The sequence below is a fragment of the Panthera onca genome, chromosome B2, assembly GCF_046562875.1.
Source record: "Panthera onca isolate mPanOnc1 chromosome B2, mPanOnc1 haplotype 2, whole genome shotgun sequence".
In the NCBI taxonomy this organism is placed as follows: domain Eukaryota; kingdom Metazoa; phylum Chordata; class Mammalia; order Carnivora; family Felidae; genus Panthera; species Panthera onca.
The window spans coordinates 2,890,709-3,021,879 of NC_138343.1; the positions used below are offsets into that span (position 1 = coordinate 2,890,709).

The following is a 131,171-nucleotide window of genomic DNA, read 5'->3' on the forward strand; positions in this document are numbered from 1 at the left end:
TTTTTCCATATGAATTTAGTATCAGCTTGTTTCAGGCTGACACTCCCAATGGGCTTTCTTTCCTGTATCGTATAGGTGACAAGACAACAAACGCTTACTGCTTACTACACGCCAGGAACTGTTCTCAGTGCGAGTCTTACCTCATTTGAAATCCAAATAGCCCTTTGGGAATGTCATCGCCCACATTTCACAAGTGAAGAAACTACAGAGAGGCGGAGCCCAAGGTGGGGACGGGATCCCATTCCTTCAAGAGGTCCCTGCTCTGGGACACTTGGCCCTGGTCTCCGTGGAACGCATACGGCCTCAGAGCTAACTTTATCTCTGACCTACGTGTACCAGATTGGAGGGAAAGGGACCCCCGCGGGGCAGCAAACGTGTGAGAATGTGTGTATTCCTTGTCCCAGATGGGGACGATCTGAGCGCTGGGTAGGCTACGGCCGCATGTGCGACCACGGCCCAGGGCAGGGCGGGGGGAAGCGTGTGGGAACCAGCCATCCAGGACGTCGGCAATGACCAGTGCTGACTGCTTGTTACCGGACGTGGGCCATTGGGATGATAGGAGAGGATTAACTAGAAGGAGCTTAGGAACGTCTTTACCACGTGAGGAGGGGTGTGTAAATCTTTCTCCCGGGAATTGCTTATCCCGTGATTCTGGTGACCAGCACGAAGCATCTGCTCAAGATCTCTCGGGTATGTCAGCTGATCTTTCCTCCACTCCTACAGAAGGCGACAGCCGAATGACAGGGGGTTTAGGATGTTGTGAGGGTGACTTCGGCCTATCCAGAATTGGCTTGAACAGTTTCACGGAAATAAGGGACGAACTGAACGTGCCGACCCCGGCCGGGACAGGACGTGGGCGGGTGAGGACTGTCGCTGTGTGACTGTTGTAGGAGGAGCTGCAGGAAGGTTTGCACCGGCATGTCTGTCGGCGTTGGTCACCGATGAGCGTGACACTGATGAGGCTCAGGGAAACCCCAGGAGGGCTCTGTTAGGTCTGATTCGCAGCAAGAGTCTGTGTGCATGACCAGCAGGGTCTAAGAAGCCCCACGTGAGACTCCCTTTTGTACTCCCTGTTCTAGAGTGTTCCGTGCGCATATCAGGACTTTTGATCTGAGACAGAAAGCACATCCATACGGTTTCTACAGCGAAAAGAGAGTTGGTGTTCATGCCTGGCTTCTCCAAACTTCTAACTGTGAAGCGACCTTTCCTTCAAGGCTGTTGTTATTTTATATCCTTTTCTTAAAATAACCTTAGGTTCCCAAGCACTGTTATGTTGGGTCCTGTGAGTCTTCTATCACAATGGAACCCTGTGCAGCCCTGCTGCTACAGGTTTTGAAGTCAAAGAGAGGGGCGCCTGAGGGGCTCAGTCTGTGAAGCCTCCGACTTCAGCTCAGGTCATGATCTCGCAGTTCACGAGTTTGAGTCCCACATCGGGCTCTGTGCTGACGGCCCAGGGCCTGGAGCCTGCTTCCGATTCCGTGTCTCCCTCTGTCTGTCCCTCCCCCACTCAAGCCCTGTCTCTCTCTGTCCCAAAAATAATAAAAAAACGTTGAAAAAAAAAATAAAAAATAAATAAAAAATAAACATTAAAAAAAAATTTTTAATAAAATAAATATAAACATTATTAAAGTCTTATAGTATAATCTTAATACCACTACTTATATTGGTAGAGATGGAATATATTAGGTAGATATAATGATAACATTATTATCTCTGTTAACTTACAAACAAACGGCATACAATGATTTTTTTCTGTCAACAAATATTGAAATACATAGATGAGCAATCAAACCTGATCAGTATTAGCTTTGTATTTGAGCCAAGTTCTTGGCACCGTGAGACAAGTTGCCTCCTGACAGTTGCTTCTTATCTCTAGATCGAGTTATTAGTTTGTACTATCTCAGCCAAAGATTTTCTCGTGGAAGTGAGGGAGAAGTATCTGGAGACTTTGATGCTGTCCAGAATTTCCTACCCGAGATAATGAGTCCCTCTGAGAAACGGAGGAGATGAGGGCCTCATAGGGTACCTAACTCCACGGGGGACGTGACATTGTGAGCCAAGGAGGAAATTTTAGATGCAACGTTTAAATTTTTTTTGGCCTCGTCACTTTTACCCCTTTTCCTCACACTTGGCTCTTCACTACCCTTCACCATGACAAATACATTTAAATTTGTATCTGTTGGAAATGTTATAGTTAAGGAAAGCCCTTTTCTGTGAAATAAAAGAATACAATCCAAGGTTCTATAAATGGCTACCGGAGATGCTTCCCAGCGTATTACCATTGGACGTAATATGTTGTGATGGGACGCCACCGAATGAAGCCTGTAAGTCTACGTCAGTCGCTTCCATCAAAGGCAATTACCTTTACACAAACCTCTTTTATTGGAACTTAATCTATTAGCCCTGCAGCTTTTGTGGAAGTAAGCAGATTATTTATAAAACTGTTATCACAGGCGTTCATAAAATTTCACGTCAAGTGTGCACCATTTCTTTGAACCGTATTTCCCAAGCCTGCTTTTCTTGATTTTTACCTCATTGCGATTTGTCCAGCCACCAAGTTTTAAACTATGACAGTTTTCCTGAGCCATCTCTTTCCCTGAATGCTCATATCCATTCAGTTTTTAAGACTACCCATCACATCTCTCTTTCACACCTACCTACCTCTTCTTTTCCCTTTTCGCTTCTCTGGCCCTCGCCAGTAGATCATTAGCTCTTACTTGGTTTGTTCACTAGTTAGTGACTCTCTAGAGTCTCGCTGCTTAAAATTATCTTTCGCTTTGCTACAAAAGGAGCCCTTCTGAAATATAGGGACTTAAAGGCCTGAAGGGACCCTGATCGCCCACGGAAATACACGTTTATTCCTCAGAGTTAATGTTGGTTCTGGACCAGCCTCCGTTTCCAGCTCTCCCCACAAGAGCTTCTGTTGAGTTTACACTTGAAATGCATCAAGTTAGTCACCATTTCCCTTAAGCAAAGACAAACTGAGTCATCCCTGGAAAATAACTTGGAATGAAGGGGAAGGAGGATAGCCTTTCAAGACAAAATGGCTCCGGCTCCAGCTCGGAAACAATCCTCCCAGGCTTGAAAACTAGAAATCTCATTCACCATCACGAAGGAGAAAAATTACTCTCGAGGGTTTCCATGAAAGTTACAGGAGGTAAGAAATACTATCTAGCCTTGTCCCTGACACAAAGTCGATCTTGGATAATGGTGATTTCTCACTATATCTCTCCTTGCCTTTGATGTTCTCTCAGATGGGAGAGTTCATTCTGTTAAATGTAATACCGAAATCATCAAGGCTAGTCGAAATATGCTTCCTAGAAAATACTCTCATGGCTCTTTGGTTTTCTGGCTATTCTCTTACAGCCAGAAGCTATAAGTTCCGGAAGCTCTTTATTCACGATTCTATTATGCTTGTACTGCACTTACTATATTCTACATTGGATTTTAGTTATTTTAAAGAAAACCTAAAGAGGCAGATGATTAGGGAGTAAATTCTTGGTTAAGAGGATACAACAGAGTGAGGAGAAGGGAAAACTTAGAGGAATTTGGCAAAATGAAAGACATGAGACGCTTGTTGAGGTTGTACGTAAGGGGACAAGGTAGCAGGGGAAGAAGATGGTAAAGTGGGAGAAAAAAAACCCTTCACCCGACCTACTTAAAGGACATCATGGGAAACCCCTTTGGTGGGAAATCACATCATCTAATGCCTTTATTGTGCATTTACACAAAGTCGAGTATGCAATAAAAATTATTAGACATGAAAAGAGGCAAGACCATATAATCAGTAATCAAGATTAAAAAAAAAAAAAAAAAGGCCATAGAAAGAGATCTCTAGATAACCCAGATCATGAAGTCAGTAGATGAGTATTTTAACACAACTGTGATTAGTTTGTTGAATATGGACCAACACACACACACACACACACACACACTCACACACTCCTGTGAGTTTCACTAGAGACTTGAAATGCAAAAAATAGAATGTACATTCTAGAAATGAAAAGTAAAATAACTGAAAAATTCAGCCTGAGTTTAACATCGTAACGTAGAAGCAGTGACTAGAAACAGAAGACACCCAACAACAACTGTAACACCAAGAAAAAAGTGAAAACAAATTATGAACATAACCACATACGGGTCATACACAAATGGTTTCAAATACAAATTATTAATTAGGCATGAAAAGAAGTGAAAAAGAATGAGGCAGAAGCAAAATACGAAAAGATGATTGTTTATATTTCCAATAACAAACATTAACATATTCAAAAATTTCAGAAACTCTAAGAAAGATAAACCAAAAAATAAAACTGCATAAAGTTTTTTTTTAATTTTTTTTTAACGTTTATTTATTTTTGAGACAGAGAGAGACAGAGCATGAATGGGGGAGGGGCAGAGAGAGAGGGAGACACAGAATCTGAAAAAAACTGCATAAAGTTTTATTTTCTTAGACATGCAACCGAAAGCATGATTCATAAAAGAAAAAAAATCAATAAATTGGACTTCATCAAAATTGGAAACATCTGCTTTGTGAAAGTCCCTGTTATTTGCAAGCCATATATCCGACAAAAGATTCACAACTAGAATATATAAACAACAGTTAAAACCCAACTATAGAGGGGAACCTGGGTGGCTCAGCTGGTTAAGTGTCGGACTTTGGCTCAGGTCATGATCTCGCGGTTTGTGAGTTCGAGCCTCGGGCTCTGGGCTGACAGCTCAGAGTCTGGAGGCTGCTTCGGATTTGGTGTCTCCCTCTGTCTCTCTCTGCCCCTCCCCAACCCCTCCCCTGCTTCTCTCTCTCTCTCTGCCCCTCCCTCCCTTGCTCTCGCCTTGTCTCTCTCACTCTCAAAAAAAAAAAAAAAAAAAAATTCAACTATAGAAACAAATTTTTTTTTTTTAATTTTTTTTTTCAACGTTTTTTATTTATTTTTGGGACAGAGAGAGACAGAGCATGAACGGGGGAGGGGCAGAGAGAGAGGGAGACACAGAATCGGAAACAGGCTCCAGGCTCCGAGCCATCAGCCCAGAGCCGGACGCGGGGCTCGAACTCACGGACCGCGAGATCGTGACCTGGCTGAAGTCGGACGCTTAACCGACTGCGCCACCCAGGCGCCCCTAGAAACAATTTGAAAATGAGTAAATGAGTAGAAAATATACCTGACATCTCATGAAAATATCTTCGACATCACTAAATGTTGGGGAAATGCCATGAAATCCTGTCAGATGGTAAGACAAGCAAGGGTCCTATAGTTGTGACCTGGAGCTTGGGAGCTGCCTGGGGAAACCGATGAAGGTACATTGTGCTCCCCCCCTTGGTGTTATTGGCTCATGGCAATAACTGTTATTGGCAGTAGGTACACGCCAGGAACCAGAAGCTGGATTCGTGCTCACAGTAAAAAGGCCACAACTTCAAGACCAATTGAAATTAAAATGGTCACTTGATGAAGTGTACAATAATCCATTTCATTCACTGGGTTCATCTGTCTATGCACAGGCCAAACCAAAAATATTAAGTAGGATCGAAGACAATCTTCCAAGTCTTTTTTTTTTAAGTTTATTTATTTATTTTGAAAGAGACAATATGAATGGGGGGAGGAAGAGGGAGAGAGAGAGAGGGAGAGAGAGAGAGAGAGAGAGAGAGAGAGAATCCCAAGCAGACTCCACACTGTCAGCACAGAGCCCGATGTGGGGCTTGAACATATGAACCACGAGATCGTCACTTGAGCCGAAACCGAGTCGGACGCTTAACCAACTGAGCCCTTCAGGTGTTTCGTGGAAGTATTATTCTCTGCAGTCCTCCCAGGAAGTGGTACAGATTTGGGGTAACTATTATTTTCAGGAATCAACCATTTTCAGAACTTCCGCTTTGCCCTCCAGTCATAATGCCAATTGCTCTGCGGGTCAAAGAATCAACGTGGAGTTTGCTCAGTTGTTGAGTACGGGTGTGGTCCATACACCCAGAATCAGGGAAAATGACTACAAATTGGATTTGTGGGTCCTCTGGACCTCCATAAGGTAAGCCTGAATGAAAACAGTAAATGTCCTTTAACTGCTGCAAATCTCAACACTGAATGGTTGACTAAGTAGTCAGAGTCTCCAGGGGGGGAAAGATCAGCTGAGAGCTAAGGTCCAATAATCCCAGAAAGGAATTCCTTTCCCAAGTACACAATTACTCAGATAAATGGCTGGAGGCACCACTGGAGAAATACAGGCAAAATGCTAACAGTAAGGGTCTGTGGTCTTACAGGACACTTTTTCAGGGTGCTGGCACCCTCACCCGTGTTCTTCTCCATGCCAACTGTTAATTCCGTGATAAACGTAACGTCCTCTGGGCCATCTCACGTTCAGGACGTGAGTGATCCAGCTGCACAAGAGAAATCCATTTATATTCTAATGAACTTCTGGCAAGTCAACTGCACTCACTGCATCCCATCATTTAGCCCAAACCGTAAAAGAGCCAAACACGAAAACATTAGCAGCTGTTCAAACTCAGACATTAATTCCAAATCTGTTGGTAATTCCAGGTTGATAAAACCATCTCAATGTAACACATTCTCCCTCCCCTGGTGTCACCCCCAGAAACCATTCCCACACATACTCACCGAGTTTCTGGTGACAAGGACTAAAGCCAATGCCTGCAGTTCTTGTGGTGTGAAAGCAGTTCCCTCCAAGGTTTCACCTATAATTGCGTCCCCAGGGCACACGGGGATCGGATGCTCCGCTTAGGAGTAGGGACTGACGAGAATTGTCCTCTTGCGAAGGAACTGCTTTGGTCAAGATCCGCTCAGCGACCGCTTCACTAGAGAAAAGGAGAGGCTCGCTCTGTCTTGGAAATCCCCGCGGACGTTAAGGGTTTAGATACACAGGATCGTCTAAAACCACCAAAGGTCCCCGTTCCAACCCCTGGGGTCCCATACTTTCCAAATAACGTCCAACGTTTCATCATTTACTCTGGTCGCTTCTGACAGCGAGTGCACAGGGGTTTCCGCTTCAACTCCGACAGGACGAGGACCGACTATCAATTCAGGGGCCCCCACAACCCCCTCCTCAGGTTTGATCATTTGCTAGAATGGCTCACAGAACTCAGAAAAGCAGCTAAGCTACTATTACTGGCTTAGCGTAAAAGACACAGCCCAGGAACAGCCAAGTGGAAGAAATCCAGAGGGCGAGGTCCCTGGGTGTGCCTCCTGCCTGCTGGTCCGTGTGCTCCCCAACCCAGAAGCTCTCCAAACCTCGGTCATTTAGGCGTGGTTGACTAGATCACGAGCCGCTGGTGGCCAGCTCAATCGCTCCAGGCAGTCAGGACGTGCAGCTGAGACTTCCGACCCCCTAATCCTGTGGCCGCTTCCTCCGGCACCCAGCACCCTTCTGGAAGCTCCTGGGCCCCACCCAGAGTCCCCTCGTTAGCATAATAAACCCGGGGGTGATGGAAAGGAGTTTATTATGAATAACAAAAGACTCTTCATTCCCATCACTCAGGAAATTCCTAGGGTTTTAGGAGTTTTTATGCCAGGAACCAGGGACTAAGATTAAATATCCATTTCTTATAGTACAATATATCACAGGGCTATGAATCTGATTTAGAATTTGATTCAGAAACCCACAGGATCATTCTCTGCAACTTATTTTTTTATATTTAGCCCGACAATGACAAGAAATAAAAGACTGGCTGAGGACAATCTTTTATTAAAAAAAAAAAAAAAAAAATCCTGGTCCTCTGATCCTGATTTGAGCTGATAATTTGAAGGCTCGAGTTTGTAGTATTATTTCTTCAAGCTCTCCCACACACTTCAAGCAGCTTTCCCCAACTCCAGGCTTCGTGCCCTTGGGCCGGCCCTGGAGATCTATAGCGACAAGCCTTGAATGCAAAGCTTCATTCCAGATACCACAGGAGGTAATTTAATGATGGGAGAGCTGGGGCAAGCTGAGGGCAAAGTACAGGTTACAGCACCGCCCCCCCCCCCCCCCACCCAGGTGGGACATGTGTGATATTCCTCAGACACTCCTGGCCGCCCAATAATGAAAGAGGTTTAAGTGCTGGCCACGGTGATGTGGGAAACTAAGGCAAATGAAAAATTAACTTCCCTTACTGACTACAGCCATGGACAAGTCCTTGAAACCGGCAGAGAAAACTCCCTCTAGGAGCTCAGCTGCCTCGATGATGGCACTTTGTTGGGGACAAAAGAGAGCCTTAGCTTAACATTATCCCAACCCCCAGGATCCTGTAAGTCTACTTTAACATATAAAAATTCCTTTGGAAGCTTCCTTGATCTCAACTGCCCCAAGTATATCCTGGCAATCATACTCTAAGCTTATGGCCCCTGATACATATCTGAAGGGTCTCACGACTGAGGTTTTACTAAACGGTGATAAATGGTGTTTCTGTAGCCACAGCTAGCCCCTCAAGGTCCCGGAAAAACCTTGCTTCCAAAATTCTTTAGAGACTTACTCAATCCCTGACCCCCTCCCAACCTGAGGATATATAATGAACTACCCCATGCAGCTCTTCCTGCCCGCGGGTCCTGTCTCCGTGTTTTAATAAAATCATCTTTTTGCACCAAAGATGTCTTCAAGAATTCTTTCTTGTCCGTCAGCTCTGGACCACCCCGCCATCACCCCAAAACTTCATTACTGGTACCAGTTCCCATATCTAGAAGGCTTCCCAATTGCTAACAAAATAATTCCTCTTGGTTCGCTTAAATAAAGGAGTTCTCGGGAAGTACCGGGAATTTCACGAGCTCATGAGCGTGCTTTATGTTGAGCTTCCAGAAACAACTCCCAGAACCATGATGCAGAACTGACCCGGCAAGGGATCTGTCTGTGCTCCCTCACCCTGCCTCGCCTGAGTCAGAAAGATTCTGGGGCCAGGGAACTGGTGCCAAAGCAACTAGAAAATTCTAGAATCATTTCCCTCTACTGTAATTGGAAAACCGCTCTGACTTCCAGTCCCGAGTCTGTACTATGGAGGAGCCGATCCAGGCTTGGGGAAGCCTGGAGCTTACACAATCCTGGAGGTTCACTTTAGTAAAATAAATACAGAATAATAAATAAAAAGTAGATATGATAATCAATATGTACTTAGCATTAGAAAAGAAATCACACAAATTACCTATTTCTGAAAGGAGACAAACACCCTTATCACCACTGAAGGTGGTCAGGATAAGCCATTCTAAAATGTGTCAGTTTGGCCCAAGGATTATTTTTAGCTCAAGACAAATGAGATTCAGCAGATGCACAGAGTCCTCTGCCCTCCCCTCTTCTGCCTAAAATCAGGACATAAATTTCCCTTGGTGAAGGTATCCCTCTTCCCTACCAGGAAGAGGGAGGGCTCTTATCACCGGGGACAGACTGAGCCTTGAGATGAGTCTACATAAACCAATCTTTTTATTAAAACAGCCCTTAGTTTCCATCAGTTTCCTCTATTTACTTCCTAATCACATCTCCACAGTTTATTATCCCTTGAAGCCCAAACTCCCTTTCCTTTGTTAAAATAATATATAAGCCCCTGGGTCTAGCTGCTTCCTAGAGTTTCACCTCTTTTCTGTGAACTCCTATGCACTAAAATATTAATAAAAATTGTATGCCTTTTCTCCCATTAATCTGTCTTTTGTTATTTTAATTTATATGCCCTCAATTAAAGAACATAAGAGGGTAGGGGAAAATATTTTCCTCCGTGACATCACAAAATCTAAAAAATAATATATCATTTTAAAATTAACTGCCTGATACACGTCTATGCTCTCTGTTTTATGGATGGAAACTCCTTAGTTAATTTTCCATTTTTTTTAACGTAAAAGTAATTTCAGGTTGCAAGTTTCTATAGACAGAATAGAAAGATAATTGAATCTCTGCTTTAGTGTGGCGTGGCTGATCAAATTTTACTTGTTATAAGTTAACAGAAATAGTTTAGAAGTTTCCTGTTGCCTTCACAACTCATTATCAAGAAGGCTTGTAAATCCTTACTGTTGTTTCACATTTGGGGAAAACCTGTGGTCATTTCCGTTTTTACATGTTGTGTAAGATTTGGGGAGGGGGGAGGGATTGCAAGTTTTCTTGTGAAACAGTTAATGACATGATAGCACTTCATTAATCATTTTCTCATTGATGCTTCATGCAAATATTATAGTGACATTTTACTACTTTTCTGTTACCTTCATTGACGTTAATATTTTCTTCAGATATTAAGAATGCAAATCACTTTCAAAGATGCTCTTTGATTCACGCCTCTTTGTTAATTGGAATATTAAAAACAAATCCAAGATCCTGTTCATATTTCTATTCAGATTTTATCTGAAGAAAGTACAATTTCAATGATTCACGCACTCTGCTTTTTTTCCCTCAGATGTCATTAATTAATTTGCCTGACAGATTTTCTGTAATTGTTTTCTAATCAACAAATTCAATGATGACAATGGAAGATACTCTGTGTTGATGCACATCAGAGATCTATGACTTCTCACTTGTTTTTCTTGACCAGTGCGAAACACCTTTCCAAAGTAGAGTTGAGTTCTATTAGCTTTTGTTGAGATTCTTTTATGTCTCTGAAAATACGACCTTTCATCAACTGGGGTCCTGCCAGTGATCACGAGCTCGTATTCCGAGGCTTGAGCAGCTTGATCACGGCTCCTCTCTGCACACGTCGCGGGTTCTGGCATCGTCGGGCATCTTCACATCCTGCCCTGCGCCACGCGGACATCACGACACGGGTGAGGCAGGCAGCAGGGCCAGAAGCCGTCTCTACACGAGGCCATTCCTATATACGGGAACGGCTATGTCCCTAAAACAACTCTCTCTCAGCCGGGTGACAGGAATTCCCTCAGTTGCATCATTACCAACTGACATGAGACTTATGGCAGAGTATGTCAGGCCAGTGGAGGCCCCGAGAGGACAGGCCTCACTCAGGCGCACGGCCCAGAGTTCTTGGTTTTGTGCGAGAAAGAATTCAAGAGCAAGCCACGTAGAGAAAGGGACAAAGATTTATTAAGTATAGAAGTAAGCAGCGATCTTTCCTCTCAGATGGGGAAGAGTACCCCCCCCCCCTTTGCCTCCAACAAAGGATTTTATAAGATTTCTTCAATTAGCTAAAGTATAGGGAGGGGCTTACTCTTTAACTCCGGTTTATCACTTCAATGGGGCGGTTAGTTTTTCTATTGTCTCACAGTTGTGGAATGACCCACAAGAGCAGTTGTAAGAATGTCCAGGCTTTGTGGCTTTTACTGCCTGAGGGAGTGGGGTCTTGAGCTTTTCCCTGAGTCAGACCTGGGGACTCTTTATATGACCTGTTGACTTTTATGTTAAGGATCGGCATAAAACCAAAATGGCTTTACTTTGGTCAGCTTGTCTCCCTAGGAGAGTGGGAAAGAGAGTGTGGCCTTAACTAATTATGGATAAATTATTTTTTGGAAATTTTACAAAAACATATGTTCATGTGTACACATTGCTGGGATCCCTCCCAGGGTCTTTAAAAAAAAATTTTTTTTTTACTGTTTATTCATTTTTGAGAGAGAGAGAGTGAACAGGGGAGGAGCAGAGAGAGAGGGAGACAGAATCAGAAGCAGGCTCCAGGCTCTGAGCTGTCAGCACAGAGCCCGACACGGGGCTTGAACTCACAAGCCTTGAGATCATGACCTGAGCTGAAGTCAGACGCTCAACTGACTGAGCCACCCAGGTGTCCCCCTCCCAGGGTCTTTGAAGGTGCCCGTGTGTCAGTGATGGATATGATTGCGAATGATCAGTTTCATGGTAAATCCACCTCTGACGTTCCCCTGAAGCCACCCACACCAGCAAAAAATGTGCTGTTTATGACAAATTTAGCTCAAATCTGATTCAAGGTTTCTGATTCCAGGCAAGACAGAAGAGTTTTCAGGAGTCAAGAGCTAGAAAAGCCACAAGAAATACAACAAATCATTTGTGTAAAATATCAGAGAGCTACCGAAGGAACAAACACAAAAAATACGTGTTCGGTGTAATAGTCCATGGAATAAAGGGGCACCTGGGTGGCTCAGTCAGTTAAGTGTTTGACTTTGGCTCAGGTCATGATCTCACGGTTCCTGAGTTCCAGCCCCGCATCGGGTTCCGTGCTGACCGCTCAGAGCTTGGAGCCTGCTTCGGATTCTGTGTCTCCCTCTCTCTCTGCCCCTCCCCACCCATGCTCTGTCTCTCAAAAATAAATAAATGTTTAAAACATTAAAAAAAAAAAAAAGAATACAGTGTATAATATATATAACATAGAAAATCCGTATTAATGGATTCTTTATGTTATCAATAAGGCTTCCAGCGGGAGGAAACCTTATCCATATACTATTTCACATTTTATAGGCTATTAGTAAAATTTCAGGGGAGTCAAAAGTTATGGGTGAATTTTTGACTGCACATGCCGGCACCCCTAACCTCCAGCATTGTTCCCAGATTAACTGTACAATAATACATCTTCCATTAAAAAAAGAATTCAGATGGTCAGAGAATCACAAACCAAACACAGTTGTTCCAGAAGTTCTTTCCAAGCAGAAGAAGAGAGCTATGCTAATAAGTAGATTTCTAGAAAATGAGTCCTTGTGGTAAGAAGGGAGACTCGTGACTCTGGGTAACAGAGGAAAAATAAAACAAACATAGACGAGGGTAGGACATCCCTATGAATCAGCCAGTTTCCTAACACATTCTGTTTGAACCTCTCCAAGCCCGGTTCACTATCTACCTATCTGTGGAGATAATGGCTCGCTCTCATAGGGCAATAGAGATAATCACAGGATTATTGAGGAAATAATCCTTTCAAAGGACAGCAGGGCATCTGTCTGGATAATAAATTCAGCAGACTCTTCCCCACTTCAGGACGAGAGATGTGGGCATTCCTTGGTAATTTCTATGTTTCAGGACTTGTGAAACAATTTGTTTACCTACACTTGATCCATTCTGCAGAATAAATATTTATTTTTATTTATATTTTCTTTAGTCCTCGCTTACTTTCTTTTAAACTGTAATTTCGTTCATTTAAATTACAACCTGTTGAAGATAAATAAGTTACAGCCTGTTAAAAAACATTGTAAAAAAAAAAAAAAAAATGCATGCTGTAGTACAATTTTGCCCTGACCATCCCCATCCTTACTTCTGTTCTGTCCAGAAGCAATCACTGCTATTAATTTCAAAAAATGTTTCAATGTACACAAAATCTTCTTTTCTTTTCTTTTCCAGTTTTTCTTCATACCTTTCCTCCTTTTCTCTCTGTGGCTATTGTCCTCTATCTCCAGGTTATTCATGTTAATTACCTAAGAAGTAGCCTTTGCTATTATTCCAGAGAAAAACAAACATTTTCTCATCAACTCTCATACCAACAATACATTAAAAAATCATGTTCAGGGTGTTTTAAATCATTATTTTACAAAATTATGACCATGTTATGTGCATTTTTCTGCATTTTGTTTGCTCATTCACCAATTTCTCAGGAGAACGTCTCTAAACCATTTGTTAGAGCCATCATTGCTTATTCTAGATGGATGAATATTTCCCATTCTGTGACTATATTAATTATTTAGTGAGTTTACTATTGTAAAATACTCTGTATTTTTCTCCATCTCCGACCATTAAAATATTTCTACATCAAGCATTATTTTCCATTTGTCCTTATATACAATTAGATTTCTCTCTCTCTCTTTTTTTTTTTTTTTGGAGTTTATTTATTTATTTTGAAAGAGAGAGAACACAAGGGAGGGGCAGGGAGAGGGGGAGAGAGAATCCCAAGAAGGCTCCATGCTGTCAGCGAGGAGCCCCGATGCAGCACTTAAATTCACAAACCGTGAGATCATGACCTGAGCCCAAATCAAGAGGCAGCCACTTAACTGACTGAGCCACCCAGGTGCCCCGTTAGATTTCTATGAGAGAGATTGCAAGGATGGACAGCGCAAGGTTGAGAATTTGTAGTATTTAGAGGTCATTGCCATATTTTCCCCCAGAAAGACTGTAACTCTTTGCATTTCCTCCAGTAATCTGTGAGTAACCTTTTTCCTTCTTTCCCATCAGCAGTAGCCTTCAATTCTCCGTTTGCTTGCAGTCTGATGAGTATGAAGAGTTTTATCATCGCTGTTTTAATATATACTTATCTATTTGAGAATTTGGTCATATTTTCTTATATTGGTCATTTGGATTTGCTTAGTCTCTATATTGTTAATTCCTATAATTTGTCCTTTTCCTATTGAGCTATGGGGTGGATCCTCAAATTTGTTAGAAGCTTGTGTTTTTTTCCTACTTAATAGATCCGGATATTTTTTTCAGAATTATAAATATATGTTTGTCAAATCTATTCATCTGGAAAGGAAATTGACATGAGCCTGCATATTATCTTCCGGCTCTTCTCAAAAGTAAAATATATATTCTGTAAATATATATTCTGGCTAGATTAAATACTGCAATTTAAAAAAATTAAATCTTACAAGAACATCTATGCGATCTTGAGTCAAAGAAGAGCTTAGTAATTAAGCCTAGAAAATTTCAAATCCATGAAAGATAAGGGATATATTGACTCTATGTTCATTGACTCTGTGTTAATTTTTAAAACTACTTTATGTAAAATGTATTACAAAAGAAGTTAATAAAGCAGTGTTCTTAAGACAAATAGAGGTCCATTTAGAGAATGTACATGTGGAATAAAGAATTCCTTCCTGCATGCCTTTAGAGAACTCATGAAGAGTTAACAAAAGAAAAGAAATCTTAGTTCCACAGCACAACATCAAACTTTGATAACAAACTTTAGTCCCCATTGTCATTACTTCCGTCTTAGAAAAAGTTGAGGATTTTGTCCCTAGAGGAAGTTTGCCGAGCAAATCAAGAGCACAGAGATCTCCTCTCTCTCTCTTCCCATTGGGTATGCGGTTAAATACTATAAACTGTGGGGGAAGAGTTTGCAATTCGGTGTTTGAGATTTCTACCAGAGACCAAAACAAGCACCAATATTGAGAGAGGAAGTACGGCCATACTTCTATCTGTTTCTTGCAAAACCGGTTAGAAAACAACGCTCTGAAAATACCAGTTGATGGCCTAATTCCAAACGGTGTGATGCCAGAACACCACATTCTGGTCATCTGTGATTGTGAGTCCTCCTCTTCCAGCTCATTCTGAACGGAAACCTCATGACCTACATAGAGCGTAACTAAAAGAGGTTGAATGAATTTCATCGAATCAGCTACCCAGCTCAGTACCACACCTGTGAACTTGAATTCTACTTGGATTCACGCCGCCTTGGTCACAAAAGTAGATTGCTCTGTCTCCAATGCTTAAAATGGAGGTAAGTAGAATACAGATCAAAAAATTCCTAAGCTCACGGAGTATTACTTCGTAATATCCTCACACGCTTACTATGTTGTAATACTATCATATCCTTACACACTGAGCATCATATTACTTATACTTGGTAAAATGTGAGTGTTCTAAGCACCCATTTCATGGACTGTTTACATTTCACATCTCAGCTGAGACCAAACGATGTGCTAGGAAGAATATAATTCATTCTGCTTCAGCTTCTATGAACGTTTATATAGGATGTTATTTTGAATACATTTGTAATCTCTGTGGGAAATAAGAACTTTAGAGCACGTCAATCCTGGCTCTAATCTTCAGTTTGCTACTTGCTAGCTCTAAGACCTTGGGCAAGGAACTTCTCTGAGCATCTAAGTGCATTTTCTGCCTGCAAAAGTAATCATTCCTAAACAGGAGAAAAATTTAGCAAACTTCTTTGTCAATTATGTTAAGCCAAACTATAATGCATTAGCTGCGTGAAAATTAATCCCGGTGTTCATCCTCACACTCCAGCAAGAAGATGGAATCTGTGTGATATTTGGAAGCCTATCTCTTAGGCATATGAGATGATTTGAGAAACCTTAAAAGTAAACAGCTTTTATGCCCGAAGGAAATACCGACCCCACCATGTTACAAAGGATAAAACTAACGTCTGAAGCAATTAACTCACTTCCCCAACTGTAGGACGACTTACTGGCAGATTGGGGAGGAAAACTCTTGTTACCTCTCTTGTCTTGATCCTCTGCCCATTCTGTAGCTCGTAGAGATGCTTCCAAGACTCTGTCAAACCTTATCTTTTTGAATGTTTGAGCTCAGATACGGGAGGAGAGAATTCCACAGTGAGATGACCAATATGAGGTCAATCAATGTACAGGTTTACAAAGAGATGATCGTGCGTATTCATCTGGGCAAGTGTTCCGGACTCCGGGTTAAGGCATTCTAAGAGGATCACAGATAAAGTTTGCCAACATCCCCTCAGCAGCTTCTAAAATTCTCCTCCCATTAACTTCTGCTTCAGCTCTTTTCTGATCCCCTTGGTAGCTCGCATAATCAAAATACTTTACTTTGCTGCCCTGTTGAGTGCTTGTTACTCACAGGGAGAATAACATGAGCTTGAGATGCTGTTCATGCAGCTTCCCTCCAGACCAGGGGAATCTGCCCAGTGGACTTTAAGGTACCAGCCACAACCACAAGCTCCTGGCCTGTGCGTCAAGAATCCGGAGCAAATCTGATATAATTGCAGAGACGCAGATAAGAACTTCCTAGGTTTTTGTCTGTCTGTTCTACTTGTTGGCAAATAGTGCAATCCTAACACTGAGAACATGAAGTGGAATTGGAATCACGGGAAGCCTCTGGGAGGAATAGTCAGCCGAGGTCAGATGGAGGTGACATTTGAGAGAAGGGGGTGTTTCTGGGGGAAATTTGGGTACAGCAGCACCAAGGAGATTGCTGCATGTGCGGGGAAAGTCTGTGAGATTGAGGTTGGGGATGTGGTGGGCAGAAAACTAATGGATGGATTTCGAGACGATAAAAGTATATTACAAGTCAAATACACAGTAGCCTTGACACATAGCTACCGGGTTTCCTAAGGTGTGATCTACATTAGAGCAAAGGAGGGCAAAAGACATTTTTTTAAGAATGAAGACATTCTAAAATTTTAGCAGGGATGCCATAAGACTTCATATTAACTTAAAAAAAAACAAGCAATAAAAACACGGCATTAAGTGAAAATCCTGTGAGTTAAATTCACGTTCAGCTTTACGACGTGGACGGGCTAGAACAGCTTATAACATGCACGCTCAAAGCCACGGGCAGAATTGCACTTTTGTTCTGCATCCTTCCATTTTTTGAAAGCTGGACAAGTTCATGCACAGCGCGACTTTTGTTTTCATTTAATTACCCAAGCGCTTCAGAAAGTATATACTTGCTACAAGTTGTGATATTTCGAGCCAGTTTTCTTGTTTGTTGTTGACACATGCCCCGTACTGATTTCCTGTGGCTGAACGTCCCCTACTGCAAAAGTTTGATTCGGTTCATGAGGTTCAGCTTGGAATTGTCGTATCTTTGCTCTTTATGGCTTCTATTGATGGGGAAAACGCTAATACCCCAGAGCTCGCTCACCGGCTCTCTCCTGTCACACACACACATACACACACACCGGCCCCTCACATCACAGTCCAAGTGTCCAAAAATAAATTTGCTGATCCAACATGAAATATATTATAGTTATATATTTTTAAATAATTCCTCCCTAAAGGAATCTACCTTTTGCTACCGTAAGGATTGACTTGAGTCTTTCTCACTAAATATCTAAACCAAGGTAATAAGACTCATTAATGGAATGTTGACATGGGACTATAGCCAAAAAAACACTGGGCATTTACAAATGACTCGCGTATTTAAATACTTTGCAGTTGAAGGATAACTAGCCAGCCAACTCTGTGTCCAGCTCTCAGCTTTCACGTTGTGCCTGTATCAGCTAATTTCATCAGAAGCACTCCTGAGACCCTGCAGTGCACTTTTATACAATTCGATTCTATGTAGTTGGAAATATGTGAAAAGCAAAGGTAAACTGAAGTTCTTTTATTTTACTCAAAAGGCCCTCACTTTACGAAATAACCCAAGAGAACAATCCCGGAAATAACATTCTTCTTTGTCTCTTTACAACGTCATTCACAAATGTTTTTCAAGAAAAATCTTTTAAACATTTTTTAACTTTTTTTTTTTTTTTTTTTTTTTTTTTTTATTAAGAGAGAGTGAGAGGGTGTGGAAGAGGGGCAGAGACAGGGAGACACAAAATCCCTTTCAGCCTCCAGGCTCTGAGCTGTCAGCACAGAGCCTGACTTGGCTGGAAACTCACAAAATGTGAGACCACGACCTGAACCCAAGCCCTGAGGCTTATCCCAAGGAGACACCCAGACGCCCCTAAAGTAGAATCTTTTAGTTAAACTGGAGTTCACCATTGTTTCCCATACCTTTAGAAACAAAGTAGAATGTTTCCATGTAACCAGTAACAAACGGAACACAAGAGAACCGGCAAAGTTGACGCCTGGGAGTCAAAAGGTTTCAGGCAAGAAACCCGAAAATCACATGCATGTTTACCGCCGTTTCCTAATTCTAAAATACCATTAATTGCAAGACAATGGGCTTTGATTATGACAGCCAAAAACAAAAGATGCAGCACCACCATCCAAAACAGTCCTTGGAGGGGTTCTTGGGGCGCTCAGTGGGTGAAGCATCTAACTCTTGATCTCAGCCCGGGTCTTGATTTCACGGTCAGGAGTTCAAGCACCCCTCCCTCCCTCCACCTTGGGCTCCTTCACTGGGTGCGCTTACAGAAACAACAAAGAAACAAACACATAGTTTTTTGAAAATTCTAAATACATCTGAAAGTGCGTTCCACATTGAAGAAGAGGAAGAAGGAGGCACCAGCCGCAGCACTTCATGAGGGAATAGATCTGTGCTCTGGGCAGCTCTGGCGGCGGGGGGGGGAGCAAGCTCTGAAGAGCTCCCCCTCCCCCGTGCTGCTTTCTAAACTTTCCACACTAGTCACTCAGCTCATGTCTGTTTTGTGTTCTTGATGCTTTAGTATCCTTTAAAACTATTTATCTAGAACCCATACAGGGAAGAAGGATGGTAAGACTTAAAAGGAAAATCACATTGGCTACTGAAGCTGTTTCACATGAGGCAGACAACTGCATACATCTTCCTTCCCCAGACATACTGATGGAACTTCCGCAGCTTGGGTTGGGGTTGAACAGAGCCCGCCTGGAAGAAAGTCCACTGATTCACTGTGCTTCTCAGTGTCTCACGTGGATGAAATCCGAAAGGGCTACTAAAAACAAACATGAAATAATAGAATAGAAATAGAAATCTGAAAATCCAAAGCAATAATAACAACTGACATGTAATTTATCCTGACACCCGCTGTCGGCCGCATCTGGCTGCCGCGACATGATACACCTGTCTTTTTTGAGGAGGAACCAGCTGTGCCCTCAGGGGGATCAAAGTCTTCAACAAAAGGAAGGTCAATCTGAGAGCAAAAGACAGAGAGTAAATTTTATTTATTGACTGATTGATTTATTTATTTGTTTTATTCATTCATTCATTCATTCATTTATTTTTTAGAGAGAGAGAAAGCGTGAGTTGGGGGAAAGGGGCCAAGGGAGAGAGAGAGAGAAACTTAAGCAGGATTCATGCTCATCACAGAAGCCGATGTGGGGCCTGATTCCACAACCCTGGGACCATGACCTGAGCCGAAATCGAGAGCCAGGCATTCAACCAACTGAACCACCCAGGTGTCCCTATGTCTATCTACTATTTCTTTTTTAAATCGATGGGATCCTGCTCCACAAATGTTCAATAATCAACTTTTTGTCACTTAAAGATATATTTGAACATCATTTCACATCTATATCTGTGCCAATGCATCTCGATTTAGCAGATGAGAGCAAGAGAGGGGATATTTTGGGGTGGGTTAATCGTCTATAAAATACATAAAGCAAAGTTAAAATACACATTGCTAACATTTTGATGAACAAGAAAAACAATGAAAACTTTACATTCTGGTATTGCTAAAGTAGCGAAATAATTTCGCGTGTTCTGTTGAGATTTTTGGCAGGTAGAACGGGCTTGGTCACACCTATAGGTCACGCAGGGCTCTATGGAGCTTCTGCCCAGAGCACCTCGGGCTTCCTGTGTCACCGTCACCCTCTCCTGAACGTGGTGGCTGGGTTTGGGTGGACCAGACATGCGCCAAGCAGCTGACACTAAAAGTGACACGTTACTTCGTAGCCTATGGTTACAATGACCCCTGTGTCTCAGGCTGATGTTTTGGGAGTTAAGGAGGAAATGGGAAGGTGACTTTTCAATGGACAGAGCCATTTCTCATTGGCAACCCAAGGAAGTTTGGGCAAATCATACGGAATTCCTCTCTGAGCACCTCGGAGACCTTGAGTCGCGAAAGCTCCCTTCATCCGCACTGCTGTTTCTGGGGCCGGTGTTGAGACAGTCGCGTGCAGCTATGTCTCACATCGAGACAACCTAGACAAGCATTCTTATCTTCACTGGAGACACGAAGAGACTGAAGATCAGAGAATGAGAAGCATTCCCAGGGTAATGTGACTAATTGGACAAGGTATGATCCCACCACACCTGTTGGACTTCAAGTTCCTCATTATTAAAAACTCCTATACGAATTCTGACCTTCTAAAAGTAAAAGGATATAATTCCTTAAATTGAGTCTGATAAGTTGCTAGGTAGGGTCTATTTTTTTTTTTTTTCAGCGTAGGAGGGGTGAGATTTAAACAGTTTTGACTACTTCGTACTAACAGGGAATGTCGTGGCATTAAGGAGAAATTAGAATACATTCCAGTGGCAGAAACTATGCCAACTTCTACCAAATAGTAGGTACCTAGGCAGAAAGAACTGAGAATAATGAACTTGCAAACTGATAAAAGGTCAAAGGATAAACTCTGCGAACGTGGAAACTGATGATATGCTATAAAAAGTCTTGAAATTCATTCTGCTAATAGGCTGTTACAAATATAGAAACACTTTTGAAATACTTGGAAAGATATTTATATTTTTATCAATACTTTTTCACATTATGGATACTATCAGTCTGTAACGTAGGCAGATTATTAGCAAAGTAATTATGACCAATCGACAGCAAATAAGTGTGTAATTATTACCTTCATGACTGTTTCTATTGTAGGGAACCAAGAGCTGAACCACCGATCATGAAGGGGGTAAACGCGAGCGCCCCCCGGGAGTTCATCCTCTTGGGTTTCTCAGATCGACCATGGCTGGAGCTCCCGCTCTTTGTGGTGTTCCTGGTTTCCTATGTCTTGACTATCTTTGGCAATCTGGCGATAATTGCCGTGTCTCATCTGGACCCCAAACTCCACACCCCCATGTACTTTTTTCTTACCAATCTGTCACTCCTGGACCTTTGCTACACCACAAGTACAGTTCCACAAATGCTGGTCAACATATGCAGCACCAGGAAAGTAATTAGTTACGGCGGCTGTGTGGCCCAGCTTTTCATTTTCCTGGCCTTGGGTTCCACTGAATGCCTTCTCCTGGCCGTCATGTCCTTTGATAGGTTTGTCGCTATTTGTCGGCCTCTCCATTACTCAGTCATCATGCACCAGAGGCTGTGCCTCCAGCTGGCGGCCGCCTCCTGGATTAGCGGCTTTGGCAACTCAGTGTTGCAGTCGACCTTGACCCTTCAGCTGCCGCTCTGTGGCCGTAAAGAAGTGGATCACTTCTTCTGTGAAGTCCCTGCTCTGCTCAAGTTGTCCTGTGTGGACACGACAGCAAACGAGGCTGAACTGTTCTTTATCAGTGTGCTATTTCTTTTACTACCCCTGACCCTCATCCTTGTGTCGTATGCTTTTATTGCCCGAGCAGTGTTGAGAATCCAGTCGGCCGAAGGCCGGAGAAAGGCATTTGGGACATGTGGCTCCCATCTAATTGTGGTGTCACTCTTCTATGGCACTGCTATCTCCATGTACCTGCAACCACCATCCCCCAACTCCAAGGACCGGGGCAAGATGGTGTCCCTCTTCTACGGGATCATCGCACCCATGCTGAACCCCCTTATATACACACTTAGGAATAAAGATGTAAAGGGAGCATTTAAGAGGGTGATTGTGTGGGTCTTCTTAATCAAGAAATAGGAATGCCCGAATGATAAGCCTTCCTGGATTGTTCTCAATGCGGGGCTTGAACTCATGACGCCGAGATCATGACCCGAGCTGAGATCAAGAGTCAGATGCTTAACCAACTGAGCCACCCGGGTGCCCCTCAAATGGTAGGCCTTCTTAAAGACTTGAGGTTTATGTATTTTAATAATTTAATTGTCTCTAAATTGCTTTATTCTCACTACTCTTAGAACTATTATGGTGCTCTCCCTCAAATACAATGTATTTGTATTTGCATAGAAAATTGCATTTATGTTGTACTTTCTATATATATATTCACTGTACAAGTCCCACTAACTGGTCTGTTATGATCCCCTAAAATAGCATAACCTTAAAATATTTAACACCCTAAGCTTGATACCCCTGGTTTGTATGCTTGGGGAAGAATTAGACTTCTGTGAGACTAGAATAAAAGCTTAGTAAACAAAACATCTTTATACACATGCAAATACCTTCATACACACTCAGCTCCCACACTCAACCCACACTCAGCCCGAATACACCCACCCACACTCAACCCATGCTTCACAGGAAATTTAACAGAAGTCCATAAAACCATTCAAAGCCCCCTCCTCTTAACTGCAGATATAAGGTTCATAGCCCCAGCTTAAATTATTACCACTCTTCCCACATCAACATAATCCTAAAGTGCACAATGAAATTCCTTCCAGTTTTACTGCGCCTTCCATTCCCCCGCTTCTACACTCCCCCCTTCTGAAGTGTCCTACTCTATTCTGTCAACTGTAGCTACATTTTACACCTGAAGCAAATGTTTTTTGATGAAAAGTTTTTTCACGATCATCCTACTATCTATATGATCTTTCTCTTTTTAAACCCGAAGGCACTTATAGACTACATCATGAAAATAAAAATAGCACAGCATGTAATAACATTCATGACTTATGTGATGCACTTTTCCTCAAGCAAGAAGCAAAGCTTATGAATTCCATGTTAGTTCCCTTGAGGTGGCTGTAATCTGTGCTAATTCCATATGGCCCTCAGAGATCATCACAGTGCTGAGGAAAATGCTTGGACCCTGTGAGGTGGTTATTTGGTTATAATACAGCGTGACAATCTCATGATTGTCATACTGTCGTCATTTGAACTGCTTCCTCACTATCCTTCTTTTCCAATTTTTTTCTTCCACTAAGTATACCATACAAAGAGAAAAGACAACCAAGAAACACAATTAGCACATTTCTTAAGAGCTCCCAATAACAGCATCCATTTCTGTCTCCGTGTCATTCCAACACAACACAATGGTTCTTCCAGCTTCCACAGGTATCAGCACCCCCTGGAGGGCTTTAAAATCCCCCTGGTGGGGGGACACACCCAGCTGCCAGATTTTCTAAGGTCTGGGGGAGAGCTGGGCCTGGAAATTTGCATGTCTAATGATTGCCTAGGTAAGGACTACCAGGGGACCGCACCTTAGAGACTGCTGGGCTAATATCTAAAGTGAAGATGTTTTGCTGAGTTCCTATCTTTTATCTCCATCAGTGAGAACTATAATTAAAAGGGAAAATGGAAGCAAAACACTAAGAGAATAGATTGAAGTATGAGAAGACATTCCCCAGTGAAACGCATTCATATTTTGAAGTCCAAATAAATAATATACTGGACTACCAGAGATTAATTTTGATATGATCCCAAAGTCAGTGTCAGTAACCTTTAAGAATGATCAGGAAATAGCAGTGAAACCAGGGATGGAAATTGAGGTATTTCACATTTTTAAAACTGAGCCAGTAATTGATTCAATACGTGATATAATGGTTTTAAAGTGATTTATAACAAAATTCTACAAATATTTTACTATCAGTTTGTGATTATTTTAAAAGTATATATTATATATTAAATACATATTAATATAAATATATGATAAATATATGACATGTTAATAAAAGTATATGCTATATAAATAATTATTAATATTATTACTTATTAATGTATGGTATACTTATTTTGATTATTTAATATATTATCTTATGTAGTATATTATTTTTAATGTAATATACTATTCAATGTATTTAGTATATTTTTTAATGTATTTAGTGTATGACTTCAAATATATATTATAAATAAGTAGAATCCATTCTGGATTTATTTAGCATAGCAAATACTAGACTACCTGTATCTATTGTTAGGGAATGTTAGATGTGTGTCACTGATCTCGATTTCTGAGTAGAATGTGCACACTTCCCATAGTATTGCATAATATGGAGCAGTGATGACCAAGGTGGTAAAGCAATTCTATCTGCTCTTGTCTGTGGGATGACCGGGTTGTCTGTGGGGTGACGGGACTGTCCTTGGAGTGACGGGATTGTCCGTGAGGTGACCGGATTGTCCGTGGGGTGACCGGATTGTCCGTGGGGTGACCGGATTGTCCGTGGTGTGACGGGACTGTCCGTGGGGTGACGGGATTGTCCTTGGGGTGACGGGATCGTCCGTGGGGTGACGGGATCGCCCGTGGGGAGATGGGATCGTCCGTGGGGTGACCGGGTTGTCCGTGGGGTGACCGGATCGTCCTTGGAGTGACGGGATCGTCCGTGGGGTGACGGGATCGTCCGTGGGGTGACCGGGTTGTCCGTGGGGTGACGGGATCGCCAGTGGGGAGACGGGATCGTCCGTGGGGTGACCGGGTTGTCCGTGGGGAGATGGGATTGTCCGTGGGGTGACCGGGTTGGAAGGGGGCGTGGCCGGGGCAGTGAAAAGATGCGCCTAAGGCAGAAGAAAAGACACAGAAGCTTACTGAGTACCCTGCAGGGGAGCGGTGGGCAGGACAGCAGAGCAGAGGTTGTGTGCCCCGAGGCGTTGGTGAGGGGCCACAGGGAGCTTGGGGGATGTGGGGGCTTTTCCCTTTTTTGGTAACTGCCTGGTCTAACCAGCCCATTGGTTGGCTGGGGCCTGTGGCCCTTTCAGGGTGGGTCGTGTCACCAGCCTGTTTGCATTCAGCTCGGTCAGCTTGGGGAGGGGGGGATAGTGGGCCCTTTTGCCTCTCTCTAGGTTCTATTGCTCAAGCCTGTTGCCTTAGTAATTTACAAGAAAAAGGCAATCTCATCAATACCCTCATTTCCAGAAACCTAGAGACTCAGTTTCCTGGAGCCCCAACATCACCCTCCCCTCCATGGTGATGTGGGAACAAAGGCGAGAAGGAAACGGCAGGTGACGTTAAATTTCCTCATAACCTGCGGCCCATTGACAGATACTTGAGGCAAATCCAGAGTGAAGTTTCTCCAGGAACTCTCCACTGTGCTAATGTTAATGTCTTACTCGAGGGAAAACAACCTTAGCTTCACAACAGCCAGGCCTCAGGTATCTTAGGAGTCCTCTGTATAGGAGTCCCTCTGGGGGCCACCCTTCTGACTCTACCTCCCCCAAGTCCATAGTGTGCAGTCAGTCTCTCCTCATGGTCCTGGGACAGCTCTTCCTGCCCTCGGGTCCCGTACCCATGCTTTAGTAAAATCACCTTTTTGCACCAAAGACGTCTCAAGAATTCTTTCCTGGATGTCAGCTCTGGACCGCCACCACTCACACATGACATTTCCCCAAACACGTGGCTGTATGTACCATTTTCTCTTGGCCTGCTTTTGCCCCTTTGGTCATTAACAGAAATGGTTATGACAAATGTGGTTCAGCTATAGGAATATGAGGCCCACAGGTAGTCACACGGCTGAGGCTGACATGTTACCTAGAACCAAGGAGAAGTTAGAAGTCTGGGACTTTAAAGGGAAGGAATGCAATTCACAAGGAGATAAAAAAGAGTACAGGTTTGGAAAGCAAACGTTTGCTGGGCTTTCGGAAAGAGTGGGACATAGAGAGGAATTTTAACAGATTTTGTTAAATTCTTCCCTGTCTCCCACACCTAATTCACATCATACCATAGTTATGATGGGGTCTGGGAGTGGTGGGGGTCCAGAGCTGACAGCCAGGAAAGAATTCTCGAGACGTCTTTGGTGCAAAAAGGTGATTTTATTAAAGCATGGGGACGGGACCCGTGGGCAGGAGGAGCGGCACTGGGGTCGTGAGGAGTCATATACTAGGGACTTGGGGGAGGTCAAGGTAAAAGGCAGGGAGGCCCCCAGAAGGACTTTCATATGCTACAGGGGGTGCTTAAGATACCGGGGCCCGGCCACGGTCAAGCTAAGGTTGTTGTCCCTCTAGTAAGGCGTTAGCATTAAGAGGGGAGGGGGTTCCTGGAGAAACGTCATACTCTGTATTTGCCTCAAGTATTTGTCAACAGGCCGCAGGTTATACAGAAATTCAGTTATTTACCTTTTCTTCTTGCCTTTGTTCCCATATCACTAGGGAGGGGAAGGTCATGTTGGGGCTCCAGGAAACTGAAACTATAGATTTCTGAAGATGAGGGTATTGATAAGATTGCCTTTTTCGTGTCATTTACTGAGACATTTGGAAACTGATGGAGACTCGGGTGATGCAGGACTATGATCGCTATCAGTTAACCATTGGTTTTATTTCCTTTCCTTTGTTCCAGGGCAGTGAGGAGAGCCCACTTGGGGGCAGGGGTGGGGGGGAGGTGAGAGCTCCTTCCTGCAACAGTTGCTCTATCTCAATCGTTTTAGGCAACGAAAGGAAGGTGAAAGATTCTTCCTGAATCTTCTGTTTCTCAAAAATAATTCCTGAATCTTCTGTTTCTCAAAAATAATCAGTCTATGGGGCACCTGGGTGGCTCGGTCGGTTAAGCTTCCGACTTCGGCTCAGGTCATGATCTCACAGTCTGTGAGTTCGAGCCCTGCGTGGGGCTCTGTGCTGCTGAAAGGGCGGGCCTACGCCGGCCGACTCCATCTTGTTCTGTGTCCTTCACCTTGACCACACCTCTTCCCCTTGAGTAACCCCCCCCCCCCCCCACCTGCCTAACAGGACTCGGACCCTTCCCCAGCCAGTCGGCTGAGGCCATAGCCATTACCTCACCAACTGCCCCTAGGCCCCAATAAAACCTTTGTCCTTTTGAAACTCGCTCTCTTTCCCTGGTATCTCACCGCTGCCTCGGTGCAGGTAGGGGATTGAGCTCGAGCTAGCTCGAATAAAGGCTCTTTGCTTTTGCATCAGACTCGGCTCCCTAGTGGTCTTTGGGGATCACGAATTCTGGGCATAACACTGCCAGCTCCGAGCTCGGAACCTGCTTCGTTTTCTGTGTCTCCCTCCCTCTCTGCCCCTACCCCTGCTCATGCTCTGTCTCTCTCTGTCTCAAAAATAAATAAAAACATAAACAAAAATTTTTTAAGAATTTAAAAATAATCAGTCTAAAATAATCCACATGCCAAAGAGACACTTTTGAGGGTGGCAAATTTTGCTCCCTGACACAGCCAAGAGAAACCAAAAACCTCGGGGAGGTAAGATTTGTATGTGTAATTTGGAAAGGGGAGAGAGACAAAAATAAACAAGATAAGTGTGTGACAGGCTAAAGGAAAAAAAAAAAAAAAAACAGGAAAAAGCGTAGGGAGGAGGCGCACTTTTCAGGCATTCCTGAGAATGGGACATTTCAGCAGTGACCTGGGGCCATGAGGCCCTGGGGTGGATGGTGGGTGTGGGGTGGGGGAGGGAGGGGGTTGGTCCGGACTGTAGCTGCCAGAAGCTAGGGTGTGTTTGGTGTCAGAGGGGAGCAGTATTTGCCGCCCCAAAACATGCCTCTCAGGCATAAGGATTATACTGAGCCGGGTTTTTGAAGAAAACAATTTTTTTTCTCTTTGAAGTGTCTCTATTTTGAGAGAGACAGCACAAGTGGGGGAGAGGGGGTCAGAGAGAGAGAGGATCCCAAGCAGGTTCCTAGGCATCCGTGCAGAGCCCAATGCTGCGGGGCTTGATCCCACGAAACCGTGAGATCATGACCTGAGCTGAGATTAAGAGTCAGAGGCTTAACCAACTGAGCCATCCAGGCGGCCCGCGAGTTAGTGATTTTTAAGAAAGTGCAGCCACAGGAGAAGCTCTGAAAACTGAGTAAAAGTTACCCTTTTGTAAGAGACATTCACATTCAGAAGGGAAACCTGCATTTTGTAAGTATGTCTCCCTCTCATACCTTGAAGAGCTGTATGCCTAAATCTCTAGAAACATCAGTGGGGAAGGTACCGACTGCAGTCTGCCCCATGACCATGCCCTTGCTTAGTGTACTTGGCCTGAAAAATCTGCCCTCACTGGCCTCCCTCCGCATCCCCAACATGGCTTAGGGCCCCAGGTGGAGAGGTATTTAAGGTGGTGGCTTGAGCCATTTGGGGAGTTACTCCGTTTTCCTGGGTGTCTCCCAAGATACAGGCTGTACACACATTATTATACTTGTTCGTTTTTCTCCGGCTAATCTTTATTATGCGGACGTCTCCACCAAGAGCCTAGGAAGACAGAGGCTGTGAAAATTAATGAAAGATCTGTTTTGAATGGAGACAGAGGCCAGCAGAGGGAGCGCGCCCAGCCCGCGGCCAACTGCAGCTAAAAACGGGAAGAGACCGACCTGGAGGTTGGATCCTGCTTTGGGACCCCAGCAAGAGGAAAAAACCCTTCCCCTCCCCCCACCCCCAGCAGCCCGGCCGAGGGAATGGACGTTTCGTTTATAACAACCTTCCCAAGTCCCCCCTGTCTTCTAGAAAACAGTGTGTTCTCCTTTGCTGTCTAGATTTGCTCATGGCCTTGATTGTCCCAGATTGCAAGTCTCTGGCTATTGCCACGTGAACCCATTTTTGCCGTAAAACGACTGGCAGTTTTATTTTTAAGGTTAACAGGGGAAAACGTATTTTTCCTCTGCTACACCTGTGACCGAAAGGGGTGAGGTGAAGTGGGTGAGGGAGAGAGGGGTGGGAGACAGATTGCAAGTAGAGGTGTGGGGGGGATCAGCGCATGTCACCCCAAAGTTTGCCAGATTAGCATATGGATTATTTTGAGCTGAAGGCAATTGAGACTTGACAGAGGCAGAAAGAAACCTTCGTGGAGCTCCCTTCTCTGACTAAACGCAGAAAATCCTGAGAAATGAGGACTATCGGAAATCCCTTCTCCGGGGGAATTTGACAGCCATGAGGAAGAAGGAAGGTCAGCACCCAGATGAGTGCGCATAAAGCGAACTTTACTAAAATAACCCTTATCTAATATCAATTTCCCCATATATTTCCTTCCTGCAATTTACCTCTCCTAGAAGCCAAACCCCTCTTCCCTCTGTCAGGTCATTTCTCTACAATTTTTCACCCTTTGTTACAACGGAATATCAGCTGCCAAGCCGAACTGCTTCCTTGGCATTTTCGTTTCTTTTCTGTGGAACCCCCACGCACATAAAGTTGAAAGTAAAACCTGTATGACTTTTCACCTGTTAATGTCTCTTGTCAGTTTAAATGGCACATCCCAGCTACTGAACCTAAAAGGGTAGAGGAAAAGTTTTGTCCTCCCCTAAGGAAGGATGGGTCACTCTAGGGTTTGTCTTTTATGATGGGTGAGAGGGTTTGAATAGAGGAGGGACAAAATCGACTATAATACAAACAAGACAGAAGCAGGGAGAGCAGTTAGTAACATTGGCAATGACTTAGGGAAGAGATGTTGGTAGCAGGGACCGGAGTGTAAGGACAGAGGTGGTGAGCAGTGGTGAGATTCTGGGTGTTCAGCGATCAAATTTCAGCTGAATAAATTATAAGATCTAATTAGTTTTATTAAATGATTCATGAATTGGGTAGCATCCCAGCTAGCAGGTACAGGGGAGCTCCACTGAGCTAAATGAAAGTTTTTTTGTTTGTTTTTTCAATAATTTATTCTGGGGAGAGAGCAAGCAGGGGAGGGGCAAAGGAACCATAAGGGGCTCTGCACAGAAGGGCTGACAGCAGTGACCCGACACGGGGCTCGAACTCACCAACCGGGAGCTCATGACATGAAATCGGAGGCTCAACCGACAGAGCCACCCAAGTGCCCAATACAAGTTTTTAAAGGCAGAGAGAGGGCATAAAACAAAAAGAAAGAAAGAAAGAAAGAAAGAAAGAAAGAAAGAAAGAAAGAAAGGTATTGATTAGCAAAGAATGCGTTGTTTAGGCAAGGTTGCCCTCCTTAGGGGGAGTGGTCTCTCAGTAAATTCCCTAGTCCTGACCAGAAAATTCCATGTTGACTGGTCAAAGATTATATTCTTGGGGAGTGAAACTTGCGCTTAGGTTAGGGATTATTAAGTCTTCGTCTCCTGACTCAGGGCTTTAAACTAAGTGATGCCAAAAAAACCAAAACCCCCAAAAAACTAAGTGATGCCATTTGGGGCCTGGTGGTGGTGGTGGTTTTTCAGACAATGTAATTGGCTCTTATATTAAGTGATTCATAAATTGGACAGCATGTTACCCAGCAAGTAGAGGGGGCTCTGAGGAGGTGGACAAAATGGGAGGCTTTTACAGGAAGGAGGGGGTGGGGCAAGTAAATTATTGACAAAAGAAAAGATTGGCAAGGTCACTTTCCCTTAGGGGGCAAGGCAGAGGGTCCTGTCCTTTTACTTTGTCCTTTACAAATTACCTCCTTTTGCTTTGCAGGCTGGTGATGGAGATGACCTCACTGGTGCTCTCCAGAAAATTCCTGACTGACTGGGTAAGATTGTTTTTCCATTTTAACAGGATACTTTGAAGAGAGCTGATACTGTTTACTGATAGATTCCACACGGCCTGTAAGAGAGGAGTGACACATCATTCGTTTCCAGATACCCTTTTCTCACGTCTGTGGGAGTCACGGGGAGGGGGAACAGAATGGGCCACGTCAAAATATGCCACTTTGACACACTGATATTTTTAAATTAAAGGTACTTGAGGACCAGGCAGTACGAAAAGGTCTCTCTGAATCTGCCTCTCTCCCTGTAAACAGGGGACAAGTCCCCCATGTGACAGGTGCCATCCCTGTACCAGAAGAGCGGAAGGCATCCTTATCACAAGAAAACCACGGTTGAAGGATAGCAGAATAATCCATCCCAAAATAAAATGATTTTTTTTTTCTTTTTGAGAAAAAGCAGACCCAGAAGCTCTAAAAGCAGAGAAGATATCCTTTTGTCGAGGCAATTTGCATTTATAACAGAAATCTCCATTTGGAGATTCGTCGTAAGGGGGACTCGTCGTTGATACGAGTGTGAGTCATCGTAAGGGCGACTCCCTGTCTACACCTGGAAGAGAAAGGTGACTCTAAATCACCGGAAACTCGGTGGGGAAGGCACCAGATTAAATCTGGACAACCACCTTCGTGTGGGTTGCCTAGTTCCCTCCTGTAACTGCCCCTCCTCACCCTCACGCCCACATCTTTGTTTTTAGCGGAAGATGGTGTTTAAGGGGGTGGCCCGGGCCATTCCGGGGAGTTTTCCCGGGACGGTCTCTCCCACGTATGCATAAGGTACACCTGTTGCGAAACGTGTTTGTTCTTCTCTTGTTCATCTCTTTTATGTGGGGGCTGGTCCTCAGCCACGAGCAATGAAGGGTAGAGGGAAGGTTATTTTTCCCTACAGAGGAAAGACCCCTACACAGTCTTCATCAATAGGGAAGATGAATACGTAATAATTAGTAATTAATACAATTATTATTAATAAATATTATATGCTGATATATACTATAATTAATACAATAATTAATAATGTGACATGCTTGCTAACTTTGTCTTGTCAGTGATTCCCAAATGTATTGTTTCTTTGCCCGAAAGGCATAAAAAGCTGCCTGCTTTGGTCACTTATTTGAGTCTTATATCTTTATGGTCTTATATTTTATATATTTAATTTATCTTACAATTTTATGTATAAAATTAACTTTTTTGCCTCTGGTGCATCTGTCTTATGTCGATCTAATTATGAGGCCAGCTAAAGAGCCGGTGAGGTAAGGAGGGAAACGTACCCCCACCCACACCTGCATCCTGGCTCGTGCTGGTAGGAGACACAGGAGCCCTCTTTCACTTCAGTGCAAGTTCTTGCTTTCAAGGTGACCAGGTCGACATGAATATGTGCCCGTTTGGACCAAAGACAGTATAGCCAGGGGTGATGAGGGAGCATGAGGCAAGCTGAGGGTGATGAAGTTTTGGGGTGATGGGGGTGGTTCATGGCGTCCAGAGCCGATGGCCGAGAAAGAAAGAAGACCTCTTTGGTGCAAAGAGGTGATTTGATTAAAGCGCGGGGACAGGACCTGCAGGCAGGGAGGGCTGCACTGGAGTGGTAGGGGGGTGACCGCTTTATGGAGCCGGGGGAAGAGTCCAGAGGGAGTTTCCAAAGAGACTTTCACAAGCTCAAGACTTACTGGAGGCCCAGCTATGGTCAAGCTAAGGTTGTTTCTCCCTCTAGCAAAGCATTAACATAAGACAGTAGGGACTTCCCGGGCTTCAGGCTATTGATGGGGTTGCTTTTTTCTGGTAAACTGGTGGAGACTCTTATCAGTTTAACCATTTGTTTGTTTTTTTTTTTTTTTTTTTTGTCCTTTCCTGTTTTGGGGTAGCCTGGAGTGTCCAGGGACTGTCACACAGATCTCACCTTGAGGGTGGGGGTGCCCTGAGGCTGCACTCTGCCCTCAGGTTGCCCCGCGCTCCCTCATCAAGGGCAAAATCCCAGGGCCGCTCTTCCTGCCCCCGTGGGTCTCTTGCATGATTTTAAGGAATTCAGGTTTATCTATACCCAGTTACAAATATCTCTTTGCCCCTTGCCCCCAGTCCAAGCTGAGGCCCTGAGCAGAAACCTGGAGAGGGTAGGGGTGGAAATGAATGCCTGAGCAGTATGTTCCCGAAGAAGGACCCCCTTCCAGGTAAAAGAGAGCTCATCCTAGGTCCAACACCTGAACTCAATCGCAAGTGCATGTGAGTGTGCACAGGCCTCCAGGGAGAATGTTCACATGTTTCACGGCGTTCCTACAGGGGTCTGTGAACCCACAGGTTAAGGACCCCCACCCTAGACTGTAAGGAAAGGTGGTCAGGAACAGTAACCCAGGGCTCTTAACACAAAGGTGTGTTTACGTTGCGAGTTGGGCCCTTAAGTTCGTACTCGGAGTTGGCCGAATCTCCCAGAAAAAGAAAAAAGCTGCAGGAAAATCTGCTTCAGAGGAGAACTTCGGCACACCCGTCTGTGTCACGTGATTCTGATCCTATTTTAAAACTCTGTAACTGTCGGTGACTGGTAGCAGTAGAAAACAAGTCGCGTCTGTGGACATGGGGATGGATTCTGTCTGGTGACGGGACATTTTCCTCCTCCCCAGTCCGCTCCCCCTGCCCACTCCCACCGCCGAAAAGCCGGTTTTGACCCCGCCGACACATTCGGGTCACATTCGGGTCACTGTTCCTCACCTGTAAATGGCATCCCTTTGACTTCTCTGAACGGGTAGTAACCCCTCATCAGTTATCTCAGGAAGGAGCTAAATGAAGTCTTTAAAAAAAAAAAACACCTTTCAAAAATTTTATATTCGTATGACAGTTATGATTTCACCTGGTCTTTTTGTTTGTTTTTTGGTTTTTGGAAATTACCTTTCATTGACAGCTCCGTGCCCTAGACGCTGACGGGGTTTCTATGGCAACCGAAGGACGCCTAAGCCCGGCGTTGCTTTTCTCCGTGGCGGCCAGCAGAGGGCGCCACCGGGCCATCCCCACCGCGTTCCGGGAGGCCCACGGCGCTGCCCGCACCGCCTGCCGGGGGCGCGACCTCGCTGCCCCCACCGCGTCCCGAGGGTCCCACCAAGTGGCCGGAGGTCCCACCGCTCCGCCCCCGCCCGGCCGGCCTCCCGGTCGCGGAACTTGCAACGAAAGTGAGGTTTTCCTGAAAAGAGGGGAAGAAGGGGCATCACCGGGTTCTAGTCAATAAGAACAGAACACGAGCTAAGGGAAAAATACACACGGTTGTCGGTGTTGCGGCGCCGCGGCCATTTCTAGCGCTGGCGTTGAGCAGTTTCTACCGGGCATTGGTGGTTCAGTGGTAGAATTCTCGCCTGCCACGCGGGAGGCCCGGGTTCGATTCCCGGCCAATGCAAGGGCCCCTTGGGGTTGTTTTTCTCTCTTGGATCCTTTCTGATTATTTTTAAATCGCTCCTGTGCGTGCAGACGTAGGATGCCTCCCACGCTGGATTTTGGGGGGCTACTCGTACGGGGTGGGACTGTGAGGTGCAGACTCGCTCCCGCTCAGATCAGCGGGGCAGGCGGGGCGCGGCTGTTTTCCCGACGGAATCATGAAATGTTTTGCATTCAGAATATTTGGGGTCAGTGCACCCTGGGCTCATTGTCCTTTTGGAAGCATGAATGATGAGTGAGCTTTAAGGGAAAAAACGCAATTATCTCAAAAACAAAATACAAAAGCTGCTGGCAGCCTTTGGAGGAAAATATAATAAAAGACCTTCCTAAAGCCTCTGCGTCGTGTAGAGCAGAGTGGCGCAGCGGAAGCGTGCTGGGCCCATAACCCAGAGGTCGATGGATCGAAACCATCCTCTGCTAGCTGGCCTTATTTTTTTATTCAAAAAACAAAACCCCACAAAAAGCAGAGAACATAACTTCCCCACCATCTCTAATGAAAGCTTTGGCAGGTTTTGGCAGGGGAATTATTTTGGAGACGAAAATAACCTACAAATCAAAAAGTTTCTAATTAAGCAATGTCAGGTGCCCCAGGTCAGAGAGGAGAGAATTCATTTTAACCATCAGCTGTAAGGTCGCATATCTACCGACTACCATGTGGTAAGACCACAAGACTTTAGGCTTCGATTTCAAAAGAACCGTAAAGAGCTATTTTCAGTTTTGGAGATTTAGTTAAGGACATTTTGAGGTATTTAAAATGACAACTGTCCCAACAATCTCTCCCCCACTGTTTTCCTTCTTAGCACGTGGCATGCCGTGTATTTTATAGTATATGTTTTCTCCCTCCTGGGATCTAAGTTCACAAGAATGGAGATTTTTGTCTGTTTTGGTGATTTGGTGAATATGTGAAAAGCTACAATTTCTAATACACCAAACACCAATATGTGACATTTTTCTTCACCTTCTCTTACCTTTTAAAAAATTATGGAATACGAAAATGACCACACAAAATCGATCTATTATTTAACATTGTGGTATGTTCACTAGAAATCTCTTTTATATTTGAAGGCGGGGGGGTGGGGTGGGAGGGGAAGCCCACACAAAACTGAAGCGCTCTAACTTCACCTCAATCCTACCATCCTCTTCCTCTGGGCAACACTACATGAATTTGATGTGCATCTCTCCCATTTTTTAAAAATAAATAATCTTTATTTGCAAAGAGTCTGGGAACGACTCATATGAAGGCTTTTATTTAAATAGCACAATGCTTATTTTAAAAGATCAATCTGGTAAAACACCCAGAAAGGTGTGGCTGTTGCTGCTGGGATGAATGGTGGATGGGACTCAAGCCTTCTGATTCCTCAAAATGCTGGTCTTCAATCGTCGTCTTCACTGGATGGCTTTTAAGGCAGATTACAGAGATTTCCAAACTGCAGAATTTCCTTGTGTGGAGCCAGATTCTTCTCGCGGAGCTGAGTGTCCATTTGATGAGCTTTGGGGGGAAGACAAGAGACTGGGACCAGCTCACTTTTTCCCACCTTCCTTTCCACGTTCATCACCCGGAATCATGTGCATTTTATGAATGTCTACAACTGACAGTCTATCTCTATCAAGTTGTCAAATAGCCTAATCATTCAAAGGCGCTCGAAGATGCACCCTCCAGTGGCCACGTGACCTGGAGGCTGCCACAGTGCGCCACTGAAAGGCCACCCTGGTGTCCCCTTCATCCAGTTCCAGGTAGCTGGTAATTTATTCTGACAGCTCATAGTAATTTTATTACCAATCCCCTTTCCCTTCTTATTTCTCCACGCCAACATTTCATTCGCAGGCCTGCTTTTATCAGGAGGTACCAATTAGTGGAATACCGGCACCTAGACTTTACGAAACATACCCTTTTTGGTGCGGGAGAGAGAAAGCCCCTTCTTTGCTACAGAGAGGGATGGATCCTGTAAGGCTTCATCAATGGACCTGGCCACCGACGTTTCTGATGAAAGATTTTCAAACACGTGGACTTCAGATCGGTCCTATGACCTGTGAAAGTAACATTTAAATTCTAAGTCTGCCAATGATTGTCTTTTTACCAATGTGCTGCCCCGGTAATAACATGCTAGGTCGAATCTCCTTGTCGCCCCAAGACCTTTCCCTTTGTGATATTTCTTTGTTTGATCAGAAGACAGTTTGGTTCTTATTTCTCCCATAGGCATGAAGGTAAAGTAAAATAAAAAATAACATAAAGTAAAAGCAGTGACTCACTAGATAGTTGAATTAAACGGAATGTGAGAGTCTGTGTCTCGCTTCAATGAACAGCAGGAAGTAAGGGACTAAACGAGAAAGAGGAGCTGGGTTCAGGGGAACAAGGGTGGGCCCTTTATGGAAGGGATTCACACTAGGAAGGGGAGAGGTGGAGCTCCGGTTCGGATTCCCGGTGGCGCCTTCGGTCCTTCCCTTTCATTCCTCATAAGACAGGAGAGGCGGGGACAGTCACTAAAGAAAAGACTGGGCCAAAGAAAAGTAGATACAGGAGGATATATCACAATAAGACAAACATAACATAATCCGATATGAATGGGTTGATTTAACCAGGTAACTATCAAATCCACAATAAATAACTCCACCTTTCACCGCTTTTATTTCATTGCTGGTAGCAAGCTTAAAGAATTAAAAAATCTGTTAGCTTTTTATCCATTTATTTAATCGGCAGAGAGCAGCTGTTGAAAGCCTGCTGTGCGCAAGACCCTGTGCTCTGCCCACACCTTCCAGGTGAGGAATGGATTCTTTTCTGTGGAGGATGTAGGAAGCTGGGGAGATCTGGGAACTGGATCTGGGCTTTGGTGGCAGGGGATGTATAAGGGACAGCTTGTCATGGACACAGGAATCTCTGCTAATGCCCAGAGATCTCCAACTGTGAGCTTAAGGGTTGTGAGCTTTAAGACGTTGTTTTTGTTTCACGCGCACCATGTTACGCATTTTTTATTGGTTGCCCGTATCGAAATTTTAGAATATTCCATATTCAAATGCATCTCATATCCTCCTGAAATTTGGAGAGAGTCGCTGTCCAGGGCTCGCAGCCCCTGCAGGGCAACAAGTAGGTGAAATCTACCGCATAGGCCTCACGTTCTTCAGTTCTCTGAAGTTCCCGCTGGTCCCCTTCATGGGCAGATGCTAGCTGGCATGATAGCATCCGCAAGAGAACAGCGAAATGTGCCATTAAAACCGGGAAAATGACATTTGGTATGGAAAGTCCATGTGCTTCAAGAAAAAGAGCAAAGAGGGGCCCCTGGGCGGCTCAGTCGGTTAAGCATCCAACTTCGGCTCAGGTCACCATCTCATGGTCCGTGAGTTCGAGCCCCGCGTCGGCCTCTGTGCCGACAGCTCAGAGCCTGGAGCCTGCTTTGGATTCTGTGTCTCCCTCTCTCTCTCTGCTCCTCCCCTGTTCATGCTCTGTCTCTCTCTCTGTTTCAAAAATAAATAAACATTTAAAAAAGAAGAAAAAGAGCGAAGACTGTTTTTTTGTGCAGATGAGGCGTGGTTTCTAATATCCAGCCAGTTTGGCTCTTACGGGCTGGGCCTTTGTGAGCATCTAATTTGAAACCCCCAGCGTAGGGAACAGCACAGCTGTCTTGTTAGCAGCACTGTAAGCTAAGTGTAGATGTTTTATGAAAGACAATTTGGACTGGAAGGTTGACAGCAAAGCATGGAAAATGGCTTTATGTGCTGTTATGGATTAAATTGTGTTCTCTCAAACCCCAGCGTGACTGTATTTGGACACACAGCCTTTAAGAGGTAATTAAGGTTAGATGAAGTCATAAGGAAGGTCCTGATCCAATAGGACTGAGGTTCTTACAGGAAGAAGGAGAGACACCAGAGGTGTGCAAACACAGAAAAAAGCCCACACGAGGACACAGGTGTAAGCAGAGGGAAGCTAACCCTGCCCACACCTTGATCTTGGACTCGTAGCCTCCAGAACCGTGAGAAAATAATATATGTTGCTTAAACGACACAATAAATGGTATTTTGTTGTGGCAACACCAGAAGACTATTGCAAGCATTTTAGTAGAATGGTGGGACTTAATTAGGCAGTAGAAGTATCGATGCAGGAGCACGAGACAGAAATATCTAGAAAGAAAAGGTCTACCTGCGAAGAGGGGAAGAGTCAGACTTTGGGGGAAACACATATTTAAAAGCGCAGAGGGACCTGCAAAATTGGGGTTACCAAGTCTATACTGGCCCCTTCATGGTGGAAAAAGTGCAACTTACTTACATGTAATCCTATTCCTAAATCCTGACATGCCTTCGAAGAGCAGCAAGCAAAATCAGGGGTTTGAGGGTTCTGTCCGGTGTTTAGGTTCACAGGAAACAAAGCGCTTGTTACTTTGAGGACCAGCAATTAGAGAGGGCAGGGCCCTACAACTCTTATTTCTTTAAAACTTATTTTAGGGTGCAGAGTATTTTGCTTTTTTTTTTTCTTTTGACAGCTTTAACCAGACGGCAATACTCTCCACGACTTTCTATCATGTGCACGAGTGACTGTCAAGGAAACTCATCAAATCCAGCGGGTAGAGACAAACAGTAACTGCACCTACCCTCCAAATTGGTTGTCCTCGGGAAGCCTTAGATCCGTGCCTCCGCTTTTTTGCCACAAGATGGCAGAAGAGGACAAGGAGGCCTAACGCGGCACCCTAAGGCCTCCGAGGATGGAGACAAAAAACCAGTCTCGGAAAGAGCAAAGAAAAAAAAGGAGATGAAAATGATGCCCACGAGTTCAGGAACGTGGTAAAATTAGGGAGCTCCTCCCCAGGAAGTAGCGTAGCTTATCGGCGGGCTCTGCAGGCAACCAAGGATTAATGACGGGGGCTCCACTGATAAAATAACAAAGGCGAAATTTCGGCTACCGGAGCAGAGGACAAGGCCACCTTCCAAAGGGCGCCTAAGAAACCACACTAAAGTTTAAGGACAATGAGCTTAAATGCTTACCCAACCGCTCTTGCGGGGGGCTTAGCCTCCTACCGCTCTTCCCCGCTCTTTCCCAGTCCGAACCCAGCCCCAAACACTTTTAAAGGAAACGAGACAAAATAAGCCAGCTGCTTTCTCGGAAAATGTAGGTGGCTCTGAAAAGAGCCTTTGGGTTGGATCGTGTCTCCCAGCACTCACTTGGAGCTGGTGTACTTGGTGACGGCCTTGGTGCCCTCGGACACGGCGTGCTTGGCCAGCTCCCCGGGCAGCAGCAGGCGCACGGCCGTCTGGATCTCCCGGGACGTGATGGTCGAGCGCTTGTTGTAATGCGCCAGGCGCGACGCCTCGCCCGCGATGCGCTCGAAGATGTCGTTCACGAACGAGTTCATGATGCCCATGGCCTTGGACGAGATGCCGGTGTCGGGGTGCACCTGCTTCAGCACCTTGTACACGTACACCGAGTAGCTCTCCTTGCGGCTGCGCTTGCGCTTCTTGCCGTCCTTCTTCTGCGCCTTGGTCACCGCTTTCTTGGAGCCCTTCTTCGGGGCGGGAGCTGACTTGGCTGGCTCAGGCATGATCGGGAGGACTCGAAAGGCAATCCGGAGAAAAGAAGAAAAATGCACTGTAGGCAGTAACACCCCTCCCCTTTGTCCTTTTTATATAGAAGCCTTTATGCAAATAAGGTGTAAGTTACAGTCCTGGGCCTGATTGGTGACTAGTCAACATGACGTCAGTAGTTAGTTCTGTCCAATCACAACGCAAGACTCCCAAAGCTGCATTCTCGTTGGAGAAAATAAAGCCACAAGTTTACCCAATACAAAGTCTTCTTTTTCGCGCCCAATCAGGGCTATAAAAAGTGCTGATTTTGCCTTCGTTTTGCCGAGTGCCTGTAGAGTGTTTAGGTGGTCATGTCTGGACGCGGGAAGCAGGGTGGCAAGGCTCGCGCCAAGGCCAAGACGCGCTCGTCGCGGGCCGGGCTGCAGTTCCCGGTGGGGCGCGTGCACCGCCTGCTCCGCAAGGGCAACTACGCCGAGCGGGTCGGGGCCGGCGCGCCGGTGTACCTGGCGGCCGTGCTGGAGTACCTGACGGCCGAGATCCTGGAGCTGGCGGGCAACGCGGCCCGCGACAACAAGAAGACGCGCATCATCCCGCGCCACCTGCAGCTGGCCATCCGCAACGACGAGGAGCTCAACAAGCTGCTGGGCCGCGTCACCATCGCGCAGGGCGGCGTCCTGCCCAACATCCAGGCCGTGCTGCTGCCCAAGAAGACCGAGAGCCACCACAAGGCCAAGGGCAAATAGAGTTTGAATTCCCACATTTCAGTTTGAGATCAAAGGCTCTTTTCAGAGCCACCCACCATTTCTGTGGAAGAACTGAACACTTCGGGTCCCTCGAACTTACACGGTTCAGAAAAATGCGTGAAGTCTCCTTTGGTTTGCCCAAGTTACTTTTGACTCTTATGTGTGGTTTTGCTCAATAAAGCCATTAAAATACCTCTTGGTCACCTCCCCACGAGCACAGTGTTCTGGGGAATTAAAAAGTTTCTCTTCCAGCAACTACTCTAAATATTAAGCCTATTTTGTCCTCCCGCCCCCACCCCGAGTCTTACTAGCAGAACCTGATGGTCCACTGGTCAATTAAAGCGTCCTAAAACTTTCAGAACTATTTGAAAAAGCTCTAAGTGTTGACCGCTTAATCTCACCACTCCACCCTGGTTAAATTTAGCATACAATTTAGGAGTTAATCCAAAAAGGCACTTGATTTCATCAAAATCGGTTAGTGAAGGTGTCATTAACTACTCAACTGATAAGCTGGACTGACATAGCCAGCTCCCCTCCCCACACCACATAGGGCAGTCTGGTTGTTCCAAAGAGTCACTTAGTGTAAAACCTTCTTCATTCCAGGTCTTGGTACTGTCATTAAAAGCAGATCTAAATTATGCAGTCACGAAGCGGAATTTATTTAAAATGAGACTAACGAATACATTATTAGTCTGGTGTAATTCCCGCTACCCCACCCCCCGCCATATTTGAGAAGGGGAAGAAGCTGAAATAAAAATGCATTTTTAAAGATAATTTAGGCGCTGACTTCCACAAACTCCAGGTCCGATTCTGTTTCACTGGTGGAATCTTAACATTTTGGTTGAAAACAGTAAACTTAGGATGGAGTACAGCAATGATTTTGTTCCTGTAATAGGAAATAAAGTCAGTAGCATGGAAAACAAAACGGTTTCAGAGATTTTAGGACTCAGATGAGGATTGAAGGAGAAACCAATCAGGTTACTCCCGCGACAGTTCTGGCCAATCAGGATCGTATCATCAGTATAAAGTCTGGTCCCAGCGCCGACTCTCCAGTCGCTGGTTTTCGCAGCGCGAGCTTCACTGTCATGGCTCGCACGAAGCAGACGGCGCGCAAGTCGACGGGCGGCAAGGCCCCGCGCAAGCAGCTGGCCACCAAGGCGGCTCGCAAGAGCGCGCCGGCCACCGGCGGCGTCAAGAAGCCGCACCGCTACCGGCCCGGCACGGTGGCCCTGCGCGAGATCCGCCGCTACCAGAAGTCCACCGAGCTGCTGATCCGCAAGCTGCCGTTCCAGCGGCTGGTGCGCGAGATCGCGCAGGACTTCAAGACCGACCTGCGCTTCCAGAGCTCGGCCGTGATGGCGCTGCAGGAGGCGTGCGAGGCCTACCTGGTGGGGCTCTTCGAGGACACCAACCTGTGCGCCATCCACGCCAAGCGCGTCACCATCATGCCCAAGGACATCCAGCTGGCGCGCCGCATCCGTGGGGAGCGGGCGTAAGCTTCTCCCGAAGCTCGTCCGGGCGCCCTCGCTTCCTCCCCTCTCCCCCAAAGGCTCTTTTCAGAGCCACTTCTGTTTTCACGGAGAGAAGCTGTGTACTCCGGGCTGCTACTGACATAAAAGTGCAGGCTTCGTGGAAGACAGCAGGGAAGTGGGGTCGGCGTACCACAATTTTTATCCAGCTAGGCTTTCGCCTTTATGCTAAATACGTTTAGTGGCGGAGGCCTTGCCTACTGGGTTCGTCTTCTATTAAATATGAAAGCTGTTCCTTAATAGACGGTTTATAAAGACTGCAGAGACCAAGTTACTGTTTGATCCTTTAAGTCCTCCAGATGTAAAGATAGAAAGCCTTCAGGAAAGGAACTTGGCCACCAAGTAAAGCAAGATTCAGCATAGGTACGGTACCTCCCGCTCCATCTCCTACAATCTGGGAGTGGAGTTCGGTGCAACTTTGGTGTATCCACTACACGCGGGAGGACAAATTACTTGCACGTCGAAGTTCTTCCATGGAGTTGAAAGATTTGAGTTGTCCAGGTTCCCAGGACGTGGCGGTTGCCGCCAGGTTAAAATCGGGCACTGCTAGTGTTTTGCCTAGAACCTAGCAGGCGTGCAGGCCTCACGTTTTCTTACCGATATTCCATTCCTTTTCTACAACTCCAAAAAAGCAAAAAGCCGGAATTTGGCTGAGGCCGTAGCTCTGTTTGCCAAACAAATGAGCTTCGTGTGCAGACCATTCTCATGGCATTTCGCATTATTTAGCACTAACATCTGGTAACTGTATAGGATAAAGCTCAGGAATGTTTATTCTCCTCCACACACATGCTAAGGAAAGATAGTCTAAGTTCAGCGCATTGGCCCTCTGGTCCTCCTCTGCCAGCTTCTGGGGGCCTGGCACCGGAGGCCTGGAGGCCAACCAGCCCACTCTTCTCTCCCCATAAAACATACATGTCATGAGGCCAGAGTTTTTTCTCTCTGTTTACTGTCCTATCCCTGGAATAGTAAAAGCAGGTGCTAATTAAATCCTCGTTGAACGAATGTATTGCTGATTTGCTGTCTTTTCCACCCAAGATAGCTCCATTCAGCCCTAGGCGGTTACCGTGCTCACCGCCACCGGCATTGCACCTGTCATCCTGCGTGTAATCACCACTATTGTGATTCCCACGGTGCGTAGATGAAATACTGACAACTATAGAAAGCTTGACAGTGTCCAAAGTATCTTTGCATATCTTTTTGGATGTGAACCTGACTGTAGCTGGGGTTTGGACAGGGCCTATCACTAACTACTGCTTCACTAGCTGTAGAAACGTTTATCTTTTCCATAAGTACCCAAGTATTAGGGGGCAAAGCTAGTAGATCTGTTTAAGAGTCTTTCAATAAACCCTAGGATGGAAGACCTGGATAAGCCTCCAATGGCTGTAGGAAAATAAAGAATTAATTTAAAAAAAAGCAAAGCAAAGCTAGGGGCAGGAAAGCCTATTTTCCTTTAGGCAAAAAGGCTCAGGGCAGAAGTCAGGTTGTTTTGATATCTTCCAGGTCCTCAGACAGGACACCTGCTGGGATCGGAGGGTGGGGGTGGGGGTGTCTATGGAAGAGTGTCTATGGAACAGTGAGGAATATTCTGTTGGAAGGCTAAGTTTGGGCATGGAAAAGGTGGTTTTAGGACACGTTCAAAAATTCTTTGATACTCTTACCTTCAAAAAATGGAGCCTAATTCCTCTCCCCTTGAGTTTGGACTGGATTTGGTTAGGGACTGGCTTCTAGTGAATGGGATAAAGCAAAGGCATGAAGTCAAAGTAATGGGGAGCTATTTGGAGACGAGGTCACAGAAGGTACTGTCCTCCTTGCTCTCTCTCCCGCCACTTGCCCTGGGGGACCCTGGCTGCCGTGTTGGGAGGACATGCAGGCAGCCCACGAAACTGACACTTTCTCCAACGTTCCATGAACAACTCCCAACAGCCACGGGAGCCCCAGCCATCTCCGGCCCCAGTCAAGCCTCAAGTGACCATGGCCCCTGTAGACAGCTTGACTCTTCTTGAGAGACCCTGAACCAGACCACCCAGCTAAAACCACTGTTTTCTGACCTCCAGAAACTGTGTGAAATAATACATTTTTTGTTAAATTTTGGGGGTAATTCATTACACAACAGTGAATAACCAATACATTGGGGAAAAAAAAAACCCAGAAGAGTTAGTGGTCACCCAATGGACTCCATCAGTCTAGACGAGATGACCACAGCCCACAGCTCTGCGCCATAGCCACCGCCCCGTTGGCAGCAGGATTTTCTTTTGCTGTTGTCCAGAGAGGCTGGAGACCAGCTTTGTGCCCCAAAAGATTCAGAAGGAAGATGAAGTCTTTGGTTCCTCAGGTAGGGCTGCTTTGAAGCTGCTTTGAAGTACCTGGTATGGTCACCTCCAGCTGCAGACTTTAGAGGGCATGGGAAGTGTGGTGTTCATGCAGGCTGGGCTAGAGACGACAGCTGAGTCCTTTCTCGCTCTCAGCAGCGCTTTCTCTCTCTCTTTTTGGAAATTTACCTGTTGAAGGTACTCTCTCTCTTTTAAATTTACTTATTTACCTAAGTGATCTCTACACCCAACGTGGAGCTGGAACTCATGACCCGGAGATCAGAAGTTGCACGCTCCATAGACTCAGCCAGCCAGGCGCCCCCAGAAGTACCATTTCTAATGGTCAGATATACTTGTTAAATAAACCATTACAAATCATTATTCTGTGACTCTCCTTTTCCCAGATTCCACACCAGTAGAGACTAGCAAACATGTAGATTATAAGTTATTTTAAATTTTTTTGTTAATGTTTTATTTATTTTCGAGAGACACAGAGAGACAGAGCATGAGTGGGGGAGGGGCAGAGAGAGAGGGAGACACAGAATCCGAAGCAGGCTCCAGGCTGTGAGCTGTCAGCAAAGAGCCCGATGCAGGGCTCGAACCCACAAACCAGGAGATCATGACCTGTGCCAAAGTCGAACACTTAACTGAGCCACCCAGATGCCCAGATTAGAAGTTATTTTAGATGGCGTTTTCCTTAATGATGAAATGGATCCTTGCTTTCAAGAGATTGCTTTAAAGATAAATGTGGTAATATATGAGACTGTAGGAGAGTACCCCTCCCCCCCCAGAGGAGATGTTAAGTGCACAGTAAGACCCAGTAAACCTAATTTCATCCAGAATTCCTAGTGTGGTGTGCTCTTGTAACATTGAGGAAATAAACCCAAATCCTCTTATAAGATTACATTCAGGAGTCGGTCACTATTGTCATTGGTTGATATTTGGAAAACAATCTAATTTGATCAGTAATACTCAGCAACTCGTAAAAAGGATTTCACTTCTGCTAGTGGCCAATCTTATTTCTTTGAAGATTCTTATTTCTGTGAAGTTTCTGTCTCACAAGGTGGGATTCTCCAAACTTGTCTTCCAATTCCGGGTAGTACTTGTTCCCCAGGAACACCAGTGTTTAGGAGGCAGGGGAGATGCTGAGATAATTAGATGAGAACAGACGGTTTTAGAACTGCCCACAGGCTCTCCAGAGGGGAGAAGCCCTGAGAGGCCATCAAGCAGGGAAAGAAGCAAAGTCACCAAGAATTCATTATGTATATTTTTTAAAGTTTATTTATTTTGAGAGACAGCACAAGCAGGGGAGGAACAGAGAGGGGGAGAGAATCCCAAGCAGGAACCCCACTGTCAGCGCAGAGCCTGATGCAGGGGCTTGAAGTCACAAAATGTGTGATCATGACCTGAACTGAAACCAAGAGTCGGATGCTCAACTGACTGAGCCACCCAGGCACCCGGCCAAAGATTCTTTACGAAGGAAGCATGGGGGGTGCTCACTCTGCAGCGGGCTATGCTGCCGGAAGTGTCCCCCACTGACACGGTTCTCATTATGAAAGAGATTAAGTGTAGAAAATGCATTTCTAAATATATCTCTACCAGTAATAAGGTTTCTTATCTGGATAAGATTAGAAATAATGTATTTCTGAGATGGGAACTGGTACCAAGTGCACTTAAAAATTTTCATCTACATAAATGGCCTGAAACAGGGTTTATAGGGATGATAGTTCTGTGGAAGAAAATATGCCTTGAGTATATTAGTTTATTGCCTATCTTAAAGAAAAAAAATCTGACTTTAAATGGAGACAGTTGAATAGCTAACAATTATATGAAGAATTTTTGTACTTCACTAGGTAATCAGATAAATGCAAGTTAAAATAATGAAATACTGGGTAAAAATCACACGTGGCATGCGAGGTGGAGAAACTTCCTTTCCTGTGGTGGTTTGTTGATGGTGGTCTTACACAATACATTTTGAAGAATTTTCTAATTTACTTCGTAGAACTGGGTATGCCCAGGTCTATGCCCAAAGGAAATTCTCCTACAGACCCATAAAAGGACATATCGAGAATATTCATCAAAGTGCTATTTGTGAAAGCAAAAGAGTAGAGATAAATTAAGGGCATGAATAAGGAAAATATAGTGGCTGAATTCCAAGAAGTGCTCTTTCTTCTAAGATCAAGAAACAAGTAAATGGCAAAAACAAAAGCTGAACCAAACGCTCATCCCTGCTCATCCTCATTCAGTTCATACCTGGACTCTTGGGCCATGATCTCCAACAGAATTTTCTGGCTTTACTCACAAATGACCTGGAATAACCACCAAAACCAAAGGCACCAATTCTGAGTCTTTTTTTTTTTTTCCCCTTTCTTCTTTATTTATTTAAATTCTAGTTAGTTAACATACAGTGTGTAGTCTGGGCTTCAGGAGTAGAACCCAGTGATTCATGTCTTACAATGACACCCAGGGCTCATCACAAGTGCCCTCCTCAATGCCCATCCCCCAGCTAGCCCCTCCCCCCTCCCGTCCCCTCCAGCTTGTTCTTGGTATTTAAGAGTCTCTCACAGTTTGCCTCCTTCTATTTTTATCTCATGTTTCCTTCCCTTCCCCTAGGTTCATCTGAATCTTGAGTACGTTTTAAACCTGATTTACAGGACACCAGTGTCTTGGTCTGTTCCGGCTGCCAGGACAGAACACCATATGCTGCGTGGCTTACAAACAACAGAAATTTATTTCCCAGAGTTCTGGAGGCTGGGAAGTCAAAGACAAAGGCTTTGGCCAAATTCAGTGCGTACTGAGAAGTTACTTCCTGGTTCACAGACGGTCATGTCACTGGGTCCTCACACCGTGGGAGACACAGTGGATCACTGGGGTCTCTCTTACAGAGGCACGAACAGCATCTGGGAGGCCTCTGCACTCACGACTTCAGCGCCTGTCAGTATCCCCACTTCCAAGGCCCATCACATTAGGGTTCAGGTTTCAACGTTATGAATTCTGAATGGACACACACATTCAGTCTACAGCAACCAGTTCATTTTCGAAGAGTAGAAGCTTAGGAACTGCGTTCTTGGCTTCTCCCCTTCTTTGGAAGCCAGGATGGCTAAGGGGGCCTCTACACGAGGGCCCTCAGCTTCACTGTGGTTTTTATGTTCTCAGTAGCCAACCCTGGAGATATTAGTAAGGTAAGATGATCAGCATTTCCCGGCAACGTTGTCGGATAGATTTCAGGCATGAAAATTAGCTAAATTAAGAGAAGCTTAGAAAACAATATAAAGACCATCATGGATCACGTGATAGTAAGAAATTGCAGAAACAAGGTAGGACATTCGATAAAATGAGACAACGTCAGGCATGAAATGCCTATGTTGGAGAATACACTTGAGTCTTTACACTTTCAGAACAAAGCAAGAGTTGCCACTGACTAGTGAGTTTTGAAAATCACTTTTCCAGCCATTAACAGACAAGAAAATGACAATGACCCGAGGAAAGAGGACGGGTAAGATGAAGAGAGGAAGAGGCCGAAGTAGGGAGCAGTGCATCCCGCTTCAATTACCCCCCTCCCCCTTTTTTTAAGTTTATTTACTGATGGGGGTGGGGGGACAGAGAAAGAGGGAGGGAGAATCCCAAGCAGGCTCCACAGGGTCAACAGAGCCCGACGTGGGGCTGGAACCCACGAACTGTTAGAGCATGACCTGAACCAAAGTCTGGCGTTTAACCAACTGAGCCACCTAGACTAGGCGCCCCCTTCCATTGGTCTTAACAGCACATGAAAGGAGTTAGAAGCTGAAGGAAGGTTTACGGATGCCAGCAGGGGTGGTAACTGCTCTGAGGCGAGGGCAAGGAAAGGAAACTCCTTGCTTCCGGGTCTCACAGTTAAGATTCTGAGCTGGTGAAAGGCTGCTCTGTGTGGACGTAAGACACTACCAAAGTGGGAGAAAGGACTTGAGAGCCTAAGTTCACGGAGTGGAAAAGACTCCAAAAAGTTAGTGGCGTTTTGGACCGGTATGTCTGTGTGCATGTATAAGTGAGTGTGCATGCATGTGGGGGACAGGAGAAATGAGATTTGGGAGAGGGAGTAATGACTAGTAGGGAAGCTAACTCTGAGTGGAGAACAGCAACAAAAAAGTCAAAGATAAGGAAAACAATCTCCCAGCCACTTCCAAAGCCTTAACCAAAACAAACAAAACAAAATCAGGTGACAAGGAAATAAGGATGTGGCAAATTAAATTGAAAACATGACAATATTGAAAAGGATTGAGCCAAACATTTGGAACTAATAATATTAAAAAATTGTCAACCAGGGAGGTGTGGATCAGCAAGCAACTTTCGCCTAATTAAGGGGCAAGGGCCTTAATTAGGCCTTTTAAGGGCCTTAATTTTGCCTAATTAAGGGCCTAATTAAGTTTCACAGAACTTAAAACATTGTCAATATTTCTCTTGGAAAATACTATCTCTCCTAATGTGGGGGGCGGGGGGGGGGGGAATCCCTGCATGTATTCCAATTATTCACCAAGAAATTATTGGACAGGTCATGCCAATGAGCATAATTACATGCTGAGACACAAAAAAGAATCTTAATAGTATTTCATTTAAATGAAATGAGAACCTTAAACTCTTAAAATATTGGGGACTTTTTTAATTCTCTTCTCCTCCTTGCATGCGGGGAACAGACTGCCAGCAGATGTAGCTAAAAAATCTGCAGGCCCGTCTGTTTGTTCCCTCCATGCAAGGGGGAAAAGAGAATGAAGAGTCTCGAATTTAACAGGGAATTACACCTTCAGGAAACAGAGACCGTGAATGTTTCAGGACAGAGCACTGGCAATGCAATCAAATCAAATTACACGCCTTTCAAGGTATGTTACCTTCACCAAAGGAACACTCATAACTTTTCTGTGCTGCAAGACTTGTCTTGAAAAGACTGGTCTCCAAATAATATTTCCAAGAACAGCTGGTATATATTGAAGCAGAATGCTGCCCGTTTCTCTGTAGGTGCAGGGGAAAGAGTGCCCTTATTCATCAGCAGATAGATACACCTTTTACTTCCTCAAGGTTAAGCACGCAGATTCCATTTTCAAACAGGGATGGAAAAAGAGGCGGGACTAGACGCTCAGTAAGAAATGTTCACGAATACAACACAGGCAAGTAGTGTTTTTAACTTACGGGAAGTACAGTTTAGGATACACCCAGTGGCTGATTCCTGGAATAAAATTAGGTATTTGTTCAAGGAGTAAATAATCACACACTTTTGAAATAGGAAGTGTAAACCTAACAGAGGCTGGGGGAAAGAGAAGCGTGGGTGTGGACGAGCAGGTTTCCAGGGAGAAACGATTCATTATCTGGGAGACAAGCCAGCGCCCGAGAGAGGCCGTTCCAAACAGCCCGATCAGGGAAACCACCAGCGCCGCCTTTCCAAGGTTTTTTCCCTGGAATAAAGTCTTCCCTAGTCTCTTCATCCTGCCTTTTGTTTGTAAATGAAAGGCAGAGGGTTTCTGGGTGCAGTCGGTTTCCCAGTTCATCAAAGGACTTGGTGGGGGAGGGGGAGCTTGGAAAAGCTTTGCCGCCTGCTCCTGCGCTCTGCAAGGCATGGGTAAAAGGTCACCTTCCTCAACAACTTAAGAAACCTAGTGTTTCCAACCCAGATGAAGAGAATAAGTCACTTCCCCCAAAATATGTGGCAGCGAAGGGGAAGGGAAAGAAGACAATAAGTAATACGTAAAGAAGGGAAACGGGGAGGTAAAAACCGCACCTTGACCTGTAGCCAGGAGGCGCTGACGCGGGCCGCCCGACGGGTCACGGAGAGAGGACCCGGCGCCCGGCGCGGTTTCACAAACGCCCCAAATGCCTGCAATCGCAGCTCAGGAGAGTTCCACGCGAGCTCAGCTGCCCCGCCACGAGTCGCCACCTCGACCAGTGCTGAGCGACAGAAACAACGGCAAGATTTCACCCGGCCACCGAGGCCCGGGCAAGCGCAGAGAACCGCAGGAACTTTCCATTAGGCGCCTTTTTTTAAACCAAGGACCGTAAGCACCGCCCCTCGCATTGATGCTGAAAACTCGGGCTGGGCTCGGTCGGAGACCTCACCGGGCGGATACTGTGGGTAGGCGGTGTTCCCAAACAGGTCCGACAGAGGAGTATATAAACTCCTACCTCGGCGAGTAATTGTTTGTCTGTTCCGGAAACATGTCTGGACGCGGCAAGGGTGGGAAGGGCCTGGGCAAGGGGGGAGCCAAGCGCCACCGCAAGGTGCTGCGCGACAACATCCAGGGCATCACCAAGCCCGCCATCCGGCGGCTGGCCCGGCGCGGCGGCGTCAAGCGCATCTCCGGTCTCATCTACGAGGAGACCCGCGGGGTGCTCAAGGTGTTTCTGGAGAACGTGATCCGGGACGCCGTCACCTACACGGAGCACGCCAAGCGCAAGACGGTCACGGCCATGGACGTGGTGTACGCGCTCAAGCGCCAGGGCCGCACCCTCTACGGCTTCGGGGGCTAAGATGACCTTAAATTGTCGCACCAATTGCCCAAAAGGCCCTTCTAAGGGCCACCCACGAAATCTTTTAAGGAGCTGTAGACCCCCTTTGTTGACTTAGCTGAGCGCCGTACCATGAGTGTCCTTAGCGTGGGTTAGGACCCGTTAAACCCGAAACTAGTGTGCCTGAAATATCCGCGCGTCCCTGCACTCTCGGCCCCCGGTGTGTCCATCACAAAGTGGCTGAACGTCCGGTCATGCCGAGTCTTTACTGTCAAAGGCAGGTTTGTACTGAAAGCCGAACTAACTTACCATACAACGTCCGAGGTGCAACTGGACGGTCGTGGTAAACAGCGATTCTCTTCGTCTGGGAGTTCTGGCTTAGAACGCAGTGGCAGGACGTGCAAACCACGTCAGTCCCGCCAACTGACTTCACTTAAAGTAGGTGCATTTTTACCAGGAATGCAATCATGGCGCTTTTTAAATTCATGAAATGCACTTTGGGATTCTCAATACAACATGGGAAGGGATGCTCATGCATCCTAGAAGTTTTTTGAAAAGTCCGACATTTTCTTTGTGCATCATCACAGAGATCGGCGGGCGAGGCGGGAAGACGCTTCCGGTCCTCAATGGATTGAACCAAGTGAATTCTGGAGGCGGGGCGAGGCTGGGCGGGGCGGGCGCCTACTATCCAATCAGGATTCGAGAGTCGCTATAAGTACTGGGACCCGTGTTCTTGATCCCGCAGTGCTGAGTAGCTAGTCTTAGTTGTCATGGCTCGCACGAAGCAGACGGCGCGCAAGTCGACGGGCGGCAAGGCCCCGCGCAAGCAGCTGGCCACCAAGGCGGCCCGCAAGAGCGCGCCGGCCACCGGCGGCGTCAAGAAGCCGCACCGCTACCGGCCCGGCACGGTGGCCCTGCGCGAGATCCGCCGCTACCAGAAGTCCACCGAGCTGCTGATCCGCAAGCTGCCGTTCCAGCGGCTGGTGCGCGAGATCGCGCAGGACTTCAAGACCGACCTGCGCTTCCAGAGCTCGGCCGTGATGGCGCTGCAGGAGGCGTGCGAGGCCTACCTGGTGGGGCTCTTCGAGGACACCAACCTGTGCGCCATCCACGCCAAGCGCGTCACCATCATGCCCAAGGACATCCAGCTGGCGCGCCGCATCCGTGGGGAGCGGGCATAAGGCTTTGTAGCGTTCTCCGTACACTCTCCCCCAAAGGCTCTTTTCAGAGCCCCTCCATTGTCACCAGGAAAGAGCTGTTAAACTTGTAGGGAATATACGGTAGGCTCGGGAACAACATGGGGCGGTTTCCAATACCTCCTGTGCCACACCAGGCGTGTGCACCCGAAGACTGCAGGAGGTGGCTGTGCTGTGAATCGGGAGGTTTCGCATTGGCTGACCCCTCCTGGTACTTAGCACAAAGGAGCTGTTTGAATATACTGAAACGAACCAGCCATCCTAGAAATGAGCTGTTCTGGGCCACGAAGTGATTGAAGGAAAGAAAGTTTTAAAGTTGAGTTCAGGTTTCTGTGCATTGTGCAGTTGGCAAGAACCGCTTATTTGCTTTTGCCAAGTGGCCCCAGTGCTTTTACATCAGGAATGGGCCTCAATTTGCTTCTCTTACTCGGAGGCACAGAACATGTAGTACCCTCCGTGCTTAAAAAGGTTTCAACGTGATGTTTGACAAGAATAGTCTCTTCGGTTTTATCCATATATGTGATTGTGGAAAATGGGCCGACAATGACCTACATATTCTGACCTGCAGGCTGTCCTCTGAGTTCTCAGGAGCTCTAAAAAGCATAAGGTATTTCCTTGTTTTAAAATTGTGCTTCTCAGTGTGAAGTTGGGTTGTGAGGTTTTTTGTTTTGTTTTTTTTTTTCAAAAGGAATCAGACGGAACTAAGATTTTAAAGCTGTTACTAGTTTCCACAAAAATAATGGGTTTCCTAATAAATTTGTTGTGTCTATTAAATTTGTCCAATTGCTTTTTTTTTTTTTTTTTTTTTGAAAAATCTGGTGCTTTTCACATAGGACTATAATTGTTTATTTGCTTGTTTTGATTACAAATCCTAATTCCCATGAGGTTGCAGTTTTTCTCGAGTGTTCTCAGACTGGTCAGCCATCTGGGCCTTATATTCTTTCCCGTATTTGGGGTTTGCCCTTCCGGAGAGGCTGACATCCCAGCTACAGGCTCCTAAAACTTTTTGGAATGTCGGGGAATTGACAAGAAAGACCGTTCTGAAAAAAAAAAAAAAGAAAAAGAAAAGAAAAGAAAAGAAAAAAAAAGGCCATTCTGACCTGCGGGCCAGAGTCCTCTTATAGAGGAGTTTAGAAATTCTTTAGTGGCTCTTAGTTTTAGAGACTACTTGATGTTATCTCTTACAAGCTTCAAAGATTGATTTCTCCTCACCCTTTCTAGGATTTTTCCCATCATAATAGAGCTGAGGACATATATTGCTTACAGAGCTTGTGGTCCAGGTTCAAACCTTAAAACTGCCAATGACTAGCCATATAACTTCTGGTAGGTTACTCATCCTTGCCCTGGGTCTCTGTATAGCTGTAAACTGTGGCAAATAAGACTGCAGAGCAATCTTAGATTACTTCCTGGCACTTAGTGAATGCTCAGTGAATGTTAGCCCTTGTTAATTATGCCTCTCTTAAGCATAAAGGTTTGGGTTTCCCCCGCCCTAGATCTTCTGAAAGCTTTGTGGTTGAAGTGGTGGAAAATGCTTGCTTAAAACATTTTTGTTAATATCCCTTCTTTAGTTCTTGACGTGCATGGTTCTGAAAAAAGGCAGGCTTGTAGCAATATCCCATAATCTGTGTCTGTGTGGATGAGTCCAAAACATAGCAAAATGGCCAGATAGCAAACATTCTGGCCTTTTCAGGCCAAATATTGTCTCCGGCTTTTTTTTTTTTTTTTTTTTTTTCTTAACACAATTAAAAAATCTAAAAAGCACTCTTAACTTGAGAGCAACCGAAAACGACACTGTCCCGATTTGGCCTTGACTTGGCTACAGGTTCAACTCCAGGAGCTCTTTGGGGAGAAATAAGTTGGCAACTTTAAACTTCCCTAAAGTTTGTCACAGGGAAGAACTAGGTGAGTGTTGATTGCAGTAGAGATTCTAATCATTAGACCTCCCTTCTCATCCAGGCCAGTCACAAAATCCTATCCATTCCCCACCTCACCCTCCTCCCAAACAAAGAAGCAAACATATCCTCCCTCCGTTCCAATCTCAAGGTTACTGCCTCCGTTCTCTTGGATGCTAATGTATTCCTGAATTCTTCTGAACCTCTATAACTTGCAGTCCCTCAATTCCCACCCTTCTCATAGTTGATAGTCAACAATTTCTCTGAAATACAGGTCTGCCTTTGCTCAAACACACAAAAATGCCCACATTGATGTCTCCTGGCTGCTTACAGAAGAGGGTATTCCTGACAGTGTATTTTATTAAATGTTGACGGAGATATGGGGTTTGAATGAGAGCACTGAGAAGAGCCCCTAGGAAACCCGACAAAGTCCCATGTCATCTACACAGTCTGTACTTTTGAGGACTACTGGAACCCCTTGAATATTTTCAGCAGGTTTGAGTTTTTCCTAAAGCACATTATCCGGACAAGGCAATTTTTGTACTTATTATCATGGATTTGCTTAACACTAAAGAGAGAAAGGATCTCGATAAAAAAAACACACACACACACACACACACTCAATTTAAGTTTGAATTTGAATCCAGGTCATTGGATCCTGAAGCCAAAGTCATTCTTCTTCCTCCCGCTGCAAGGTAGACGTCATTCTGGCTACTGAACATCTCCAAGCTGCAAAAGACATTCTCTAGAGATATTGTCACCTGCAAAATCGTAGGAAGCAGAACTGGTCTTGAAAGTGGGGTGTGTGGGGTGTATGTGGTGAATTTGGGGCTGCAGGCAACTGTCTCCGCTGCCCCTGTGTTACTTGCTACAGTTGGAAACAAAGTTTATGTCCAAACCAAGGAAACCTGGGTCTTCCTCTAGCAAAAAATCAAAGGCCGAACCTAGGGACAAAGCTTTTGAAAAAATCTCCACTTGATAGTTCGTAGACACTTATTGCAACTTGCAACAAACTAGCACAATGCCTTAAACCCAGTGGATATACGTGAAAAGCTGAAAAGATTTTTAAAAATATCTTTCATCTGTTGCGCACGACTCATGAAAACACAAGCCAGCATGTGAACCTGGAGGCTGCTTTCCTCCTTTACAGCTTCAAAGCGTCAAATAATGTACAATTATTTTCAGCATTTAATCAAATTTGGGGGGCTAACAAACACAGTTCTGGAGTCCAACCGCGAAGGGCGGCTGCCTGAGGGCAGTGGATTGGACGCTCCACCAATCACAGAGCGCCACCGGCTTATATAAGCGCCTGGCCGGAGTCGGGCGGCATTGCACGACTTGCTCTTTGGATTTTGAGTCTCTCTTCCTCTCGCAGTTCCTGCCTCTGGCCATGTCGGAAACCGCGCCTGCCGAGACGGCTGCCCCGGCGCCGGTGGAGAAGTCACCTGCCAAGAAGAAGGCGACCAAGAAAGCTGCGGGCGGTGGCGCGGCGAAACGCAAGGCCACCGGCCCCCCGGTGTCAGAGCTGATCACCAAGGCGGTCGCCGCCTCCAAGGAGCGCAACGGCCTCTCCCTGGCCGCGCTCAAGAAGGCGCTGGCGGCCGCCGGCTACGACGTGGAGAAGAACAACAGCCGCATCAAGCTGGGCCTCAAGAGCCTGGTGAGCAAGGGCACCCTGGTGCAGACCAAGGGCACCGGCGCCTCGGGCTCGTTCAAGCTCAACAAGAAGGCGGCCTCCGGGGAGGCCAAGCCTAAAGCCAAAAAGGCGGGCGCGGCGAAGGCCAAGAAGCCCTCCGGGGCCACCCCCAAGAAGCCAAAGAAGGCTGCGGGAGCCAAGAAGGCGGTGAAGAAAACTCCGAAGAAGGCGAAGAAGCCCGCGGCTGCCGGGGTCAAGAAGGTGGCCAAGAGCCCCAAGAAGGCCAAGGCCGCCGCCAAGCCCAAGAAGGCGGCGAAGAGCCCAGCCAAGCCCAAGGCTGTGAAGCCGAAGGCGGCCAAGCCCAAAGCCGCCAAGCCCAAGGCAGCGAAGCCCAAGGCTGCCAAGGCGAAGAAAGCGGCCCCGAAAAAGAAGTAGGAAGTTGGCCTTTGAGAAGGCAGCAAAACCCCAAAGGCTCTTTTCAGAGCCACCCAGAGATTTCTGAAAACAGCTGTACGCTCAGGTCGAACCCTTAATCTTGAACAATTGCGTCAGCCAACACTGCGGGTTGTTAAACCCTGCATCTGCTTCCCCTTTTCAGTTTTTCTCTCGATTTCACTTGCAAAGAACATATTTGGGCTGAATTTCATTCAGCCCCCTTGTGTGGATTACTTACGACTTGATGGATGGATCGCCCGTAGGGGCTGTATGTACTGCAGCGTCTAAAAATGTGGGTTACAAAAGGAGAGCAGTTTGCTTTTTTAAAAAGCCCGCGCAACATCCCCAATTGGTTCTTTTCCTGCAGGCAGGAGGATCTTGATTGGTACGCGTATTGAAACGCAGATGGGCTGGGCTTTAAAGGTTCAGTGGCACATTATTAGGTAGACCCTAAACTACTGTCCCAGCTCTTTCCCAGAAATAGTGAGTGGCTCTGAAAAGAGCCTTTGGTTTGCAAGTTGCTAGGGAGACCTTATTTGCCCTTGGCCTTGTGGTGGCTCTCGGTCTTCTTGGGCAGCAGCACGGCCTGGATGTTGGGCAGGACGCCGCCCTGCGCGATGGTGACGCGGCCCAGCAGCTTGTTGAGCTCCTCGTCGTTGCGGATGGCCAGCTGCAGGTGGCGCGGGATGATGCGCGTCTTCTTGTTGTCGCGGGCCGCGTTGCCCGCCAGCTCCAGGATCTCGGCCGTCAGGTACTCCAGCACGGCCGCCAGGTACACCGGCGCGCCGGCCCCGACCCGCTCGGCGTAGTTGCCCTTGCGGAGCAGGCGGTGCACGCGCCCCACCGGGAACTGCAGGCCGGCCCGCGACGAGCGCGTCTTGGCCTTGGCGCGAGCCTTGCCGCCCTGCTTCCCGCGTCCAGACATGACGACACGAAACAATTCACCAAGGACTAGAATGTGGGTGAGTAGGATGGGACACAGCTTCACTACTTATAGTCCTCACGCGGCGCCAAAATAAAGCTGTCCCATTGGCTAAAATTCCAGTCTTATTTAAGCCAATGGAATCCTGGCTTTTCAAATACACTTATTTTGATTGGATACAACCACATGATGCCCTCTAGAATTTACCACCAATTAGACACCCGGTTGGTTTAATTTTCTTCGCGTGAGAAGCTGTGCATAAAGAGAACCTAGAGACCCTCAGTTTTTCTCCAGCCTTTCGGCTTGGGGGGCGGGGGTGGTTCCTGTGCTCCGTGACAAGACCAGGCAAGGCTAACAAGCTGTGAACAGAGGCACGTAGAGCCCCCTACTCATTTTCTCTCTTATTCTCAAGCCCTTCAGCAACTACTCCCGGCCCTGCCTGAGCCAGCCAAGTCCGCTCCCGCCCCGAAGGAGGGCTCCAAGGAGGCGGTGACCGGGGCGCCGAAGGACGGCAAGAGGCGCAAGCGCAGCCGCCGGGAGATCGCGCCCCCCGCCCCCGTCCCGTGTACGTGTACAAGGTGCCTCCAAGGTAGGGGTCAGACGCCCCCCAGGCTTTCTTTCACAGCCATCTACGCTTTCCAAAAACACTAGTGCCCATTTTGCCCCGATTTAGAGGTAGGCAAATGCAATTTTTAATCTGAAGGCTTTGGTCCGTGCTTCTTAATTTGTGCAAAAGCTACATTTTGGCCTCGTGTTTCCAATAAGATATAAAGTTTTTTTTTTTTTTTTTTTTTTAATTCTCACAAACATCAGACACCCCAAAATCATCTTATTGTGAGTATTTCACTTAACATCTAAATTCTCACACCAAGAATCACTCGTTCGGTTAATTAGTGAGAAAATTTTAAATTACGACGAGAAGAAAGAATATCTTTCAGCTTCTAGTGAAAATCTTATCTGGGTGAACATCTATTTCTCTCCCCTTACGGAATACCACCGTTTATCAGTATCTCCGCTGTCCCCCCTCCCCCTTCCCGTTGGAAGGCTCTGAATCACATAAATTGGTTTAAAGGAAACTTACCAAGTCACAGTCCCTTTAACATTCTTTACGGTCAATGCTGAGTACGGACCTTTCTGCTACCTCTCATTGTAGGCCTACGTTTTCACCAAGTTACCTAAATGGTGTTGGGATAAAGATGGGGACAGAGAGGAAAATGAGAACTTAAATTAATCACCTCCGTTCACCCCTTAAGGATGAGGATTGCTAATCCAGGCACTACTTTCAGACTTGAATTTTTCTAGGGGTCACTTTTTGCACGTATTCCTGGGTACACCTTCCAAGATACACCTCACTCCACCCCATTTTTCCTAGTGAAGTTCCAGAAAGGTGCATACTGAGCCTGCCTCCTTTATCTCACATTGTAATGACCTCTTTTCTGGAACCCGTGTCTGTTCGTTGTGATTTTCACGTAGGCAACTCCCATTTTACAGCAACATACATATTTTATGAGAAATAGTTATATTTTTCCAGAATAACAAAATTCAGGAAGAAGAGTGGAACTGTGTTTACATGTTGTAAATATCTTTAATTTCTGGCTTAATAGAAGACAGCTAGATTCATGTACAGTATTTGTTTCTGCAGTCAATCTATTGCAATATGATTGTCAAATGAAAATGAGAGTGGAAAAGTTAAGTAACTTTCAGTATGACACAAATAAATTTAGTCTCACACACCCACCAGAAGGGTCTCAGAGACCCCCATGTGTCCCCAGATCATATTTTGAGAATCACTGCCTTTAGGACAAGAAGACATTTCATTTGTTTATTTCATAACCATCCTGTTGGCGGTAGCATTGGGGATACCCTTGGCAGGAGCTGATACACAGAATAATTTGAGAAGGCCTTGTGAATCAGTCTGCATTCCCAATGATGGCTGTCATTAAAATGAAATCTGCTCTCCTGAAATGAAATTTCAGTGAATAAAAAGGCAGGGAGCTCTTTTTTGAGGCTTGATCTACAGCGTTTTCATTTTTTTCTTAACTAGGCTCCACGCCCAGTGCGGGGCTTGAACTCCTGACCCTGAGATTGAGTCACATGCTGTACCAACTGAGTGAGCCAGGTGCCAGTTTAATTTTAATTCTCCATTTAGCACGGTTTAAACATGATTCTTTCATACTTTCTTGCCTCCCCTCTCTTTTTACTGTTACTGTTAGTCCGGACATCTAAGATCGGCCTTACTTTCAGTCAGTAATGTCTTGGACGCATTAACTCGAAACTTGTAATCACTACCTCTTCCAGGGCTTCTGGTGAATAAAGAGAGACCAAAATCTCCACTCTAGGGCTTACGTTGGGTAGTTAGTTCTCTGTGACCACTGGTGCACCTGCCTGACTCCAGAGCCTCAAGAACACTTCAGTGGCAGATGCTGTTTTCAAAGGCCAAGTGCATATTACACTTTTCTCTGACAGTCCTTTATCTCGGTCCAGAATAATTTTTTTTTTTTTTTAACTCTAACTCACTTTTCTTCCTGAGCTAATTGCTTCATTCTTCTCTGCCAATATAAGACATCACCTTATCAAGGTTAATTTACCAGATTTGGGGTCTCAATCTAAATAAAGAGTTTCAAAAAACAATATAATTACAAATTTTAGAAAAGACACAATGGACTTCTATCCAGGTATGTGTTAAAATACTCATGGGGCGCCCGGGTGCTCAGATGGTTGAGCGTCGGACTTTCACTCAGGTCATGATCTCACGGTCTGAGTTCGAGCACCGTGCTGACAGCTCAGAACCTGGAGCCTGCTTCAGATTCCGTGTCTCCCTCTCTCTCTGCCCCTCCCCTGCCCGTGCTCTGTCTCTCTGGCTCTCAAAAATAAATAAACATAGAAAAAGTTTTGTAAAGAATACTCATAATAAATTAGTAATTTTAATATTCCACCTTGAACTTCTGAAAGAATTAATAGAGTCCACAGCATGAATATGAGGATGCTGTCTGTGTGCTCTCTTTGCACGTGTAGCCCCAAATGGTTCTCCCAGCCATTATCAGCCGCATGCCACTTCTTTGAAAAGAATACGAAGTTTTAATTTTTCTAACATTCTTACCCCAAGAGAGTACTAAAAAAATAAGGGGTCAGCGATTGTCCAGTTTCTGATTATTCCATTAATTCCATTAAATACAATATAAATGAAAAAATATAAAAATGTGTTATGTATCATTTTGTTTTAGGGAGTGTACGTATATATGTATGTGTATAGTGTATTTGGGCTTACAGAATATATAGCTAAGATGTCAGGATTGCATCTATCTGTATTTTCCATCTCACTGCTGTTCCGTGCTGGGAGCATGAAATAATCAAGAACCAGATAGCCAATGCTTTTGAATTTTTTGGAATCCCCTTGGAGTAAAAGCGTTGGAGAAATTAAAATAGAATTTATTTTAGCGTGTGTATAAATAATACATTTATGTATGTGACATACATGAACAAATACATATATACATATACATGTACACACACTCATGGTATAATTATTTTAGTTGCACGCAGTATTAAGTTTCAGTTGCTTGGAGACAAATATAAATAATTGTATTTGGCCAAATACAAATGTCTTAACACTTGCAGGATACCTTAACGTTCTATTACTTTATTTTCAAGATGTGACTTTAAAATGTTGGTGGTGGAATTAAATTAAAAAGCTACAGAACAATCACGTTAATATCAAGAATTATTTTTTAATTTTGTTTAATGTTTACTTATTTTTGAGATTAAGAGAGAGACAGAGTGTGAGCAGGGGAGGGGCAGAGAGAGAGGGAGACTCAGAATCCAAAGCAGGCTCCAGGCTCTGAGCTGTCAGCACAGAGCCCGACGCGGGTCTTGAACTCAGGAACAATGAGATGGTGACCTGAGCCAAGTGGGACTCTTTTTTTTTTTTTTTTTTTTTAATTTTTTTTTAACGTTTTTTATTTATTTTTGAGACAGAGAGAGGCAGAGCATGAACGGCGGAGGGGCAGAGAGAGAGGGAGACACAGAATCTGAAACAGACTCCAGGCTCTGAGCCATCAGCCCAGAGCCGGACGCGGGGCTCGAACTCACGGACCGCGAGATCGTGACCTGAGCTGAAGTCGGCAGCTTAACCGACTGAGCCACCCAGGCGCCCCGCCAAGTCGGACTCTTAACCAACTGAGCCACCCAGGTGCCCCAAGAATTAATTTCAAAAATCCAGTGTTACATCTGTTACATCTACCCCTCAAATTTGAGTGCAAGAATTTTTTATAGTTCCATGTTCTCAAAATACATTCACAAGAACCAACTGGTAAAAAACACTAGTATGTTTGGATTAGAACATGTTTTAGGTACAACTCCATATTCACATCATATGCGCATATTTCTAATATTAATTGGGGTGTACTTCGTATTTGTTTTTTTCATACGCAAGTGCAGGAACTTTCAAAAGTTACCATTATTGAACATTTTTGTGCAACACCCGAATATTTGCATGAAAAGGCCATGCCTATATTCTCAATTTTTTGTTCTGTATTATTTTCACAATTAAAGCAGATGTGATATAAAGTCGTTTTATTTTTTTTTAATGTTTATTCTGAGAGAGCATGCACGCATGAGTGGGGGAGGGGCAGAGAGAGAAAGAGAATCTCAAGCAGGTTCCACGCTGAGCACAGAGCCCTACACAGGGCCCCATCTCACAAACTGTGAGATCATGATCTGAGCCCAAATCAAGAGTCAGATACTTAACCAACTGAGCCACCCAGGCACCCCAAAAATCATTTAAAAAAATTAAAACACACTCAAAAAACACTTACTGGTGGATATTTTTCTTCATTCTAAGCATCTCAGGAAATCTCTGGGAATTATTTTGTCTCTTATGTTTTGTTCCAGTGCATTAAAATTTTTCTTTTAAAGTCACCACTAGTATAAAAATTCAGAAATCTGAAATTATAAGTCATCTAGCAAAGGTATTATAATATGGTTTCCAAAAAGATGTCTGAAGCTATTCAACTTTGAATGTGAGGTCTCAGGCAAAGATTCAGACTAGCTGCTCCTTTCACCCATCTCAAGGCCATCGCCTTTGAGAGACTTCTCATGGCTGGTCAGTCATTTATTTCTTGGCATATTCCAAATTAATCATATTAAATTGTCTCTATATTTTCATAGGCAATTTGAACAGATGGGAAATTTTGCCTCAAGTGATCAATCGGCAGAATAGTATTTTTTTTTTCTGTCCTTGAGTGACAAGCTTATAAATATACAAGAAGTACGTCCACAACTTCTATGTTACTTTATCTTTGACTTTTTGTTTTTATTTTTTTATCATTTAAAAAAAGGTTTTTCTTTTCACATTTATGTTTGAGAGACAAAGAGAGACAGCATGAGCGGGGGAGGGGCAGAGAGAGAGGGCGACACAGAATCCGAAGCGGGCTCCAGGCTCTGAGCTGTCGGCACAGAGCCCGACGCGGGGCTGCAACCCACGAATCCCAAGATCGTGACCTGAGCCGAAGTCGGACACTCAACCGACTGAGTCAGCCAGGCGCCCCTCAAAGTCCACAGTTTACATCAGGTTCACTCTCAGTGGATAATGGTATGTATCCAGCATTATGGCATCACACAGTGTTTTCACTGCCCTCAAAATCCTCTGTGCTCCCGCCACATACTCATCCCTTCCCTCCCCTCAGCCCCTGGAAACCAGTGATCGTTTTACTATCTTTATAATTTTACCTTTTCCGTAACGCTGTGTTGGCTTCTTTCACTCTGTAATATGCATTTTAGGTCCCTGCACGTCTTTTCCCGGCTCGTTAGCTCATTTCCTTTTAGCGCCGAGTGATAGCGATAGCGTTGTCTGGCTGCACCGGTTTGCTCATCCAGTCACTTACCAAAGGACGTCTCGGTTGCTTCCAAGTTTTGCCAGTTCTGAATAAAGCTGCTACATGCGCCTGAGTGCAGGTTTTGTGTGACATGTTTTCAACTCCTTTGGGTACATACCAAAGAAGGCGATTGCAGGATTATGTGGAAAGCGTATGTATGGTTTTGTAAGAATTGACCAAACTCTCTTCCCGGATGGAAGACCCTTTTCCATTTTGCACTCCCGCCAGCAGCGACCGACGGTTCACCTTGCTCCACGTCCTCGTCAGCATTTGGTGTTCTCGGCGTTCCAGATTTTGACCTTTCTAATTGCCGTGTGGTGGTGTTATCTTTGCCTTTTATTTTTTTAAGTTTTTATTTCTTTTTTGCCGGAGTCCAGCTCCAGCAGGTCCAGGGGCTCCCGAAGGATGAACGGCGTCGGCGAAAAAGTGAAAATAAAACAAAACTAAAATAGAAATAAAGATAAAAAACTAAAATAAAAATGGACACAGACAACAGCAGTGTGTCGAACTGGCCCATTTTTTGTCGTGAACGTGGCATTATGTTTGCTAGTGATTTCCTTGTAGCCTACGTCATCTAACATTACCTAATTTTGAAAATGTTCCTATGTATAAAGGGCCTTTAACAAATAACATGGTGATTTTCCCCTAACTTTCCCACATACCCTTTGAGTATAGATTAATTTCTTACATTATTCCATTATGCATCTGCGTTTATCTATAATCTACAAAGCATTTGCTTTGCTGTTCTCGTGAAAGGCCCTCCGTTTCTCAGCACCTCAAGTGGAACAGTTACAGGGACATGACCTCCTAACCACATGAGGCCAGAAGAACAATGTGTCTGCCTCGGTCCGAGGTGCCAGAAAGGGGCCGAAAAAGCCTTAGAAACCCATGCCTCATACATTCTCAGAGAGACAATGCACCTAGGAACCAATGAACCATTCTGTAGCTTAACCAACTAGGTTCAGTCATCATCTGGAATGCCTCCGGGGGCCAGGTGGGCCTAGGGGCTGAAGTCACCTGTGCCCAGAGATACACTCCTTAGTGCCTGAGTGGGGCTTTCAAATCCATATGTCTCTCCTTTACAGGCCCTCTTTGCTGGCAAACGTATAAGGCTATCCTTCCTGTAAGGAGTCTCCATAGGGAATGGCGAGGGCTAAACGTAAGGCCCCACAATTTCTTGCAGAACCTTATTTTCTTCCCTAATGGTTCTTCTCCCAGGGGGCCTGCCGAGGGCAATTCCCCGACACAATACCCCAGGTAGTTTTAAGGCCAAATCGCCTAAAAGCAGGAGTACAGGAAGCTTCGCTGTCAGCGGGGCCGCCCTGCAGTCACCGATCCGTCCACAGCCCGGGCCCTGCCACTCAGGCTGGGTTAGCCTGGCTTCCAGCAATTTATTTTTTTTTTCTCAACGTTTTTTTTTTTTTTTTTTTTTTTTTTTTTTTTATTTTTGGGACAGAGAGAGACAGACCATGAACGGGGGAGGGGCAGAGAGAGAGGGAGACACAGAATCGGAAACAGGCTCCAGGCTCCGAGCCATCAGCCCAGAGCCTGACGCGGGGCTCGAACTCACGGACCGCGAGATCATGACCTGGCTGAAGTCGGACGCTTAACCGACTGCGCCATCCAGGCGCCCCCCAGCAATTTATTTTGAGAGAGAGAGAGAGAGAGAGAGAGCGAGCATGAATGGGGGAGGGGCAGAGAGAGAGGGAGAGAGAGAGTCCCAAGCAAGCTCTGTGCTATCAATCAGCACAGAGTCCAGCTCGGGGCTCAAACTAACAAACCATGAGATCATGAGCTGAAATCAAGAGTCAGACATTTAAGCAACTGTACCACCCGGGTGCCCCTAATTTTTTTATAGTGATGGTAATCTATAACGTTACTTCATTGTTAACTACTTTCATGAGAAGTTTACTCTAGTTTTCAAATAATCAAAAATAATTTCTTTTTTGAGAGAGTGCAAGCAAGGGAGGGGCAGACAGAGAGGGAGCACAGAGCCTGATACGGGGCTCGATCTCCCAACCACGAAATCACGACCTGAACCTAAACTAAGAGTTGGACGCTTGACCAACTGAGCCACCCAGGTGCCCCTCAGATGTTTGTTTTTTTTTTTTAAAAGCTCTGCAAAGTTTCCCAGGCTTGTGTGTAAATCTGTTATTGTACTGACTTTATACCGCTTGAAAAAGCTCTAAAATTTAATTTCTCCTCTTATGGGTTCCTTTATGCAAAATTCACTGATGTTATATAGGAAAATTTTCCTCTGCTTCTGGATCTTAACAATAATATTCCTAACAATCTTATCAAAAGACAGAAGGCCTTTGATTTTGTTGAGATGTGTTTGATGGACTAAGGTGAAGCCACAGCACAAAGAAACCTGGAGCAGAGAGATACATTATTGATGACGCCCTACATGCCGGAGGGAAACTTAAAGATCGTCTTGTTAAACCCTCCTCTAATTTACAGTTGAGCAGTCAGAAACGAGACAGGTCAAATGGCAAGCCCTCTAGCACACCAGAACTCAGTTCTGTGGGATTCCTTTCCAGTGCCTGTGCGTGTGTGCGTGTGTGCGTGCACACTCAAACGATTCAGGAAAAGCAGGAGCTGGAGAGGAAAGAAAGCATGACTCATCCATCCGGCATATATTTACCGTTATATGCCAGGGATTACGCCCACAAATGACATGGATTGTAACACACGTTTACTTTTATAAATTAGTAATTTTATTATAAAAGACAAGTATGCTTTTAATTAGTAACATAGAGGCAAAAACCTTTAAGATGTCATAAGAAGAGGTAAATAGGAAACAGGGCATATGTTGTTCAGTAGAGATCGTAGGGGCGAAAGAGTCCAGAGCTATTCTTGCACTAAGTATATGAGATGCTAGATATTTGGAACTCACGCACACCAGACTCGTGTCAGTCGGTAATCATGAGGCCTGAAGTCAGCCCCACTTTGGGGACACCAGGGGTCTGGGAACAAAAATAAAGCCTGTGGCTGTTGAGCAGACTCCTGGGCGAGCTTCCGTGGGGCCAGGTGCCCGCCCTGCATCTGCCCCGCGGGCTGATGCTCGGAGAGAACAGATAGACGAGAGTCACACACACTTGAATCAGGTAGCTGGCTCGGCCCACTCGTACACCGAACCTCTCTCTTCCCCTCTGCTTCTTGCTGGGTTTCTAACTGGTTTAAGTAAGGCACTGTGGTGAGAGCGCTGAAACGCAGTCTGAGTCTTTCTGTGCCGTGCCCTCCGCGGGAGATCGCCGGGACCTCGAGGTAATTTCTTGCCTGATACCAGTGAGGCTGCCCGGTCCTAGCCACGGAGGAGGGTCACTGGGAGGGAGGCGGCGAGAAGGAACGTGCGGGAGCATTCCGGGCAGAGGGAGAGGTAGTGCGAAGGCCAGAGGGGTCAGGGAGGCTGGGGCAGAGGAGGCCAGCTGGACACTAAGGATCGGAGGCCCGAGGCAGCCCTGGGCCGGAGCACCTGACCCCTCAGAGACCAGGGTAAGGGCTCGGAAGTGTTGAAGCTGATCTGGCGAAGTCCCAGGGATCTCTGGGCTGCTGGGGGGATGCAGGGGCGAGGGGCTGGGAGCATTCAGCAGGTGGAAGCTGTTCAGTGGCCAGGACAGAGGAGGTGGGGCGTGGAATAGGATGGTGGAGGGGGCAGAGTGAGGGACTCGGGGTCTGCTTCCCTTCATCCCTCAGTCACGCGGAGGGTGCCTTCCTCCCCAGTCTTCTCCCTCTGCACGCTTCCGCCGGAGTAAACCTCTCTAAAATGTCACTTGCCTCGTTAATAACGCTTTTCACAATAATGCTTCTTTCTACACAGATGAATCCAGACTAGTTATCCTTGGGACCGTGTGGCTTGAGCCCTGAATGCTGGGGTTTGCTTTGAAGAATTTGCCCCTTCTGTTCCACCTCCCTTAGAACACACCATACCAGATCATGATTCGGGAATCAGATATGTCACGTATAAAGCTCCTTCTGTTGTTGTATATCATGATCTATGTCCTTTAGGACAGTGACCGTGTTTTTGCTTTTGTTTTTTTTTTTAAGTTTATTTATTTTGAGAGAGAGCGTGCAAGCAGGGGAGAGGCAGAGAGGGAGCGAATCCCAAGCAGGCTCCACACTGTCAGCACAGACACTGACACGGGGCTCAAACTCACACACTGAGAGACCATGTCCTGAGCTGAAGTCAAGAGTCAGACGCTTAACCGACTGAGCCACCCAGACGCCCCTGATGGTGGTTTTTTTTTGTTTTTTTTTCATCACCTGCTTCTCCAAGGACACAATAATTGATCCCCTTTCTCCAAAGGAGGACCCCTTTCTCTCTTCAGTTCTCTTTGCCCCCCAAAGACACACACATTTATTTTCATTTCTTTCCTTCTAGGCTTGTACAACACGTCTGTGAGAAGGACAAGAAAACAAAGTCAACTCTGAGGTTCGGGGATCGCTGTCCCAGCACCAGCAGCTCCCATGTGCCTCGCCTTTCCCAGAGCGTGTTCTCACTCCATGTCTATTACGCTTCCAGCGGGGGGGGGGGGGGGGGGGGGGGGTCCCTCAGCGTCTCTGACAGGTGGCCAGGGGAGGGAGGCTTCTGAGGCATCTGCAAGGAGGTGACTGCTGTAAAGGCCAACCCAGGAGGCGGCTGTGGGGAGTCCATTCCCTCCGGGGTCACCGTGCCTCTGAGCCACATTTCGAGGAGAGCTGAGTTCCCCTATGTTCTTAGGGTCGAGGGTACACAGAGGAGCTCCGGTATCACAGTGGGCCCCGCACAGGTGGCCCCCCTCCTGCGTTTCAGTGTCCCGCTTGTTTATTCTCTTCCGGCTGAAGCTGAATGTCAGTGTCAGTGCTGCTGCCTTCGTTCAAAGCCGGCGGGCTGGCGCACCCACAGACGAAGCTGTCCACCTCGTCTCACGCTTGTGCTTACTCCCATGTCCAGGGTCAGCTTCTGGGAACCATTCGGCTAGACACGTGGACCTTCTGGCTTACCCAGGGCTGACGCCTCTCCAGGTCTTCTGCGAACGGATCTATCAGCACTGCCGACTGTTTCTGGGGGTACCCCAGCATCTCGGAAGCCTCCCAGCAGCTCTCTCCTTTAACATTGCCATGCTGTAGCCTGTGCGATCAAAGTCACCAGGGTCTGCATTCCCGCAGAGCAGTAGTGGCCCTTCGGGAGCATGCCAGGAACGAGGCAGACCGGATTTAGGCTGTCCCAGTGACTGGGGGGAGGTGCACCCCTGACAGGAGCGGACGGGCTGCTGGGTGTCCTGTGAAGAACAGAGTCAGGGGACACTCAACTTCCAAGTGTCTCCGGGTAAATCTGAAGGTGCGGGACCTGTTGTGGATCAAGCCCAGAACCAGGAAGCACGAGGTCTTTGCCCACGTGTTTGTGTGTAGTTTAGGGGACACTGAAGTTTCCGACAAATCCGGACTGTGTTTTGTTCCTTTCACATGCTCATGTCCCCCAAGAATCATTGGTGTTTACAAAAAGAAAAAAAAAAGTCGCCTCACTGAGAGTTAAGTCTCTTTTCAGTGTTTGAACACCCGAGTCAACCCTGCAAGGTCTTTGTGGCTCCAGGATGATTCTACACAGGTTCTGTGAGGACTGTTGTGTCAACCTGACAGGGCCGTGCACTACCCAGATACTGGGTCAGACATTATTCTGGGGATTTCTGTCAAGGGGGTTTTGGATGACAGCGACATTTAAATTGGTAGACTTAAGGGTCTCCTGGGTGACTCAGTCGGTTAAGCATCCGACTTCGGCTCCGGTCATGATCTCGTGGTTCATGCGTTTGAGCTCGGCGTCCAGCTCTGTGCTGACAGCTCGGAGCCCGGAGCCTGCTTCAGATTCTGTGTCTCCCTCTCTCTCTCTCTCTCTCTCTCTCCCTCTCTGCCCCTCCCCTGCTAACACTCTGTCTCTCAAAAATGAATAATAAACCATTAGAAAATTTAAAAATAAATTGGTAAACTTAATTTGTAAACAGATTGTTCTCCCTGATGTGGGTGGGCCACATTCAATCAGTTGAAATCAGGAAAAGGAACAAAAAGCCTGTCCCTCCCTTGACTAAGAACTACTCATGTCTGGCTGCTTTTGAGCTGGGATATTGGCTTCTTCCTGCCTTTGGACTCAGACTGAAACATGGGCTCTGCCTGGGTGTCAAACCTGCGGGTCTTCAGGCTGGAACAGCATGGCCTCCCTGGGTCTCCCAGTGCCTGACTCACCCGGCAGCTCTCGGGCCTTGTCAGCCTCCCCAGTCACAGGAGTCGGGTCCTTGTAAGAAACGTCTAAATATATATACACACCCATCCTACTGGTTTCACTGCTCACCAGTACAGGTGCAAAGACTCAGCTACTTCTCTGTGTGTTTCTGTGTAGGACGCAAGCATTCATGTTGAAGTCATCTCCTTTATTGTTAAAATAACTGTCTCTTATTTCATTTTTATATAATAGTTACACTGTTTCATGACCTTTAGAAATTATGCGTGCATTTAAGTGTTATTACCTAAGAATTTAACTTTAGTCTGGAAAAAGGGGCCACTAAAAATAGATACAAAAGGGGGGCCCGGGGAATGACACACATGAGAACCACTGCCTTTCATAAATGCAGTCCAGGAAATGTAACCTGTTTATTAAGATACACGAGCCCAGACCTCACGGCGTGTGCATAAGCGCGGGTCACGGCTCCTTCCTCTCCTCCCCCTGGCCTCATAAGCCCTGGCCTGGAGCCTCTGCCCTGGTGCCTTGAAATTTAAAGGTTCTCCCCAGGGGTGGCTCAGTCCGTTAAGTGTCCGACTTTGGCTCAGGTCGTGATCTCATGGTTCGTGAGTTCAAGCCCCGTATGTTTGGGGATCTCTGCTCTCAGCACAGAGCCTGCTTCTGTCCCCTCTTTCTGCCCCTCCCTTGCTCACATTCTCTTCCTCAAAAACAAATAAATATCTATACGTATGAGGTTCTCCCCAAATTAATATCCTTGGGATTCCAGAGTTCCCTTACAGCTTTTCATAATTTCTCCCTCAAAATGATGTAAGCACAGCCCTTTGGCTGAGGCACTTATTGGTTCTTCTTTCTGTCACTGGGATTCTTGCACGCCTGCAGGGGTGGGGTCCTCGTCCCGTAGTCTACCCGACCCCCTTCCTAGTACTTGTCAGGCCCTCAGTCAACTCGTTTAAGCTGAAGCAGTCCTAGTCAGTCGTGATGCCAGGAATACTTACACGTATGTTCAACGCTGTAGGAGTTGAGAGAAAGTTCTTAACCCTATTCAAGTCTGGAAAATAATTTCCTTGTGCGTTTTGTTAACTTGTTTTGTGTTTTAATACCGCATGTCTGCTTTTCTCGTGAAACCTCCCAAGAGGCCGAATAGGTGACAACATCAGAAAAGGCGAGCTTCTGAAACAGAAGCTCAGTAGAAGTTGAAAGCAATTAGGAAGCAGCCGGGGCACCTGGGTGGCTCAGTCGGCTGAGCGTCTGACTTGGTTTCCACTCAGGTCATGATCTCGCTGTTCGTGGGATCCAGCCTCGAGTGGGGCTCTGAGATGACAGTGCGGAGCCTGCTTGGGATTCTCTCTCTCTCTCTCTCTCTCTCTCTCTCTCTCTGCCCTTTCCCCGCTTGCACGCTCTTTCTTTCTCTCTCTAAATAAATAAATAAATGTAAAAAAAATAAATAAGCCTTAAAAGAAAAGGTATTAGGAAGCAGATAAATGAGCCATCTGCAGAAACAATACACATTTAAAGTGGTTTGGACAGTTGGTGAGGAGATGCTTCCATATCCAGGAACCTAACAGGTGCCTAAGGGAAGTTGTGGTCAAATTAATGTCATGTGCCAGATACAATGTCCTAACTGAGGGCTGGTAAACTGCATGAAATCTAGGAAGGAGTGAGAAAAAAAAAAAAAAAAAAGGGTTAAGCTTTTGTCAGTACATTTTGTTCAACCTGGAAGGAAGTTTTCAATGAAGAAAACATGAATTTCTCTAGGCTAGACAAAGGCCATTTTCAGGTAATGTAACTTGGGGAAAAGCCTGTCCTTTAGGCTAAGATTTTCTCATCTGTTTTTTATGTTCCAATCTGTCCCTTTGTGCTCCAGAAGTTGTTCTTTAGAGAAAAAATGAAAAAAAGTATTACTTGGGGCACATCATGTGGATCACTGAAGATACCAGCCAGTCTGGTGTAAGATAGTGAAGTGACATTCAGATTGGGATGAGCTCAAGTCAATTTCCCCAAGACTGATCAGCAGTGCCATAAATTAATCAAGATACTTTGAACAACAAGGGGTTAGAGACCTGGATCACCAAAGTGCAAATAACCCACAAAATCTAGCATTGGGTTCTTTATTTTTCTCTCCTTTCAGGAATTTCAAGTTTCTAAATGTTGAAGTGCAATGGACCCGATGTGTGAACCCTGTACAGAGGGACCACAAACGCCTTCTGCGTGCTCCTATCCATTCTGCGCAGATTTCAGAATCCTCCTTCCCGGGTTCTTCAAAACATCTTTCCTGCTGACAGGTGCAAGTCATATCTACCTATTCCTATACCTGTACTTGTACCTATGTCATCCACACCCATCTCTACACACACACATTCCCCAGGCCGAGGATCTATGTGGTAGATAACTTAATCCCTCTAAATCCTCTCATTTCCTCCCCTGGATTTTATCTGCCGATTCCCTCATGCTGTAAAACAGAAATACCAGAATTTACCGCCAATTATCTGCACTAATGGATTAATGGACAGGACCAAAGGCATATGTAGTCTGAAAGTAGTGATGAAAATAACCAAATGTATGGTAAATTTACTGTCATCAACTATCTTTTTTTCATTTTTTTTCATGTTTACATATTTTTGAGAGAGAGAGAGCGTGAGTGGGGGAGGCCCAGACAGGGTGACACAGAATCTGAAGCCCAGTGTTAGGGCTCACACCCATGAACCACAAGATCATGACCTGAGCCAAAGGTGGACGCTTAACCAACCAAGCCACCCAGGCGCCCCTGTCATCAACTGTCTTGAAGGGCGATGGAAGGAGAAATGATACATAGACTTAAAAATATTTCTTTTCTAACAGAATTGAGGAAGGGATATACACACATACATACACATGAATACATAAAACATATACAAAACACACACACACACATGCACACACACACACATGTATAGGCCAGTCAGAGACCTGTCCCAAAGATTTTGAGAAGCTGAGTAGACAGAAAAGTTTACAGGAGCTGGAGGTGGGTTCTGGCTGAATTGTAGCCCACATCTTGAGTTTTCTGAATTCATGGGCCTTTTTAATAGCCTGTCAGTCTTTTTCTCCTACACCCTCAAAGAAACTAATTCTATCTACAGAAACCCTGTACTGTATTTAATTCTCATTTATAAGGTTTCCTCTAGGACATTTGAGATGATGGGACCTTGATTTTTATGCAAGATTCTTTCCCTATTATATTTTTCAGCATAGCATTTGCTACATAAAGGGAGTATGTGTAACATACATCTTAAGTGTAAAACAAGTTGTATCAAACACCCATGATGAACTTCTAGCACTAAATCTGGAATGTTGATAACAAGTTATTTACCTCAGTCACTGAGGTGTGCACTTCCTGATTTTTAAAAACTCGCATATGGAGCTCTTAAAGTTTTTTGAATCCTACACTTACACGTGCTTCTATAGAAGCTTAAATAATAATGTATTTTCGAGTTCTATAGAGTGCTATCATATATGAACCTCCTGAGATTTAAGTTTCTGAAATTTAACCAAGCACCGCTGTGTATCTTAATCTTTTTCCTGCTATGTGGACTCCTAGCGAGTGAATGTACCGCAATATATTTGTTTAGTCTTTTTGGCCATGAGTATGTGGCCGCATCTACTATTTTGCCACTAAGAATGGAGCCCGCTGCTCCACTCTTGTGTCTCCTGTTCAATGTGTGCAGAATATTCTCACCCAGACACCTGTGGGTGGAACTGAGTCACTGGAGTACTGACATTGGACAAAGGGCATTATCAAGAAGTTCAGCAAACCCGACTCAAATGTAGAAGTGTTTCCACACACCCCCTGCCCCCCGCCAAGACCAAAATATTTTTAAATATGCCATTCCTAAGGCTTAAAGCGGAGGGAAGGATTTGTACTCCCTGAATCGGGGGGTGAAGGAACAGCCTACTCTGACTTTTCTCATTTTCTTTCCAAACGTCTTCCCATAGAAACAGGAAATGCAAGGCGCACAGAGAGAAAGAAAACATGGGATGGATTCTCCGACAGGAAAGGCAGGGAACAGAACCCAATCCCTCCCCTAAAGAGGAATTTCAGAGAAACGAGGGAGTGAGTCCAGCAGCGGTTCCTCACGCCAAGCCACACGGCCCAGAATCACCCCAGTGAGGACAGACTACCACCGGGCAGCCGGCGGTAAAGTTTAAACTCCGCGCGCTGCGCCCTGGTTGGCTGCCCAGACCAACGTGGCCACCGATGAGCCGGGATCTTCCATTTCCTTCTGCTGCCTTTCTAACTTGCGAGTGGCGAATCCAAACCAGGCGGAGCAGAGCTGGCACCATCCCCAAAAGAAACAGTAGTGAATAAAAGGATGTGTGCGCGTCTCAGCGCGTGCCCAGGGCTTCGCTGTAAGGTGCGCCTGAGAGCTAAGGACAGAGCTTTGTGGTCATGGAACTTCCTGCCAGGCTGACTGTTCAAAGCTAACCAGGTTTTGTTTGAGACAAAGGGTGCTTTCTTTCAGTAGGCTTGTCTGATCACGAATGTGATCCTTCCTGACCGAAACCCATAGAAATACGTCTCTGGAGTTATTTCAACTTGCTGTACACTGTAATTTCTAGCGAGACGAAAACACGGGACTCAGATACGGTTTCTTTACAGAAAACAAAGACCCAGTGTAAATAAGTGCCAGTTCCCTTTAGAAGACTGAGTGGCTCTGAAAAGAGCCTTTGGGGTGTGGACCGAGCCTTACCGATTGCTCTGCAGCCGGCGGGCTCACTTTGCGCTGGTGTACTTGGTGACGGCCTTGGTGCCTTCGGACACGGCGTGCTTGGCCAGCTCCCCGGGCAGCAGCAGGCGCACGGCCGTCTGGATCTCCCGGGACGTGATGGTCGAGCGCTTGTTGTAATGCGCCAGGCGCGACGCCTCGCCCGCGATGCGCTCGAAGATGTCGTTCACGAACGAGTTCATGATGCCCATGGCCTTGGACGAGATGCCGGTGTCGGGGTGCACCTGCTTCAGCACCTTGTACACGTACACCGAGTAGCTCTCCTTGCGGCTGCGCTTGCGCTTCTTGCCGTCCTTCTTCTGCGCCTTGGTCACCGCCTTCTTCGAGCCCTTCTTCGGGGCCGGGGCGGACTTGGCTGGCTCAGGCATGGCCGGGAATCACTGTTAAAGGACTTGAAAACAGAAAGAATGAGTACGAGGCTCTAAGTGTCCTTTTTAATCCACAGCTTCTTAAACAAAGGAGGCACTGGACGAAATCCTGTAGCTAATTGGCGAGTTCTGCAAACGTCACGTATTAATTTCGTTCAATCAAAGTAAGTGTATTTGAAAACCAGCATCCCATTGGTTACAGAGAAACTGTAATTTTAGCCAATGGGATAGTTTTCTTTTTGCGCCCATTAGAGACTATAAATAAGGTAGCTCTGGCTCACTCCATGCTGAGCGTACTCTGGTTTGTGACGTTTTCTCCGTCATGTCTGGACGCGGGAAGCAGGGCGGCAAGGCTCGCGCCAAGGCCAAGACGCGCTCGTCGCGGGCCGGGCTGCAGTTCCCGGTGGGGCGCGTGCACCGCCTGCTCCGCAAGGGCAACTACGCCGAGCGGGTCGGGGCCGGCGCGCCGGTGTACCTGGCGGCCGTGCTGGAGTACCTGACGGCCGAGATCCTGGAGCTGGCGGGCAACGCGGCCCGCGACAACAAGAAGACGCGCATCATCCCGCGCCACCTGCAGCTGGCCATCCGCAACGACGAGGAGCTCAACAAGCTGCTGGGCCGCGTCACCATCGCGCAGGGCGGCGTCCTGCCCAACATCCAGGCCGTGCTGCTGCCCAAGAAGACCGAGAGCCACCACAAGGCCAAGGGCAAGTAGAAATATGGCCTAGTCTGGAGCTCAAGTCTCCTGTCCAAACCAAAAGGCTCTTTTTAGAGCCATCCACTTAATCAAGGAAAAGAGCTGTGCCTCACGTTCTGTCATTGGGATAGCAGGTGTTGAATAGTGGCAAATCCTGTTAAAAAAGAAAATGTATAGGCCTGTCAATCGACCCAAGAGTCCTTGAATTAAAAGAAGTCACCTTGCCGAAAAACACAAACCTTTGCCCTAAGGAACCCATAAGAGGAAAACTTGGGTGTCCTTGATTCTTCCCGCAGGATCGAATGTCCATGTGGAACCTAAACTTGGCAGCCTGTGACTTTGGCCTATCCTTCCTTCCTTCTAATTCAATGGAATCCTCCTGAAAAAGACTCCCCCCTCCTATATGTCCTGCGTTAGTCCTGCAGGCCGGTGGACTCCTTGTTTGAAGTAAGTTCAGACAGACAATGCATTTCATAATTGTACACAGGTGAAGTAAAGACGGCAAGGAAACATCGGGGAGACCATGTGCCTTTGCAACAGACGTGAGAGGTGGACGTTGTAAGTCAGATTTTCACCTTAACTATACTGGCACCCAATGAGTCCCAGTGCCTATTCTGGCTGTTCTCGGCCACCAGCACACCCTTATCACCAAGTCAAAAGCTGGAGCGCGTCTTCCATTCCTCTCCACGGAAGTACACCTCCGCCAATGTTTAGTTTTTCCTCACGAAGATCTAATAAAATTAAGTTTCTATGCCGCTTCTAGTCTATGTGAATTAGTTTATCTCCTGGGTCTCTTGAAAGGTTTGTATGTCCTATCGTGAAATCTGAACTGCAGTCACAGGCAAAAACCCCCTAGAATCCGTGAACACAGCAATCCCAGATAGGAGGGAAATGTCACCTTTAAAAACGTTTCTTTCAAAGTTACGATTATTCGATGTCAAAGGACCCACATCCTGATTTCAGTGAATCTGATTATTCAGTTGTTTCCTCTTAAAAAGTCACCTGCATTAATCAAATTTGTAAATTTTGAACAGCTATTTCTCTTAGCATTGGAAACGTCAAATAGAATAAATTAACACAGCTCCAAGGAAGGCCTAGGAGTTCTTTCCATGTTTAATCATAAAATACGCTGTTTTGATGATTGATGTGGCTTTTGTGACAAGGTTCAGAACAAATCTCCCAGCATGAGACACTTTGACGAGTGGAGTTTTATGAGCTGAAGACAATTAGGCCCAAAATACTCAGGTAGACTTTTTACCACCCCCTCTACCGCCTACAAGGATGTGACTGGGCCTGGGCCAGGAAGAGAGCTATCACCAGAGGTAAGTACGAAGTGTGAGCTAGGTCCAATGAGCTGTGGGGAGCTCACAGGACCTGATCAAATTTCTCCCTGTCTCCTTGTCTCCACAAGGCCTGGCAAACTTTTGTTTACTGAACATCCTCTCCCCATGTTCCTGTGAACAGTCTTCCCTTTGAAGCCCAGACCTCTGCCCCCTTCTTAGCTCAATAGCATTCAAGCCTCAACTGCCTCACTGTGGGAGAGGCTCACCAGTCTTGGTGGGACTCCTGCATGTACAAAATTAAATGTTTTCCTCTTGTTCATCTGTCCTCTGTCAACTTCATTGTTAGACCAGCCAGAGAACTTAGAAGGAAAGAAAGGACAAGTTTTGTCCGCCCTTAACAGATCAAATCGCTAGTAATTGCTTTCTTGCATTGTTTGTATTTCTCACAAGAACGACTACATTGTTAAATTGTTATTAAAATTATGTTATTCGCATGGTTTTGATTTATCAAACCAATGAACCCATAATCAAATAATTGGCAAATAAATACACATTTTTGTTTTAAGTAAAATATATTCAAGCGTGATACACTATTGCTTATAATTCCATGTTAACTGAGTTTTTTGTTAGTTGCCTATAGCTCCAAGGTCATTGGATAAAGTGCGTACTATTGATGAGGGAGCATGAGGACGACTGAGGGGCAAAGCACAAGCTAGCACACACCCCCGCCCCAGGTGGGACATGTGTGATATTCCTCGGACACCCCTGACCGCCCAAGAACGAAGGAAAGGGGTGTCAGTGCTGGCCATGGTGCTGTGGGAAACTAAGGCAAATGAAAACTTAAATTCCCTTACTGCCTACAGCCATTGGCAAGTCCTTGAAACCGGCAGAGTGACCTCCCTCTAGGAGTTCAGCTGCCTCCATGATGGCACTTTGCTGGGGGCAAAAGGGAACTTTGGCTTTACATTATCCCAACTTTAAGGATCTTGTAAGTCTACTTCCTTTATCTCAACTGCCCCAAGATATATGCTGGTAATCCTACTCCAAGCTTATGGCCCCCCATAAGAGACCCCCATACATCTAAAGGGTCTCATGACTGAGGTTTTACTAAATGATAATAAATGGCGTTCCCTTAGCAACAGCTACCCCCTCAAGGTCCTGGAAACTTTGCTTCCAAAATACCTTAGAGACTTACTCTACCTGTCAGGACAGCTCTTCCTGCCCAGGGTCCTGTCCCTGTGCTTTAATAAAATCACCTTTTTGCACCCAAGACGTCTTCAACATTCTTTCTTGGCCATCGTCTCTGGATGTCACTACCCTCCCCACCCCAAAACTTCATCACTATTATTATTTATATAATCAAAAAAATAAATAAATAAAAACTTCTTTTTAAAAAATAGAACAAAACCTTCAAAAACTCTTGATGAAATAATTCAGATATTTGTAATTGCAATCAGATCCAGAAGGACTGATGACAACTTCATAGTTTATACTGTAAAATCATTTTCATAGGAGGTAAAGTTCAATTTTAGTGGCAGAACATTTATGGAACCTTTTATTAAACAATTGAAGTATAATTGACACAGAGGAAAGCAGTGTTTAAGCTTTCTTTCTGGCCTTGGTCTCTCCATTAATTTCCATCTCTGCAGATTCTGAAAGCACCTCTTCCCATGTTAGATTTCCCGTGTATCTCACCCATCAGTTTACAAAGTCCCTTAGAGTGGAGACTGGGTTTTATTCATATTTGTGTCTTCCTAAACACAAATGACACAATGACAACCCCACAAAATATAGTCAATAAATTGTGTCAATTTTATAATAATAAAAATCCTTATAACATAGGTACGTGGTATAAAATAAAAGCAAAAAACAACAAAAAAAAAGAGAGATGGAAAGGTAAATAAAAAAGAGATCCCATGGAGGAACTGGAGTCAATCTAAGTGGAGGCAGCGTAAAGATGAGACGGGCCCAAGGAGCAAAGACCAGTCGGAAAGACGTAAATTGCCTTTTTCAGTTCATGGTATTTATCTGGAAAGAGGCTGTGCTTGATCGGCCTCCTGCCTCCTCCCCCAATCTGCCAACAATCTCACATTTAAATAAATGCTACTGCTGTCGATGAATATGAGTTACGTGGTGGAATAATGAAACAGCTCAAATGATCAGGGGCCCCAGCGGCTTGGAGGAAGGCAGGGATGCAGGCCGGGGCGCGAACACCAAGGGCAGAGAATTAGGGATCCGCCAACCAGTACAAACTTCTGAGGCTTCAGTGACTTTCCCCTAGGGTTGCTTTTGTGTGGTTTTTATATATCTCTCGGCTTCCAGATTTTTCTATATGCTTACTATTGAAGTTGTCTACATGAAAATATTGGTTTTCCTGGTGCAGTGGTAGTATCTCAAGAGACAGGGCTTTGGTGAAGAGGGGGTAGCAATGGACCCTCTGCTGCGATCATCCTTCACTTACATTTTTAGCTGTTAACCCACTGATTAGAAGTTAGTTCAAAACAGGGGCGCCTGGGTGACTCGGTTAAGCATCTGACTTCAGCTCAAGTCATGAGCTCACAGCTCGTGGGTTTGAGCCCTGCGTCGGGCTCTGTGCTGACAGCTCAGAGCCTGGAGCCTGCTTCAGATTCTGTGTCTCCCTCTCTCTCTGCCCCTCCCCCACTCATGCTCTGTCTGTCTGTCTGTCTGTCTCTCTCTCTTAAAAATAAACATTAAAAAAATTTTAAAAAAGAAGTTATTTCAAAACAGAATACTTGATGAAGATGTACATACATATATAGAAATGAAAACAGAGGAAAAAAGTAACATGTTCATTTTGTTTAGGGTAATAACTATTAAAAATATATTTTGACCAAAATAAATGTCCATAAAAAATCTTTTGAGGGACAGCAGATTTCTCCAGCCCAAAATATATCTCTTTGGCCTAAGGATTATTTTGAGCTAACAGCAATCAAAACCTAGCAGATTCAGGAAAACCTCTTATGTTCCTCCTTACCTGCCTAAATTTACGTTGGAAAGGGGGCCTGTACCAGGAAAAGGTACTACCAGAGATACCTTTTATTATTTTATTTTATTTTTTGAGAGATGTTTTTATCCTGGGAAATGTATCTGCATGACAGGGCAACCTTTATTTTCCAAACACCTTCTCTCTCCTTCCTGTGAATGGTCTTCCTTCCTTTTAAACCTCCAGACAGACCCTTTCCCTTTTCCTTAGTTCAGTATGTTATATAAGCCTCATTACCTGGGTGCTCTATTTGTGTGTGTGTGTGTGTTTATTTATTTTTTGAGAGAGAGAGAATGTGAGCAGTAGAGGGGCAGAGAGAGAGGGAGACACAGAATGGAAGCAGGATCCATGCTCTGCGCTGTCAGCACAGAGCCGGACGCGGGGCTCGAACCCACAAACCGTGAGATCACGACCAGAGCCGAAGTCGGACACTTACACTTAGCAGACTGAGCTACCCAGGCACCTGTAGGGGCTGTATTTTTAGGAGACTCCCATACATATGGTTTGTTTCATTCCTGTTAATCTGTCTCATATCAATTTAATTATTAGATTAGCAAGGGAAGAAAGGAAATATTTCACCCTTCCCCCACATAATATAATACATATTAAAATAAACATAGACTCTGTTAATAACATAATATGTAGTAAAAATAATTGTTAGTTATTTAACATTGTGTATATCATGTACAATGTTTTAAATTCATGTGTATTAAGGTAAAAATATTTTAAAGTATAAAGTAAATATAAAATATTTTAAATTTGGTACTAAAAATAAAAATTACTTGTTATATTAAATAGAAGCATGCCATGTAGATGCAGTATTTTGCATAAATTATCTTCATTAATTCTTACACTGTTTTTGAGGTGATTACTGTTACTATCCTAATCCCATTCTGTACATGAACAAAGATTTAGAAAGCATAAGCAAGTGACCAAAACCCAATCAGTAGAGAAGATACAATTTCAAACCGCATTTTTTTTTTTCAGCTATTAACCGGTTCCTAAAACACACACTTGAACAATGGGTGACGTTAGTTACAGTAGTTTACAAAATTATATTGGTGTCAAAATTTCAGAGTATGATCTTGTACTTGTTTTTAAGAAATAAAATCCAAAGTATGCGAAGAATATTCTATTTTAAGTCTTATATGAAAACCAAATTTTCATTTTAGTCGTTGAAAATTAAAAGGCTTTAAAAAAACTGCAAGCGGTAAGTTTATGGATATAAGTACGTCATTTTTGTAGGGCTTTAATTGCACTCCAGTGAATTGACAGTTAATGAATTGTGATCAAAATCTTAAAGGGATTTTTTCCCTCCGAAACTGCTACAATGATTCTAAAGTTGCCCATGAAAGGAACCTTGTGAGACTAGATCAGAACTTTTTGAAAAGAAACCATGAGACCTGTCATGGCAAATTAGGCCCTCTAATGCAACTGCAACGTAAAACATCGATGTAATACAAAACAACACTGTAGGGGAGGAAAAATAACGAACCCTCTACCCTGCTAGGTTCTGTACGTCCCCCCCCCCCCCGCCCCCCACGCCCCCTGCCATAGCAAAGGCTGAGTAACCAGAGAAAACAAGCAGAAGTTTAATGACATACACGTCATGTATTCCTGGGAGATAGTCTGAAAAACTGAGGAGAACACCTGAAAAGGCCCAAGCCACCCCCTTACATACGATCTTCCACTAAAGACAAAAGATGTCATGTGGGAGGGGCGTTCACAGGGAGCCAGTTATGGGCTCCCAGGAAAAGGACAGTAAACAAGGCAAGGTTGTTCTGCAGAATTAAGGCCGGGCTTTCTCCATGGACAAGTTTCTGTGCTGATCTAGTCGTCCTTCTCTTTCTGGCACAGAGAGGGAGACAGCGATTGAGATCTCCTTCATAAATGTGAAATTCCCCTTAAGAAAGTGTGAGTTCTCCTCTGGTTTTAGAGATTCTCCTGCGTCTGGTATTTCTCTAAACTGCTCAGAAATAGCCCTTATGTCAGACAGGCCTATGTGCGGGCGGCGCATACTGTACCGTTCACACGCACGGGGCATGTTTGGGGAAGGTGTGCCTGAGCTCCCCACTCCTATTTTGGGGTGGCGTCCTAGGGTACCCTTCCCAATCATCCCCTTCTGAAGGAGAAAGTACAGCACTTGCTTATAAAAAAAAAAATCAGCCCCTGTGAACATTCTCACGGGAAGATATAATTTCAGATACAAATATCAACGGTTTCAGAAAAATCTAGAGCTTAAAACTGAAACTCCTCACTCCGTTCCCTCCCCCACACCGCCATTGGCTCTCAGCCCAGAGAGGGGCGGAGCCCGGCGTGTGGTCAAGGCGCCTCGGTTCCCGCCCGCGCGTTCAGTTCTCAATCAGGTCCGACGACTGCTTATAATAACGCCGGTCGGGCCCGTTGAGCTATCGCTGAGACTTACATAGCACATTTGGGCAGCTATGTCTGGTCGCGGCAAAGGCGGGAAGGGCCTGGGCAAGGGGGGCGCCAAGCGCCACCGCAAGGTGCTGCGCGACAACATCCAGGGCATCACCAAGCCCGCCATCCGGCGGCTGGCCCGGCGCGGCGGCGTGAAGCGCATCTCCGGCCTCATCTACGAGGAGACCCGCGGGGTGCTCAAGGTGTTCCTGGAGAACGTGATCCGGGACGCCGTCACCTACACGGAGCACGCCAAGCGCAAGACGGTCACGGCCATGGACGTGGTGTACGCGCTCAAGCGCCAGGGCCGCACCCTCTACGGCTTCGGGGGCTGAGCGCCCGGGACCCACCACGAACTCCCCAAGTACAGAAAAGGCCCTTTTCAGGGCCCCCATCCTCTCCGTGAAGGAGCCGTGACGCGGGTTTCGCTGTGTGCTTTCTGGCTTTGTTGTGTTAACTCCTATTCTGGCCTTTGCACTCCTATTCCTTACGTGTCCAGACTAGGAAAGTCTTACTGCCAACTGCCCACATTTTCGTGCATTTTCCTTGGGCATCAGTGCATTTAGCAAACATGCTTGGTGTTCACTGTTTAACGTTTAAGTCTGGCGTTTGGGGTTTTAATGCTGCACTAGGAGCTTCGGTATGGCCGCAGTTGGAAGGAAGTGGGACGATTTTTTCTGTCCAGACGGCGTACATGTGTCAGGGTTGAGACAGAGACGAGACGGACTCCGCGTCTCCGCGCTGAATTCGTGATTTGGTGCGTTTAGTATTCTCGACGCTTTCAAGTTTAGTTCCTGTTTAGTGGCCTTTATTCTGCTGACCTATGTCCTCTGCTCAAGAAACCAGTGCGTGCTAAGGGGACTGGAGAGCAGCAGTAGTGACGAGCCGTCCTTCCTTGCCCCCTTTCTGATGCATGCAGCACGTTGTTGGCCCCCTGGCTCGGATCCTGGTTTCCACCCAGTGTGGAGACCGGTAGGTGGTAGAAGACTTGCAGGCTAATCCCCCACAGAGGGGTGCTGAGGGTGGGACGCAATTGGAAGGCATCTCAGCTAAGTAACAAGGGAAACAAGGTTGCATTACAGAAATGTTAGGGTGACAAAACAAGGCAGACCCTAAACCCAGAGGAGCTACTGCAGGGATCTTGGGAGTGGAAGAGTGGAAAAGGAATCAAACAAGGGGTTAGGACATGAATCCAGACCTAAATTCAAAGTAGGTCTTAATATTCCTCCAGACCAGATCTTAGCAAGTAGAGAAAGAAACCCAAAGTCAAAGGTGAAAATCTGGAGGTTGGTAGAAAGCTTGGCCAGTGCATATACACAGGCCGAAGTAGTAATTCCCACAGGTATATAGAAAAAGTAAACAGTGATCGAGATATTAGATATAGATATAGATAAATAGATAGATAGATGATAGATAGATATTTTTCCCCCTAAAGCTGAAATTAAAAACTTTAAACATTTGCCCGTGCTTCACCAAGAGTTAACCTTTGTAAGGGCAAATACTAAATATGCACCTGGCCTTCTCCCAACTCAGGACCCTGGATGCATCTCGGAAATACAGTGCGGTCTTTCTTAATGATTGTGATCTCTCATTTTCCTGGGAATACTTGCGCTAACTTCCTCTAACATATGACTCTAAATTGCAAAACCCACAGTGTTTTGAATGAGATTTCCTTTTGTCTTTGCTATTCCAGTAGGAGATTGTCTGTCGGGAGAATTTGGTTTTGATTATATTTCCCCAACACCTTCTGAAGGTCTATTGTCTGTTTGCGGCTTTCCACTGATTTCTTGAATAATTCTGGTAACGGTCTCTCAGTTCTTAAAAATAAACAACTAAAAAAAAAATCCTTAAGGGGCGCCTGGGTGGCGCAGTCGGTTAAGCGTCCGACTTCAGCCAGGTCACGATCTCGCGGTCCGTGAGTTCGAGCCCCGCGTCAGGCTCTGGGCTGATGGCTCGGAGCCTGGAGCCTGTTTCCGATTCTGTGTCTCCCTCTCTCTCTGCCCCTCCCCCGTTCATGCTCTGTCTCTCTCTGTCCCAAAAATAAATAAAAAACGTTGAAAAAAAAAAATCCTTAAGTATTCTGTACATTTGTTATTTTTATAGTTAATATTCTAGTACTTGTCTTCAGAAATCCATGGCTTATGTTCATAGCCTGATTTAAAGAAACATTCAAAATTTCTTGATATTACCTTTCATAAATCCAGGCCCCAAATTTTGAATAATGAAACTCTGAAGGTATTACTTGTATCTAAACTCCTCTTGTAGTTTCCCACGTGGCCAGGAGGCCACACGTATTTTCTCATTTTATGAGAAAAGATGTACTTTGTAATTAGCAATATACAATTGTGAGAACTCTTTTCTTATATATCGTGTAATAGGAAAAAAGAGGGCAAATCAAAAATAAACTATACATTCCTAAGTTAACCAGATGAAATATTTTTTTTTAAATGTTTTTAACGCTTATTTATTTTTGAGACAGAGAGAGACAGAGCATGAACGAGGGAGGGGCAGAGAGAGAGGGAGACACAGAATCCGAAACAGGCTCCAGTCTCTGAGCTGTCAGCCCAGAGCCCGACGCGGGGCTCCAACTCACAGACCGCGAGATCGTGACCTGAGTTGAAGTCGGACGCTTAACCGACTGAGCCACCCAGGCGCCCCCCAGATGAAATATTTTTAATATAAATGTTTAACAATTTTACTTAAGTTGGATAGAACATATTTATATTTATATACAATAACCACACAAAACTACCAACAGACTTTGTTCCTAGATATCAACGCCATGGCAAAAAAAATAACAAATACTTTCCGGGAAATATCAGAAGGTTCCTGGAGGTTTATCAATCTCCGTATTCACGGTATCATACCTAAATAGAGGATTCTATCCTATTCCATAATGATAACACTGATTAATATAATAAATTAACCAGACATTCTCTAGTCATCAATGGATGGTTACTATTTTTCCTTATGCTGTTCTCTACAGGCCCATGCTACAAAATACAGATCTGATACTGAGTTTTACAGAAGAAGCATCAAAAGAACTTTAATAAATAATTGTACCAGATACCTGTCAGACTCTACCCTGGGACTGATTTAAGATTTTCCAAGCCATATTAGAAGCAGGGTACTTAACCCAAGATCAGCAAAACAAGAGTTAATTAGTTAGGACTGAATGAACTGATTTGGTTGTGGCTAAAATTCCCTTACTAAAGTCCTCTTATACTTGTAATTGTTGTCTTTTTCAAATGGATTCCTCAAATTTTAAAAAAATATTCTATTAAAAGAACTCCTGGTAAATTGTCAGGAATCTTAAAACTATCGACTCTGTTGAAAATAGGTTATATATTGATTGGCTCTATCTACAGAACTTCACAGAATAATGGTTGGATTTTATACAAAATGCTAGGAATCCAAGGAATCCAAGGAATGCGGTTATTATAATGTGGTTGGTATAGGCTTAGAACTAATTGATCCTTCTTAAAACAAGTAGGCCTTTCCTTTATCCCCTTTTCAAACCATCATTCAAACAGACCAAGTAAGACAAAAGATAAAATTTAAAATACTTCATCATAAGATACCTGTCTAATGGTCTGGTCACAGTTGATAAAAAGCCTTGATGTTGGTTCCCTAAACATTTCAAAGTGTGTATTTCTCTACTATTTGCAGATATTCAATACTGCTAGAGAAACAAATGTGATGGATGAAACTTCTGTCTTAAGTATAGATAAATACCTAGAAAGTGGAGTGTGTATGTATTAAGGATATAAAGAAGGGGTAAAGGACCAAGAGACATGTAATATTCATGAGGCACTTTTATACTTGAAACACCAGACACTAAATACGCATGAGATACGTGAGGCACTAAATATTCGTGATACATTAAATATATTTGGAACACGTAGTACCTTGATTCAGTCACCCTCTGGTGATGTCCATCCTGGCCCCACACGTCCTTTGCCTAAGATACACAAATGAAGCACATGCCCATTAGGCAGATGAACTAGTAAGCATCAGCTGTGACCAGGAATAACCGTCTGTCTTCCACAGATTAGCTCCCTGTCATTGGCTCCGGGCGCCTTCCATTTGAGGAACTACTTGTCCCAACTTGGGCTGTAGTCTTCAAGAAGAAAGGCTGTATGTGGCAGAGAGAAAGGTAACTAAATACATGACCAATGATTCAGCTGCTGTGGTCCATCTATCTCCTCATGCCCTTACCCAAGCTTTAACTTACCACACGTCTTTCCCCGTCTCAGGCTATGTACTCAAATGTATTAAAAACAAACAAACAAACAAACAAAACACACACACACACACACACACACACACACACACACACACACAAGCATCCCCAGCATTTAAATTTGGTCTGAGTCCTTCTGGGCCACAGGACAACTTGTCTGGTGGTGTATTTTGAGGCCAGCAAGGCATAAACCCAGAATGAGTACAAATGAACAAGTATACATTGTAAGAATAATCAAGAGAATACCTCCATTGGGTGGGGGATGGGTGAGATGGGTGATGGGCATTAAGGAGGACACTTGTTGGGATGAGCACTGGGTGTTATATGTAAGTAATGAAACACTAAATTCTACTCTGTAAATAAATAAATAGAATATCTCCGACATTTGCAAAGTTGTTTGGAAAAAAACATACACCAGAGTATTATGTACGGCTCCCTAAGAGACTATAGTGTCTCCCATTAATGTGGCTGGATCTCTACTGGAATGTGCTTGTTCAAGAAAAGTTGCTCACACCCGGAGGTCACAAAATGAGGTGCAATTAGTGACGGAGCGTAAATGATAAGTGCTTCACACAGCGCTGTGTGGCAGGCAGGTTTCAAGCACTTGGCATTAGCAACTCAGTCCTCAAAATAATCCTTTGAGTGAGGTCTCCTCCTCTTCCTCCTCCTCCTAACCGTGTAGGTGGAAAAACTGAGGCCCAGGAAAGAGTTAGAACTGAACCTGCTCTCACAACCAAGTGATGCTTCTATAACGACTCTGTTTAGACGTTTCACCACCTCGCATCACTTCATTAAGCAAAGTTATACAACAGGACATTTACGTCTTAACTTTCACAATATTTTGTTTTACATGCTTAGAGAGATTCGTCTTTATGTCCAAAGTTCACGTGGGTCCACTTGCTGGTGCCAAAGCTGACATTTTCCCACGAGTTAAAAGTACATTTTCCATGTGTTACATCCACCATTTGTACGTCATAAATTAACGCTGAACGAGCGCCGATTAGGATCCTTGCTCTTAAAACATACAAAAACACATTTAGCGTTAACTTTTAAAAGCCGTCTACTCTTCGTGGGAAGTAAGTGATGGCGAACAATAGGACATTAATGGCCCCTCCAGACTTAGACACCACTGACCTGATTGACAGGTGACATTTAGAGGGGACGGAGCCCTCAATTACAAACTTAATAGATTGCCACCTTTCTTAGAATAAAAACTTCCCTAACTTTAAGTCTGAAAACTTTTTCAACTCTGCCAAGCGGACTCTGCAGGACTTCTGGCAAGGGGCCGATCACAGGAGGGGGTCTCCCCAGCAGGCCCACAGTTAAGCCTCAAAAAGGAAGTTGTGTCCACCGCAGGCCTCAGAAGCCTCTTCACACGACCTGCTTCCTCGAGCGAATTCGCAGCTAACAAGACCCCAAGCCAGGCGGAAAGGTTCGCTGTTGTAGGTTTGCAACAGGAGGGAGCGACCCGTGCGGGACGCGGACCAGCGAGCGTCAAAGCAGCGTCACGGCTCCTCTGTGAGAGTGGGGGGAGCCCTGAAAAGGGCCTTTTGTTTGTAGACAGGGCGGGACGGGGGTGCGCAGAGCCCCGGAAGCCGGGAACCTGGAGCTCAGCCTCCGAAGCCGTAGAGGGTGCGGCCCTGGCGCTTGAGCGCGTACACCACGTCCATGGCCGTGACCGTCTTGCGCTTGGCGTGCTCCGTGTAGGTGACGGCGTCCCGGATCACGTTCTCCAGGAACACCTTGAGCACCCCGCGGGTCTCCTCGTAGATGAGCCCGGAGATGCGCTTCACGCCGCCGCGCCGGGCCAGCCGCCGGATGGCGGGCTTCGTGATACCCTGGATGTTGTCGCGCAGCACCTTGCGGTGGCGCTTGGCGCCCCCCTTGCCCAGGCCCTTCCCGCCTTTGCCACGACCAGACATGCCGACAAGGAAGACTCCACAAAACCCTGTCACGTCCCCAGAGCTGCGGGCTTTTATATATCCGCTGGCGGACCGAACTGAGAACCTAAGGAAGCCGCGAAGTGCCACCCAGTGGGGGAGGGAAGTCTGACCAAAAAAAAAAAAAAAAAAAAGCCTTCGGTTTCCTTGTGCTGTTTTGTTCTATACCTAGTACCTTTTGTGACCACGTGTTAAAACTTTAAAAATTGCTTTTGAATGTTATGAAAGATGCAAAAAAAAAAAAAAAAAAAAAAAGGGCAAGCAATAAACTAGCAAGCTCTTACCCCAGGATACAGAAAGCACTTGCGACTACTGGCTACTTTGATATTTTGGTGAACAGATATATGCACATATTTTTTTCAAAGAAAATTTACACAGTGCCCGTGCATAGGGATTGTGGAACTTCTTTATGCTGATTATATTTTTAGTCAATTTCCTCTCTCTAAAGAGAAAAAAGATGTTTTTAATACCCACGTGGTATTCTTCCTTAAGAATTCTCTATAGTACACTTTAACCAATTCTCTAGTAAATCCTTAATAAACCAGATGTTTAAAAGAATTCTTTTCCCCACTGATCGATGTGTCACTTTTAACAGTGATTCATACTTGGAACTGTGGGGGCAAGGGCAGGCCACTAAGATGGGCCAGTCTGGCGTGAAGGTTATTAAAATCCAGCAAATTCAGGAAAGCTTTTTACCTCCTCCACAACTAAATAAAAAGAAATTGCATAGAGGACCTGCTCCAGGAAGCGAGCTTTCACAGTCGATAACTATATTATGAATTACGTATAGAAGATGGGCAGGGACCCGGCAAGGCCTGTTTGATCAGAGTCCTCTCGATGCCCCACTGAGTGGACCGGCAGATGTCGGTTAACCAAACTCTTCAGCAGTGCATTCCTTCCCTTTGAAGTCCCAGACCCCTGTCCCTTCCTTAGTTCAGCCTGACATATGCCTCATTTTGCTGGACTGTCTTTGAAATGTCATGTCTGTGTGGATTCTCTGTACGTACACTATTATATTTGATTTTCTCCTGTTAATCTGTTTCATGTCAATTTGATTCTTAGCCTAGCTAGAAGGACCTAGAAACGGACAGGATATTCTCCCTCCCTGACAGAACTATTACCAAAAAGTCTATTCTGTTCTATATTTTAATCAGTTTCCTTTGCCAAAGGAAATCTATTTTCACTTGGAACTTTGGAAAAGTTACATGACTGAAGGTGAAAAAAGTGATTATTTTTATATCTGTGTGATATTCCATCATAAGCAGTTTCTATGATACATTTTAAACAAATGTTCTAGTACTTAACATAATGTGCTTTCTTTTTTTTTTTTCAATTTTAAAGGAGATTTATACATAAACCTGAGGATAACCTAGAGTTGAAATGCTTTGTCAGAAAGGATGCAGATTTTGTGGTATTTGATTAATATTACTACACTTTCCACAAAATTCTTATCACATTCACCTGTGCCAGCGATAACTGTTGTGCATGTGAGTTTACCATCACTGATAAAATACCAAAGCGACATAGTTTGAGTTGGTATATTCTGCTCCCCTGCAAAATACTGGATTTTGTTTCAGGTTTAAAGGAAAAATGAACCCCTTTTGGAAGTTTTCACATCACTGCATTGCACTTATTAACTGGGGCAGAAAAATTGACATCTTTAAAAGAAAGAGCTCGTCATTTTGTACATTGTAGGAACTGGAAATTTTCCCTTTATTCCTTTCATGGTTCATTGGCTGGTCCACTAATTGAAATGACATACAACAGATTAACGGGGGAAAAAACCAAATTTGATTTCATAAGTACAGAAGCCCTGTGAAAAATAAGAGACTCCAAGGCAGTCAGGCAGTCGAGGCTGAGGCCCCCTCCCTGGCTGAGGGATGGGATGGGGACCAGGGGCTGCAAAGGGGAGGAGGGCCAATCCCAGGAAGATAAGAGCCGCTGTTTGGTTAATCAGATGTTTGCCCGGCCTCGCAACATCTTTCCACATTAAACGTTCTGTCTGGTAATAGCTCTCCCTGTTATCAACCCCTTATCAAAATCCTTTAAGGCAGTTAAGGGAGGGGCAAAAGTTTTTCTTGGCCTGTGAGGTTGTTGATTGGCTTTAGTTCTTGTGCCAAATAGTCCACTTGTCAAAGGGGCATTTTGAGACTTGTTCTGAACCAGGTCACTGTCACATTGCTGAGCTTAGAACGGGACCAGGCTCCTAGTATCGGGGCAATAAATATTTGCTGAATGAAATGTAGGGAAATAGACAATTCTCAATCCTCTTCGGATCTCTGGCTAAGAATTAAACCAACGTGAGACAGAACAACAGGGAAAAAAAGGGTCCAAATCTTACTGAATTTTTCCATTCTACATGAGAGCCTTCACAAGAGCAGGACGTCTCAAAGTGACTCTCTCAGGGGAACCTCCATACCTTTTAGAAAAAAGATGAATTTGTGAGGAATTGGCAAGACACAGGGCTTTGGGCTTGGGGTAGTCAGTTGAAGAAATAATAAGGTTTTTTCAAATGGCCTTTTGGCCCCCAATTCCCTGTCTCTGGTGACAAGAAGGCCTCCCTTCCTCTGGGTGCAGGGAGGGCACCTTTCCCTGGGGAGGCTCTTCTCCCCCCTCAGGGTCAAAGGGCGGAGCGGGGTGGGGGGAGGGGGGTCCGAGCGACCTTCCAGCTTTTTAGTTTCTCAAACTCTTTCAAGCTCAAGATATTAATATATGCCAAGGGCCAAGGTGCCGTATTTGGGGGCAGCGAGTCTGGAACCCGATCGGAATGAGCGTGGCGAGCCTCTCCTCCTCCCAAGTCCCCTTTCTGAGCCCCCTTTCTTGAGCACTGACGTTGCTCCAGCTGAAAGCTGGACATCAGCCTGTGCTCCGCCACCTTCTGTCACTCCGTCCGTGTGCAGCAAGGCCTGACCTTTCTGCTTCCTTTTCCCCGTCCGGCCTCCTCTTCTGACTGCTGCCTCCTTAGTCCCGACCTCGCCCCTGGCTGGTATTTCCAACGTTTTGACCCGGATCTCACTCCCTTTCAATCTGTTCTCACCCAGGCCACCGGGAAAATGATTCAGAATCCTACGTCTTGCAACATTTTCAATTTCTGCAGTCTGAATTCTCCCAGTAGATAAACATTATGTTTCTTGACAAGGTGTGCCGGGCTTCACACTATCTAAGGTTTTCTGCCCCACCTTCGGCTGGCCTTTCCACCTTCATCTCCAGGCATCCCAGCCTCCAGGCACTCTAAAGTAGCTTCCAAAGTCTCTAAGGGTGTGCTAGGTGCTCAGACCAACCTGCCTGGAGCAGGCTTCCCTCCCCGCTACAGGGTCTTACCCACTCAGCAGGCTCCACTTAGCTCATTTCCCAGCTTATTTGCACAAGTCCGCATTTTCTTCTGTTTCCTCTGGAGATGCTGGGACTTTCTCATTGCAGGAACGTGTCTTAGCACCTACCAGGCACTGGAGACCAATTTGCTGCATACATGGAGGAGTGAAGAACGGTGGACTTGATACAAATAAAAAAGACACACTGAGTTACTGGGAACATTAAAGAGAATTGAAGAGGCGGAGAAGGAAAAGAAACTTCTCCAAGTCTTCATTTAGCCTGATGGGAAAGGGCTCAGATTTATTTTTCAAACTGTATTTGTTACACCTTTACTGACGGCCCTTTAATAATGCTTATACTTTTACGAGGGGGCGGGGGGGGGGGGCACGGTATGGACGCCTTCGTGGGGTAAACTGACAGAGGTGACCAGGTGAGGAACTAGAAAATAGAATAGTCTGAACTACGCTGTCTGGTGATGTTAAGTCACCAAGTTTTCAATCAGCACTGCTGTCCTGACATTAACATTACCTTCCAACTATAAAGCAGTAAAAGATGGAGCTGGAGGTAGAATCAGGGGAGTCTGGGGGCACGTAGATGGCACCAGTCATATCAACGAAGACCCACACCCATGTTCCTGTCTTATCCCTCTTACGCCGGAGAAAACTAGCGTAGGTCTACGCACAGTTTAAGTCGAAGAAGCCAGAAACCACTACGTTCTACATAGTTCACCACAGGAACCTCTGAGTAGTATTGCAGCCCAATTTAGAAAGCCAAGGTGATTATCTTCTTTGGCTTTTTCTTAGTACACAAGATTTCATACTAAAAAGCAACTTCAAAATTTGATGCTAGAATGCTCGAGGCAAATCCTAGCAAGAATGTCAGTGTCTCATAAATTATTTACTTCTAAGAGAACATACAACACCCAATTCTACATTAAGCAAAGCTAACAGCGACAAGCTCTTTCTTAGAAAGCGTGGATGGCTCTAAAAAGAGCCTTTGGGGTATGGGTCTGGAAAATCCGATCTTTCTAGGAAAGGCGAGTTTACTTGGAGCTGGTGTACTTGGTGACGGCCTTGGTGCCTTCGGACACGGCGTGCTTGGCCAGCTCCCCGGGCAGCAGCAGGCGCACGGCCGTCTGGATCTCCCGGGACGTGATGGTCGAGCGCTTGTTGTAATGCGCCAGGCGCGACGCCTCGCCCGCGATGCGCTCGAAGATGTCGTTCACGAACGAGTTCATGATGCCCATGGCCTTGGACGAGATGCCGGTGTCGGGGTGCACCTGCTTCAGCACCTTGTACACGTACACCGAGTAGCTCTCCTTGCGGCTGCGCTTGCGCTTCTTGCCGTCCTTCTTCTGCGCCTTGGTCACCGCCTTCTTCGAGCCCTTCTTCGGGGCCGGGGCGGACTTGGCTGGCTCAGGCATGGCCGGAACGACACAGGACGCGCTCAGAAAAAACGAAACTGTAGGGCGGGTAAGACGCAACTTGTCGGGTTTATATAGAAACCCTTATGCAAATAAGGTGTAAGTTACAGTTCTGGGCCTGATTGGTGGCTAGTCAACATGACGTCAGTAGTTAGCTCTGCCCAATCACGACGCGACACTCCCAAAACTGCATTCTCGTTGGAGAAAATAAAGCCACAAGCTTAGCCAATGCAAAGCCTTCTTTTTCGCGCCCAATCAGGGCTATAAGAAGTGCTGGTTGTGTGCTCGTGTCGCCAAGTGCCTTTAGAGTGTTTAGGTGGTCATGTCTGGACGCGGGAAGCAGGGCGGCAAGGCTCGCGCCAAGGCCAAGACGCGCTCGTCGCGGGCCGGGCTGCAGTTCCCGGTGGGGCGCGTGCACCGCCTGCTCCGCAAGGGCAACTACGCCGAGCGGGTCGGGGCCGGCGCGCCGGTGTACCTGGCGGCCGTGCTGGAGTACCTGACGGCCGAGATCCTGGAGCTGGCGGGCAACGCGGCCCGCGACAACAAGAAGACGCGCATCATCCCGCGCCACCTGCAGCTGGCCATCCGCAACGACGAGGAGCTCAACAAGCTGCTGGGCCGCGTCACCATCGCGCAGGGCGGCGTCCTGCCCAACATCCAGGCCGTGCTGCTGCCCAAGAAGACCGAGAGCCACCACAAGGCCAAGGGCAAATAGAATCCTGGATTAATTTGCCACAACGCCTCTCTCCCGCATAAACCAAAGGCTCTTTTAAGAGCCACCTACAATTTCCTGTGAAGAACTGTACACGAAGTACCTTTTGTTTTTGATAACAATTCTGAAACGTCATAAGTCTCGCAACTTAACACGTTAAGCAAAAGCAATCGAGTAAAACGTTCGCTTTCCTAGTCCTAAAGTTTTCAAATCCGTCCTCTAACTTTTCATGTCATGCAAAGAACCTATCGTATGGACTTGCCACTTTCGAGTGAGAATTTCTGGATGTACATGCAGATGGGTAGACCCACCATAGGTTACTGGTGGTGGGGAAGTAGATAATCCTTAAAACAGGAATACGAGTAATTCTGCTAAATTACACACCATGCTTCATGTCCTTTTGCAAAGCCAGTCTCTCCTCCCCCGTTAGTAAAACAAGACAGGTTTCGTAATTTTGAGTTTACAAGTTAGCAGAAAAACAATGTATGCTGCAATGGAATTGGTTTGTATTCTCTGAAAATGAGAAGTTCGTGGAACAATGTTTCCCTATGAAGTTTCTAGTCTGTGGATTGTTTGCATGCAAGTTAGAATTTCCTTGTTGAAAAATAACAAATCCCAAAATGTAAAAAGTAGAAAAAATTGAGGGGAGATGGTATAGAATTGAGCTGTCCAGAATGGTAGCCAGTTGTGTCTAGTGATCACGGGACGTGTGGCTAGTCTGAATTAAGAAGTGCTGTACGTGTAAAATGCACACTGGATTCCGCAGAGTTTGGAGAAAGGAATGTAAAATATCTAACAGTTGCTGATTACATGTTGAAATGATTTTGGAAATACTAGGTTAAACAAAATATTTAAAATAATTTGTTTATTTTGTTCTAATGTGGATATAATGTGAAAATATGTTTCTTATGTAGCTTGCATTTATTTCTACAGGAAATCGCTAATATAAAGCGGACAAAAAATACATATTGAGGTCGTGGACAAGACCATCAGCACACTCGGCGCTCCATAAAAGTTTCGAGTCTTTAACCAATCCGGTTACCGGTTGTGTAGGCTGATCCCCTTTTGTCCAATCAGCTTCTGACTCTCACTATAAATAAAACGGAACTGGCTTCCTTTTCTTACTGGCATCCAACGTCCCAGCCATGGCTCGCACGAAGCAGACGGCGCGCAAGTCGACGGGCGGCAAGGCCCCGCGCAAGCAGCTGGCCACCAAGGCGGCCCGCAAGAGCGCGCCGGCCACCGGCGGCGTCAAGAAGCCGCACCGCTACCGGCCCGGCACGGTGGCCCTGCGCGAGATCCGCCGCTACCAGAAGTCCACCGAGCTGCTGATCCGCAAGCTGCCGTTCCAGCGGCTGGTGCGCGAGATCGCGCAGGACTTCAAGACCGACCTGCGCTTCCAGAGCTCGGCCGTGATGGCGCTGCAGGAGGCGTGCGAGGCCTACCTGGTGGGGCTCTTCGAGGACACCAACCTGTGCGCCATCCACGCCAAGCGCGTCACCATCATGCCCAAGGACATCCAGCTGGCGCGCCGCATCCGCGGAGAGCGGGCCTGAGCCACAAGGTCTGTCACTCCTTCCCAAAGGCTCTTTTCAGAGCCACCACATGTACGCTGAAAAGGACTGTTTCCCTGTAACTTATTGACGGGTTGGTTTCACCGGTGGATAACGACCATTTCCGGGCGCTTTGCAGTGTTTTAGGAAGTTAGTAAAGACCCTCACAAGTGCACTTAGCTATTGGCCTGCTTGCGCTCCGATTTATACTTTTAGTCCTGTTTAACCACTCTGGTCTGGGGTTCATTAAACCCTTTCTCTTGGTAGACCACTTGATGTGAACACAAGGAAGCTACCCGCACATGTTCTCCCTTGTTCTCCCTGTCCCTTCTCAACTTTGAGGAAGGTGGGAAGAAATTTCTAAGTTACTTTGTACTCTTGAAGTTGGGTTCCAAGGTCACAACTGCTAACTTAAAATCACCCATCTTGATTGTGTCAATTGCCTTCAGGTGAGTGGGTTCATGGTTAACTAGTGCCTATGATTTCCACATCCAGAGTTTTAAGATAATGCCAGTATTTTACCAATTAAAAATGCCCTACTAGCCTCTACCAGCAAAACAATGTATTATAAATATCCTCTCGGTAATCTGCCTTCCTCTGGAAGGGAAGGTATATTTGGAGGAAGCAGTGCCCTCCCACCCTCCCAATTTACCCTTCCCTACACACACACAGACACAGACACACACACACAGACACACACACACACACACACACACACACACACACACACACACACACTCACGAGGCTGTGCTGATCCAAAACAGATTGTTATTGAGTGCAAGTGAAGCTTTCCTTACCCCTGGGCTGGGAAACAGCTATTAAGGGCCCTGTGCACCCTGATCAATACTCTTGCTGGTTGGGCAGAGTATGCAAAAAGTACAATTCTCCAAGTTGGTCTTTCCGTTCTGATTATATGAAGACTTATTCAGGGGCAGTGAGTAGTTCTAGTTGTGTGGACCTGGTCATTTTTAGATCTGTGGGTCTAAAATGGATACTCCAAGTCTCTGAAACCACTCCATGTGCTAAACATTATCTCGTGACCTACCTCAGCTCTTTCTGGGCCTTCAAGGTGTGCTTTCATCACCCCATAAGAGGAATTGAGTTTTGCTATAGGAATGGCATGCAAAAATGCATGCTCAGTGACCCCAGATCATTTTGGCTCATGCTAACGTGTCGAATGTGATGCCATCTTCTAAGGCTCACTGAAGGAGGAGGGATGGTCTGATCAGTCTGGGATGTGCATTTTCACTTTCCTAGAGATCTGCAAGAATTTCAGAATGTACGTGAATATGTACATCTTAACTCAGGAGGTAAGTCTGGGATGGACATAAAGGTTTGGGAGTCATTAGTACATAAAAAGTAAGGTTTGGGAGTCATTAGTATATAAAAGTCTTTAAAACCAAGCAAGTGGCCTACAGATCCCTTCTGGCTTCTTCCTGTCTCTTGCAATCTGCTCTGTGGCCAGTATCGAACTTCGTGTCATTGCCTGAAATATCACAAGCCATGAATCTGGTGCTGCTCATTCTGTGCTGAGATCCCCACCCTTTCCTCTAATTCCCAGTTTCCTCCAACCTTCAGATGAGATGTTCCCTCTCCTTCCTTATCCTTCCGTCTTAGTCCTCCCAAAGTCCTATGCTTATTTCTCTTCCTATCTTGTGTTTTGATTATTTACTTTTGTGTTTTATCCCATTAGAATGAGTTTCTTTTGGACAGGCAGGGTCTTATTGTTGTGTCCTTAATGTATAGTACCTGAATATGAAACGAAAATTCGTGGAAAGTATAAGTACATTACAATTTAATAAATGAGGCCACAGGAAAAAATAGTCTTTGTGCATCCATTTATTGAGATTGCAAAACTAGTAAGTAGCACAAATATTCCAGTCTTTTCCAAGGACTAGTATACAAGGATCTTGCTTTGCCTGTGTAGAAATATGGACAACGGACCAGGATCTTTGAACTTACTATTCTCAAAAGGGCCTTTGGCTTTTCGGAAGCGTTTCTGTTCTTTCAAACTGGGTCTCCATCACGAAAACTTGGACTGCAGTTCTTAGCATTCAGTGCCATCCTTGTTACGACCAAGATTGTACCGCTATATTGGACATCTACACGTTTGGCCATGTGGTAATAGATGTATACACTCATATACATGAATATACACATGAATAATTATAATACTATAAACTGCATTTGAATACTTTTAGTAAACAGATCATTAAAACCAAATTATTCTTTAAAGGCAAATTTTTAATTCAAAATTACCATCTTCCTGACACCCCAGTGGTTTTGTGTACCATATATGGAAACCACTCCTGCATCCTGCCCAAAGTTACCTTGATAGTAAAATTGTCACCTACGACAAACTTTCAGATACTGACATAGGTAGTCACCTTGAATCAACTTAATGTCCTTGTACATTCAAATAAATGACTTTGAAATCAGTCTATTTAGTTCACAAATGTTAACTTGTTAGCAAAGTATCCTAAACACTGTAGGAAAGGGAAAAAATTCTTCTCCCTTCATTGTACCCACTCCTAACCTGGTTTAAGAACTAGAATAATAAAAAGTGTGTTTTATTACATGCAGAGGCCCACTGAAGTTTGGGACCCCAATCAATGACCAAGGCGGAAGTTTTTACTTTTTAGACAAAACTCTTAGGATTTGGCAGAATACAGAAAACATGTTTGAGATCCTGGACTGAAGAAACAAGTTGAACAAAAGCAGACTAGTAGAAACTGCAGCTCCTGAGTCTTTAAAGTTCCTATCTCTGGTGATCCAGCTTTCAGAGAAACAGGAGGAGTCTGAGTGTCTTTACACAGTGGAGGTTTCCCAAGTGTATTTAGTTCAGAGTCATATGCCAATGTGGTAACCTGGGGGCACACTGCCCTTGGCCACTACAATACCAATTCTTAAGTATGAACAGGAAGCTAAAGCCCAACTAGAAATTGCACTTCAATCATCCTGAACGAAAGAACGTGAGAAGAAAACAAGTCGTGTCACCTTTTTAGGACTATAGAAGTGGCTCTGAAAAGAGCCTTTTGTTTTTCAGTGGTTTCCAAGCTTCCTTCTCACTTGGCTTTGTGGTGGCTCTCGGTCTTCTTGGGCAACAGCACGGCCTGGATGTTGGGCAGGACGCCGCCCTGCGCGATGGTGACGCGGCCCAGCAGCTTGTTGAGCTCCTCGTCGTTGCGGATGGCCAGCTGCAGGTGGCGCGGGATGATGCGCGTCTTCTTGTTGTCGCGGGCCGCGTTGCCCGCCAGCTCCAGGATCTCGGCCGTCAGGTACTCCAGCACGGCCGCCAGGTACACCGGCGCGCCGGCCCCGACCCGCTCGGCGTAGTTGCCCTTGCGGAGCAGGCGGTGCACGCGCCCCACCGGGAACTGCAGCCCGGCCCGCGACGAGCGCGTCTTGGCCTTGGCGCGAGCCTTGCCGCCCTGCTTCCCGCGTCCAGACATGACCACCTAAACACTCTAGAGGCACTTGGCGACACGAGCACATAACCAGCACTTCTTATAGCCCTGATTGGGCGCGAAAAAGAAGGCTTTGCATTGGCTAAGCTTGTGGCTTTATTTTCTCCAACGAGAATGCAGTTTTGGGAGTGTCGCGTCGTGATTGGGCAGAGCTAACTACTGACGTCATGTTGACTAGCCACCAATCAGACCCAGGACTGTAACTTACACCTTATTTGCATAAGGGTTTCTATATAAACCCGACAAGTTGCGTCTTACCCGCCCTACAGTTTCGTTTTTTCTGAGCGCGTCCTGTGTCGTTCCGGCCATGCCTGAGCCAGCCAAGTCCGCCCCGGCCCCGAAGAAGGGCTCGAAGAAGGCGGTGACCAAGGCGCAGAAGAAGGACGGCAAGAAGCGCAAGCGCAGCCGCAAGGAGAGCTACTCGGTGTACGTGTACAAGGTGCTGAAGCAGGTGCACCCCGACACCGGCATCTCGTCCAAGGCCATGGGCATCATGAACTCGTTCGTGAACGACATCTTCGAGCGCATCGCGGGCGAGGCGTCGCGCCTGGCGCATTACAACAAGCGCTCGACCATCACGTCCCGGGAGATCCAGACGGCCGTGCGCCTGCTGCTGCCCGGGGAGCTGGCCAAGCACGCCGTGTCCGAGGGCACCAAGGCCGTCACCAAGTACACCAGCTCCAAGTAGACTTGCCAAGTAAGCGTCCCGTTAACCAATCCCAAAGGCTCTTTTCAGAGCCACTTAAACTTGCTAAGGAAGAGCTGGTGCACTGTTGTTACTAGGGAAACGGGTGTTGTTCTGGGTAGGTGACAGCGTCCCGGATCACGTTTTCCAGGGACACCTTAAGCACCCTTCGGGTCTTCTCGTCCAGAAGGCTGGAGGTGGGTTCGACGCTGCCATGTTGACTGGGTGACGGGCTTGGTGGTGCCCTGGACGTGACTGCAGCGTTGTGGTGGCGCTTAGCACCACCTTTCCCCGTGCGTTCCCGCGCTTGCCATGTCTACACCTGATAGTGGCCGTATAAGTGGAAACCCCAAGGACCAAAGTCACAACCTGGAGCACTGAAGGGAAAGGAGAGTGGAGTGAGGCCAGCCTTTTGCTTGAACTCTGCGGACCAAGTGGAAACTAGAGGAACACGGGCGGGAAAGCCTCACAATTCATCCCACTTCCTCGTTCCAAAGGTGGAGGAGGGGGAGGTGGGTGCTAAAGCTTACGTTGAGTCTCCGAGGTCGGCGGTAAGGCAGTCTTCGTGGTGCCCTCGCAGGGACTAAAGAGCCCTAAGGGCTCAGCTTTAGATATTTAAAGCAAGAAAAGGAGATTAGTCAGTGAATGTGGGCCTCCACGTGCTATTCGCCATTCTGCACATGTGGGCACAAGGTACAGCGAAGTTCTTGGGCTCCCTGGATAGGAGCGGAAACTCCGGGCTCTCGCTCCAGCTCCACCCCTTGCACGGCTCTGAGTACCGATCTGCAGGATGGACACACCGCCAGCAGGTGCACGGCGTCCAATATGGCAGGTACAGTGCTCAGTGCATGTTAACTCCTCAGAACAGCTCTGTGAAGTGGGCACGGTCACCTCCCTTTCTCAAGTAAAGCAAAACAAGTCACTTACCCAAGGCCACACAGCCAAAAAAATAAAATAAAATAAAATAAAATAAAATAAAATAAAATAAAATAAAATAAAATAAAATAACGTGAACGGAATTTAAGCTGCCAAATTTGAGTCCTCGATTTTGGTAGGATTGGCTGCCTCTTTTAGGGCATAATCCCTGCCCTGATGAGAAGGGAAAGTGTAAATGAAGGCCTTTGCTTTTATCATCCTTCTACAGTAACCCCTCATTTCTTCAGATTTATTGGGCATTAACTATGTTCCTAGCACCATGCTGGGCTCTTGGCCCCATTCGGCCAGTTCTTGCTGTGTCTTGCAGCAAATTGCATAAGGTACAGATCTCCACGTCTTCCCTCTGTAAAATGGGAATAACTCGGAGATGACAGTGAGAGGTCTAAAGGAAGGTTGCGGCTCTTAGTCACTCAATGTTCCTTTGTCTTCTTGCCGGTATCTTTGTCTGTGTTAGAGTCACGTGGAATAACCAAGGTGAAAACACGTTATGGCAGTAGTAAAGCATTTTGCTACCAGAAAGCCAGTAAATCAATTGCACTCCGGCCAGTTGCTACTTACGGTCCCCCGCCACCCTGTTGTATTAAGGTAGTAATGAAACTTCAGTAATTTTTATCTATTCCTCTTTCCAGTTTCTGAAAGAAATCTCTGTAGTAGTAGGCCAACGCAAAGTGACAAATAAAAGTCTTCTGTGTCCCCCTCCTTTCCAGTAGTCTTGTGACTTTGCTAGGAAAAAAAGATGCCAAAGCAGATTTTAAAATGCTTTCTTGCCGCCACCAAAACCCCACTGTATTTCCCAATCCTTCCAACCAGTTAAACTAACATTTTATTTCGCCTTTAATACTCACTACAAGCCAGTCATTGTATGTTGGGTTAGAAATGGAAATTCCTGAGTAAGACTCCATGATCTTAATTCTCAGTCACCACTGGGGGCCCTGAAAATTGGTAATCCTTTCATGGAAGAAAATTTGACAATCTCTTTCAAAACAATGCATCTATTTTTACACCCAGAAACCACCTCCAGGATTGTATTATTCGTGAAAATGTGCAAAATGACATATATGTACAGAGTTTTTCAGCAGCCCAGTTTATAGTACAAGAGACTAGAAGCAATCTGAGTGATCAAAAACAAAGCGATAAGTTACAGTGCATTATTCTGATGGTAAAAACAAATAAAAATGCTCTTTTTCTTAATAACAGTAGCTAATATGTATTGCTTACCACGTGCCAGACGAGGTCCTAAAAGATTCCTCACATAAATTCCATACTTTAATCTTTATAATAACCTTATGAGTGAAATTACTACTATGCCTGTTTTATAGATTATAAAGTAGGGATTCAGAGAGGTTGAGTAAACAGCCTGAGGTTGCACGGCCAATAAGTAATGCAAACATATTTTTAAAGAATCTAGCTTCAGAATCCACATTTGTAACCACTGGGTACTATTAGGCTTCTCCAGGTATCGATATGTGATGGTCTCCATTACTGGCTAGTGCAAAAAGTAAGGCACAGGATAGTGTGCAGAGAATTTTGTATACGTATGTTTGTATGATTGTAAAATGCCTCTAGAAGGATACTAGATAAACTGCCAACGATTCAGGGAGGATCTTTTCAACTATAACCTTTTTATGCTCTTCGAATTTTAAATCAGGCATGCACTGCCCATAAATGAATGAATGAACGAACAAATAAATAAATCTAAGAATCCCCCTGCTCAAATACAGATAAAACACACATAATAAATGCCTTGGCAGAGATGTGTATGGAAAACCCAAGGAGCACAGGACAGGTGATATTACCGGTAGGGGTGGGGATCATACAAAACAACATTCTAAGCAGAAGTAGGAAAGTGGGTATCACATTCAAGGAATCAGTAATCGTTGGTGGGACTAAAGTCTACAAGGGGAGGCAGAAGGGAGCAGTCCATGGGCCGGAGCCATTAGTCTGATGGAATGTTATACCAAAGGCTTCATTCTGTACTCTGCACAGGCTTCTGAAAATGGCAGGCCTTCGGGATAAAGCAACTAATATGAATTGTGAAGAGCTTATCAAGTAAGATTCTGAAATATGCAAAATTCTACACACCAATATAACTGGATGGTTATTTAAGTGAAGCAGACTCTCAAATTACTTATTAAATTAGTCCAGCATTCATAGGATCTCTTTGCTCCATGAGCATGAAGGAGAAAAAGAAAGTATCACTATTTTGGAACTAGTAGAAGAAGCTCAGAAGAATTTATGACCGGCTTAAAGGAAAGACTTCATATACAACATTGTTGCCTCTGTAGCCTATGATCAAAGAAGCCAATGGATGAGAAGTGCCCGCTTTGGAGATAAATGCCAGAAGGCTGTGCAACGATGTCTCGTGTTCCGAGGTCCTAGGAGACTTCCTTACAAATCTAATGAAACTCCTCTGTGTTTATCACCTGCAGACAAACTGCTGGGTAGCAGCTTTGAACACTGGCACAGAACTCCATATGGGATGCAGTACGGTATGCAGACAGGGCCTCACTGGGCAGGCTTGACTTTATATTCTACGTGAAGAAATAGAAAAGAAGTTGAAGAGGGTTTTATTTCATACGAGAGAAGTGGGGCCTTGTCTTCTACCATCCAGGAGGTCCTTCTTTCTAATTGGCCATTGCCGGGAGGAAGAGAATTCTTCGGTTTTTATTTTTTGGTGTTTAGTATAGAAACAGTCCCCATCTTCTTTCGTGCAAGTTTTTTTCTAAATCGGTTTCCTTTAACCTCACATTTTCCTACAAGAACTTCTGCTTCAGTCTGTCGCAGCTCACGTTGACAAGAGATAAGACAGTGAAAGAGCAGACCTAGGGCGGCCGACTAGTGACTATGTCCCCGACGGACAGACGTGGCCGCAGAAAGAAGTTCCTGCTCAAACCTCAGACCACGCCTCCTCTCCTTGAGTAACTTATGTTTTCTAAGAAAGCAGGCCACCGATTGATGCATTCTTCTGAAGTCTAAGGTGGGAGGAAGGGGAGTGTGAGAGGCGTGGAAAGTGTGAGTAGAAGAGGGAGGCCTTCTCTCAGGTAGGGGCCAGAGGCCGGAGCCCTCAACCCTGTCCAGGCTTAGAAGGACCTGGGAGCATTTTACCCCTCCCCAAACCAATTAAATCAGAGTCTCTGGGGATGGTGTTTGGTGCTAGGTATTTACACAGCACAGCAAGGCTGACAGCCAATGGTTAATAGGTGACCAGTGAGAAACGTTCTGTATACACTGAGGCCAAACATGTTCGAGACCCTCAGACACAGTGGTTCTTACACTTCAGGTGCATCAGACTCTCCTGGAAGACTTGTTCAAACACAGATTGCTGAGCCCCACCCCCAGAGTTTCTGATTCAGTGGGTCTGTGACCACCAGGCCCAACATTTGCATTTTTAACAAGTTCCAGGTGATGCTGATAATTGCTGATCTGGGACCACACTTTGGCAGCCACGTCTGCCTCTTCCTCATAGTGCAACTTACTTCCTGCATAGAACCTCACAAACCCGAAGGTTCTCTAGGCAGCTGTTGAAAATTAGCGCCGCAAAATGAGAGCCGATGGCCTCCCGTGCGCTAGGATCTGGATCCAGGGCAGCGAAGGGTATTCTTGTAAAACTCTCCCTAAAGAGGTGACTTCTAACAGAGGAATCCCATTCTCCACCATACCCCCAGCACCAGGCAGACTCTGGAACGACACTGCGTGAGTGATGACCCACAAATGTCTTTTTTCGCTTCATATAACAATACATGGCCCTTAGAGGGCGTCTTTGGGAGGGGGGAGGGGGGGGTTCTTCTTAGCCTTAATCATCTACTTCATATTTTTAACTTTTCAAATTCCATCCCACTCTTGCAGACCCCAGGGCCAACAATTTTGTAAACAATCATCATGTTGGGAGGCCTATCGCAAGTTCTTAAATAGGCCCATAAGAAGACACGAACCCTGATGTTCATTAACATATTACTTACGGTGACGACAAATTGAGGACAATCCTACCGGGCAATACTGAGGGAGTAGACAGGGAAAATTCCTGTTTCTAGAAGTTTTTCTGGTTACCGTTACTGCATAGGAAGCCAGCCCAAAATCTGGTACCATAAGAAACATTTCGTTATATTTGTGGATTCTGTGGTCAGGATGTGCCCCAAGATGTCTGGAGCTCAGGTGGAAGTTCACCGACTTGGGGTGACTCTCGGCATAGCTGCGGAGGGCGACAATCACCTGACGGCATCTTTATCCCCACCCCTGTGCGTTGACACTGTGGGCCAGACCACTGACACGGGGTCCGGGCTACTTAACAGTACGGCGGCCTCACAGGGGTCAGACTTCTCCTGTGGTGACTTAGGATTCCAACCGTGAGTCTCCCAACACCCCCGACCAGAAACTGTGACTTCCCACGTCAGAGTTAACCTCAAAACGCTAACGAAGTCCGACAGCGTCCTGCCAGATGTCCACGAGACGATTCACTATGGACAGACGGGTGCAAAGGTGGGAGCAGGAATTTCAGTTAAAAAAGGCGCCTGAAAACCGGATGAAGGGCACAGAAGGTGGTGCCACCAAAGCCGCGCAGTCCTAAGGACCAGTCTTTGTAGAAGACTGTCCTGAGTAGGTCAGGCCTTCGGCCTCTCGGGTCGGTCTTGACCTGTAACAGCCATTCGTGCCCCCAGCCATGGAGACAGCCAAAGCACTCCCACATTTCCAAAATGCGCCTGCAGGGGGCGATACAGCTTTACTGGGGGAGGGGGGGGGGGAAGGAGGAGGGAAAAAATGAAAATCTGGGGATTAGGATGCAGCGCCTCAGTGATGAATATTTATCACAAGGGATACCTGCTAAGCAACGGCACCCGCCGGCCCCATGGTGTAATGGTTAGCACTCTGGACTTTGAATCCAGCGATCCGAGTTCAAATCTCGGTGGGACCTTCCGGGCTTCTCTTTGCCAATTTTTTTTTTTTTTTTTTTCTTTTCTATTTTTCTTCCCGTGATCTCTCTTAAAACGACCCTCTCCCCCTGTAAGGCAACCCATACGAAGCCCTAACGACCAATAATATTACCGGAAGCCAGAGCCAGCCCGCGCCAGCGAGACCCCGCGGAGAAACGCGCACAACAAGAAGCAGTCTCCAATCCTGTAAACTGCTCCCAGATCCAGATTGGGGGGGGGGGGGGGGCGGGGGGTGGGACTCGTGTCCCCCACGTGTGCCCTTGGCTGGATTCCTACAGAGGAGGTAGTGCACACAGAAGGACTTCCGTTTTACGAGGAATGGCCAGATTACTGTGAGACTGGAAAAGGGATCTGAGCTGAGAAGTGATCAATACCCGGTCTGAGCGGGTCCGCCCTCCCCGCGCTTGGCCTCCTCCATCGGACGCTCTCACCAAGCCCAGGCCCGCAGAGCGAACGGTCCCTGCCCGTGGCCCCCAGCCTTTACGCCCCCCCTCGACCCCTCGGAGCTTCCCGCGGCCCCCAGCCCTTGCAGGCCCCCTCGCCCCACCCCCTCCCCTCGGCGAGCTGCACGCTTCCGAGATTCCTTCTTGCACGTGAGTCGTGCTGCGTGGACGCCCGTGCTGGTCGCTTGCAGAATTCTCGCCGCAGCACGATCGCGGCCCTAACCTGCCCGCATCTCCTGCCTCGTCCGTCTGTCACTGTTCCTGCCCCTCGCGGGGTGTCGCGTCAGCTTCTAGTCACCAGCCGGGGTAAAAGTATTTCTGTTCTTTCCGTTCTTCCCCCGTCTCTTCTCGTTTTCTACCCACTCAGTGTCTTCGCCCTCCCCCTCTGCCCTCGTGTTCTCCAAAAACCAACTTGCACCCTGCAGCCCTTCTCCCTGGGGCCGCCGCTGGCTCCCTGGCCCCGGGCGTCAGTGCCTCCTCCGTGTTCCCCTTCTCATCCCGCCTCGGGTTTCAATTCCTCGTGCAAGAAACCCTCCCTCCTGCGCGAGGGGGAGGGGTCAGTCCTGAAGCCCGCTCACCTTTCAGGTCTGGGTCCCACGGGCCCTGGTCGTGGCCGTGCACCCGGACTGACTCACCCATCCCAGAACCCATACCTGGTTCCTTCTCACTCCTTTTCCTTCCATGATCCCGAGGTCTACACCCGCTAAGAACGAGATTTGCCCCCAGACCGGAGCAGACGTCTCCCTGGAGATGAATGTCCACAACGAGTGGTCTTAATGAGGCCACTCAGTGGCTAAAGGGAGGAGGAGGGGGTCGGACCACCGTATTTCGCCTGTTTTGGGCAAGAACTCACTTCAGGGAAGAAAGGCCCCTTTCCCTGCATTCCTGCCCAGCTCCCGAGGCCCGCCTCCGGAGCGCACTAATCGTGCGTTCGCTGAAGACTTCGGAGTGGGCACAGGAAGCGGACTTGGGCTGAGGGTGCTCCGATCTCGTCTCCGAGGGCGCAGGACGGAGACATAGGCTCCTGGACGGTGCCCTTGCTGGGCGCCCGCTCAGGTCACACCCGGGCTCTCAGCCGGCTCACCTGCGGGCGAAGGGAAACCCCCCCCCCCAGGAGGCGCCCAGCAAGAGCACAGACGTGCTGATAAACGGGGAGCCGCTGCTGCTCAAGTCAGGGGCCCTCCCTGAACCTCCCAAGGTCAAGGTCATTGGGATTCTTTTTTTCCTTTGGCGTCGGAAACTGTGATTGAACTAGTGTGTTCACCTCTGGCTGCCTTCGTGGAGGAATGAGAAATGTCGGGGCTTTCCCGGCGCAGGGTTAAAGGTGTTCTTTGTCAGGACCTTTTCCTCATCTGCGCCAGGTCTTGGCGGATTGAAGGACCCGAGGAGGATTTGCACCCTCCGTCCCGAGGAGTTCCTACCCACTCTGCGCGAATACGACCTGCACCTGTTCTAGGCTTCAGGAAAATTCCCAGCCCCGCTTTCCAGAAAGAACCACCCTGCAAAACTCGCTCTGCAAGGGGACCCCGCAAGAAGCCCGGTGTTTACAGGGAGAGCGGCGCGTTGCGGGGTTCGGTCCTCCGGGGTCGGGGTGTTGGGGGCGGCCTGGTTTCGCGGCGCTTTGTTGCGCTTTGCCGTCTGTGTCCACCAGGGGGCGCGCCGTCCTCGCAGCGCTTCGCCGCAGAAGCCTTTAATCTGGGGAGGCGGCCCGGCCCGGCGGCCCTGCGCCCACGGGCTCCGGATCCTGAAGTCCCGGGGGGCAGCCCGGCCCGGCTGTCCCGCGCCCACAGGCTCCGGATCCTGGGAAAGCACCCAGAGCGCGCACGCAGCCAACGAAAGGGCGGCGGCGGGCGGGAGGCCCCCGTGTCGCTCCAGCAGGTGCCAGGTCCGTACGCTACTCCGCTATGTCCAGGGCGCGCCCCACGACACGCATTCCCCGAGTCACGTGCGTTCGGTGGCCTCCCACACGCGCTTTCCGTCGGGGAGAGGACTGGAGGGCGCGGGGCTGGTGCCGGAGCCGCAGGGACCTCCCTCCCGCCACCGGACCCCACACACACAGGTGCTCCAGGGTCGCAGGGACCCTCCTCCCTCCCCGTCCCCAGTCCACCCCCAAAGAGGTGCCGCAGGGACCCTCCTCCCTCCCCGTCACCGGTCCCCCCCCACACACACACAGGTGCTCCAGGGTCGCAGGGACCCTCCTCCCTCCCCGTCCCCAGTCCACCCCCAAAGAGGTGCCGCAGGGACCCTCCTCCCTCCCCGTCACCGGTCCCCCCCCCACACACACACACAGGTGCCCCAGGGCTGCAAGGACCTTCCTCCAGTCCTGTCCCCGGTCCCCCGCGCAGGTGCAGGGCCCGCAGAAGGAAATCAGCCTTGATAAGCAAGCGGAGTGAAGGACCGCAGGCCTCGGCCGCAGGTGTCCCCACCTCCCAGGGCGCGTGTGAGCCTCACGTGAGGTAACAATACAAACACCTGTCACAAAACCTGAACCTCGATGACGGCTCGGCCCGGGTCACGACCTCACCTGTGCTCCTATTTAGGGGCCCGGAGCACCCCGTTCCGGAACCGCTTGGGGGGAATACGCAGGTAAAAGGGGGGGCGGGAGGGTTCCTGACGTTTGGAAGCCGGTGTTTTCCAATAAGACCCTGGGGTAGGAGATGTGCGACAGGTGAACGTCCACGACTCCATCCCGGAGGTGGAAAAGTCACCTGTGCTTATAGATCAGGGGACTTGGGCAAGAAGAACTATGTCACCAAATTAGGGGGCAAGGTGGCCAGGTGGGCCCCATGGTGTAATGGTCAGCACTCTGGACTCTGAATCCAGCGATCCGAGTTCAAATCTCGGTGGGACCTTAGGGTTTCCTTTTCAATTTGATCCCCACCTTTCTATAAACTACTGGTCGTTTTACTATCTTTTCCAAACCATTTCTATTCCGCTCCGTTCCATTCCATTTCATCTGTAGACACGTGACTGTAAGGGGGTGGGGGGAGGGAAGGGAAGGAAGTCCCATCAGTTTCATTAAGTTCCAGTATAATATTATTTTTCATATCCTGTACTTATGAAAAAGTATGTTTAATGTTTTGTTGCCCGCTATTAGGTTTAATGGCTGCTCAAACAAGAAGAAAAACATTTAAAGTAGAGAGACTTACACACCTGAAATAACTAAAAATCATACCTCAATTTTTATATGATTTTGTTTTAGACTGGGATAATTGGGTCATTAATCACAGACTTTAAGCATAAAAATGCAATATACTGGGATAAAATTCTGTGGCAGATATAGAACAGAAATATTTTTAAAAGAGAATTCATGAGCACTTTCAACTCTTAAAAGCATGCCATATTTTTTTAATTGAGGTATAAATAATATATAACATCATATTAGTTTCAGGTTTGTTTTAGATCTCACATATAAATGAGATCATAAGGTATTTGTCTTTCTCTTATTTCACCAAGTATATTTTTAGAAAATCCTAGTGCATGTAGATTGTTAAAGCTTTTACTTTCCAATGGACAGTATTCAATCATTGATTGGATTCTTTCTTAAGTTTACCATATGCTACAAGTTACATTCTTGGGAGTGATTTAAATTTATGAGGAAATATTTTAGAAGAGCGCTGGAAAATGTGTGAAAGCACAAAAATACAGAATTAAAATTGCTTGAAACTGTTCTTGGTTCAAACAATGAAGTCATAGACCAAAGCAGCCCTTTTACATCATTTCTGACTGGTTCATTGCTAATTTTCAGGTGGATTTCCCCTTCTGTTTGTGTACATTTGAGTTAAGGTGTTTTATTATGATTTCATAAACTTTTATTGAAGAGTATTGTTTTAAACCTTCCTCGCTTAAATATCCAATAGTTTCCAAGTAAAATTTTTTCTGAGTTGTCTTATTAATTGCAACTACGTATTTTATTAATTTATATTTTGTATCTACGTCACGAGTCTATCTGGAACTTGATTTTTAACATGGTTGAGAGTAAATGTCCATCTTTGTTTTCTTCCATAGGTCAAGTTAGTTACACCATCACAATTTGTTTTAAAATCGCCTTCACTTGCTCGATGGAAATATTAGCTTTGTTGTATGTTAACTGCCTTGTATCCATTTTTAAATGTATCTATTTCCCTCTCTGTATACTTCTGACAATGCTAAAAATTGTCTGCTTAGAGTTTCTTTTAATACATTTTAATTCCCTTAGAGCATTCTTCCCTTAGGTTATTGAAATTTCCAGGTACAGAGGAATAGGAAGATAAAGGGGAGGGGTGCTGGAGATTCCAATAATGTTTCATTTTTAATTTCCAGCTTCTGGTAAAGAGCTGAGGGCTAAGTCGCTTCTGGTGAACATAGACATGAGCTCATCAGCCTGGAGAGAAGCCTCGGGAGCTGGGTCCCAAGTCCTGTGGGTCTCTGCCTCATTACCTACCTCAGGGCAAAGACACCGGTGCCCTTGAACACAACAGGGTCTCCTTGGCGAGCCTGGCAGGCTTTGAAGGGATGCAGAAAATAACGACGGCGGTCGTCAAAGTCTGGAGCATTTGTCTGAGGGCGTCTGGAATGATACAGCTCACAGTCTGCACGAATCGGGCCCAGGGCTCCGTCTCTGGGGACACGATCTGCACCCCCAAGGACAGTCTGACCCTGTTTTTCTCTGCTCCACTATTCCCTGTTCCTTCTTCTGATTTCCCCCACCCTTCTCTGGCTACTTGCAAAATAAACCAGAGCGTTGTCTGCGCTCTTTCTGAGATGCCTGGAAAACCGCATCGACGGTCTGACAGCGCCCTGTCCTTCAGCAGGACCGCACTTACCTCGCCCGGTAGCGGCAAGAGACTTACAAACTGGGTGGCAGCTCGACATCCTGGAATCCCACGAGGGTGGGTGTAATTCGCGTGAATCAAAGGATTTACGTGGGGAATCCGGGAAGGTTCACTCTGAGCTGGAGGCATCGGAAGCGGAGCCCGGGGCCGGAAGGGCCGGGGAACCTCCGGCAAGTTCGGCGCGCAGCCGTGCTTCCTGCGGCTGAGCTCCCAAAACGCTCGGCCCGTTTCCACAAACAGGAACTCGTTCAAGGTGCGGCCACGGCAGCCGAGGGCCGGGGCCCCACAGCGTCCGCCGAAAGTGTATCACCGAGTCCGGGAAGACGAGCGCGGATGAGGCCAAGCGCCGGGAGTGCAGCGAGCTGGACCTTTTCTGCAGGTGAACTCGGTCGCGGCCACGCAAACCAGGACCTCGTCTGCCTGTAATCACAGCCCAGCCCTCAGGAGCAAGGACGTTGGGGGTCAGATGGGATGGGGGTGGGATCAAGGAGACATTCGGGAAGACACGCAGCAGATTTGGGACACAAGGGGGGTGAGCCACCCGGCTCCGGTGAGGATGGGGACAGGGTGCGCTGCGGCTCCTGCTCCGGGCACGAGCTGACCTGGACGCTGCGCTGGACGGCGGCGGGGACCCCACGGAGCGCAAGGCGGCAGGACGGTCCCGCGCTGGGAGCTTGCTGGCGGGCGGGAGGGAGGATGCTGTTAAAGGAGCAGACTATGTGCGGGTCCGATGGGGGCAGTTGGGGTGCCGAGGAAACCTACTGGGAGCAGCGAAGCCGAAGCCCGGATCAAGGCAGCGGAAGAAGCCTCGGGAAGAACCGTGACGCCCAGGCGGAGGTATGAGCAGCAGGCGCAGGTGACAGAGGTGGGCACAGGTGTGAGCGGGGGGAGGGGCGCAGGTGTGAGCGGTGGGTGGAGACGGGAGTGGAGAGCACAGGTGTGAGGGGGGCGCAGGTGCGAGTGGTGGGCGCAGGTGTGAGCGTTGGGCACAGGTGTGAGCGGCGGGCAGAGGTGTGAGCGGCAGGTGCAGAGCTGAGGCGGGGCGGGATGGGGGGAAGGAAAATGAGGAGCGTGGGGAGGAAAGGATTTCTCCGCAGCTGGCGCCTGGAGACCAGCACGAGGTGCCGAGGCAGCAGCAGCAGCTGAGGCCGCATCACAGTGTCAAATATTCTATTTTAAACAAGAGTCTTCCGGGGTCGCCCGGGGGGCTCAGTCGTTACGCATCGACTGCAGCTCAGGTCACGATCTCCCGGTTCGTGGGTGCGAGCCCCACGTGGGGCTCTGTGCTGCCGGCTCAGAGCCTGGAGCCTCTTCACATTCTGTGTCTCCCTCTCTCTTTGCCCCTCTGTCTCTCTCTCTCTCTTTCAAAAATAAGTAAACATTAAAAATATTAAAAAAAAAAAAAAGAATTCAGCTCATTGGCTTTCGGTTTTGGTTTTTCATCCCTCCCCTTCCCATTCTTGTTGATTTCATATTAATTTTTGAACCTGTAGAACCTTCACAAATGTAGCTTTCGAAAGGTAAAGGCTTCCCAGAAAGTACAGTCAGAGAAACGTTCTTCCATATTCCTTTACGCCCAGTTCTACCCTTTTACGTCACCAGCTTCCCTGGCCATCTGTGACTAATACTGCGTGTGTACGTGTTCCTCACTCTGGCTGGACATTTAAGGTGAAAGTGCTTTTAGGGGCCAAACAAGCAGAATACGTCGAACAGGACTGGTCTTGCCCAACAGGAACGTCTTCACCACTAAACTCCTGTATGAACATGATTACTCGAACTTTCCCTTCGGCTGTCTTGCCCTGTGGGGGTCCCGCTGTTCAGAAGAGTCTCTGTCCCCTCGTCACAACCCGGGCACACATTAAAAAGTATTTCGATTAGTAATTTTCTTTGTAAAATTTGTCTTCTGCAAATGTGTCAGAAGGACTCTTTTGCTTCCTCGTTTGTCCATGGAATTTGGTGTCCATTTGGAATGTTTTATGCTAGTGGATTCCAGTGTTTTCTACCATTTCACATCTAACTTCTTTGCTTCTTGTGTTTCTCCCAACGTTCCCGTGAATCTCCTTTGCGCACGTATGGACAAGGAGAGGCTATAAAAGACACCTTCCCGGTTCCGGCACATAACATTGCTTCAGAGAAGAATTTGCAGCCCATTACGATGGACTCGAAATGAGTGTCATAAAATCGTGCGCAGGAATAGACACGCGAGTGAAAGAAGCGGAAAACCCCACCCAAGTAAAAAGGCAGGTTTGCAGTAACCAGCGGCCTGGGCAAAAGTAAGTAATGCTTGTCCTTGAGGCGTAAGAAAACTGCACGACAACGGTCACATGCGCCCTCAAGGTGCGCTGACCGCCTGCCGGAAGGAAGCTCGGCACCTGTCACCTTCCCCTTCTCCCTCCTCGAGTAAGATTTGCCTCTGCTCTGAAACGAGCATGAGAGAGTCATGCTATCATTTGAAGGAGAAAGGATGAACCTACCACACGTTTCTAGAAATCAGGTCCTATGTCAGAGGTGACTACTAGGAGCCCGAATGCACATTTTCCACCAAAAGGACCAGTTAGCAGAGGATGGTTTCGATCCATCGACCTCTGGGTTATGGGCCCAGCACGCTTCCGCTGCGCCACTCTGCTCCGCGGGAGACGTCCCGGCTCTTATGTTTTATCACGTGAAGGAGCAGCCCCTTCGCGGGGCTGCCACTCGCTTCTCCCGCCCCTGTCCCCCCCCCCACCCCCCACCTCCCACCACCCCCCCCCCCCCCCCCCCGCTCCCGCCTCGGTCGCTGCCGGGCCGCCTTCTCCGGGAAGCAGGTGGCGCGGCGGCCCGAGCGGCTCGCTCGGCAGCGGGAGCGCGGACGCGCACCCGGGAGCTGCTCTGGGCTCGGCCGCCCGCTGGCGGGGGGAGGAAGGCACACAGACGCCGGGCCGACCGCCCCGCCCGCGCGCCGCCCCTTCGCCTGGCAACCGGGGTGAGCCGGGTACCCCCCCTGCGCCCTGCGCCCCGCTCCCGCTGCCCGCGCGGTGGTGGCCGCTGTCCCTGCGCCCGGCTCCTGCCGGCTTGCGCGGTGGTGGCCGCAACAGGTGTCCCCTGCGCCCGGTTCCCGCGGCCCCCGCGCGGCTGTCCTCGCGCTGCGTGTGGCACCAGATCCCGCGCCGGCCTCTCGGAAACTGCTTTCCCGGCTCCGGGACGCGCAGGGCGTGGGGGCCATCACCCTTGTCGGCGAGGACAAGTAATTCTCTCTCCGGCCCTCCGGTCTCAGTAACTCAGTAACAACAGCAGCGCAAAAGAAATCGTTTACTAACGTGCACGCCTCACGCGTACCCGCAGGACGAGGAGCTCCGCCCAAATCCCAATCCCACCCGCCGCTGAAGACGCGAGGAAAGAGTTGGGGGGGGGGGGAGGGGCGGCAGGGGAGGTGACCGGGTCGCGCACGGTAAGCCAGCGGACGTTTGGGACACAGCTCTGTCCGTGCCTTCTCCCTGACAAGGGTCGACACCTTTTGTGTTTCCCAGCACGGAGGGGAAGAGGGACAACTTTGTAAACTTCCGCCCGGCTTTTAGGCACATGGGGGTGGACGGGGGGGGGGGGGGGGGGGGGGGGGGGAGGGGGGGGAAGGGGGAGAGCAGGGGGGGGCGTGCAGAGAGCCTCTTGTATCCGCGGCTTCTCCACTGCCTTCCGCTCAAAACAATCCTTACGCCACAGCGGCCTGTTCCGCCAGCCTTCATTCCAGCCACTGCATCGGAGTCTTTCCTTCTCTCGGAGGCAGGCTGAGCCACTGGGCAGCTAGACCGAGGTTAGGAAGACGCTGCAGAGGAGGAAGGTGAGCGACTGATGCGCGCGACGTGGATCCCGGCAAAACAGATCCGTGCCCCCAGCACAGGACCGGGCCCACAAGATTTGCAGTCTGGGCCCTTAGCCTCTGGGGAGGAAGCCTCTGGTCTTCCTCCCCAGCCCCGTGCCCTGAGGCCCACGCGGTCACTGGACCTCTCCCTGCCCCACCCCCACCCAAGCCTCCAGAGCCCCAGAGGGTGCCCACCGGGCACCGGAACACAGCCTCCCTCAGTCTACCTTGATTTCAGTTTCCTCACCTACTCGTTCGCCTTCTCTCTGCCTTACTTCTTTTTAACATTTCTCGCAAGGCCCGTCTGTGACACGGGATTCCTTCTACTTCTGCTTGCGGGAGAAATCCCTTCTTCACTCCGGAGGATAGTTTCACTGCATACGGAATCCCACACCGGGAGTTTTTTCTCTCAACGCTTTAAACATTTCCCCCGCGCTGGCCACAGAGACGGAATGAGTCCTAACCCGCGGTTCCCTGGAGACCTCTTTCCATTTCCTCCGGCTGAAGGCAGCATCAGGGCCCAGGGGACGCTGTCCCTCCCGACACACCTGATCCAAAATACTGACCTGCCAAAGCTAAGAGGCACCCAAATCCCAGCGAGGGGAGCAGCCAGGCGGACAAAGGGACAGTATCCTCCCGTCTTGTGACACTGTACCTGGGAGGGTCCAGATCGCCTCCCCGGAGACCATCCTGGGAGCGGGCTCCTCAAAGCCGACTATACTGGACTGCATGATCAACAAGGCGTTCTTGGGAGACTATGGGATAAGACCGATCCCTGGGAAATTCTGCACGGTCTGTGAATTAGGATGGCCCACGTTCGGTGCAGGCTGGCCTCTGAGGGCACCCTAGATGTCCACACGGTCCGAGCTGTTTATAAAGTAGTTACTGGAGACCCTGGCCCCTCGGATCAATTCCCATACATTGATCAGTGGCTGGAAACAGCCCAAGTCCAGCCTCCTTGGGTCCGGTTCTGCATTAATAGTAAGGGACAATGTAGGGTCTTGGTGGCACAGGCCGAGAAGAAGACCTCACATCAGGAAAAAAAGCCCCCCATCCTCCCAGAAAATTCAGAAGCCCTTCCATTTCCACCACCATATGCCCTCTATGCCCCACCACTCAAGAGAGGGGAACCTCACCTGCCCGACAGACCACCTCCGTCGGTTTTGCCTCCACCAGCGGCTAGCCCACCCCTCCCAGGGTCACCCGAACCGGTGCTTGGGTCTGTGGCTCAAGGTCCAGGACCCCCAACGGCAATGCAGTTGCTGTTATGGGAAACAAGGGGTCCACAGAGAATATAGGTCCCATTAAGACCCCAAAAGAGGGAGGATCGGCTTTCTGCTACCGACCGTTCTCCACTACTGACCTCCTCAACTGCAAACACCACACCCGCCCAATCTGAGAGACCGCAGGCGACGACAGAACTCCTAGAGTCCCTGGTCCAGACCCCCCATCCTGCCTGGGTCGACGGTAAGCAGCCTCTGCTCACCCTTTTCAACACGGAAGAGCGCCCACGAATTGTCATTGAAGCCAGAAAATGGCTCCAGACCCAGGCACCAGATAGACAACTAGACGTTGAGGCTTGGGCACGGGAGGCTGTGCCCGACGAGGAGCCCCGCCGGGACCCCGACTCGGAGGAGGGAAGGGCCCGGTTACAGAGATACCAACTCACCTTCCTCCAAGGGGTAAAAGCGGGGGCCAGAAAGCCCACCCGCATGGCAAAAGTATCCGAGGTCCTACAAAAGCCAGAAGAGTCCAGCTGACTTCTATGACAGATTATGTGAGACCTACAGAGTTTACTCTCCATTCGGCCCAGAAGCTCCCCAAAACCAGCACATGGTCATTGCTGCCTTCGTGGGACAGGCCCAGTGTGACATGAGACAGAAGCCCCAAAACCGGGAAGGATTCACTGGAAAGAACGCCACCAAACTATTGGAAATCGCCAACAGGGTTTTTGTAAATCGGGACCAAGCTGCCAGAAAGGAGGCGGACCGAAGAATGGAACAACCGGCAGCTCTCCTGGCCGCGGCCTTGGGGCGCCACCCCCGCCGGACGGGCCCCCACGGACACCCTGAGGAATCCAAGAACAAAAGAGAAGGGCGCCACTGACACAGGATCAGTGTGCCTACTGCAAGGAATGTGGACCCTGGAAAAATGAACGTCCCAACCGCCAAAAGGGAAAAACGAAAACTTCCCCACCCAGCTGCCAGCCGGAACCACCCGAGGCCGACCTGATCGGACGGGCACGAGTGGACTCTGATTAGGAACGACCAGGCTCTCTCCAGCTGGGCCCCCACGAGCCCGTGGTCAAAACGAAGGTAGAGGGCCAGACAATAGACTTCATGGTCGACACCGGAGCCGAGCACTCTGGTGACACACAGGTGGCACCTCTGTCGGGTCACAAGTCACCATCGTAGGAGCCACTGGGCCGCAAACCCGAAGGCCATTGCGCGGTCCCCAATAGTGCCGGCTGGGGGTCACCAGGAGGTTCATGAATTCCTGTATCTACACGACCGCCCGCTGTCACTGTTAGGTGAGACCTCCTGGCCAAGTTGAGAGCAGAAATAGCCTTCACCTCGGATGGACAGACGCAACGCACCTAAACAAAGAGGCCCAACCCATGGTTTTGTCCCTGATGAATCCACGGGAAGAGGAACAGAGATTATATACTTGCCCTCCCGGTGAGCCAACAGCGGCCCCCGAGCTAGAAGCCGAACTCCCTTCAGTTTGGGCAGAAGGAACCGCCCTGGTCTGCCAAAAAACCACCCCCTGATACTAATTGACCTAAAGCCTGGGGCCCGACCTGTCAAAATACACCAAGATGGGGTCCCACGGGAGGCACGCCTGGGGATCCGGACACACTTGGACAGTCTACTCAGATGGGGATTTCTGAAGCGATGCCAGTCCCCGTAGAATACTCCTCTGCTGCCCATAAAAAAGCCTGGGACAAATGATTACCATCCTGTACAGGACCCAAGAGCCATTAATGAAGCAGTCATCATGCCACATTCAGCACTGCCTAACCCATACACTCTACTAGGACTCACACCCTTGGGAGCAGGATGGTTCACAGGCCTCGGTTTAAAAGATGCCTTCTCTCTCCAGTCGGCGCCTAATCGTCAACCCTTATTCGCCTTTGAGCGAAAACCCTGCCACGGGGGCAAAGGGGCAATTCCCTTGGACTAGACTGCTGCAAGCCTTCAAAAATCCACCCATCTTATTCAGTGGGGCGCTGGCATCGGACTTAGCCAGGTTTCCGGAACAGGACCTAGGACCTAGGACGTGTCTTCCTCCAACGTGGACGATCTCCTGCCGACCAGTCCCACGCAGACCCAATGCTGGGAGGGAACCAGGGCCCCACTCAGGCTACTGGCAGAGGCGGGATACCGGGTGTCAAAGAAAAAGGCACGGATCTGCCGACAGGAAAGTTAAATATCTGGACTTCAAAATCACCCAAGGCCAACAGATGCCGGGAGCGGAAAGGAAACAGGCAGCCTGTGCCACCCCGGCTCCCCCTACCCGCCGGCAGGTCCGAGAGTTCCCGGGAGCGGCAGGATTCTGTCGGATATAGATGCCAGGGTTCTGAGTTGGCCAGGCCGCCACACGAGACACGACAGGGAAAAGAAAAGGCCTTCGCCACCGTACAAACAAAACTCACAGAGGCACCGGCCTTGGGGCTCCCAGATGTATCGCGACATTCCAACCTGTCCGTACATGAGAAGAATGGGGCGGCCCTGGGGGTTCTCACCCAGCGATTTAGGCCTTGGCGAAGACCGGTGGCGCACCTTTCAAAGCAGACTGACTCAGTTGCTGCAGGACGGCCACCCTGTCTGAGGGCACTGGGAGCCACCGCACTTCTAATCAAGGATGCGGACAAATGCCCGTGGCGACCAAACCTAAACGTTAGGTTTCCCATTCTGTTATTTCCTTCATGGCTGCCGGCGGGCAACACTGGCCACCGTGCGCTCGGGTGACCCGGTACCAGGGAGGGCTAAGTGAGAACCGACGAGTAAGACCGGAAGCCGGAAAAACCCTAAACCCCCGCCTCTTTCTTGCCCGCAGGGCATGACTGTGAGGAGGCACTGGACGAAGTCTGTTCTAGCCGAGCCGACCTATCAGGCCCTTACACAATCCTGACCTCATCCTGCGCACCGACGGCGGCAGCTTCACGAACGAGGGCCAGACACACCGTCTGGCTAGTCTCCGCGCTAGTCTCCGAGTGTGAGGTCGTAGAAACAAAGGCCCTGCCGCCAGGACGGTCGGCCCAAAGAGCGGAGCTGTGGGCCCTCCTCAGAGCACGAGAACTCGGGAAGGACAAAAGGGCCGACACAGACACTGACTCGCGCCACGCCTTCGCCGCTCCACGCGCACGCGGGGCCCTATACAAGGAGAGAGGACTTGGGCGGCAGGAGGAAGCGAAATCAAAACGCGGGAAGAAATCCCACAACTATTAAGGGCAGTCTGAGAACCCAGGGAAGTAGCAGTCACCCACTGCAAGGGACACCAAAGAGGAAAGGACTGACTCTGTGTCAGAAGGTAGCTGCCGGGCAGACGCCGCAGCTCAACAAGCAGCGGGAGGACGAACAGCGCCCCCAAAAGTCACGCTGGCCCTGGAACTGCCAACCGCCCCGAGGTACACGATCCAAGAGACAAAAGGGGCACAGCAGGGAACAGGAGGCCAGACAGAAGGATGGTGGGTGCTTCCAGACCAAAGAGTCTCCGTACCGGAGCCGCTCGCCGGCCTGGTGGTTCTCCGACAGCCTGAGCTCACCCATCTGGGAAAACCTGCCTCTGGGACCTTACGGAGCCGTTACTATGTAATCGCTCGGCTCCCGTCCGTCCGTGCCTCGGCCTCTCAACACTGCCTCCTCGGTGCGCGAAACAGCGCCAAACAAAGCCCCACCGGGCCCATGGGAACCCAACACTGTGGTCAGGCACCCTTCGAGGATTTGGAGGTAGACCCAGGGGAGGATACAAATACCTCCCGGTATTCATCTACACGTTCCGGGGCTGGGCGGAGGCCTCCCCCACACGCACCGAACACGCAAGAGGGGTAACCAAGGCCCCGCTAAGGGATATCATTCCCAGACACGGAACGCCCTTAACCATAGGCTCAGACGACGTCCGGCTTTCTTGGCCGAGGCAGCGCAACAAGTAGCCAGGACCCGGGTATCCTGTGGGATTTACACGCGGCCTGCCGGCCCCAGAGTTCAGGGAAAGTGGAACGTGTGAACCGGGCCCTCGAATGAGCTCCGGCAGAACTCGGTCAGGAAACTAGTCTGCCCTGGGCTGAACTACCGCCCCTGGGCCTGCCGCAAGTACGCTGCACTCCTCAGCAAAAGTAGGATTCTCCCCCTTTGGGATACTGTACGGGAGACCACCCCCCTTGATTAAACTCCAAGGGGACATCAAGGAATGGGGAAACTTAGAGGTCCGTAAACAATTGCAAGGGCTAGGACAAATGGTTCTTGGGATGCACAGATGGGTCACGGAGAGGATACCCATTTCCCTGGGAATAACTGTTCACCCTTACAAACCAGGGGACCAAGTAGGGATCCAAGACCAGAAAAGGGAACCCCTCAGGCCTACCTGGAAAGGGCCCTACTCAGTCATGCTAACCGCCCCCACAGCACTTGAGGTAGCGGGTCAAACCACCTGGATCCACCCCTCCCGGGTGAAGCTGGTCCACCTGCCAGGAGAGGACCGGACACGTCGGAAGGTAACCCTCAACCAGAACAGTCTTCTCGGCTCACCCTTAGGAGGACAGCACAGCCCGGCTCCAGTCACGCCAGAAGCTCTTTGGTCTACGAGCGGTTAGACGGAATCCTGGCACCGAACCTTGCCTCCTTACTTAAACCCTCCCCTGCTGTCAGCCGCTTGCCTCCTTATACTCCTCGCCTATCGCCATCCCCCACCCGGAATAAGGAACTGTCGGGAACCTGCCCTAACAAAAGGAAATTTCTCCTACCGTTAATGCTGAGTTCTCTCGTCAGAAGCGACGGCCCTCCGCAGCGTAACGATGACTGTTTCAAGACCCATTACACGAACTCCCCCTCCGCGTCCACTGCCCTGAATCCTTTAAAACAACTCACGGGACGGGGATCTACACACAGGGCGTTCATCACGTACACACAGCAACAGGGAGAGTTATCACTCGGCCTCACCCTGTTCCCACGATGGAAAAACTTACTGGCAAGGAAAAAGAAAAACTAAGCAAGACGGCTTTGGCAGGGAGCATCATGTCACAGACTCCCAGACGGATATGTCTGCCGGACACAACAAATCCACTTTGGGTTGTCTGACGGAGGGGGCGTCTAAGACCAGGCCCATACGAAGGCAACCCGACAGGCGGTGCAAAATTTCATGAAGCAGATTTCTGGAAGTCTACCCAGGAAGACCCAAACTTCCAGAAATCAGACGCAATGGGCCTTGTGACTCTAACTCCTACACCCAGATTCTATATTGAACCCATCGCCTTCTCAACTCCTCTAACCCTAAGTTAGCCAAGGACCGTTGGCTTTGCCTCTCTCTAACCCCCTTATGTTATGAGGCCACCCCAGTCCCAGGTAATGTAGCCAATATGCTGTCCCTCACAACATGTCAACAGACAACATAACCGTCACAAGAGGGCCCGTGGTTACTGGTATAAAACTAATAGGGCGGACCTCCTTATGTCTTAGGGACCCACGGGGAACAACCCCCATAGGTAACTTCACTAACAACCAATGCATCCAAACTGAGATATACAATCAAACAGGTAAAAACCAAGAGTCACCCTGGTGCCTTCCCCCCGCAGGAATATTCTTTGTTTGTGGAACTAATGCTGATTTGTGCCTGCCTGCTGGCCGGAGGGGAATTTGCGCCTTTGCACTCCTAAGCCCCCAAGCGAGTATTCTCCCCGACAACCAATCTCTTACCGTTCCCTGGGCTGCACATACCCGGTCTAACCGAGCTATCCAAGCTATGTCTCTACTAATTGGGTTGGGACTCACTGCCGGAGTAAGTACTGGAGTTGGGGGAGTAGCCTCATCGATTTCCTTTCACCAAAACCTACCCCGAGATCCGACAGATGACGTAGAACAGGTTGCAAAGTCCATGGTGGACTCCTTAGCAGCAGGGGTATGGCAAAATAGAAGAGGGTTCGACCTGTCCAGGGCTGAGAAGGGGGGAAATACGCCTCTTCCTAAACGAGGAAGGTTGCTTCTATGCAAACCAATGAGGAATAGTCAGAAATACGGTCCAACAGCTGAAGGAAGGGGTCTCGGACAGAAGGCGAGAGCTGTCAGAATCCTGGGGGTTCTGGAATGACGTACGGAAACGGGGCCCTTGGATTCTGCCCTTAGTTGATCCCCTCCTAACGCTTTTGAAAGCCCTCCTGTTTGGCCCCTGTGTTCTCAGTGTGATAACCCACTTTGCTTCCTCTTGTGTAGAGACAGTAAGGCTTCAGACGGTGGCGGGAACCAGAAGCCCTAACTACGATTACAGCCCCTTGGACGACGGGCGGGGGGGGGGGACCCCCTGACTGCACAACCTCTGCGCCCCCACTTAGCAGGAAGTACCAGAGGGGTCGCCGCCTTCCTGTTACAATGCCAGGACTCCCTTCACTGCTAATATAAAACTTTGATGTTCTCTAAGTCCGTTTGAGAATCAAGAGGGGGGAATGAGAAGGAGAAAATCAGACACGTCGTGGCTTTCCTCAGAGACTTCTTACATAAGGTCTGAGATGTGCAGTTCTTTCCCTGGTAATTCACCGTGTGAGGGGACGGAAGCATTCTGTGCCTAGGCCCGTCTGTCTGTCGGTGAACCTGGGCCTTGGGCTGTGACCTTCCTCTGTGTTAGCCCCTCCCCCCCTTAGGTGAGCAGAAGAGGCCGGAGGGGGCTGGGAGCTGGGTGTCGCTCACCCCCCAGGTCTGTCTGGCTCGGTCCCCTGTGCTCGGGCCTTGTTGGGGACAAGAGAATGAGGGTATTTTTGAATGGCTACGGTTCTCCTCCCCTTGAGGAGGCGTGGGGGGATTTTCCTCCAGAACCTGGTAGGGCTCCCAGAGGTGAACTCCGCGAAAGGGCGGGGCCTTCCCGGAGACGGGACCCCCTCGAGTTTGTAACTTCACGCTTGTCTGCAGGAGGTTCCATTCCTCGCCGAGCTTCCCCCCGTGCGGCGCTCCAGCCGCGGTTTCTCCTCCCGGCCTCCGGTACCGTGAGCTTCGAGCCTCCGGCCTGCCTGTCGCTCCAGTTTGGGAGGCGGTGGTTTGCCCTGCTGAGCTCTGTTCTGTGAAGACTGGAAGAAGATTTGCAAATTTTCAGTCTGTTTCGTGTTTTTCTCGCTATGAGGATAAGACTGGCAACTTGTAAACTCCTCGAATGCTGGATGGGAAACAGGAGGTCCTCCAACTGGCTTTGAAATGCTTCTGTTTGATCAGATACGTGCCTGGCGTGGGTGGTCGTCAGCCATTTCTGCCTCCACGGTAGTGACCTTTGGCAACACTACGGAATTAATGAACCCAGTGAATGAATCGTCATGAGGCCCTGAGTGGTTTCTGAGCAGTACGTGTCTGCCCATCTACGTTGTTTAGGAATAACTTAATTTATGATTTCCATCTGGATTCAGTAGGTTCCCAGGGCAAAGGGCACGGAGGGAGGGTGTTGATGGTCAAGACTGGTCAAGGAAATGGGCCAGGCCTACGAGAGCAGCCCAACGTAAGACCCCCTCACCGGAAGTGGACGTTGGGCCTCCTGAAACTGATGTGGGCCCCAGGACCCAGAGGGGCCCCACAGGACCAGCCGAGAGGGTCCTTGACTGCTGATAGGCCTTATGCTAAGTTCCAGGGAGGGTGTGAACCACCGTGGAACCTGAGGATTCAGGGACCCTCAGTCCTTTCACTGGGGGTAAGAGGTTGCCTCTCCCCTGCAATCCCCAATTCTTTGCGGGCCCCCACAATATGCTGGCCCTCCACAAGCAGCGGGGTGGCAGGAAGCACGGGTCTGTCCTCAAGGAGCCTCCACCCCTGCGAGAGACACAAACACCAGCATCAGCTTGAGCCGCAGGGCAGACACAGCGCCACGGGCCTCTGCCGGCTGGACCGATCCGGGGTAGCGTCCTCAGGGGCGAGGCGCCCACACCGGGTCCTGAGAAATGACTGTAGTTGCCTGTGCTTTTCGCTTCCTGGGCCTCGGGTCTTGTTTTCACGCCTTGGTTGGAGGAGGGTGCGCTGCTGTGTTAATAAGCCTTGTCCTCCTTCGAAAACTCTTCCCAGTGATCAGGATCTGAAGGAAGCGCCTCTTCAGGGCAGGACCAGAGACAGCACGGACTTTACTCCCGCTGCACGGCCAGGACCACGGTCAGGTGCAGCCAGGGGGGGACGCGGGTTCCATCTCTGCATCCCCCACGCCCAGGTCCCTCTCCTCGTGAAGACGGCATGCGTCTCAGTCAGACGGTGCCCAGGGGTCATGTCCTCGGCAGGGTGATGGCCCACAAAGCCACGAGGAGTCTCAACCCCGTGACATTGCAACATGAGACGACTTAATTTTCCTCCAACCGCTGCCTTCCGACTGGTCTTGTTAAACCTCTCTTTCCATCCTGTGGGCCAATTCCATAAGTTTGAGGACACATTTATTTCAGTGTCCCCACTGTAGGGCTGGGGGCAGAGAGGAAAAGGAAGTAAGGAAGATGGCGGATAGACGGAGGGGGCAGGTGCTCTGTCTCCCGAGGACGCAGGAGGGTGCAGGGTCAGACGCAGGGTCAGACGTCCCCTCCCCACTGCCAGGCCTGGCTCATCCATTGACTGGGGAGCAAAGGAGGGAAAGAGACCTTTGTCTCCTCACATGACTGGCCGCTGCCCAAGGCCTCTGCCTGTTGTGGGTGCTGCTTCTCGGGCTCACAAGGACTGGCTTGCACAACTTCCGTGCAGGTGCACCTCTGAGCCACCACTCGCCCCAAATCTACGGTCTGTGAGGCTGATGACACTGACCTATCTCCTCTGACACCCCTGAGGCTGAGACAATCCTAAAAGACAAATTTGTCACTCGATCGGCCCCAGATATTCAGAGAAAACTGTAAAACCTGACTGTTGGTCTGGAAGGGAGCCTGGAGGAGCTCTTACGAGCTGCCAACTGGGTATATTACAACCAAGATCAAGAGAAGAATAAAAAAATAAAAATAAATTAAAAAAAAAAAAAAAAAACAGAAAAGGAGGCTTAAAAAAAAAAAAAGAATCCGAGGCCTTAGTGGTGGCCTTACGTACTAGGTCAGACCGGACTTCCCGAGGTCCTGGCACCAAATGCCATTTATACGGCCGTTCAGAGCACTGAAGTGAGACTGTCCTCAGAGGGGACAACCAAAATGAAAACCCCATAAGCCAGGCCCTTTGCGCGGAGACAACCGCTGGAGATCTGAAGGCCCTCGGGGCCTCTCTCTATGAGGGCTCAGAAAACCAGTGTCCCTGGGAGGGACTGACCGGGGCCTGGGGCTCTTCACGGTGGCTCCCCTAAACCAACTGTCCATCAGAAACCCAGAGCCTCGAGTGACTCTCAACATGGAAGGAAAACTGGTTGAGGTCCTTCTTGACGCCGGAGCTACCTTCTCTGTCCTCCTTTCCGCTCCAGGCCAACCATCCACACGCAGGAGAACAGCTAGAGGCATCTCCGGAAAACTTACACCTAAGTTTTTCTCTCAGCCCCTGGGATACCTATGGGGAAAACTAATTTCTGCTCCTTCTTTCTTGGTGAAACCAGACGGCCTTCCTCCCTTGCTAGGAAGGCACATTGTAACTGAATTAGAGACTACACACTACTGACTCCAGAACAAATGAACAATTGTGTGCGCGTTTGGAAATTACTGGATAGTGTAGGCTGTAGATACCAGGGCTCGGGAAAATAGTTTGCCTGCTATATCAATGATTAAATGAGACTCAATCCCACCTACTCTCCCCCACCCCCCTCGAAAAAATAAACTGGGGTCTGACTCCAGCCCTTGGAATGGTTGCAAACAGAGCGGGGCATTTACTATTACCGGGCTCACAGAGCTAAAAGATCATTAAAACACGGCATCAGGCTTTTCATTTAGGGAGGGACAAAACTTATCAAACGGCCCAAAGGATGTTTACTAAAAAAAAAAAAGGCGTCAAGGACAGTTCTGCGAGTAGTAACAGCCTGTAAAGTGTCTTAGAAACAATCCTTCCAACCACAGACTTGCTCCCCCAGACCATCAAGGAACCAGAGACTATCCAGGAAAGACTAACGATTAGGTTTCCCTCATCTGCCAAGGTCAAAGGAATTCCAACGCCTGTGGGTGCGGATTGATACTTTTACTAATTGAGTAAAGGCCTCCCCCTACAGGACAGTTCCTCGAGTGCGAACCCAACTGAGCGGTGTCAGAAGGAATTAAGTTGCTTCCTGGAAAAAAAAAAAAAAAAGCCTCGCTGTCACAACTCTACTCTCTGTTCGGGGATATCCTGCTCCACTGAGGGAAGCAATGGCCTCATTTTTGGTGGCTCTTTTCGGAATGTGGAGACTTGAATAAGTCTTGCTTTGGGATAGACCCCCCGTCCCTAATCCCAAGCGGCTAGAGAAGTCCCGCTCGGTACCTCCCAGCAAACGCTGTCTACTGTGGACATGAAGTCTCCCCCATGGCGGCCAGGCCTCTCCCGGTCCTGGGCCCTGGGCTCCGCAACAGCTTTGAGTGGTTTCTCCCCGCGATTGTTGTCTACTTCTGACAACAAATGTGCTGCACCGCCCCCCCCCCCCCACCCGCCGGTTCCCCAGCTCTCCGGACACCGACCCGCTACGTGTCCCGAGGTTCAATCCAGTTCTGACCCTCCTTGTGCATTTGGTGCCGGGTGAACTGGGGAGACCCGGGGCCCGGGGCCCTGACCCCTTCCGTCCCAAAGGTGTCACTGAACGCTCTTGGCCTCATCACGAGAAAGGACTCAAGGTCAGACACACAACCCACAGCACGGCGGGTGGTGACGCAGGGGAGGGAGAGAGAGGGCGTAGGCCGCACGCGCCCACCCACCGAGCGAGCCAGAGTGTGGCCAGCTCTTCCTCCCAGGCGCTCAGGTTTCTGTCTTGGGAGCAGCTGTTCACTAGAGGACGGGATATTCGGGACTTGGGGCGGGAGGTTTGGCGCCTTCCCTTCCTCGTTTGCTCCGGGGCTCCTGTCATGGCGCCACCCCCTTGGGCCCGTCTGGGGTGACGGGGCTTCCCGAGGAGTCCGGACACCCGGCAATCATGGTTTCGCAGCCTGTCTGCAGCCCTGAGCCCAGTCACGCTGACACAAACAATTAACCTTCACAGGCGTGTTGAGGGGAAGGGGGGAAGAAGCCTCCGGTTCTCAGCAGGGTTTGGCCAGCAGAGGCCTCCGACCCGGCCCCTGAGGCTCTCCGTCCCTCAGCCGCGTCCTGGCGGGAACCCCAGGAAGACCCCCGGGTACCTGCGTCTCCTCCACTCGAGATGTTTCCACACGGCCAACGCGCGTCCTCGCCTTCGTGGGAAGCCGGGAGCCCCGCGGGGAGCTGGCACCCGACTGAGCCCTCAGGTCTGCGCGCCTTGGGCTCCCGGCCCCAGCTCTCTGCGCCCCTGGCTGCTCCCGGCTCCGATCCCGCAGAGGCAGCACACCATTCCGCTGAGACCCAGGGAACTCCGGAAGGGAGTGCATCAGTCACACGCGGTGTCCCTCCCGGGGCCCTTAAGGGAAACGAACGGGGCACCTGTTCCAAAGGAGCGCCCATCTCGGGTGAGGCTAAGACCAACAGATCGGCAGGAGGGGACGAGCTGTCCCTGAAGGGGGATGGCCTCCTGAGTGACTGAAGTCGGAAGGCTCACTGGGTGCGGGCCCCCCCACCCCGTTGTGAGGCTCTGCGACAGCCCCTGGGGACTCAGCATCTGAGTAAGACCCGTGGTCAGAGCCAAACGTGGGCGCTTTTCGTTGGGCTCAGACTGTTTCCGATAAGGAGACCTGTTAAAGGATGAACACGACTGTCCGGGCCAGCATCTCATCAGGGTGTCACAGGTGGCATCCTTTGCTGAGGCTGCTTCCGGGGGCTGGCACCGCAGGGGCCCCCTAACAACCCGGAGACTCAGAGCCACTGGGGCAGGTGGCTGGGATGGGGGCGCGGGGTGCCAGCAACGTGGCTTAAGGAGTCGGCGAGGGGCAAGAAGATTCCTCTGTTTGAAGATAAACCGTGATTCTATCTGGCCAAATGGAGACGTTAGGAAGCAAAATTTAGGATTAGGAACGAAGACCTTATTTTCCAAGCCAGGGAACCTTTCAAATGTCGAGGGAAGGGGCTCACCACCACATTCCAGAACACCACGTGTGTGAAATGGTCAGACTAGAAGAAGGTATCCAGGCCTGGAAACGTTTTCAATTCAAGAGATCTTTCGTTCATTGTGTCCTGTCCTAGATCTCAGACTTTTCATTCCTTGTAATCAACGATACCATGTCCTGACGGTCGATACTTGCCTTGCAGATGCTGGGATGTAAATCCAGCCGGTAGAATCACCAGCACGCCCAGCCATCTGTTCATGGTAGTCAAGACTGGAAACTTCCCAAGTGCCCATCTGTAGTCACGTGGACATGTTCACATGAAAAAATACATAATGCAGAACGTAGAATGAATAATCTACAACGTCCATGAATGAACTTCACAGACCCGTTGACCAAAAGAAAAGAGACACAAAAGAGAATTCGTTTTGGGAGGGGTGGCGGGGCGGGGGGGGGCGGGGGTGAAGGTTTATGGAAGGACTTGGTTTATGCCATTTACAGGGACTGGGTAAGCAATTCGTAAATCCGTAGGGCAGGCACTCAGATAAGGCGGGCCAGCAGGAAGAGAGGCTGGCAACAGAATTAAAAGTATAGATGAAACAGAAAGTCGGTTCTTTGAAAGTTTCAACAAAACTGACCAGTGTTTAGCTACATTGACTAAGGAAAACAAAGAGAGGAGATGCAAACGATGAAAATGAGAAGTGAAAGTGGGGACATTATTACAGATTTTATAGAAATAAAAGCAATTGTAAGAGAGTACTCCGAAAAAGTACTCCGAAAAAGCATACTGGGTAAAGCTAGATTAAGTGGACGGATGTCTAGAAACATCCAATCGGCCAAATAGAAAACATGAAGCAACAAACATGTGAACAGACCCGTAACCGCTGAGATACTGAAGCAGGAATCCAAACCATCACAACAAAGAAAAGCCACCCCAGATGGTTTCACGGGGGAATGCCACCAAACGTTTAGAAACGTACTTTTGGTGGCCGGAGGGGGGTTGTGGGGATGACAAAGGATGTTGATTTAGACTTGATCCCTTGAGACTGTCATACATGGAAAAATACTTCCTTTAAAGTGGGGGAAATAGTCATCAGATTGGCGTCACCTCCTCCCTCCCCTTTGGCACGGCTCTTCCAGTGGGTCCCCTCGAGTCCCCAGAGTGTGAGGACCGGGGTCGCCTCCTGGCACCTGCCCGTTTCTAGGTTCGCTCCTTCTGGAAAGGTGTCCACTCTTCTGACCGGAGGCTGTCTGCCGGCCCCCTTCGCAATCCCAGCAGCCGCCCTCAGGAAGTAGGAAACGGCGGGTTGTCCAATCCTGATTTCAAATGTGCTGCCAGGCTTCACGAAAATCTCGGTGGGCAGAGGAAGGCCTTCTCTGTGCATCGGTGTTCACAGCAGCGCCACCCACGATAGTCAGGGAGCACCGACCGGGATAAATGCCAACAAGTCTACACACAGAGGCAACGTATTCAAACTACAGAAACACAGAGATAGAGAAAAAAATCCCGAGAGCCGCTACAGGGGGAAGAAATTACCTATAGAGGAGCAAAGATAAGGATTACAGCCGCTTCCCCCTCAGGAAATGTGCAAGCAAAAAAAGCGGAGTGAAATATTTCGTGCTAGAGATAAACACATTTATCTAGAATTCTGCACCCTGTGAAGTCATCCCTACAGAGTGGAGAAGATATAAAGATTTCCCCAGAGAAAATATTGAGAGCATTCGTGGCCAGCGACCCATCTAGCAAGAAACGTTAAGAGAAATTCTTCAGAAGAAAGGAATGATACAGATCAGAAACTCGGATCTATGTGAGAAAGACCATCAGAGTAGAAATACATGAAGGTAAAATAAAAACTTTCACATTTCTTACTCTAAATTGACCTGACTGATAACAGGGTGTTCAACATAAAAATACCCACAACATACTAGATTATGTATGTTGTATATCCATGTGTGTATATACATATATTTGCTTATGTATGTGTGAAACAAAGGACAACAAGGATACAAGAAACAGGAGGGAAGAATTAGGATTATTTTGCTGTTATAAGGTACTCACACTTCCTGTAAAGTGACACAGTGTTTTGTTTTGCTTTGTTTTGAGAGAAAGAGACAGAACGCGGGAGGGGCAGAGAGGGAGGAAGACACAGAATCCCAAGCAGGCTCCAGGCTCTGAGCTGTCAGCACAGAGCCCGACGTGGGACCCGAACTCACAAACCATGAGATCACGACCTGAGCCGAAGTCGGACGCTTAACCGACTGAGCCCGCCGGGCGCCCCTGACACTGTTATTTGAAAGTGGGCTTGGGTTAGTTGTAAATATATATTGCAAACTCTAGGGTGACCAGTAAAAAAAAAAAAGTAACAAAAGAAGTATAACTGATATGCTAAGAAAGGAGAGAAAATAAAATAATAGAATATAATAATGTGAAGTGCTCAATTGAAGCCACAAAAGACAGAAAAAGAGTGGAAGACAAACACAGGAACAAAAAACAAAGGCACCAAACAGAAAGTAGTAACAGCTGTGCAAAATATTAATCCAACTATACCAGGAATCAGCCCAAATATCAATGGTCTAAATGCACCAATTAAAAGACAGAGGTTGTCAGAGTGGACCAAGAGACAAGATTAAACTATATGTTGTCTACAAGAAACCCACTTGCAACATAAAGACACATATCGACTAAAGGTAAGTGAATGGACACAGACACACCAGCCAACGTTAGAACAAAGGGAGCAGGAGTAACGTGTTAAAGTCAGACAGAGCCGACTTCAGAGCAAGGAAACCACCAGAGATAGAAAGGAGCTTCATAGAATGACAAGGGGTTCGATTCTCCCTTGACAAAAGGGGCCAATGCTTAGTGTGAACATGCCTCACAGAGCATCAAACCACCTGGGACAGAATGTAAGAGAATTGCAAAGAGGAACAGGTGAATCCATGATCATGTTCGGAGACTTCGTGTCGGAAATGGTCCAGCAGGCAGGAGATCAGTGAGGACACAGCCGAGCTGAACAGCGCCATCAAGCAAATGGATATCATCTACATCTTCAGACAGCTTACCCGACAACAGCAGAACACGCTCTTCTCAAGGTCACACGGGACATACACCAAGACAGACCACATTCTGGGCCATACGACACACCTTACCACATTTGAAAGCATTCAAGTCAGACAACGTCTGCTCTCGGGCCCCAACAGAATTGAACTAGCAATCGATAGCAGAAAGATAGCTAGAAAATCCCCCCAAAACCCGGAGACTAAACAACACACTTCTCAATGACACATGGGGCAGAGAAAATGTCTCGGGGAAAAATGAAAAACATCTTGAACTGAATGACATGAAAACACACTGCTTCATACAGTGAAAGAAGCGCTTAGAGAAATTTAGAGCATTGGATGCATATTATTTGCAAAGAAGAAAGATCGGAAGTAAATCATCTAAGATTCCATCCTAGGAGAGTAGAAAAAGAAGACCTAATTATCCAAAGCAAGCAGAAAAGAATAATAAAAATTAGAACAGAAATTAAAGACAGGAAATCAATGAAACTAAAAGCTGGTGCTTTGAAAAGATCAATAAAATCAGTAAAAATCGATCAGCCTCTCACTAGACTAAGGAAAACAAGGGAAGGGACACAGATTCGTGATAGCAGAAATGAAAGAAAGGACAAGACGATAGATCCCAAGGACAATAAAGGGATGTTATGCACAATCTTTATACCCACAATTCAGATAACCTAGACGAAATGGACCGATTGAAGTTGTGAAGACAGAATTTGCCAAAATTCACACAAGAAGAAACAATGACCCTCAATAGGCCTCCACGTGTTAAAGAAATGGAATCAGTAAGTAATACCATTCCAAAACAGAAATTTCGGGCCCAGGGAAATTCACAGTGAATTCTGCCAAAGATCTAAGGAAGAGATAATACCAATTCTCTACAATCTCTCTGAAAAGACAGAAGCAGAAGAAACGCTTCCAAACTTAGTGGGGGGAGCGTCATCTTAACATCAGGATCAAACAAAAGACACAGCCGGAAAGGAAAACCACAGACTGTCATCTTTATGAACACAGATGCAAGAATCCTCAGCAAAATACTAGCAAATTGAATCTAACAACGTATCAAAAGAATTATACACCGTGACCCAGTGGGATTTATTCCAGGTGTGTAAGGCTGGTTCCAGATCCAAAATCACTTAATGTAATCCATCACACCAACAGGCTAAGAGAGAAAACGCGCATGATCAGAACGGTAGCCGCAGAAAAAGCATTTGACAAAATCCAACTCCCTTTCGTGATAGGAACTCTCGGTCAACGTCTCTACCTTCTACTCAGTTTTGCTGTGAACCCTAAACTGCTCTTTAACAAGTCTATTGAAAAATAATAAATGCGTATATTAGAAAAGAAAATGGT

At 47.5% G+C, this 131,171-nt stretch overlaps 17 protein-coding genes, 1 long non-coding RNA gene and 5 other non-coding genes across 23 annotated transcripts; 16 read left to right on the plus strand and 7 right to left on the minus strand.

The window, feature by feature from the left end:
- Positions 1-21,026: 21,026 nt before the first annotated feature.
- Positions 21,027-21,968, plus strand: LOC132666240 (olfactory receptor 2B2). The gene has a single exon (XM_060614184.1). It carries the CDS (start codon positions 21,027-21,029, stop codon positions 21,966-21,968), a length of 942 nt encoding a protein of 313 aa, XP_060470167.1.
- An 11,879-nt stretch (positions 21,969-33,847) lies between these two features.
- Positions 33,848-33,918, plus strand: TRNAG-GCC (transfer RNA glycine (anticodon GCC)). The gene has a single exon. It is a non-coding gene; the product is annotated as a tRNA-Gly (tRNA).
- A 386-nt stretch (positions 33,919-34,304) lies between these two features.
- TRNAM-CAU (transfer RNA methionine (anticodon CAU)) lies at positions 34,305-34,376 on the plus strand. Its single transcript has one exon. It is a non-coding gene; the product is annotated as a tRNA-Met (tRNA).
- Positions 34,377-39,071: 4,695 nt separating this feature from the next.
- On the minus strand, positions 39,072-39,519 carry LOC144616314 (histone H2B type 1-C/E/F/G/I). Its single transcript, XM_078446511.2, has one exon. It carries the CDS (start codon positions 39,479-39,481, stop codon positions 39,101-39,103), a length of 381 nt encoding a protein of 126 aa, XP_078302637.1. The 5' UTR covers positions 39,482-39,519; the 3' UTR covers positions 39,072-39,100.
- A 284-nt stretch (positions 39,520-39,803) lies between these two features.
- H2AC17 (H2A clustered histone 17) lies at positions 39,804-40,243 on the plus strand. The gene has a single exon (XM_078446422.2). It carries the CDS (start codon positions 39,815-39,817, stop codon positions 40,205-40,207), a length of 393 nt encoding a protein of 130 aa, XP_078302548.1. The 5' UTR covers positions 39,804-39,814; the 3' UTR covers positions 40,208-40,243.
- Positions 40,244-41,277: 1,034 nt separating this feature from the next.
- H3C12 (H3 clustered histone 12) lies at positions 41,278-41,768 on the plus strand. Its single transcript, XM_078446423.2, has one exon. The coding sequence runs from the start codon at positions 41,293-41,295 to the stop codon at positions 41,701-41,703; it is 411 nt and encodes a 136-aa protein (XP_078302549.1). The 5' UTR covers positions 41,278-41,292; the 3' UTR covers positions 41,704-41,768.
- An 8,431-nt stretch (positions 41,769-50,199) lies between these two features.
- On the plus strand, positions 50,200-50,589 carry H4C13 (H4 clustered histone 13). The gene has a single exon (XM_060628505.2). It carries the CDS (start codon positions 50,226-50,228, stop codon positions 50,535-50,537), a length of 312 nt encoding a protein of 103 aa, XP_060484488.1. The 5' UTR covers positions 50,200-50,225; the 3' UTR covers positions 50,538-50,589.
- A 663-nt stretch (positions 50,590-51,252) lies between these two features.
- LOC144616315 (histone H3.1) lies at positions 51,253-52,327 on the plus strand. The gene has a single exon (XM_078446513.2). The coding sequence runs from the start codon at positions 51,287-51,289 to the stop codon at positions 51,695-51,697; it is 411 nt and encodes a 136-aa protein (XP_078302639.1). The 5' UTR covers positions 51,253-51,286; the 3' UTR covers positions 51,698-52,327.
- Positions 52,328-54,898: 2,571 nt separating this feature from the next.
- H1-5 (H1.5 linker histone, cluster member) lies at positions 54,899-55,799 on the plus strand. Its single transcript, XM_060629358.3, has one exon. The coding sequence runs from the start codon at positions 54,995-54,997 to the stop codon at positions 55,673-55,675; it is 681 nt and encodes a 226-aa protein (XP_060485341.1). The 5' UTR covers positions 54,899-54,994; the 3' UTR covers positions 55,676-55,799.
- Positions 55,800-56,178: 379 nt separating this feature from the next.
- On the minus strand, positions 56,179-56,615 carry LOC144616316 (histone H2A type 1-E). Its single transcript, XM_078446514.2, has one exon. The coding sequence runs from the start codon at positions 56,598-56,600 to the stop codon at positions 56,208-56,210; it is 393 nt and encodes a 130-aa protein (XP_078302640.1). The 5' UTR covers positions 56,601-56,615; the 3' UTR covers positions 56,179-56,207.
- Positions 56,616-64,127: 7,512 nt separating this feature from the next.
- On the minus strand, positions 64,128-73,895 carry LOC132675968 (histone H2B type 1-K). Its single transcript, XM_078446516.2, has 2 exons — positions 73,406-73,895; positions 64,128-70,094 (listed from the first exon to the last, which is right to left on the minus strand). The coding sequence occupies exon 1, from the start codon at positions 73,807-73,809 to the stop codon at positions 73,429-73,431; it is 381 nt and encodes a 126-aa protein (XP_078302642.1). The 5' UTR covers positions 73,810-73,895; the 3' UTR covers positions 64,128-70,094; positions 73,406-73,428.
- A 187-nt stretch (positions 73,896-74,082) lies between these two features.
- On the plus strand, positions 74,083-75,261 carry LOC144616317 (histone H2A type 1-H-like). The gene is made up of 2 exons (XM_078446515.2): positions 74,083-74,516; positions 74,994-75,261. Exons 1-2 carry the CDS (start codon positions 74,132-74,134, stop codon positions 75,050-75,052), a joined length of 444 nt encoding a protein of 147 aa, XP_078302641.1. The 5' UTR covers positions 74,083-74,131; the 3' UTR covers positions 75,053-75,261.
- Positions 75,262-81,197: 5,936 nt separating this feature from the next.
- LOC132675433 (histone H4) lies at positions 81,198-83,240 on the plus strand. The gene has a single exon (XM_060627792.3). It carries the CDS (start codon positions 81,238-81,240, stop codon positions 81,547-81,549), a length of 312 nt encoding a protein of 103 aa, XP_060483775.2. The 5' UTR covers positions 81,198-81,237; the 3' UTR covers positions 81,550-83,240.
- Positions 83,241-83,872: 632 nt separating this feature from the next.
- Positions 83,873-87,582, minus strand: LOC132677621 (histone H4). The gene has a single exon (XM_081795687.1). The coding sequence runs from the start codon at positions 87,377-87,379 to the stop codon at positions 87,068-87,070; it is 312 nt and encodes a 103-aa protein (XP_081651813.1). The 5' UTR covers positions 87,380-87,582; the 3' UTR covers positions 83,873-87,067.
- A 4,106-nt stretch (positions 87,583-91,688) lies between these two features.
- LOC132677622 (histone H2B type 1-C/E/F/G/I) lies at positions 91,689-92,177 on the minus strand. Its single transcript, XM_060629409.3, has one exon. The coding sequence runs from the start codon at positions 92,130-92,132 to the stop codon at positions 91,752-91,754; it is 381 nt and encodes a 126-aa protein (XP_060485392.2). The 5' UTR covers positions 92,133-92,177; the 3' UTR covers positions 91,689-91,751.
- Positions 92,178-92,430: 253 nt separating this feature from the next.
- Positions 92,431-92,901, plus strand: LOC144616318 (histone H2A type 1-E). The gene has a single exon (XM_078446517.2). It carries the CDS (start codon positions 92,455-92,457, stop codon positions 92,845-92,847), a length of 393 nt encoding a protein of 130 aa, XP_078302643.1. The 5' UTR covers positions 92,431-92,454; the 3' UTR covers positions 92,848-92,901.
- A 1,063-nt stretch (positions 92,902-93,964) lies between these two features.
- On the plus strand, positions 93,965-94,539 carry H3C10 (H3 clustered histone 10). Its single transcript, XM_078446424.2, has one exon. The coding sequence runs from the start codon at positions 93,990-93,992 to the stop codon at positions 94,398-94,400; it is 411 nt and encodes a 136-aa protein (XP_078302550.1). The 5' UTR covers positions 93,965-93,989; the 3' UTR covers positions 94,401-94,539.
- Positions 94,540-96,221: 1,682 nt separating this feature from the next.
- Positions 96,222-97,882, minus strand: LOC132674604 (histone H2A type 1-E-like). Its single transcript, XM_060627190.3, has one exon. It carries the CDS (start codon positions 97,848-97,850, stop codon positions 97,464-97,466), a length of 387 nt encoding a protein of 128 aa, XP_060483173.2. The 5' UTR covers positions 97,851-97,882; the 3' UTR covers positions 96,222-97,463.
- Positions 97,883-98,129: 247 nt separating this feature from the next.
- Positions 98,130-98,578, plus strand: LOC132666253 (histone H2B type 1-C/E/F/G/I). Its single transcript, XM_078446518.2, has one exon. The coding sequence runs from the start codon at positions 98,173-98,175 to the stop codon at positions 98,551-98,553; it is 381 nt and encodes a 126-aa protein (XP_078302644.1). The 5' UTR covers positions 98,130-98,172; the 3' UTR covers positions 98,554-98,578.
- A 5,745-nt stretch (positions 98,579-104,323) lies between these two features.
- On the plus strand, positions 104,324-104,395 carry TRNAQ-UUG (transfer RNA glutamine (anticodon UUG)). Its single transcript has one exon. It is a non-coding gene; the product is annotated as a tRNA-Gln (tRNA).
- A 1,700-nt stretch (positions 104,396-106,095) lies between these two features.
- Positions 106,096-109,601, plus strand: LOC132666246 (uncharacterized). Its single transcript, XR_013555380.2, has 3 exons — positions 106,096-106,742; positions 107,203-107,443; positions 109,160-109,601. It is a non-coding gene; the product is annotated as an uncharacterized LOC132666246 (long non-coding RNA).
- Positions 107,638-107,709, plus strand: TRNAQ-CUG (transfer RNA glutamine (anticodon CUG)). The gene has a single exon. It is a non-coding gene; the product is annotated as a tRNA-Gln (tRNA).
- A 2,625-nt stretch (positions 109,602-112,226) lies between the features above and the next one.
- Positions 112,227-112,298, minus strand: TRNAM-CAU (transfer RNA methionine (anticodon CAU)). The gene has a single exon. It is a non-coding gene; the product is annotated as a tRNA-Met (tRNA).
- Between the last annotated feature and the right edge of the window lie 18,873 nt (positions 112,299-131,171).

Coding starts and splice junctions, on each gene's coding strand:
- LOC132677622 (XM_060629409.3), bottom strand. CDS start 92,132: ATGCCTGAGCCAGCCAAGTCCGCCCCGGCCCCGAAGAAGGGCTCGAAG.
- LOC132677621 (XM_081795687.1), bottom strand. CDS start 87,379: ATGTCTGGTCGTGGCAAAGGCGGGAAGGGCCTGGGCAAGGGGGGCGCC.
- LOC144616317 (XM_078446515.2), top strand. CDS start 74,132: ATGTCTGGACGCGGGAAGCAGGGCGGCAAGGCTCGCGCCAAGGCCAAG. Junction 74,517..74,993: donor GAGCCACCACAAGGCCAAGG/GCAAGTAGAAAT, acceptor AATTGTACACAG/GTGAAGTAAAGACGGCAAGG.
- H3C10 (XM_078446424.2), top strand. CDS start 93,990: ATGGCTCGCACGAAGCAGACGGCGCGCAAGTCGACGGGCGGCAAGGCC.
- LOC144616316 (XM_078446514.2), bottom strand. CDS start 56,600: ATGTCTGGACGCGGGAAGCAGGGCGGCAAGGCTCGCGCCAAGGCCAAG.
- H3C12 (XM_078446423.2), top strand. CDS start 41,293: ATGGCTCGCACGAAGCAGACGGCGCGCAAGTCGACGGGCGGCAAGGCC.
- H1-5 (XM_060629358.3), top strand. CDS start 54,995: ATGTCGGAAACCGCGCCTGCCGAGACGGCTGCCCCGGCGCCGGTGGAG.
- LOC132674604 (XM_060627190.3), bottom strand. CDS start 97,850: ATGTCTGGACGCGGGAAGCAGGGCGGCAAGGCTCGCGCCAAGGCCAAG.
- H2AC17 (XM_078446422.2), top strand. CDS start 39,815: ATGTCTGGACGCGGGAAGCAGGGTGGCAAGGCTCGCGCCAAGGCCAAG.
- H4C13 (XM_060628505.2), top strand. CDS start 50,226: ATGTCTGGACGCGGCAAGGGTGGGAAGGGCCTGGGCAAGGGGGGAGCC.
- LOC144616318 (XM_078446517.2), top strand. CDS start 92,455: ATGTCTGGACGCGGGAAGCAGGGCGGCAAGGCTCGCGCCAAGGCCAAG.
- LOC132666240 (XM_060614184.1), top strand. CDS start 21,027: ATGAAGGGGGTAAACGCGAGCGCCCCCCGGGAGTTCATCCTCTTGGGT.
- LOC132675968 (XM_078446516.2), bottom strand. CDS start 73,809: ATGCCTGAGCCAGCCAAGTCCGCCCCGGCCCCGAAGAAGGGCTCGAAG.
- LOC132666253 (XM_078446518.2), top strand. CDS start 98,173: ATGCCTGAGCCAGCCAAGTCCGCCCCGGCCCCGAAGAAGGGCTCGAAG.
- LOC144616315 (XM_078446513.2), top strand. CDS start 51,287: ATGGCTCGCACGAAGCAGACGGCGCGCAAGTCGACGGGCGGCAAGGCC.
- LOC144616314 (XM_078446511.2), bottom strand. CDS start 39,481: ATGCCTGAGCCAGCCAAGTCAGCTCCCGCCCCGAAGAAGGGCTCCAAG.
- LOC132675433 (XM_060627792.3), top strand. CDS start 81,238: ATGTCTGGTCGCGGCAAAGGCGGGAAGGGCCTGGGCAAGGGGGGCGCC.